Raw genomic sequence first — 130,664 nt, forward strand, 5'->3', positions numbered from 1 at the left:
CTCACCCCAGTTAGAATGGCCTATACTCTGAACTCAGGAAACAACAAATGCTGGAGGGGGTGCGGGGAAAGAGGAACCCTTCTCCATTGTTGGTGGGAGTGCAAATTAGTACAACCACTTTGGAGAACAGTATGGAGGTTTCTCAAAAAGCTCAATATAGACCTACCCTATGACCCAGCCATACCACTCCTAGGCATCTATCCTAAACAGCAAAACCTAAGATATCAAAAAGACATTTGTACTTCCATGTTTATCGCAGCACAATTCACAATAGCCAAAATATGGAAACAACCCAGATGCCCCTCCACAGACGAATGGGTCCAAAAAATATGGTACTTATACACAATGGAATACTACATAGCGATTAGGAATGGTGAAATATTGTTATTCGCAGGGAAATGGTCAGAACTCGAACAAATAATGTTGAGCGAGACAAGCCTAGAACACAGAAAACAAAGGGGCATGGTCTCCCTGATATATGACTGTTAACAAAGGGAGACGGAGAGACAGTAGAGACCAAGTCTGTGAATACTATATATGTTCTTGATACATTGTATATTGTATATATGTCTACCTGACCTAGAGAAGGGATAGAAAAACAGGACGTAAGATAACACAAGAAATGTACACACTGCCCTACTATGTAACTGTACCCTTTTTGCACAACACCTTGTAAAAAAATTTGTGTTCAATTAATAAACAAATAAAAAAAAAAGAGTTCCACAATAAGGGCCAACCCAACACCATCACGCTCCAGCCCCCTGCCTGATCTGGGCCCACTAAAACCTCCAGTCTCCCCACTGATAGTGCTGTTGAGCTGGCAGACCTTGCAGCTTTCTCCTACAGCCTAGGTTAGGTTCACATCCCAGTCACCATCTCTGCCATCAGACAACATCTGGACTTGCACACCTGCTCTTTCCTGTCAATATTACCTGCCACCCAGGCTCCCTCAGCCTTCCCTGGCCAAACAGTGCCCTTTCTGCAATGTAGTCTCAATGTCTCTCATCCCCAGAGTCATTGCTGATCCACTGAGGCTGACTGGACCCTTTAACAGTCCCTGCGTCCCAACCTAGTGGCCATAGGGAAGAGTTCAGTTCTGTCTGTAAATTCTGTCCTCTCAGCCAAACAGAAGCGCTCAAGGGCAGCTCATAGTGGGTCTTCAAGGACTATTATTTTGTTAACATGTAAAGATCTTTTTGTCTTTATTTCTTAAGCACTATAGTAGATAACAGCTTTCATAGCTTTTATAATATATTACATATTATAAACAATCTAGAGATGATTTTTAAAATACATGGGAGTGTGTGTATAAGTTAAATCAAATTATTTCACTTTATATAAGGGACTTGAGCATCCTCAGGCCTAGGTATCAATACAGGTGCTGAAACCAATCTTCCGTGGCTATCCAGAAGCAACTGTATTCTCTGAAATATTCCTTTTCCTGCCTTTTTACTCTTCATTACCTTTCTTATAAGGGCTGTTGTTTTACCAGTTGTTTACCTTCAGCACTGAGAACATTTCATAGCAGGTGCAGCCTTGTTGTAAGTGCTGTCCTGGTCATGGTAGAAAACCAAACAGCTCCCCTGCTCTCTGCCAACCCAATGCCAGAGTAGCCCTTGCTCAGGACAGCCCTAAAATCCCTGCAGAGCCAGATATATGCCTGGCTGAGCTCTGCTGCTTGAGACAAAGGGAGGGAGAGGAAGGGCTGCTGTCAAGGATGCCTCTGTCCACTGTCTGTACTGCTTTTGAAAGGCTCAGATCAGAGAATAGCAGTGAAGAAAGAGAAGAAAGCCCGGCCAGGCAGTTAAGGCAAAGGCCCCCTCCTATACAGTCTACATTGCTTACCACTGTTTATAGAAGTTGCACACGGCATCCTTAAAAGACTGGCAGGTGAGCAATGGCCTGATTGGACCCCAGAGACATACATCAAAACCAGCACCCAGTCAGAAGGGCTAAGTGTCACGAGATGTGCTCATACAGACTATGTGGGGCTTTTGATTGGCTGTGGGGATTGATACAGTCTGGGAGATGTCTAATTATCTTGGGAGTCACGTTAGTTTTCTCCTAGCAACACCTTATTGATCCCTGTGCAACTTGCCCCAGTTATAGCGCTCTGCTGATACCCTGGGTGGCAGGAGCTCCATTTATCTTCTTCATCTCTCAATCCTTACATTTTTCTCCTCCTGATCTAAGTGATGCAGTCTTTTAGTCTTAGTACAAAGTAAGAAGTGTATCAATCATGCATGTTTCTGCCTGCAAGCAAAGCCAAATGAGGTCCCCAAAGCAGCCCTGTGATGTCTAGCTTTCCTCCCCTGCCCCACCCACTTCTCTGTACCCCACATTATTCCTCAGTTCTCATAGGCGTCTACACTCACCCAACACCACACTGAAACCATTTCTTCAAAGCCTCAAGTTATCCCCCTCTAGACATTCTCCTGTTCTCTGACACAGCACAGCCTCTCTCAGTACTCGGTGCCCCCTTCTCTGTCCCTTAGTGAGCCCCACTCCACATGGGACAGGCGGCACATAATGAGAGCAAGGGGCATTTACTAGCAGTTGCACCAGAGCCGTCATTGTCCCTTCACACACACAGTTACATACCATTCTACCTCAGCTACAAGATACCATCTGATTGCCAGTGAGGGCACTGACACTCAGAGAGATTTAGCAGTTTGCCAAGGATCCCATACAAAGTAAGTGGCAGTGGTAGAATTTGAACTGGGCTCTGTCAACTCCCAGCCTGTGCCATCAAGAGCTCAGCAACATGCTTATGTACTCACTTTGGGTACATTGCTCAGGTTATATGACATATATATTTGCATATATAGGTATGTAGGTGTGTGTACATATATACATATATAGTGTTTATTAATTTGTGGTGTGTCCTATTCCTAGTTTCTTGAGAGCCTTTATCATGAAATGATGTTGAAATTTGTCAAAGATTTATTTCTGCATCCATTTAAATGAGCATGTGATTTGGTTCCTTGATTCAGTAAGCATTATGCTTACTGAATTACATATGTTGAACTACCATGTACCCTGGAAATAACTAGATAATGCAGCATGCCCTTTTGAATACCTTGTTGAATTCAGTTTGCAAGTATTGTACTGAAATTTTTGGTGTCTGTTCGTCAGAGAAATTGGTCTGGCATTTTCTTTCTGTTGTTGTTGTATCTTCAGTTTGCTTCATAGAATGGGTTTGGCAACCTCCCTTTCCTTTCTAGTTGATGGATTTTTGAAGAATGTTGCTGTTAGGCCTTCTTTAAAAACTTAGTAGAATTTGGCAGAGTCCCTCTGTCCTGGACTTTTCTTTGGAGACTCCTTTGTATCTTATGGCAGAACTGGGGCCTAACCTCAAGACTTGCAATTGCTTAGCTGGCTTGTTTGGCTGGTACTCTACCACCCAAGTCCCACCTCCAGCCTAGCTTTTGGCTGGTTAGTTTTTAGAGATGGAACGATGTTTCTGGAGGTGGAAGACAGCACTTTAGGATTGCCACAGCTGCTCAAATATCTTGGTATGAGGACGGAAGCTATATATATAAAATGTGATACAAAAGGTCTGCCGTAGGCCCTGATTTCAAGCCTCAGTATCGCAGCATGGCAGGGGCTGCAAGGGTGAGGCCTGCCTGCGAACGGAGGCGGAGAACGGCGCTTCTGTAAGGACATGGATGAGTCCGCAGTCCCTGGCTGGATGAAGCAGAGCTTCATCGTGCAGCAGTGCGTGGAGCCAGTACTGCCCCACACCCTGCGTGTGGTGAGGCGGGGCAGGAGCGTGCAGTGGAAGAGGGCAAGTTGAACTTCATGATCATGGAGTGCTCCATCTGCAAGGAGAGCCTCCACCCTGGAGGCCTGAAGATTAAGGAGTCAGAGGCTGTGCTCCATAGCCAGCTTCCCAGCGGCTGGGAGTGTCCGACATGTAACCACGCTGGCCAGACCAGGAAACAAAAGCATGGCCCTGGGTTTCAGCATTACCCACTCTCTGCTCACAGAGCAGATGAACTGGGGCCACAAGGAAAGGCAGGACCCTGCCCAGCGGAGGAGTGAATGCAAGGAGGCACCCCAGCACAGATCAGATGAGCACCCCAGGAAGACGCCCCCAGGTAGTGTCCAGAGCCAAAAATCTGATGTTGTGCACCTGCGGAGGAAGAGGAAGTATGCGAAGCCCCAAGAGCTGGATGGACACCAGTGGGCCTTGCCTCAAATGCCCCCACTTCCTCCACTCGCTGCTCCCCGAGGACCCTGTAGGCAGCAGTTGCAGCCCCCAGTGGCCTTCCAGGCTCACTTCCTCCAGCAGCTAAAACCTGGCCATGAAGAGAAGCAATGGTGTTGGAGGAACTCAAAGCACCGCTGGCACTAGCCAGCAAGCTTCTCTGGCCTTTCAAGCAGGAATGGGAGGATGATCTGCCCAAGGCGCCCCCAAAGACCCAGGAGAAATGCACCAGAAATGGCAGCCTCCCAATAAGGAGCTCCACAATGAGATTCACAAGTGAGAGCAGCCTGCCCCACTAAAACCACTAGCCATCAAGTGAGAGCACACGTGAGAAGAGGGAGCCCCAGGGCCTCCAGGCCTCTGTGCGTGCCTGCACCACTCCAGCAGGGAGCTCAGGGGCACGGGCTGGGGCCCGGCCTGTGCAGCCTGCCCCAGGCCATCATGCCCCTGCCCTCTGTGTCTCCACCCCAGTGCTCTGAGGTGGGTCACCATGTGATCTGGCCCAGCTTGGGCCTGCGGATGATGGGGCGGCCATGTCATGCACAGGGAGGGCTGAATGACCGACTCCAGCTGCCGCAGCCACCAAGACCTGTGTATCTGTGCGTGGGTCTGCAGGCCCTGGAACCGCTGTGCTGGGACACACACTTGTGGAACCATATTGACCCGGACCACTCCGAGTCCATCATGTCCCTGCTGCTCTGTGCTGTCCTGCCATGACAACGTATCACCCTCCACCTCAGCTGGACCCAGTACTCCAAGAAGCAGCCGAGCCCACCGTTTGCCCGGGCAACCCACAGAAACCGGCTGGGTCAGACGGCCAATCGGAGCAGGCCGTACAGCATCACAGAACTGCCTCTGACTGGCCTGGACACCGCGCAGGTCTCCTTGGGGCTCCACATCGGCCACGCGCCCGCCCCTGCTCCCCAGGCTGCAGCTCAGCTACCGCAACCATGCCGCAACTGCTCTCTGCCCTTGACACCACCACCCTGCACTTCCTGCCTGACATCAGCCTCTCAGACCTCCATCAGGTCACTGAGCAGTGCCCATCCTTCTTCAAATGCTGGGGAAGCAGCTGGCATACCGACCTGAGGTGCCCCAAGCAAGTCACCCAGAAAGGCTAGGAGCCGCTCATAGCAGAAATGTCTGCAAGTGTCCAACTGAGGCAAGTGGAAGAAAAACTCCTGCAAAATCTAAGTTAGTCCAAGGACAAGGGTATAAATACTGGAGGAGGGGCGTCCTCTGGCAGCAGGCAGGGGAAAGAAAGACTACAAGAGAAAGAAGGCTGCTCCTTCCCTTTGGAACTTGGATCTACAGGACGATCCCATTTTGCATGGCTTGCAGGGGAAAGACCAGTCCCCTGGTCTTTCCGCACTGTGTCTGCACTGCTGTACCGATTCCAAGGTGGCCTTTATGAGAGACATTTCTGCTGGAGAGGAGGCTGGGCTTTGGAGAAATTCTTACAAGCCTAGAGGTTTTCCTTGGTGTGTGTCTGTTCTGGACGCCGTGTTCCTGGTGTCAACATAGAGTGGACCCCACACCATATCTGCCTGGCCCAATCTGTTGGATTTTGCTCCATCATGCATAACTATTTTTGTACACATTGTTTGAAGGTTATTTATGCAAGGTTTGAATGCACACCAGTGTCTTTATTGTTTTGAGATTGCCCGTTTTCCTGGTTTCCTTCAGGCAGGATAGAACTTAATCTGTACTTCAGCAACAGAGCCATCGACAGATGTGGACAGATGTGCCCAGATCACACAGGGTGGGCTGCAGCCTTCCTCCTATTAGTATGCTTAACTGGAAGCTGAGAGCCCGCTTTGTATGGCAAGAAGTTACATAAACGTGTTGTGAATAAATGCAAATTATAGTCAAGTAAGACACTTTGCCAAGTTTCCTCTGTAGAGAATTCGCCTTTCTCTCAGAATTCCACAATTCAGACTTCAGCCTTTGTACTCAGGGGGGTTTTGCTCCAGCATGAGCTTTTGTATTCTACACAGTCTAATTTATACCATGATTCGTAAAGTAAATTCAATATGCCCACACAGCCTTTCCTTCCCTTTTTTCTCCTTTAAACTGTAATTTAATTTCTCATTTAGGCTAATAACCTGGCTAGTCCCTAGTTGTGAAGTTCTGCATTCATAAGAGCCACTGCTGGATGGTGATGTTGCCTAGGCCTTCCTTGGTGCAGTTTTAGCTTTGTTGAATTTTTATAAATAATTGAACAAAAAAGAGAAGAGTATGGGAGGCCAGGCAGTGTGTGGCAGCCTTAGAGACCCTGCTGGCAGCTCCTGGAGGGGCTGTGAGGGACCCCGGAAGTTACAGATGACAGAAACGTGAAATCCCTGCTGAGGGAAGCTACAGCTAGTGAGGAAGGCCAGTTCAAGAGAAAAGCCATGAAGGCCAGGCACCAGTGGCTCACCCCTGTAATCCTAGTTACTCAGAGGATCACAGTTCAAAGCCAGTCCAGGCAGGAAAGTCCATGAGACTCTTATCCCCAATGAGCCACCAAAAAAAAAAAAAAAAGAAAGAAAAAGAAAAAACAGAGTGGCTATGTCTCAAAGTGGTAGAGCATTAGCCTTGAGCAAAAGAGCTGAAGGACAGTGCCCAGACCCTGAGATCAAGCCTCACAACTGGCAAAAAGAAGAAAGGAAGAAAGGAAGAAAGGAAGAAAGAAAGAAAGGAAGGAAGGGAGGGAGGGAGGGAGGGAGGGAGGGAGGGAGGGAGGGAGGGAGGGAGGGAGGGAGGAAGGGAGAGAAGGAGGAAAGAAGGGAGGGGGGGACAGGAAAGAGGAAATAAGGAAGGAAGGCAGGAAGGAAAGAAAGAAAGAAAGAAGAAGGAAGGAAGAAAGAAAGAGAGGAAGAGAGAGACCATGAAATCTGCATCCTGCAAGGCCTCAGGGGGAGAGGGGCATTTGTGGCTCACCTCAGGTTATGCCCTGGATACTGGACATGAAGAAATGATTTTTTTTGGTTTGTGTGTATGCTGGTACAGGGGCTTGAACTTAGGTCCCTAGGCTCTTGCTTGGATTTTTCACTCAAGGCTAGTGCTCTATCACTTGAGCCACAGCTCCACTTCTGGCTTTTTGCTGCTTAATTAGAAATAAAAGCCTCATGAGCTTTTCTGCTGGGCTGGCTTTGAACCTCTATGCTCAGATCTTAGCCTTCTGTATCACTAGGATTCCACTGCTAGCCAAACGGAGGAGTGAGTGCGAGGAGGCACCCTGGTGCAGATCAGACAAGCACCCCGGACGGTGTCCAGAACCAAAAATCTGATGACATGCACCTGCGGAGGAAGCGGAAGTATGCAAAGCCCCAAGAACTGGATGGACGCGAGTGGGCCTTGCTTGAAATGTCCCCCAGTTCCTCCACTCACTGCTCACCCAGGATCCTGCAGGCAGCAGCGTCAGCCCATGGTAGAGATCCAGCTTCACTTCCTCCAGCAGCTAAACCAGTGATTCTCAACCTCATCATGGTCTAAAACGTACTGAAATAAGGAGACAAAATAAATATTTCAGCCTCTAAAACCCAAAATTCTTAAAAAACCACAAGTCTCAGCTATTTTAGAACCCCTGCTGCAAATATGCACTTGGGTACTATTCATGAAGCCGGGTTTCAGAGCTTTCAGGTCCTGCCCAGGAGTTCACTTTCCCATGGTTGTAGATATCATCTGCTAAGATGAGCTGAGGGTCAGAGGCCACATAGCCACATCAGAACAATCACACACTGCAAGAGGGCAGGCTCTGGAGGCCAAATGTGATGCTAGCCACAGGGTAAGTTCTTCGTTTCCACAGTGACTTCAGTGATGGTGCTAGATGACCACCAGGAAGGGCTGGGCCACATGACTAGGAGAGTGTTACAAGTGGTAAAGGCTTTGTAGCAAGCTCAAGTACCTGAATTCTAACCATACTATAACTGCTGCTGTCTGAATACAGATGTGGTGGAACAGCATTAAATATTCACTGTGAGCTGGGCACGGGTGGCTCTTGCCTATAATCCTAGCTACTCAGGAGGCTGAGATCTGAGGATCACAGTCCAAAGCCAGCCCAGGCAGGAAAGTCCATGAGACTCTTTTTTTGTAATTGCTCTATTTATTAATACATATATCACAAGTATCACAATATCAATGCATTCTTGTTGGCATGCTAGACAGAGGCAATTTTTTAAGATCTTTAAAAAATATTTTCACTTCTGTTCCGCCCATCACTCTCCTTTTTAAATTGATCTCATGAGGTCCTCAAAGTCTAGAATGTCAATGCAAGAAAACAATACAGAAAGAAGTAAAATAACACAATAGCAATTAATTAAGGGAAAATCCAAAGTGATATTATTGCCTTCACTGGAAGCAACAGGACAGCTTTGTAACAGGACTATATATGTTTCAACTCAGGGGAGGAGGTGCACTAATTGTCTCTACATACCCAGGCATGGAATAATAATGAGTACGGAGGCCACCTAATGCTCAACAATCTCCATCATGCATAACACAAGCTTTTTTTCTCCTCATGAACAACTACTGATGTTCCTCCTTACATGTCCTAGGCAGCCTAAAGAAGTTAGGAAAGAGCCTTAGTAAAGGGAAAACCAAACCAAATGAGATTAAGCCAAAGGAACAGTTAACTATCATCTGATTATCTATGTTAAGGTGCATGGCATTTACAGACCATGGTGAGGGGCAAACAGGAGCCTCCCATACTACATGCAGAGCCCCAAAGGGCCAGTGATGAAAACCAGTCACCTATGATAAACTGCAGTTGGACCAAGTACACGTGGAGGAGCTGGCACGCACAGGGTCTTGGGGTAGAGGTCCACTAAGACTAGCTACACACTGTGGCACAACAGGGCTTCACAAGGTAGATACTACACATAGTTTCAGGCTGAAAGGTGGAGCAGAGACTGGGTAGGAGTATCAGTTGCACGCAGGGAGTGGGGTTGAGGGTAGGGAGTTGTGGGAGTTGGGTAAGTGTATTATGTACTGTGCTCTAACATTCTTTGGAAGTCTTTCAGAGATTGTTGCAGTTCCTTTACAGAACAGATCTCTTACTCCATCGTTGAAAGACTTCTCTTTACACCATCTCATACTGATTGGCCCTGATGAACCAGGACAGACAGCAGGCCAGCAGCATGCCAATCAACTGGGAGAATGCGATCCCAAACGCCACTCCAGCGATGATCCCCATGTTCGTCTCCATGAAAGTAGTCACCAGATCATAACATCCCTTCTGGTTAACTTTGGTGGCAGCCACAGTCAGATTGTGTAGATCCTGGGGATTGCAATCAGTTTCATCCATGCAGCAGCTGGGTATGCTCCAGGAAATAGGGGCTGGTGCCCCAGTTGGTGTAGCAGCTCAGGCTGCGCTGCACATGGTCCACTGCCCGGCTCCTCTCATCATTGCCACTGTAGTTCTGCATGGCATCTGTGTAAGTCCTCAGGAAGGTGTCCTTGATCTCATGACGAAACACAAACCCTGAAATGCCAGCTACAAGCTCAGCCAGGAACACCAGGGACAGGAACATGGCATACAATTTCAGCATCCATGGGCTACCACGGCATGTAGCAAAGCCTCCAAACAGGCCAAAAACAACTCTAGTGGTGCCAGTTCCGATGAGCACATAGGGAGCGTTTGTGGAGTTCTCTGCAATTAGGGAGATAGAGGTGCCCAGGGTAAGTTTCCCCCAGACGCCAACAGGATCACCCCAGTGATCTAGAAGACGAAGGAGTAGATGATGATGAGGGTTTTGAGACAGGTTATCACGGGTTTGGTCTCCATTCTCCTCGATGCCACAATACGGAGCTCCGGCAGTAGTGGTGGTGGTGGTAGGTGGCGGGCGGGTGCACAGGAGGGGGGAAGACGAGGGGTGGGGCGGGGCAGGGGCGCGTGCCACAAGAGGCCCCGTGCGCGCGCAAAGCCGTGCGTGCGCATGCGTGAACGCGTACCTCGCGGGTGGGTGGGGGGGGCGCTCCTGCTCAATGGTCCGGCCTGGCAGCTTCTGCGCATGCTTGGTAAGCTTCCCATGAGACTCTTATCTCTAATAAACTACTCAGAAAAACCTGGAGTGGCTCTGTGGCCCAGGTGGCAGAGTGCTAGCCTTGAGCAAAAAGAAGCTCAGGGACAGTACCCAGGCCAAGAGATCAAGCCCCAGAACTGGCAAAAAAAAATTTTTTTAATAAAATTTAAAAATTACTATGTTGCGACAATATTTATGTACTTCTGTTATTTTTTCTCTATAAAATTATTTTCTGTCTGGGCACTGGTGGCTTACACCACCAATGTCATCCTAGCTACTCTAGAGGCTGAAATCTGAGGATCGCTATTTGAAGCCAGCCTGGGTAGGAAAGTCTGTGAGACTCTTATCTCCAATTAACCACCAGAAAGCCAGAAGTGGAGCTGAGGCTCAAGGTGGTAGAGCACTAGCCTTGAGCACAAAAGCTCAGGGACAGTGCTGAAGCCCTGAGTTCAAGCCCCATAACCAACAAAATAAAATTCTGATAGTAAAAAATATGAACTTAAAGCAACTAAAGTATCTGAGTAAAGAAAAACTACCAGCTACTTGCATAAACAAAAAAGGTATATTATCAGTAAGCAAAGATAAGAGTCTCACGGACTTTCCTGCCAAGGCTGGCTCTGAACCTGGACCCTCAGATCTCAACCTCCTGAGTAGTTAGGCTGACAGGTGTGAGCCACCACTGCCCAGGAGATTAGGTTTTGTGTTTTTGGTTTTTAGCATGAATACAGAATTTAATAAATGATTCCAGGAACACAGACAGGAATTATGATGGAAGCTTCAGGATGTCAAGAAAGAAATAGAAGTGAAAATATAGCCAAGTCCTTATTTAAAGAAGAAATTAGGTTCTAAAAATTGTTTCAGTCCATCCTTCGCCTTCCCTTTTTTCCCTCCTTACGTCTCACTTTTTTTTTGAGCCAGCATCTCACTATGAAGTCTCAGAGCAGAGAACTCTGGTTTCAGATACCCAAGTGTTAGGATAATAAGTATTTGGCAACATACCCAGTTTTTTGTACTTTCTTCAACTTTTATAGTTCTTTACATTACTGTGTGAGAAATTATTAATTTTTATAATAAAAGTTATAGGTAAAATATTTCCTAATATTGATAGAACATACCTAGATTTTATCTCTCCACATTCTTAAATGGGGAGGAGAGCATGAACATGTCAAAAACAAAACTAAAAATACAGTTGCTCTGCACATGGCATTCTTAGATTTTTTACCACATCAAGGCAGCATAACCACATCAACACAGTACTAAGCAAAAACACTTTGAACTACTATACATTCATAAATCATTCTTCCACTTGACCACATGGTAGCAGCAGAACCATACCAAATAACAACACAACCGAAAATATTTTCAATTATAAACGATTCTCTGAGCATTAGTTCCCTGGTCCAGAGTGTGGCAGCATAACCACGTCAAATATAGCACTAGCGGAAATCATTCCAGTTCTGGGCATTCATTATGTGTTCTTGTGTTCTTCTCTGTGGCCACAGGAAGGCAGCAAACACATAAAAACACTGTAGCAAAAATTATTGCAGATGATTTGGTTAGGAATTGAATGTTGACACTAATTCCCCATTTAGTCATTTATTTATATAGTGTGGGTCCTGAGGCTTGACCTCAGTGTCTGTGTGTTGTCCCTTGGCTTTTTTGCTCAAGGGTAGCACCCTACCACTTGAGCCATAGTTCCACTTCTCCCTTTCTGGTGGTTAATTAAAGATAAGATTCTCATGGACTTTTCTACCTGGGCTACCTTCAAACCATGATCCTTAGATATCAGCCTCCTAAGTAGCTAGGACTGTAGGTGTGAACCACTGCCCTGTCCAGCTTCCATCTGCCCTTTCTTATAAAATGTGTTGATGGTTTTTAAAGTATGTGGTATTCACCCTATGGATCCATTATATCTGGTTTAAGTGATTTAAAGTAGCTGTTTAACTTGCTTTAAATAATAAACGTTTCTCACAAAATGTGAAAAGCAAAAGTATAAAATCATCAAATTAATCACTGAAAACTGGACTCACGTTAAATTTTTAAAGAATACATTGTTCCAGCTGATTGCCAGTGGCTCACTCCTGTAATCCTAGATACTCAGATCTCAGGATCTGAGAGAATTGCATTTTGAAACCAGCCTGGGAAACAAAGAAAATCTATGGAGACTTATCAGTTAGCCACCAAAGAAGACAGAAGTGGAACTGTGGCTCAAGTGGTAGAGTGCTAGACTTGAGCACAAAGCAGACCAAAAAGAATATATTGTTCAATAATAAAGACTTTCAAAAAGTAAATAACATTTTTTACCTATTCTATAGTCATGAAGCAATCTTGCATTAGCCTACTTGATGGCAATATAAACACATCTAATTCAGTACAAGCAAAACCCCTTAAATTACTATATATATAAATCACTCTTCCATTTGTCCACAAGGAGGCAGTATAATGGCCACAAATACAGTGCTAAAACAAAAAACAACTGACATATATGCATGCAAGTGCTATAATGAGACCCATTTGCTTTGCACAATTATAACTCTATTACTTGGTCAAAGGCCCTATACCAGGAGTTCCACATATGTGGTCTAGATTGTCAAGCACAAACATCAAATAGAGGAAATCATGGTGAAGGGCAGAGAAAGGAAATTTATTATACAGTGTGTGTGTGTGTGTGTGTATGTGTGTGTCGTAGAAAGTGAGATCAAGCATTTCAGTTTACCTTTAGAACACTGACATAAATTTTACTTTTAAATAGAGGAAGAATTGGGGTATAAAAATGGAGTCATACAGAGTTAACTAGTCCCGGTACCAGTCCCTTCCTCTGACAATCCCACTCTCTTTGTCTCGCCCTCCAATCACTCCTTCCCACTATCTTCCTTCCTTCTTACTTCCTCCTTCCTTCTTTCCTTCCCTTTCCCATTCTTTCTTCTCTTCCTTCCTCCCTCCATCCTTTTCTTCCTTTCCTTGCTTTTCTTTTCCTTCCTTTTTTCTTTCTTCCTTCATTTTATTTTATTTTTAATTCAAAATACAATCATGTAGCACTGCCTCACCTTGAACACACAAACCTCTTGTTTTTGAAGATCAAGTGCTGGATTATAAGTATTTGCCATTATATCCAGTGTATTTGTACTCCCTACAACTTCTATGAATTCTAAAATTTTTGTATGTGTATGTATGAAGTTTTAACAATAGTTAACAGATAAAATCATATCTGTATTTTTCACCATATCATAGTCTTCCATTTCTCCACAGGAGGGCAGCAACGATACATCAACTATAGTACTAGCAAAAATAGTTTCTGCTATTCTTCATATATAATGCATTCTTGTATATGTCCACACGGTGGCAGCTGGACCATATAAAATAAAATTACTAGCAAAATGTGCACTATTATGTATTCTTCCATTTGTCCACTGGATGGTAGCATAAACACATCAAATATTGTAACAAAAAATAAAGTCAGTATTTGATCGGAAATTAAATGATATGAATTTATTTTTTTAATTTTACTTACACAAATTCTTTTGTTCCTTTCTTTTTTTTTCTTTAAACATGACTATTTGTTGTAAACTTGATGACTGGGAAGAAAACACAAGTCATTTATTGTGGCAGTACTCACATGTAGGTGAGACTGAAATTTATCTTCATGTTTATAAATATGTGGTGCAAAGGGAAAGCTACACAGTTTCAAAACAGGGTTTGCTGCACATAGTGTACTTTTCTCATCTATTCTTTCATATTGAATGTGTTGAGTATCTTTTTCTAAATTCTGTGTTATGATGATCTTTTAGAGAGTACACAATGTTTATCTTGTGAATTCATTGTATCTTGTATAGCTGATTAAAAGTGGATTATTAGGCTGCTTGATCTACCTTCTGTTTTAAAATATTTGCTTTATACAAGCCGTAAACAGAAAAATGACCAAAAAATTCACGGTTAATCACTGACCTTTTGGCTCATGTTAAATTTTGACATATTCACTTCAGATATTTTTTAAAATTAGATTTTAATAAGAAAGCATAACATAATATGGGGGTAAATATATTCCAACTATATAACAGGCTTGTATGGAAATATCATAATGAAATCCCCACATTGAACAATTAATATCCACTAACAAAATATAGACAGAAAGAAATAAAAGCTGATAGAGTCTCCAGAAGGTTTTTCTATCCAATTAAGTCTTATCCTTCTATGTCTAACATTTTTATCCCAATAATATTGTTCCTTTTCTGAAATAGTCTTGATCTCAGATTATAGCTATAAAAATATGCTCCGTCGGGTGCAGGTAGCTCATGTCTGTAATCCTAGCTACTCAGGAGGTTGAAATCTGAGGATTGTGGTTCGAAGCCAGATAAGGACAGGAAAGTCCATAAGATTCTTATCTTCAATATATTACTCAGAAAAAGCCAGAAGTGGCGCTGTGGCTCAAGTGATAGAGGGGTAGCCTTGAGCACAGAGAGGCTCAGAGACAAAGCCCAGGCCCTGAGTCCAAGCCCCAGTATGGGAAACAAAAGTTCCATAAATTATAAAATCTTGCTGTACATTTTAATATTCTATCCCTAAATATAATCACATGGGTGTATCATTTGCACTTAACATTATGATTCCAATATTGCTATAGTCCTAGGTATTTTGACTGTTCAAAGATACAAAGATACTATTTATCAATATAATATAACTCATTAGCATACTCCCCTATTGATGAATACTGTTTCCCTGGATGGACAGGTGTGGTAGAACAATGCTAGGAGGTGCTGCAGACAAGAAGCACCCAGGGAAGTATGGCTGATTTAAAAACATGGACTGCCTAAGTGTCCTAGACAGCACTGGAGTGCACTCCTCAACTCCTCTAACTTACAAGTAAGCCAGCTGTGAGCACCCTGCTTCCTCATGCATTCACCACGGCTGTGTAGCATGAGAAGTGGTTTTCAGTATCTTTAGGTTAAGCATCTATAGTATCTTTATGAGCTAGCCTTATGTCTTTTTATAACATAATCTTTAGTTGTGTAAAATAGGATTGCCCTTTGTGATTTCTCCTCTAGTCACTCTTGTCCTTTTGTTGGTTGTTTTGCCTTTTAAAAAAAAATCTTCATTTTTTTTTAAGCTGGGCACCAGTGGCTTATGCCCATAATCCTAGCTACTCGGGAGGTTGAGACCTGCTGATCACAGTTTGAAGCTAGCCTGGGCAGGAAACTTTGTGAGACTCTTATCTACAACAAACTACTCAAAATAGCCAGAAATGATGCTGTGACTCAAGTGGTAGAGCACTTGCCTTAAGAAAAAGAAGCTCAGGGACAGTGCCCCGGCCCAGAGTTCAAACCCCAGGACCAGCAAAAAAAAAATCTTGATTTCTTTTTAAGGATGGGGTGGGGGGCATCAACTCTGGGCACTCAGCCTCCTGGGTAGCTAGGATTATAGGTGTGAGCCACTGGTGCCCAGCTTGGTTTATTCTTTTTGGCAATGCTCAAGATGAACCTGAGGCCTTGCATGTACTAGACAGTTCAACACCGAACTATATCCTCAGCCCTGCTCCATTCTCTACAAGAAGCATGTGGCCTGTATGTGCCCAATAATTCAAGGAGAGATTTATGAAGCAAGCCTGTACTACCAGGCTTGTTATTGATCAGGGTTATTGATAAGGCCTACCCTTCCTAGAACATAAGATGACTGGGAAAGATGTACTCAGAGAAGAGGAAACACATACAAACTGAAGGCAGGGATGCCAAGCTTTTCATCTGTGTTTAGTTAACATATGGGCTCAGGGGAGGAATCAGTGCTTTATAGCAGAAGCAGATTGAAATATAAATCACCTAAACATCCGCATTTTTATGTTTGGCCTTTATTGTTATGTACTTGTGACCTGTTTCCTGGATTCATATCAAGCCAGAAAATTTAAACTGCTTAATGAGTATACAGCTTTGACTCTCTAAGTTGGATGTGGAAAAAGACAAAAGGGAAAGATGAGAGAGGAATTTGTTCTAGAAATTTCTGTGCCAATGTAAGTGTAAGTATAGGAAGGTGTTGAGGTGGAGCAGCACGACCATGCAGCATGTGCTGTTTCCGAGAGAACAGAACCCTTGCATTGTAAGCCAGGAAGGAGCCCTGGAGTCATGGGACCAAAAGAAAAGTCAGGACAACACAGGGCAGTATATCCCAAGGAGGGTTGGCTGGCCTTTTGCTCTGAGCCATTATTAACCTTCCTGGTGACACAGAAATGTCACAGCACTTCAACTTGAGTAGAAGGATTAGAAATCACAAATGGGGAGAAGAAAAATGATAGGTTGCTGGTAGAATTGACTTTCCTGTGTCTCCACAGACCCAAAATAAAACTTCAGGTACATGGTTTTCAGGAAGTTGCCAAATCAATTAACTAAGGAAATGAACCTATATAAGGCTAGATAGTAGCTAGAGAAAATAGAAAAATATCCATTTAACTCCCTAAAAGAAACAAAAAGGCTGGGTGCCAGTGGCTTGCACCTGTAATTCTAGCTATTCAAGAGGATAAAGATTTGAAGCCAGCCCAGGCTGGAAAGTCTGTGAGACTCTTATCTCTAATTAACCACAGCAACCTGGAGGTGGAACTGTGGCCCAAAGTGGTAAAGCACTAGCCTTGATCCCAAAAGCTGAGTGACAGTGCCTAGGTCCTAATTTCAAGTCCCACAACTAACAACAACAAAGCCTTCACACCTGACCCGAGTGCAGTGAGTGGGTAAAACCACTGGCCATGGAGCCTTTGGCCCAATCAAGATTAGGTGCAGAAACAAGAAACTGTCTGGCCAGAGCCCTAAACCTGCCGGCCAATTCAAGTGTGTATGAAGACATACAAGGTCTAAGAGGTATTGGATATTCATTCTCCAAAAGAAACATTGGAGGCCTGAGTAGCAAAGGGAAAACCACACTCTGAACAAAGGCCTAAGCTGTTATTTCAGGGCAAAGCACTGCTCTGAGTGTGGCAGAGATATTTCTGACTCACTACTCTTGCTCGGGGACTTCAAACCCACTTTCCAGCACCTCCCCACACCAGAACCCTAATAAAGCATCACAACTCCTAGGAATTACCTTACTCCTCAGGCTCCACCCTGTTTCACTCTGACATCTGCCAATGGTCCCAAGCCTTATAAGTCAGCTTGGAACCCAGGTTGTGCTGGGACACTCTAGGGCCTTGAGGGGATGCAGGCATCAACACAATAGGCAAAGTTCAGACAGAAAGCTGGGGATCAGAGACTGGAGTCTAGCATCCACTGTGCTGCGAGAGCACAGCAGAGAGATACTCTTTTAAACAAGTTCTGCTGGGTGCCAAGTGGTGCATGCCTATAATCCTAGTTACTCAGGAGACTGAGATCTGAGGATCACTACTTGAAGCCAGCTCAGGCTGGAAAGTCCATGAGACTCTTATGTCCAATTAACCACCAGAAAATCAGAAGTGGAGCTGTGGCTTAAAGTGGCAGAGTGCTAGCATTGAGCAAAAGAGTTTAAGGATAGTGTCCAGGCCTTGAGTTCAAGCCCTATGACTGACAACAACAAAAACAAGAAGTTGAGAGATGGTTTGACTGCAGTACTTGGTATGCATATATGGAACTCTCACAGCAAAAAATCCCTTTGTACAACTAGTACATGCTAATAAAAATGGGAAAAATCAGAATTCTTTGCTTAATACACTTCCTTTTTAATCAGCATGCCTTTGGGTGACCAGGAAACTGAGATTTTACTCAACACAACAAGAGCTCTTTAGTTCATTTAATTCTGTTTATATGACAGAGTGGCTGTTTAATAGGCCTGAGAAAGACAGATAGAACCAAGCATGTGGTTGCCATAGCAACTTGTAAGAGTGGTCCCCCAAATCTACCCCTGACTGAGAAACACCCTAAGGCTACCCTAACTTCACCCTCATGACCATCAAGGGATAATAAAATGCCCCACAAGTCAGACAAATGAACACCACATCCCAATAAGAAACATGTTGCTTGGCAAAATGAAAGGCCACTTGATGGCACAAGTGCACTTGGCTGTCTGTCCTTAAGTGAACTTTCGGGCGAGGTCTTTAATTAAGGCCTCATGTTTATGTCCTACATCTCCACACTATCATTATAACAAAGTGTATTGTGGGAATGGACATGTACCCTTTATAAAACTGTTAAATAACTCCCACCTGTCAATCAAAAGTATCCATTACAAAAGAACTCTCTTGTGAAAGGAATGTTCGGACTCTCTCCTCGGCCCAACCAGACTTGACTTATCAGGACACCAGGGCGCAGGGTCTTGGAGCTGTCTTGCTCAGGCCTCCACCCAGGTTGTGAACCACCTTCCTTCCTCCTTTACTTTCACTTCACTAAATCTGTGCGTCTCTCGCTACTCTTGTGTGATTTACTCAATTCTTTGTTCGAGCTACCAAGAAGCTGGGGTGCCCGCTACTCCAGATCACCATCCAGCCCAGCACCAGGTGCCTGTGAATGGCTCCATGGCTGCTAAGTTTCCATTTATTAGGAGAAGCAAATTCTAGTGCACATCAACCTGCTGAAGTAAAGCAAAATATCAAAATAAAAAAGGCTACCACAGGTGAGCCAGGAGTTGCACTTCACAGAAAGCATGAGTAGTTTGGCAGTGACCCAATTTCCTTATCTGTCTTGTAAGCAGATTTCTGCTCGATGGAGCAGGAGCAGTGTTCCCAAGGCATCCATTAGGTCCAAGGCTTTCACATTTTTTTCCAGTACTGGAGTTTGAACTTAGGGTGTGGCTAAACAAGTGTTCCCTTGACTTACATGGTCAGCCCTTTATGCTTTTGCTATCTTTCAGATAGTAATGTGTGGGTTTTTTTTTTTATTGGGATTGCCTTGGGCCAAGATCCTCCTACCTCAGCCTCCTGCAAGCTGTTACTAAAGGGACATCTTGTACAGAATTGGAGGGTTGTGTTCTCTGAGGGAACATCACATTCTGCATGGCTACTTCTAGAAATCTAGTACATGCTGTGCTATCCCAATGTTTAGCTGTACTTAGATTTACACTGGCACAGCAAATTCTGGGCCAAGTTTGTCTTCCATCATCCCCTTTTTTCTTGACTCTACCCATCACAGACATTCATAGTCAAAGCTCTGGCATCCAGGAAATCAGGTGACAGGTACACACACATTGAAACAGGACCAAATGTGGGAATTTGGGGTTCTGTGGGGAACCATATTCCCACCTATACTTTTTTTGGTTGGTCCTGGTCCTTGAACTCAGGCCCTAGGCTCTGTCCCTGAGCCTCTCTATGCCTCTCTATGCTCAAGGCTAGAGCTCTATCACTGGAACTACAGTGCAACTTCCGGCTTTTTCTGTGTATGTGGTGCTGAGGAATCGAACCAGGGGCTTCATGCAAGCTAGGCAAGCACTCAACCACTAAGCCACATTCTCAGTCCCCATCTATACTTCTGTAACAGGTACTCTAAATCTGCGTTTGCTAAAAAAAGAAAAAAGAAAAAAGAAAAGAAAAGAAAAGCACTGACTTCCCATGTGGGTCCAGGAGTCAACTAAAAGCAGAAGAGCCTGGGCTCCCTGCATCCATTTTCCATCTGTCTTGTCTTCTCTCAGTCCTTCTCCTGTGATTGCCTTGGTTTCTAGGAAGAACAAGCCTGACCAAAACTACATTTCTACTTGAGCACTGGGTTGCTCTTGCCTGTAATCCTAACTATGCAGGAGCCTGACATCTGAGGGTTACAGTTCAAAGCCAACCCGAGCAGGAAAATCTGTGAGACTCTTATCTCCAATAAACTACCCCCCCCCAAAAAAAAGAATCAGAAGTGTAGCTGTGACTCAAGTGATAGAACACTAGCCTTAAGCAAAGGAAGCACAGGGTTCAAGTCCTAAGACTGGCACAAACACACACACACACACACACACACACACACACACACCTATATTTATGACAAGGGACTGTACTATCCAAGAAAAGGAACAGCTTTCAGGACAGATCATTCCCGCTCAGAAATGACTATTGCCTAGAATGTTGCTGTGCCCTAAAGTAGGACTAATCATCTCATGGGACCCAGGTTACTCCCCACAAATGATGACAGCCATGGCAACTTCCCAGGGACCCCTTGTAGAACCACATCTGAACTAAGCACCAGCCAGGCCGTCCATGACTGCTTAATAAAGCACACCTGTTTCTCCCCCTTGCCCTAATTCTTTCTCTGTTTAACCATAAAGCTAGTGTCAGCACCCCAAAAGTGGACTGGCATGCTTACTTTGACCTCCATGGCACACACATATGGTATAATAAATTTACCTTCTTTCTCTTCAGTCAGTGCTTTACTCTTTATTTAGCTTAAGTGGCCACACATGAGATGGGAAACCCATACAGTGACCTTCTGCCCAAGAAATATACTTAGAAATTTGCAAAGTAATGGGCCATATTACTTTTCCATATACACATTATTGAAACAGTCTTGCTTCCAACTAGGGATCCACCTGCCACTAGTTCCTGAAAACTGAGATTACTGTTGTGCCTTAAGTTATCATGTTCGCACAGGCCAAGGAATTCCCATAGAGATATTGGAGGCCTGAGGATACAGTTCGGTGGTAGAGCGTTTGTCTAGTATACAGAAGGCCCTGGCTTCCATTCCCAACACACACAAACACACACAGACACACACACACATGAGCCAATCAGATGTGAGCAAGATTTCAGAAAGGAAAAGAATAAATCACAAAAGACAAACCTTGAAGGCCAAGATACCTTAGACACTTAGATGAAGATGTGAGAAGTGACATCGCCCACCACATACAGTGCTGAGGAGGGAAGCCACTCTATTGGCTCAGCTCTACGCTGGAGTGCAATGGGGGTAGCGGGTTCTAGGAGACTGAGAAAGCTCTGGGCTTTCACTCAGCCATGTTTTCTTTACAAGCCCTGTTAGGGTGCTTCTGGTAGAGGCCTATAGTGTTATTCATCCACACTGCCCATTCCAGGAACGCAGATGCTCTGGTATTGGAACCAATATGTGCTCATCAATAAGCGAATGTGTCATAAGTTCTAGGATATGGAAACCTCCTATGTTGGTGCAGCCACAATTGGGACTAAACCCATCAGGTCTGGTTCCCAGGCATAACGCGAAGAGAACAAGGGACGGCATATGTGATTCTATTTATAGGGAGGTTTTCAAGCCAGACAACACTATATTATTCATGGAGCATACTTTTCAAGTTGAAGTCTAGGATAAAGGATAGAGATAATCCCCAATAAGTTTAGAATTCTTAGTCTTGAGAGGATGGAAGAATAGGACTACACTGGCTAGAGACCGTTCCAATGCTACCTGTAGACCAGTATTCGTTTTTAAACATTTGAAGGCGGCGCCGTGCCCTCTCGGGCCTGCAGTCACCATGGCGGCGGCCGTAGCCCTGGCGGCTTCTCCGAGGCGGGGCCTCCTTCCCCGCTCGGAACTGGGCCACCTACAAGCACAAGAAGCTTCTAGAAGGGACAGACAAGCAAGAATCAAGGCCTTACCTCCCTGGATGGAGAAGTTGACCGTTGACGAGGTCGGGCCTCGTGTTGATCCCGTGGCCGCGCCCCTCCAACCCTCTGTGGTTTACAAAGCAAGGGTACCAACAGCCCGGAGGGAAATGGGGAGCCGTGGAAGGTCCCCAACTGCCGGCGTGTGACCCCAGTAGCAATGGACCAAGCAGCCGGGAGGGAGGCTGGGAGCCTTGAGCTGCAATTCACCTCCCGAAAACCGGAAGCCGAGCTGTGGCTCAAGTAGAAGAGCGCTAGCCTGGAGCTAAAAGCTCAGAGACAGTGCCCAGGCCGTGAGTTCAAGCCCCACCACAGGTGGTGCGGGGGGGGGGGGGGCGGGGGAGGAGAAACAGAGAAAAAAGCACTGATGAAGCTCTTACATATCTCTGCACTTGACAGCGGAGGGAAGTGTGAGAACCATTTTCCCATTGAAACTGCCACAGCTAATTATGTGTCATCAGGACCCCCTACCCCAAACCCCAGAGCCCGAAGAGTAACATTACGGATTAAACTTTCCAGTTTGAATTTAGAAAAGAAACTTGTAGGAGAATGATCATGCAAGCCCACAGGTATACTTACTATCAAAACAGATTAGGTGCCCTTTACACAGAGAGAATTCGTGATTATGCAATGTATAATCTGATACTTTTATACCACAAGTCTTAGAAAACTGAAGAATGGGAAAAAATAAGATTGAAGCAAGGACAGGTATGTATGAGAAAAAATGTATTGGAGACACTGCTGCAAAGTAGACCTGCTGAAAGGACTCAGAAGTAACAAAGGAAGAGCTGCACAGTACAAAAGAAGCTGAAGATTGCTAGAACTGTTATGAGCCTTCAGAATGATGGTGAGAATGAAAGATCCCTTCTCAGTACAAAGAATCAGTGAAGTGTTGATTAAATTTGACATGAAGGATGAAGTAGAAGATAGGCTTTCATTTACAAACTTGAGGATCCAAGTAAGCCATACCTAATGACAAGATTTTAAAGTCACAGTTTTATGCCAGCCTTAAAGTTACCCCTTTCAGCCAGGTGCTAGGGGCTCACACCTGGAATTTTGGCTGCTCAGGAGGCTGAGTTCTGAGGATTGTGGTTCAAAGACAGCTGAGTCTGAGACTCTTTATTTCTAATTAACCAGCCAAAGCCAGAAGTGGAGCTATGATTCAAGTGTTAGAGTGCCAGCCTTAAGCTTGGAAAAGCTACAGAATAGCACCCAGAGCTCTGAGTTCAAGCCCCAGCACTGGCACAAAAAATAAAATTATCCCTTTAATGATAATGTGAAGTGACAGCAACTATTTCAAAGTTTTCTACTCTCTACATTAGAATGAGAAGGTCACTTTGATTTCTCTGGCTCTGAAGTATTTTGTTTCTATATGATAAATTTAATATTCATATAAAAACATCTGAAGGCAAGCTAGCAAAAAATCAAACATATATTGAATCTGTGGAGTCATTAATTGTATATGGGTAATTGTGTTATTTGTTCTCTTTATAGTCTGTATGTGGGAATTCTTTTATAATATGAAGACAGTTGAACAGCCTAAGTTAAGCCAGTTAAACAAGACATAATCCATAGAATGAATCCATAGGACGAATACTATGTACCCTTTTAAATTACCTCATAAAGAATGTATGAAAAACATATGACACCTTTGATATGAAAGGACAGATTAGAAAACAGTAGTATGCAAGCACAATTTGTTTTAAAATATATAGCTTCAGGGGCTAGGAGTGTGGCCTAGCGGTAGAGTACTTGTCTACCATTCGATTCCTCAGCACCACATAAACAGAAAAGGACGGAAGTGGCGCTGTGGCTCAAGTGGTAGAGTGCTAACCTTGACCAAAAGGAAGCCAGGGACAGTGCTTAGGTCCTGAGTTCAAGCCCCAGGACTAGCAGTGTGTGTGTGTGTGTGTGTGTGTGTGTGTGTGTGTGTGTGTATGTGTGTATGTGTGTGTGTAGATAGATAGGATAGATAGATAAGTAGGTAGATAGCTTCCTCTTTGAATGCCTGGAAACATGAAGACAAATTTCACACTATGAACCTTGGCTATACCTGAGTATTGTCAAAGAGATGACATGTAATTTTTCCTGCATACCAAGTAAAAATGATGACTTTTTGGTAAATCCAAAAAAGAAACCCTCATTTAAAAAGTACTGAAAAATATCCATAGTGTTCAATTTCAGAACAAATATACTCCAATTTTGGGGCTAGGAATATGGCCTAATGGTAAAGTGCTTGCCTCATATACATGAAGCCCTGTGTTCGATTCCTCAGCACCACATATATAGAAAAAGCCAGAAGTGGTGCTGTGGCTCAAGTTGGCAGAGTGCTAGCCTTGAGCAAAAAGAAGCCAGGGACAGTGCTCAGGCCCTGAGTTCAAGCCCCAGGACTGGCAAAAAATAAAACAAATACACTCCATTTGGCGGTTTGGGTTTTTTTTTTTTTTTTTTTTTTTTTTTTGCCAGTCCTGGGGCTTGGACTCAGGGCCTGAGCACTGTCCCTGGCTTCTTTTTGCTCAAGGCTAGCACTCTGCCAACTTGAGCCACAACACCATTTCTGGCCGTTTTCTATATATGTGGTGCTGGGGAATCAAACCCAGGGCTTCATGTATACGAGGCAAGCACACTCTACTAGGCCATATTCCCAGCCTTCCAATTCATTTTACTATCACTGTGTTGAGTACAGTCCTGTGGCCATCCTTTTGACACATGTGAGAATTTTCCTATGAATAATAGGTGCTGGTACTGGAGCTTGAGCCCAGGGCCTCATGCTCTTGCTTGGCTTTTTTTTTTCTTAAGGCTGGTGCTCTACCACTTGAATCACACCTCCAGTTCTATTTTTTTACTGATTAATTGAAGATGAATTTCACAGGCTTTTCTGCCCTAGCTAGCTTCAAACCATGATCCTCAAATCTCACCCTAGGATTATAGGCATGAGCTACTGATGCCCGGTCCTTCTCTGTCTGCCTGCCTGCCTGCCTGCCTTCTCTCTCTCTCTCTCTCTCTCTCTCTCTCTCTCTCTTTCTCTCTTTCTCTCTCTCTCTTTCTCTCTCTCTCCTCATCTCTCTGTCTCTGCATTTCTCTTTCTCAACAGTATTCTGGATTGAACTCAGATCCAGGATCTGCCAAGTCTGAACCACTTAAGCCACTCCCACAGTGCTTTTTGTGTTTTCCTTAGCTCTTCAGGTATGCCTAGCCTCGAATTGTTATTGTTTGTCCTGTCTCTGCCTCCCAAGTAACTGCGATAGGATGCGAGGCCCACTGAGATGAGTCCAGTTTTTATATATTGTCAAGGTTATTTTCTTTTGATCGGTTAAAACAGCAGTATCCTTCCTGGTCTACAGCTACTCCAACACCAGCTGGTCACTGGGAGACAGGAAACCCAAGGATTGAGGGGCATTTATCAGGCAAGATCTTCACCCTCTGCTTAGAGCTGTGACTTAAGAGTACATAGGTGGCCCTGAGGCAGACATGAAGGGGACTCCTTTGGTGGGCGCATTGTTTATCCTGTTTCCCTATACTCCTCCCCCACCCCACACTGCTAACTCCTCCCTTCCTCCTCTCCTCCATTCATAACACCCTCTGTTCAGGCCCTCACCACCTGTCCTTGCAGTTGGGCCCCCTCAGGACAATCCTTGGTCTCTCATTGGTCCTGCTGGCTCAGGATGTTCCTAGGAGTCTGACCCAGCACTGTTACTCTTAAGCCTCTTGCCCAACTGCCGCCCTGGGGCCCAGGAGGCCTCGGGCCTGCATTGCCTTCCAGCCCATAGGACCCGCAGCCTCCCTCTCCAGGCTGCCTCAGCTTCCATCCCAGGCACCATCTCTGCTCCAGAGGGCACTGTGCAGCTCTCACTTGTGGGCATTCACCCCCTCCATTTCTCTTCTGGAAATTTCTCGCTCCACTCAGGCTGTTTGCTTTCTTGGCCAACTGCTCCCCTTTCTGCACCGTGACTTGGATTTCCTTCCTCATCAGAGAACTTTCAGATCCATGGAGACTGGTGAGGCCTCTTTAACACTTCTGATAGCCCACACAGTGGCCCAGGGAAAGGGACATTTTGTCTTGTCCTAGGAAACGAGAAACAGTCACCATTCCTAGTCCCAGCTCCTATGGCCAACATGTACTAGGTCTTCAAGGAAGTTGCTTCAATCCAGCCGTGGTGGCATCTGGGGCCAGGTGGTACACTGTCGGGACTTTTTCTAGTCACAATAGGAAGATGACCCCTGACCCATGCTGGCCCCTGGTCCATGCCAACCCCATGCTAGGAGCAGCCCCCTGCTCAGGACAACCCTAAGTTCCCCTGGGAGTCAGACACATGTCTGGCTGAGAATGGCTGCTTGAGAGAAAAGGGACAGAAGCAGGAATGCTGGCTAGGATGCCACTGTCCCTTGTGCTGCCATGGAATGGCTCAGTGAACACACAGTGAGATGTAAGAGCTCTCCAAGCCCGTCTCTCTCCAAGCAAAGCCTCACAAAGCCCACAAGGCTGACCTCTGATGCCCCAGCACCCCCCACGTCACCCCATTTCCCCATTCCTCTTCCTAACCCATTTGCACAGGCCTTGTACTCTGGCCCTGGCCCTGTGAAAACCATGTTTACCAACACCCAAAGGCTTCCCCTTCTCGTCAGTGCCATGTGAACTGACACAGCAATGCCCCAACTCTACCTAAGACAGATGACACTTGTGAGAGCAGGTGGCACTGACTGAGCATTTCCTGGGGAAAGGTAACTGTCCCTTCACATGCATGGCTTCATGCCATTCTCCCCCAACCACACGCCGCCACCGTTTGATTATCAGTGGGGCACAGAGAGACGTAGCAGTGTGCCAAGGCTCTCAGAACTAAGAAGAACTCCCAGCTTGCACCTTCAACAACTCGGCAATATGCTGAGATATTCACGCTGGGTGCTTTTGCTCAGAACAGCTGGGAGGCACAGGGATCCTAGGCACAGATTCTCACATCTCCCCACGCGCTTAGTGCTGTCCATGAAATGTCCTCTGCCACCATTTACTGGTGAATCCTCTGCTCCCCCACCCCGACCACCACCGCCCGCCCCTGCTGCAGCTCCAGTGCGCCCTCCGCAGCCCAGTGGGCCCTGACCTCGTTTTGCTGTATTTGGCCCCCAACACCCAGAATGGTCCTGGCACACCCCAGGTCTCCACCATGGCTCCTTGTTGGAATGCGCATGTGCACAGGGATGCCTGCAGTGCACATGGATTTCTAAAACAGTGAGCAGCCAACCGCAAAGACTGCAGTGTACTGAGCGCTGCTTCCACCTGCCTCATGGCTTCTGAGCAGATGCTGTTGGCGGCCATTCCCACTGGCCCTGCACCCCGCTTCCAACACCCCAACACGTGAAGGGAATGAGGGCCAGGTGCTCAGGAAATGACAGCAAGCGAATGGCAGGTCACGGCGGAGGCCCAGAGCCTCGGGCACCTTGCAGACACGAGCCACACACTTGGAGTCCTTCCCGAGGCCTGCCATCTCCACAAGCCCCCACTCTCCAGTGCCCAAGGGGGAGGAAGGGTCAGGAAGGGGGGCCGGGCCCGCAGGCAAGGCCTGAAACGCCCTGCGCCAGGAAGCTGGACAGCGGCCCTGCGTGCGTGGAGCGGGGTCCCTGTGTGTCACCGGCTCGCGTGGGGCCAGCTGAGTGACCGCCTGCGGGGGTGGGGGGCGGGGGTTGGCTGCCAGGGCCCCTGGCCAAGCGGGGTTCGGGAAGTGGGAAAAGCAGGAAGGGCCAGAGAGGAGCCCAGAGGTGAAAGGGCTGAAAGGGGACTGAGGGCAAAGCCGCGAGAAGCAGGGCGGCCTGGGCCTGGGCCGCCTGGTCTCACTTGAGCCACAGCGCCACTTCTGGCCATATATGTGGTGCTGGAGAATCGAACCCAGGGCTTTAGGTACACGAGGCAAGCACTCTTGCCACTGCTCTTTTGGTGCAATTGATTCTTCTGACCTGGCTTTTAGGTACACTTTATCCCATCTTTTAAATTTTTTCTCCTGGGACATTTTTAGGTTGTTTTTCCTTGCTAGTCTTCAGACAATGAACGTATTTCTAGAATTGCCCCACCGGAAATGAAGAGAGTAAACAGTAAAATGCTCACTACACAGGAAGAATATTATCTCATAGTCACTAATTACATTTCAAGCCTGTTTTACTCATGTAGGAAAAAGATGAAAAACTCGATTTTTTTTTCTGGTATTTAGTGGGGGGTGAGGGCTTCAACCCAGAGCCTTGGCACTGTCTCTCACATTTCTCACTCAAGGTTGGCACTCTTACCACTTGGCCCACAGCTCTACTTCTGGGTTTTTGATGCTGGTTAGTTGAAGATTAGGATTTCACAGATTTTCCTGCCCAAGCTGGTTTCAAACTCTGATCCTTAGATCTCAAACTCCTACACAGCTAGAATTACAGGTGTGAGCTACTGGCATCTGGATATTTGGTGGGTTTTAGAAGAAAACACTCACTGTACAATAGCAGGGCATCACTTTGGCAGTGAAGGGTTTAGGGCAGCTTATTGGATGAGCCATAGCCACCTATAATATATCCATTTTTAAATGATGATCAGGCCAAGCATGAGGGCTTAAGCCTGTAATCCTGGCTACTTAGAAGATGGAGATGTGGTTATCCTGGTTCAAGGCCAGTTTGGGTGAAAAAGAAATTCTTGAGACTTCTTAAACAATGGCTGTGCCCAGCATTTCATGTCTTCTATCCCAGGTACAGGGGAAGCACAATGGCCAGGCACAGAAGTAGCTTCCTGTCATACCCAGTGACAGGGAAGGGAGAAATAAATGCCTGGGTATGAACTGAGACACCAAAAAAAAAAAAAAAAACACCCAGTGTAAAAGAAACCTGGAGGGAGGTCTGGCTCAAGTGGTACAGTGACTGTTTGCAATTATGGGGACTGGTGTTTGATCCTCAGTACTGTCCTCCCCCAAAACCATGATCAACACTAGTTTAGACTTAGGCAGAGGCTTGTTCATCCTTGCTTCTGAATCTAACTTCTGTAGGTCCAATTACTTTTCCTTCCAATCCCAATGTGTCTTTTTTTTGTGAGTTATCTGAAGCTGCCTTCATTTTGGTCTATTATTTAGACACACAAAAGCTGGCATATAAAGAAGAACAAAAACAATTACTTTCAGGACTTTGGAGGGAATTTTAGTGTTTATCAGTCATATTGGAGATACTAAAAGCTTCATTTCTTTCTATGTGAAGTCATTGAATTTTCCTATATGTCCAGATGTGAATCTACTTTCATTCGACCTACTGAAGACCTAGTACATTTTCTCAGTGTAAGGATGTCATTCTCTATTCGTGGAACAATTTCAATCTCACCTCTATCACCCTCTTTGCATAGTCTCGTTAGTCCACAGAAATGCCTTGAAGCTCCTCTACCTGCCCTGCCTGGTAAATGCTGGATAGTGTGTTCTCCATTTACCTTTCAGACTGCGTGTCAGATAACTTCCCCAGATTTATCACCCCACTCCCCGATCCTCTGTCACGCCTGTCCCATGCAGCTGGCTGGTCCTGCTCTGGCAGGGCGTTGTGGGTAGGAGCTGCAGCTGCTGTGTTCCTCTGGAGCCTCGGGGTGGCTTGCGAGCCGCAGTAGCGGCTGACAGCAGGCGGCTGCACTTGGCTCGAGGTGTTTACCAGTTGGGCTTTGGCACCGGGGCCTGGGCACAGGGCAGTGAAGCCACAGCCTGAGGTGTCCCCCTCTCCTCTCCCAGGCGGCACCCGGGGCTGCAGGGGGCCCTCGGGCCGCGGATCCCCTCTCTGGCTGCTGTCAGTGTGCTGCTGCCGCCCTCCTGCTGCGCTGCCTGCCCCAGGCCCGGCAGCCTCGGGCCCTGCTCGCCGGCACCCACATGCCACCTCTGCTGCTGGCTGTTTTCTGGCCCTGCTGTCTCTCTGCTGCCTCAGGATGCCCCCCTTGCACTGTGCCTCCCCCGACCCCCACTTCCAATGGGCTTCTTTGCTTCACGCTGCCGCTCAGCCACTCTACCGTTGCTGATAACCAAACCCAGGCAGGGAAGACCCCTGGAAAAGACGTTAAGCCTGGGGCTGAGGCACTGAGGGGGCTCACAGGAGACTCCAAGCTGCTCCCAAACTAAGCTGCTCAGTGCCTGCTTCTAGAGCAGGAAGGGGGCTGGGACAGGAGGTGTGCACCCACCAGAGGATGCGTCATTTGCATGAGGCACTGGGCTTGGACCACTCACAGGTCTTCTGCAAGGCCACCAGGGGAGACAAATGCTGCCTCAGGCCTGGGTGGAGACTGGAGCTGTGGTGGCCAAAGTTTGGTGCCTTCTGCAGCTGGAGGGGGCGTTCAGAGTGGCTAGGCCTGCGAGCCCCCCTACTACCACCACCACCACGCCCCCCAATTCCATTCGTACCTCTCGCAACTCAGAGGCTGAGACCTGAGGACCACCGTTGAAGCTAGCTCAGGCAGGCACATCGGAGAGTCATCTCCAGTGAGCCAGCCCAAGCTAGAACTGGAGGCATGGCTCAAATGGTAGAGTGCCAAGCAGGAGGGGTAAAGCCAAGAGAACTCAAGACCGGCTTTAAGCCCCGTTACCGGCCCACACATAAGAGTGGTCGGTGCTGGCATGAAGGCTCTTTGGATGCCTGGCTAGCAAGCCCCCGGGACCCCAGTAACAGCTGCCAGTTAAGCAGCCAACCCACCCATCTCCTAAGGTCTCAGCGCATTTACATGAAAAAGACACTTTGAAGAGAGTGCTTACAACAAAGGCTTATCAGTGCTGCCTGAACCTTAGGAACATGCTCTGCCAATGCTTGGCTGTCTGGAGGCCCCAGTGAGAGGTGGGTCCCTAGCACCTCTTTCATCTCGACTTCTGCAAACCTATAATAGTGTGGTACCTTGAAGATTACACTTTTCATTGATGGTCGAATTGCCAAATGTCCCCTGGAAGAGCAAGCAAAGTCATCAGTAGACCCCCCCTGAATAGCCCACAGATGCTCCATTGAGATGTCTAGCTTTATTTCACCAGCAGTGTTCTTCAAGGTCCTCTAAACATGCACTAGCTTCCTTAGCCTGGGTCTTTGGTCCATCTGGGCCCACTAGTTCCCCCGGGCCCATTTTCCACATAGTAGAACACGTGGAGATGTCCGGACGTGTTGTGTTTCCACGAGAGGGGAAGAAGACAGTGTTACTGGTACCTAAGTGTGGAGAAGCTGCCGCTTCAACTCCACACCTTCTGTTCACTGCCTCTCTCCCCCGAAGGACCCAACCCCAAGTGTCACCAGTGCCACAGCTGAGACATCCCACCCAGTCCTGCGGACAAGAATGTCTTAGAGACCCCTAAGCAGGAATAGGACTGCTTCCCCCTGTGTGTATGTGAGTTCATTTGCAAACTGTCAGCTTCAAGCTGGTTTTTTCCCCCTACTTTCAAATTCGGCTGTATGCGAATAGGTTTTCCATGCTGATTTCATCCCTGCTGAAATTTAGTATGGAAGCGACCAGAGCCCCTTAGAACACTTTAGGAAGTCAGTAGCCATGGGTCGTGAAAACTCTTAAGAAAGGGAGGGACGCACAGAGTAGGACAGCATACAACTGTTGGACACACATTTTATTTCAATGAACATACAAGTGCCAAAATTGTATGTTCACAGAGGACATTATTTCAGAACAATCGATGAGCAGATTTTCCTAGATGTCATCATTAGTTCTGTCCTCTAAGGTTTGTATTTCACCATCGTCTGAGACGACTTCATCTTCTCTCTGAGCGCGCATATTTCATACACATACATGGCCGCGGTTGACACCGACAGGGTGACCGTGAAGATCCCCAGGGGGAGCACGTACGAGAAATGCTTCATAAACAGTTCCTCTTTCTGAACTGGAAAGGTGCTCGTGAATTGAAAGGTAGTATGGCCATAAAAATCCACAATGTGGTTCCAGAACACGGCAGCGAGAGTACAAAAGCTACTCAGTAGAAGAAACAATACAGAAATGTTATAGTGGGATCTCAAGAAGTCGGGGTACGGAGCCTTAATCCAGCTCACAATGCTGGCCTCCGTGCTGAATATCAGGACCACGGATTTCATGAAGTTGGCCAGGAGAATGAGATCTCTTCCGTACTGAATCTCAGGAGGAATGACCCAGCTCTCGTTACCGCCGGTGTGCATGGTCACACTCCTCAGGACATCCGAGTTGTTACCCTTCTGATAATAATAAACTTTCCAGAGCCCAATGAATACAATCTGGATCTCGCTAGTGTCAAACTCCCAAATACGCCAGTGACGACTAATTGCTAGTATAATGCCTAGAGCCCAGGTGACATACGTACAGACCAGGGCAGCAAACTCCAGTCTTCCTTGTTTCATTTCTGATAACCAAAAGGTGAATTTGATGAATCTTGAAGGCAGAGCAGGAACGCCATAGAAGAAAGGGGGTAGAGGAGAAAGCAAGTATGGGTCATGATTGAGAAGGACACTGCTAACATTTCCATCTCTAATCCCCCCTGTCTGAAAGCTATATGGAAGCATTCTGTGTCCATGTAAGTGGTCTAACTAGTCCAGGTCAGTTGAAAGGGAGCCTCGAAACTGACGACTAAGGCAGGCGTGTTGGTGAAGACGTGCTTGCCAGGCAAATGCTGAGTTCCCTCCATAGCAAGACAGAAAACAGTTTAGTTCTTGTATGGCATTTGGAGGAAGGTCAGACAGGATCTTTCAGAAGTTGAAATGGCCATCTGTCTTTTCCAAGAACAAAAATTCCGATAATCAAATGTAAGGAAAGCATCTGCTGCTAAAGTGCACGTTAAAAAAAATGCGTGTCAGACTGGGATTGTGGCTTAGCAGTCGAGTGCTTGCCTAGCATGCATGAAGCCCTGGGTTAGATTTCTCAGCACCACATCAAGAGAAAAAGCTGGAAGTGGCTCTGTGGGCTCAACTGGTGGAGCTTTAGCCTTGAGTAAAAGGGCTTCAGGTACAGTGATAGGCCCAGAGTTCAAAGCCCAGGACCAAAAGGAAGGAGGGAAGGAAGGGAGGAAGGGAGGAAGGGAGGAAGGGAGGAAAGGAAGAAGGGAGGGAGGGAGGGAGGGAGGGAGGGAGGGAGGGAGGAAGGAAGGAAGGAAGGAAGGAAGGAAGGAAGGAAGGAAGGAAGGAAGGAAGGAAGGAAGGAAGGAAGATCTCTCCCCAGGTTTGAAATAATCCATAGGACTTATTATTTAAAATTACCGGTGTATTTTCTGTTTGTAGTCCCACATTTGAAATCAGAGGTTCTCGATGTTGTTCAAAAAGTACTTTTGATAGGAAGGGAGAGATACGTAATTGATCTGAAAACATACAGAGAGATGAATCATTTAAAAGGAATATTGTTAGGCAGACTTGGGGGCCAGAACAAAATCTCACAAATCCTGTCTTTCACCATCTATTGTTTGCATTCTTATCCTGTGCTCTGTGTGGCTCCAGTCCTACTCTGAGGCTAGCAGGAAAATTAATATATGCGGTTGCCATGACAGTCCCTTATCCCTGGGTCATAGACGAGGAAATAGCCTCCACAGGATAAAGGACATACTCAAGGTCAGTAAGTGACACAGAAATAAAGGGGAGCACAGACGCGGGGCCCTCACAGATGCGCCCCGTGCTTCCTGGCTCAGTAGTGGCTGGGCTTCAAGAGATGACTCAAATGGCACTTATGATGTCCCCTGTCTTGTCAGAATGAAAGTCCTCCCAGGGGCTGGGTGCTCAGGCTCCTGGCTACTTAGGAGGTTGAGGTCTGAGGATCACGGTTTGAAACCAGCCCAGGAAAGGAGAGCCGTGAAGCTCTGACCTCCAATTAACTAGCGAAATGCTGAAAATGAAGCTGTGAACAGAGTGGAAGAGGCCAGCCTGAAGCAAAAAACTAAGGGAGTGTGCTCCAGGGCCTGGCTTCAAGTCCCAGGTACAAAGACAGGCGCGCGCACGCACACACACACACACGCACGCACGTGCACTCACAGAATGAAAGTGCTCAAGAACAGAAATAGAGTATAAAATACTAGCCTTCTTTTTCTTTCTCTTACCTTGAATTAGGAGTTTTCAAACGGTGATCCTTTTATCTAAAAAGAAAAAGCACACAAATGTGAGAGGAAAAGAGAGGAATCACCATGCTTTCGCCTTGCTAGTGGGCATGGACCATGGGTGCGGCTGTGTGGAGAGCTGGAAAGTGGTTCTTAAATCACTCAGGAGTACTACTCGGCCCAGCAGTTCTACTTGAGGGCATGAACCCCACAGAAATGAAAGCAGGGTGGGGAACACAGAGGCTCGTGGCATTTCAACCCCCACCAAAGGGTGGGAGAAATCTGCCTGCGCAGAGATGGATGAATGGATAAACAAGGGGTCAATAGACCCCAGTGCAGGTGCACACAGTCCTGCCACACCTGGCTGAGCCTTGAAAACCTAATCACAAGTGTAGTGAGCCGGTCACTTAAGAGCCAACACCGCCTGTTCCCCAGTCTTGAGGTGCCTAGAGGAGGAAATCCACGGAGACAGAGTTCAAGGCTGGTTGCCAGGGACTCGAGAGGAGGGGCAGGGCAGTGAGACACATCTGGGCAAGATGGAAAAGTTCTAGAAACGGATCGAAACACTTAGTGGACTTACCACCATGGAAGTGGACACTTCAAATGGCTAACTTGGTACACCTTAGGTTCTATAGATTTGACTAGTGTAAAAATATATCATCAAACAAAGCAGACACTTTACAAATCGCCAAGATATGTAAGATTCCCAAAAGGAAGGACACCCTCTGGGTTGGCAACCCCAACACTTCAGTCTCTAAGTCCCAAGTTCAGCTTTTACTCTGCCCAAACGCACTGTCACAAGTCTATTCACATGGAAAGGGAGGTGTGAAGTAGACAGGATCTTACTTGCTACAAGAAGTGGTCACTCGCTGGGAGTGACACCGAAACACAGCGATACGACCAGAGGATGGTCAGCCCACTGGTGAGAGGACGGTCAGCCCACTGGTGAGAGGCCGGTCAGCCCACTGGTGAGAGGGTGGTCAGCTCACTGGCCAAAGGCCGTGACATAGACCAAGCTCCTCACCCACATCCTCTATTGCCGCCCACCGCTGGCCTTCTGAACCCGGCCTTACCAGGTCTGGCTCTTAGTGCCCAGCCCTGCCCCGCCCTCTATTGTGACAGAACATTCCACCTTCCCTGTTGTGAGCTCAGGATGCCATGACATCACCAGGTCCTGGTTGCTCTGGCAGTATCTGTGTTTTCCTTTTTTGGTCATGTATCTTCTCTGCCAGCTTTTGGGGAGCGGGCAATTTAGTAATGGCTACCAAGTCCATGTTCAAGATCCCTCTGAGCAATCTAGACCTGTCTGCTACCACTTTCTTTGTTGCCCTGTACCCCAAAGTCATTTCTAATCCGTACCATTAGAGGGATGCTATTTTGTGGAGGGCCTGTGGCCATGGGCAGGAACAAGGGTTAGCAGAAGTGTCCATTTGGATGAGATTCGGTTGTGAGACCCTGACAGCCCACCTCTAGGAAAGATACCGCTTAATTCCTGGGGAATGACCTCCTCCTAGTTGGGCCTTGAAGTACAGGCCTGTTTGAGCAAGGGTTTGCATGGACAAGACAAGTAGAACATGAAAGATCTTCCCTCATTTGTGACAAATGGCCTACTGAGCTTGAGGAGAGCTTCAAATGGAGCCTGTGTGAGAAAGAAACTTGCCAGACAGGCAAAGGACTCCAGCTCCCCAGAACTTAGGACCCCAAGTTCGATAAAAGTGAAAACTTAAGTCAGGCTCCTTGGCTCATGCCTGTAATCCTAGCTACTGAGATCTGAGTATTGTGCTTTCAACGCCAGCCTGGGCAGGGATGTCCGGGAGACTCATATCCAATAGACTGCCAAAAAAACCAAAACCAAAACCAAAAAACAAGCTGGAAGTGAAGCTGTGGTTGGCCTTGAGCAAAATATTCTAGGACACACCACCCAAGCCCTGAGTTCAAGCCTCAAGATTGGCACCAAAAATCAAAACCAAACCCAAAACCAAAAAACCCAAACTAAGAACAGAAGTGAAAAATCCCCCGAATCCTTTGGTGGCTTCATTTCCATAAAAGAATTTCTCCTGAGCAAATGACCAGAGATATGTAGGAAGATTTCAGTGCAAATTACCCCCAATAAAATTGAGAAAGGAAGGGGGAAATTAAAAAAAATACATTGAGGAAATACATTCAGAATGCTATCATATATTTTTATAATAGACTATTACACAGAACGCCAACGTCATTATGTTTAAGTTTCCTTTGGGAAACTTTTCAGTGTTGCTTAGGGAAAAGCAGAATTCCAAATGTATAATTTGTATAACTCTCTCTGTTTTTTTGTTTTTGTTTTTTGTTTTTTTTGGCCAGTCCTGGGCCTTGGACTCAGGGCCTGAGCACTGTCCCTGGCTTCTTCCCGCTCAAGGCTAGCACTCTGCCACCTGAGCCACAGCGCCCCTTCTGGCCGTTTTCCATATATGTGGTGCTGGGGAATCGAACCGAGAGCTTCATGTGTAGGAGGCAAGCACTCTTGCCACTAGGCCATATTCCCAGCCCTCTCTTTCTTATTTAAAAAGAAAGAGAAAAATGGATGTCGAGGAAAAAGGCATGAGAGGGATCTAAAGGAATGAGGGAAAGAAGGAAGGAAGGAGGGAGGGAGGGAAGGGAGAAGGGCCAAAGGACAGACAGAGGAACAAAGAGGGAAAGACATAGGATTCAGGGGTGAAAAGAGGGAGAGAGGTGGGCTAGGACGGAGGAAGAAAGGAGAGGGGAATGCAGGTCCTAAGGGAGGAAGGAAAAGAGCGAGCCAGGGCGGCCGAGAGGGAAAGAGAAAGCAAGGAGAACCACGATGAAGGCAGAAAGAAGGGAAGGAGTAAGGCAGTGAATGCGGGAGGAAGGAACCAAAGTGTGGAAAGGGAAAGGGAAGGAGGGAGGAAGGCTGGGAGGGAGGGACTCGTGAATATGTTGCCTTTCCTTGCCACAGAGCCTTTGCATATGCAGCTAAGTGAGGAATCCTGAGATGGACAAATGCCCCTTGATTACCTTGCATGGGCCCAACGTGTCACTGGAGTCTTCTGAACGCTGGCGGGGGGCGGGGGGCTTCAGTGGAGGAGATTTGATGGCAGCAGGCAGCACAGGCCTCCTGGCAACTGGGTAGCATTGAAGGCTGGAAATGGTGGTGGGAAGGCCCTGCAGGGCAGAGCAGAGGACGCGAGTTCATTCACAGGACCTAAGAGGCACGGAATCCTCCCAAGGAAACCCCTTGTCCCATTCGTGTACAGTAATGACGATTGCTAAGGAAAAGAAGCTGTGTTCAGGAAAACAGATGGAACTGGTATCGCGTGTTGAGTGAAATAAGCCAAGCTCAGAATCGCAAGCATCACGTGTCCTCTCACTCTCTGCGCCGAGATCACAATCGTGTTCACAGTGGAGCCTGATCCTGATGAAGGGAGGAAGGCGAGGGTGGAACTGGGAGGGGGAGAAGGAGGAAGGATGGACAGGTCGCTAGGGAGGGGAACCAGTATGAAGTATACTTTGTACATTTACATATATATATGAGAATGGAATAAATAAAACTATGAAATCTGTTTGAAAAGCCAGGAGGAGGGAGGGAGTTCAAAAGAGTAAAGAGATGAATTTGATCAAATTACCTTGTGCCCATCTTTGGAAATTTCACAGTGCAACCAACGAATGTAGAGGAAGCCAAGTAAAAGTAAGGCTGCTACTGAAAATCGATCACCACCATGACAAAAATGTGGCAGAAATAACCCAGCAGCACCAGGATCATCTTCCCTGCCAGCTGTGCTGCCCCCGGGGCTCTGGGAGATGGCCAAGGGCTCCTGAATGTAGGCTGGGAGGACACAGCCTCATGACAATGAAGGACCTTGTGCAAGGTCACAATGTCAGCCTGTCCCACCAGCAGCTGCCTAGGGTCTCCAGGACCCAGACATCCTAGCACCCTTCTTCTCCAGGGGGGGCCAGGACTAGGCCTTGACTCTGTCAGGCTGCCCCACGTTTGTGGAAAGGAAGACTAATGTGCCCCCCAATCCTGCCATGCCTGTCCCTGTGGGAGGCAGGGCTTCAGGAGGGCCTACGACTGAAGCTCTGGGGGTCAGGGAGCTCACCCATGGCTCAGTTGCCTGCCAGGATGAAGACCATTTCTGTTTTCTGCCCTCCATAGAGTGAACACTTAGATCAAGGAAAGAGGAGAGAGACAGAAGACAGGAGAGCAACGAGGAAGAGTGGAGTGAGCAAGGAAGGAGGAAAACTAGACAAGAGAGGAGAGTGGAGTAAGAGGAGAAGGCGAAAGAGAAGGGGGGAGGGCAGGAGGTGGGGGGAGGGGTAGGGGGAGGGGGAGGAGGGGGAGGAGGAGAGAGAATCTCTGAGAGGTGGAAAGGGCAACTGTGTCACAAGGTGGGAGGAGGCACTCGTCAGCACACAGATGTCACTCCCCCACTGCCTGGGTCCATTCCCTGCTCCCAGATCGGGTGTGGGGCGTGGACTCCTGGAGCCAAGGGGACACACAAGGTCCGTGGATGTGTGCTTGGCCGAGAGGCCCTGAGCCTCCAAAGGCAAGGGCGGATAGGCAGCCCAGTGAGATCCGAACAGGAGTCCACTCTAAGGCTGGTCATTTTGTTTGACCCTGTTCTAGAAGGTGAAGCCAGCTTTTAGCTATTATGCAGATCACTCCCTTATCAAAGCCTTTCATGGAGTCCTTCACCTCCCTTCTTCTCACTCAGGAGAAAATGGTGAAGGAGTCTTGGCCACTGTGATCCCAGGCAAGGCCTCGACCCACCCAGATTTGTCTCGAGGGCACTAATTAGCCTCTTGCAAGGGAAACCCTTGTCAACACCGGGGCCACCCGCATCCCAATCCTCCCTCCTTGGTCCCTGAGCTCACAGACAAGTGGCCGAGCCTCCCTCCCCACTGAAGCACCGTGTGGTTATGGTGTTCTGGGGGCTCCGGGTACTCCCAGGCCTCCCCAGGGAGCCCCGAGAGCTGGAGCAGGTCCCTGCATCTGCTAGGGGTCCTGGCCTCAACTGCCCCTGTGTGTCAGGCGGAGCGGGGGTCCAGGCCACACCGACAGGATTCTGGGCGTCCGCGCTTCCTTCTCCTGCCGGGGACCCCGAGAGGTGGCGGAGCTGAGACCAGGCGGCCCAGGCCCCGGCCGCCCTGCTTCTCGCGGCTTTGCCCTCAGTCCCCTTTCAGCCCTTTCACCTCTGGGCTCCTCTCTGGCCCTTCCTGCTTTTCTCACTTCCCGAACGCCGCTTGGCCAGGGGCCCTGGCAGCCAACCCCCGCCCCCCACCCCCGCAGGCGGTCACTCAGCTGGCCCCACGCGAGCCGGTGACACACAGGGACCCCGCTCCACGCACGCAGGGCCGCTGTCCAGCTTCCTGGCGCAGGGCGTTTCAGGCCTTGCCTGCGGGCCCGGCCCCCCTTCCTGACCCTTCCTCCCCCTTGGGCACTGGAGAGTGGGGGCTTGTGGAGATGGCAGGCCTCGGGAAGGACTCCAAGTGTGTGGCTCGTGTCTGCAAGGTGCCCGAGGCTCTGGGCCTCCGCCGTGACCTGCCATTCGCTTGCTGTCATTTCCTGAGCACCTGGCCCTCATTCCCTTCACGTGTTGGGGTGTTGGAAGCGGGGTGCAGGGCCAGTGGGAATGGCCGCCAACAGCATCTGCTCAGAAGCCATGAGGCAGGTGGAAGCAGCGCTCAGTACACTGCAGTCTTTGCGGTTGGCTGCTCACTGTTTTAGAAATCCATGTGCACTGCAGGCATCCCTGTGCACATGCGCATTCCAACAAGGAGCCATGGTGGAGACCTGGGGTGTGCCAGGACCATTCTGGGTGTTGGGGGCCAAATACAGCAAAACGAGGTCAGGGCCCACTGGGCTGCGGAGGGCGCACTGGAGCTGCAGCAGGGGCGGACGGTGGTGGTGGGGGTGGGGGAGCAGAGGATTCACCAGTAAATGGTGGCAGAGGACATTTCATGGACGGCAGTAAGTGTGTGGGGACCAGCAAGTCTGAGTCACCCTTAGGGAAAAGTCCTCAGGAGCTGTGGTCACAAGTTCCTGGGAACACAAAATGAGCTAGCTGTGCAGGAGGTGGAGGGATATAAAGAATGAAGGGGCAGAAAGAAAGAGGTAATGGAAGTGTCAGCTGGTGGGAATAATGGAGGAAGGCAGATAATGCAGGAAGAGAGGGCGGGAAAGAGAGTGAGCAAGCAGAAACGGAGGGACAGAAAGGACAGGGAGGGGAGGGATGGAGGGAATTCTGGTGTGGTGCAATTAAAACTTCGCATGGGTGATTAGAGAAACTGAGCTGCATCACCACCCTGGATTATGTGGTTGGGCCCCGTACACCACAGGCAGTGGACTAGGAGTGGGGCAGAGGGGGCAGGCCAGTGGGGGAGAGAGGGTGCCGGCAGCAGGTGATTGGTGCTGCTGGCCTGCCAGCTCTGTAGAGCCTGCCTGATTGGGCTGAACTAGAGCAGCAAGTTGCAAACATAAGAGAGATCACCAAATGCTTTCCCATCATAGAGAGAGGATCTTGTGGGGAGGGCAGGTTGTAACTAGACTGAGGGTGGAAATGAAGGCGTTGCACTCATGTGACATCTTCTAGCAAGGGGTTACATCCTTACTTCAACAGTTTGGTTATCTTTAAAAAGCTGCGATGGAAGTAAATCAAAGGCACGCTCTCTCACTTCAAGACACACTATTTATTTTGCAAGAGTCAAGCAGGAGGATGTTTTCATACGTGGTAAGTGGCAAGCATGAAATTGTACACATTTGCCATGGTGGAGCGCAGGGGACAAGGCATAGATAACAGTTCTGACCCAAAGCAAGCGCACTCTGCACTGCATCTCACAGCTGCGCCGGGACGGTGGGCAGACGCCGCTCCCCACCTAGTAACACCAAGGGCTAGCCATTAGCACCGGATGGCCTTCATATGCAATAATATAACTATATACAGTTATGTACATGGACACGGAAATCTTTGGGTCCCTGCTAGCCAGACACTGAAGAGGCAAGCAGAGAAGTGCATGGGAAGAGCAAGACTAGGCGTGCTTTGCTAAAAGCATTCTACAGCACTCTATATTGCTATGCATAAGAGGAAATCCTAAGACACCAAAAGTCAAGAATAGACACACAAATTCCATTATTCACATTTTACACACAGATCGCTATTTGATTACAATACTGTATGTGAGAGGAAAGAATCATAGGTTAAAACGCTGTCTAAATTAAAAACAAAATCCTGTGAAATATCCTTGGGAGGGAGGTCTGCAGCTGGCCAGCTTGTCTTTCCTGACACGATCTGTGATCAGTGCTCATGGCAAAGGAGAGCCAGGCCGGAAGAGTGCTCAGCAGAGTAGCAGCTCTTCCAGGCACACAGAGCTTCACCGAATAGGAATGAACCCTTGAAAAGGCATTCGTTCATTCTACTGACCGTGGTAGGCTGTTAACAAAAGAAGGGGTTGGTTATTGCCTGCGCAACTGAAGCTTGGCCATTTGGAAAGAACAAGGGACACGTGCACATGCGGCTCAGGAAGCATGGACTGCACCGCTGGCGGGCATCTCGTGCACACGTCAGCACACGCACGAGCATCTGTGTGAACGTGTGCTTGGGGATGGCTGTGTGCACTGCACAAAATCTCTCCACCAGCTGGAACTTCTTTCATGGAACTATGGGGGAAATGAGGATTCAAATAATCTCTGATGGCACAGAGCCTCTAACATCGCCAAACATCAAGTCCTCTAAGGGACTCACTCCCCATTAACCATGCATTTAATTAGATGAACACTTTGGAAAACCACAGCAGACCCACGTTATAATGAAGCCATGAGTACTTGAGCATTCTATTCAGGTAACTTTTGGCTGTGTGTAAATCTTTAGAAGTGCCTTTGCAAATATTTTGCCCACTTTTTTTTTTGTGGGGCATGAACTCTAGGCCTGGGTGCTGAGTCCCTGAGTGTTTTTGCTCAAGGCTAGCACTTTACCACGTGAGCCATAGCTCCACTTCTGGCTTCTTTTGGTGGTTACTTGGAGACTAAAGTCTCACAAACTTTCCTGCCCAGGCTGGCTTTGAACCTCAATCCTCTGATCTCAGTCTCCTGAGTAATTAGATTACAGGTGTGAGCTACCAGCATCTGGCTTTCTGCCCATTTCTTAATTGGGCTGGAATTTTGGATTTTTCCCCCTACTGTTGGGTTCTGAGAGTTCTTTATGCAAATCCTTTTTTGGATTTTCTACCGTGACTTGACAGTTGGAAACTGACAATGTAGCAGTGTTGCTTGAACAAGTAAAACTCTCTTTAGAATCTTTCCATTTCAACTAGTAGAAAGGGTATATAATATTTAAACTCTATGGCAGGAAAAGATCAGGTTTAGATCTGAGATAGTGCACAGGACCTCTGCAAAACCAGAGGAAAGGCTTTTAGAGTACGTGGGATGTAGCTCTCATGGTATCTTAACAGACTTGAAGGCAAAAACAGAAAAGCCAATTATCATTAATTAATACAGACACACATACATACACACACACACACAGAGAGAGAGAGAGAGAAAACGAATGTCCTAGGGGAAAGTAACTTAAGAAATATTTCATTGGTCTCAGGCAAGAAATAGCTAACAAGCACACTATTACTGGACACACTTTTAACCGAGTAAATTTACTTGGCTGGAAAGCCACCATTTCAACTCTGATGAGGACTACAGCTATTTGTTTTGTGTGTGTTGTAAAGCATGCACATGATTTCTTTCAATGGCAATTTGAAGCTTAGAATGAGTGCACCCAACGTGTAGACTATTCATTTCACAGTTGGTTTTGAACCATCATGAAACCATTTCCACATGTTAATAAATAGTCATCATCATCACCCTCATGATTTTGCTGGATCACAGAACATTACATGATACAGACAACCAATGCTCACTGTTGAACAAGCAAAGACAACACATGGCCACCTGTGCCCAGATGAATCATGGGGAGATGTGCACCAGGGTCTCCCCTGTCGTGTACCTTAGGGACACAGGAGGATATGCAGCCCTGGTGTTGAAAACGGACCACTTTGAGTGTGCCCCTCAGGGCACAGCCCTGGACTGCCACAGGGGGTCTTGCCAGTCAGCACCGCTCAGTGCCCTGTGGTAGTCATGTAGCATTCTCAGTATTCCAAAGGAAACTAAACACATTAAATAGTTATCCCAGACAAACACAGATGTTATTGCTTTTCTATCAGCCACTTTGCTCCTGGAGAGAACTCTCTCGAGGAGATTAATGTGGGCTGGGGTCCTCACTTGCACTCTGGCCCCCAGCCTCAAGGCCTCGTGCCTGCCCTCTGCCGCAATGGGGCTGTCATTTGCCCCTCTCAGGTTGCAGGCTGTCAAACAAGCATTTCAGCTGCTCTTCGCCCAGGTGGATTTTGTCTTCTAGCTCCCGCTGCTCAATGATGAGAGCAGACTTCATCTTCACGAAGTGCTCGTAGTCGGCCAGACTTTCCTCGCTAAGGTAGCTGGCGAGGATGTCAAACACAATGCGCTCCCGCCGGTCCAGGTTCTCCTTGAGCTCTTTGGCGTCCTCGTGCTGCTGGGTAAGGATGCGCTGCTTCTCCAGTAGGGACTGCTGGGGAGGGAGAAACAGAGAAATGAGCCCGCGGAAAGGCCAGGACTAGCTTGGCCCTGGTGGCTCACGCGTATCATCCCAGATACTCAGGATGCTGAGATCTGAGGATCACGGTTCACAGGCAGCCTGGGCAGGAAACCCCAGGAGGGTCTGATCTCTAGTGAACCACCAAAAAGCCGGAAAAGGCCAGAAATGTCTCAACTGGTAGCGCTCCACCCGTGAGCAAAAAAAGCGAAAGGACTACACTCAGGCACTGAGTTCAAGCCCCAGTTCACACTCTCTCTCTCACCCCCCCACCCCCCCCACGCATGCGAGCGCGCGCGCGCGCGCGCACACACACACACACACACACACACACACACACACACACACACACACACACACACACACAGAGGCCAGGACTAAAGCAGGGCCAAGCCCTTTAAAATGTAGCAACTTTGGGGCTGTGCTCTCTACCAGGTGGTCAGTGAAAACTCTGAGGCTGCCTGACATCCCTTGGGATCTGCACAGAAGTGTTCCCAGCACCCCCAATACAGCCTTCCCATGGGACTTCCCCAACCCTGGTTTCCTGGTCAGATGCATCTGCAGATACCCGATCTCCAGGAGATGGACTGTCGTCCAAATTATTGAGAGCGTTCTCCACTCGGGCCAGGCGGCCTGACAGTGACAGCAGGAGGTTCACCACTTTGTCCAGGTCCCCGATGAACATCCGGAACTTGTCAAACTCATTGGGTTTGCAGACATCTTTCACGATGGCCTCCACCTCATCTCCGAGTGCATTGTTGGCCTGGATGTCCTCCAGCAGACTCTCTCGGGCCTCCCGGAGCACCTGCAGCTTCCGGCTGATGCTGTCAATGAGCTCCTGCTAGAGAGGCACAGGGAAGCACGGAGACACTCATGACCATGCCCTGACAGACACAGCCACTGCACAACCCGGCCGAGCGAAAGACAATGTGCACCGTTAAGGAATGAAGGACTTACGGGTAAGTGAGCTGCATTTCATTAATAAAACGAGCATCACACACACACACACACACACACACACCACCACCACCACCACCACCACCACCAACAACAACAACAACAACAAAAGCTTGAGTTCTATCCTGTTAACACCCTATTAAACATACTATAAAGCTGCTCAGGTGTAGATGTTACTTCCACCAATGGCTTTGCAAGGATTGATAGGGCCTATATGATGCTTCATTCTCAGTTTTTGTGTTCAAATTAAAGACTTCACAGAGAAAGCCAGGCACCAGTGGCTCAAGCCTGTAATCCTAGCTATACTCAGGAGGCTGAGATCTGAGAATCGAGGTTGGAAGTCAGCCCAGGTGGGAAAGTTTCATGAGACTCTTTTCTCCAACTAACCACCCAAAAGCCAGAAGTTGAGGTGTTGCTTAAGTGGTAGAGCACTAGCCTTATGAAAAGAAGCTAAGCTAAAGGACAGTGACCAGGCCTTGAGTCCAAACTCCAGTCCCCCTCACCTAAACAAACAAAAAAAACAAGAAAACAACCTCCACCTCAGAGGGGCTGCCCTGAAACTGAGCACACTAGTGTCTAATTTCTGTATTGATTCCTTTACATGTCTTATGAAAATTTCTTTAATCAAAAATACATTTTTCCTGTTTTTTGAGGGGCCACTAAGCAAATACAGACATTAGCTTTCAAAGGTTTTCAGATGAAAGAGTGGGATGCAACTTAGTGGTAGAGCACTTGGCTAGCAGGGACTAGACTGCGTTCAAAGAACAAAAGAAAAATCAATTCTGCATAGTGTGCAAAGTCTATTATCTTTGCACTTGGGAGGCTGACGCAGGAAGATTCTGCCTTTGAGGACAGAGTGTGCTACACAGCAAGACCTGTTTCAAAACCAAACAAAAAAAGGCAAGTGCTAGTGGTTCAGGCCTGTAATCCTAGGTAATCAGAAAGTTCACATCTGAGGACTGAGGTTTGAAGCCAGTGGGGGAAAATGCACCTGAAAGATTCCTATCTCCAGTTAACCAGAAAAAGGCGGGAAGCAGAGGCATGACTCCAGAGCATTAAGAAAAAGCTAAAAGCAAGAGTGCAGGTCCCTGATTTCAAACCCCGGTGTAGGCACCAAAACACACACACATAATGAACCACAAAGGGCTTACTCATTGACCTCACATTTCCTTATCTTGTATGAGACTAAGCACATACCCTCAGGCAGTGGTCAGGGTCTCTGCTGGGGTAGAAATGAGTGATCTAAGTGCCTCTCATTTGCCTAGTACTCTCAATGTGAATGTCTTTTTGTTTGGTTTGGCTTTTGGTGCCAAACTGGGGATTGAACTCTGGGCCTGGATGCTATCCCTTAGCTGTTTGGCTCAAGGCTGGAGGTATACCACTTGAGCCATAGCTTCACTTCTGGCTTTTTTTCTGGTTAACTGGTAATAAGAGTTCCATGGACTTTCCTGCCCAAGCTGACTTCAAACTGCGATCTTCAGATCTCAGATTCTGAATAGGAAGGATTTTAGGCATGAACCATCGGTGCCTGAATGAATGTCTTGTTGCCCAGTTCCCCCTGCCTGAGACTCCAGAGTAGCTGGGAGTTTGAACCACTACACCTGGCTCCACTTTCCCACCTTCTTCACTGACAGGTCATGATCCAGGTCAGTCCCCACGTAGTCCTCAGGCTCCTGCTGCCCTTGTAGGTCCTTCATCTTGATCAGCAGCTCTGCCTTGGGGGCTGATGTACTGTAGTATGTGGAATTGGTGGCCAGGGACACGACCACGGGCACATTTGGCTCCTCTTTCCTATGTAAAGAGATTACAGTTTCAGTTAGCTGCAACCATGTTCACAGAAACTCATTCCCCCTTTGGACCCATTCCCTGGGTTGTGACAAATAAAACTGGCACTAACCAGAGGGCACTAACTAGGGAAATGAGACAGCTACAGGGGCAAAACCAAACAAACAAAAACTCAACCTTCCCCAAAGGGGTATAAAGAAGTAAAACATTAGCCGGGTATCAGTGGCTCACACCTGTAATCCTAATTACTCAGGAGGCTCAAATCTGAGGATTGTAGCTTGAAGCCAGCCCAGGCAGGAAAGTCCATGAGACTCTTACCTCCAGTTAACCAACAAACAGCTTAAGTAGAGGTGTGGCTCATCCTTGAGCCAATAAACTAAGGCACAGCATCCAGGCCCTAAGTTCAAGCCCCAGTACTGGCGCGCATACATACACATGTATGCACACACACACACACACACACACACACGGGGTGGGGAGAGATAGAGAATTCCTACTCATTAAGGAAGGCATACACTCAGACCTAAGCCTTTACCTCTGTTAGGCATCTCCTGTCAGCACTACTAACATCTGGGGCTATCCTATTCATTGTGTGGTAGGTCCATGCTGTTACAGAAATTGAGAAGCATCCTGGGACCCTACCTAATCAATAGGCACATTTTCAGACTTCCATATGGCCCCTGTGAGTGACATTGCCCTTTCCCATCCTACCAGGAATAACTGTCATTGGAAAGACTCCTAGATAGTAACTACACTGAGAATCCTGAGGTTTGGAAGTCTGGTGGTGGAAAACTTTTGATTGACTGATTGATTGATGTAGTCCTAGAGAAGGAACCCAGGACCTTAGGCATGCTAGTAAGCACTCAACTGATATGTTATACCTTCGTCCCGAAATTAACCAAGGGCGTCTCATGAATGAAACAGCTGCTCAATATCCTATCCGGAGCCTAGACAAGAAGTGGGGTACATCTGGCCTGCTAAGGCCTGAGAAATCATTTGAGCAGAGCCTGTCAAGGCAACTGTAGGCAGGATTCAAAATTTAATTTTTTTTTAAAAAGCTAGGAGCTGGGAACCTAGTAGGTAGGATGACAGGTATGAGCTACCTGTCAGGAGGCTGAGATCTAAGCATGCAGTTAAAAGCCAGCTTGGGCAATAAAGTCTGTGAGACTCTTATCTCCAATTACACCAACAACAGAAGCTGGAAGTAGAGCTATGGCTCAAGTGGTTTGAGTGCTAGCCTTGAGGGGGAAAAAGGCTCAGGGACAGTGGCATCAAACAAAAAAAGGATCTAGGAACTATTTCCATAGCAACATAAATCTCAATGCCAACTAACTAACATCATAGACCAAATAGCCCTTAGCAGGAAAAAGTTTCCCACCCCTGGCATGGCTTGTGATATCCCTCAAAAATAGGTGACAAGACAGGCAGACAGACAGACAGACAGAAGACAGATAGTCAGGAGCCCACACTAAGATAGGATTTCTTAACGTCAGCACTGGGGATATTCTACGTTCAGTGGTTCCCTATGCACAGAAGTCCTGTGTACAAGGTGTTGTGTCTATTATAAACCAGTACTGGGGCTTGAAATCAAGACCTGTGGACTGGCTCTTAGCTTTTCTGCTCAAGGCTAGTTCCTGAGTCACAGCTCTGCTTCTTGCTTTTTGGTGGTTAATTGGAGATAAGAGCCTCACACACATTCCTGCCCAGGCTGGCTTTGAACTGTGTGATCCTCAGATCTGTCTCTTGAGTAGCTAGGCTTATAGGCAGGGGCCACTGGCCTCTGGTTTATACAAGGTTTGATGAGCAGTATCCCTGATGTCTTTCCACTAAATGTCAGGAGCAGCTCTGCAGCGAAGCAGCCAAAACTATCATCTGATATTGCCAGCTATCCTGTGGTGGGGGTGAGGGGAGAGATGGCCCCAGAGGAAAGGAGATCCAGTCACAATCATAATCATGCCAGCTGCAAGCTAAGGAGCTTAGATTCTGCACTGTGAATCTGCATGATCCAAAGTCATCACACCGAGGGGGACAGTATCATTAACCCTTACTTTCTCTGTAGGGACATTTCTAGAAAAATGCTAAGCATTAGGTACCCCTATAATATTCGTCTTCCAAAGAAAACAATCATGCTCTTCTTCCTTTCTAAGCCTAAGACATGTTGGGCCGGATCCAAGCTCTCACTAGAATCCGTCTCTACTCACTTGTCCTCTGTAGTTCTGGGTGAGGGGATTTTGGGGAGCAGTTTCCTCCGCTGTTGAGCTTCCTCCAGGAGATGTTCATCTTTGGGGAAGATTCCCTCCATCAGATCCATGGTGGTTCTGATCTTCACGCTGGGGTCCAGGATATCAGCCAGGGACTTATCCTTTCCCACAATCTCCCTGGCCAGCTCCTCTGACTTCAGATCTTCCATTGTCTTCTCCTTGGCCTTCACGTAGCTGAACCCTGGAGAGGAGGTGCTACCATCCTTCACAGAAGATGTGGGAGTGTTTGGGGACCGTGGCTCAGGAGGCTGGGCTTTGGCTGGGATCTCGGTCTCGGCGCTGTGCCGTGTGTACACACAGAAACGGGAGTAGCATTCCTCCGATGTGCTCAGTGTCTTGATCTGGTCTCTCTCCAGCCCACTAGGCAGGGAGGGCAGCTCAGCCGGGCGTGCCAGGCTCTGGCGGCTCTCCTTCTCTGGCTGGCTCTCCGAATGCACGATCTTGATGGGCACCATCTTCACAGTGGTGTTGTTGTGGATCACCCGCTCAATTCTGGAAAGAGAAGGGCCATTCTCTGAGATAGTGAAAGGCTCAAACTCTAACCCAGGACTCATCAGGCTGCAGCCCCCCTGGCCCCCCAAGGGAAGCTGATTCAAAGCAACTGGTCCATCACCCAGCTAGTTGAAGCCACCAGGATTGTGCCTCTTGGAAAAGGAAGAGGATTAGAGGGAAGTTGGAAGTAGCTTGGTCCAAATCAAACTATTAGCCTCAAGATATCTACAGGCACCTGGGGGCGAGTTCCTGCTGTTTAATATTCATTTGCGCTTTTTTTTTTTTTTGCTAGTACAAGAGCTTGAACTCAGGGTCTGAGCACTGTCCCGTAGTTTTTCACTCAAGGCTCATGCTCTATTACTAGAACCAGAGTTCCACTTCCAGCTTTTTGGTGGTTAATTGGAAATAAGAATCTCACAGACTTCCTGCCCTGGCTGGCTTGGAACTGAGATTCTCAGTAGCTAGGATGACAGGCATGAGTCACCAGAACCCGGCCTAATTCTGAACTTTGATTCTCCCAATTCCTGCCTCCTGAGTAGCTATATTTACAGCTGTGAGCCACAGAGCCCAGCCCTACTGATCGTTTCATTATTTTAAAAATTTAGGAAAAAAGGAGCATGAAAATATTGGACATGGGGCTGGGAATATGGCCTAATGGTAGAGTGCTTGCCTTGTATACATGAAGCCCTGGGTTCAATTCCTCAGCACCACATATACAGAAAAAGCCAGAAGTGGTGCTGTGGCTCACATGGTAGAGTGCTAGCCTTGAGCAAAAAGAAGCCAGGGACAGTGCTCAGGCCCTGAGTTCAAGCCCCAGGACTGGCAAGAAAAAAAAAAGAAAGAAAATATTGGACTTTATATAAAACATCAGCCTCATCTAATTATCTCTTGTTTAGGTTATCTGAATTATCATCCAAAATATGAAATGCACAAGAAAAACAAGCCCAGAGCGCAGGTGCCTGAAGGTCATATAGAAATAAAGACGTTTGGATCAGGGATCAGGGATTCAGGAGTGGTCATTTCCTGCAGGCAAGAGCAGTCTCCCAATGAATGAGTTTTAAAAAATCACTGGAGTCCAGGCTTTTCCTCCAGCTAATTCCCCAAGACCAAATTTCAATCCAGTGTCTCAAGTTGACACAAGGTACTGGTTGCTGAGGCCTACACATACAGGAGGAGGCTTGGGACACAGGATGGACATATGACAGCAGGGTCAAAGGCAATACCTTGTTGAATTATCATCCTGGATAAGCAAGGGAGGCTTGTCTGTCAGCTTCTGTGGGGCGAACTGCGGAGAGGGGGAGCGAGAGGTCTCCATGGTGGATGACTGCGGAGGCTGGAACTTGGAAGTCTGCGGCACTTGTGACTGAGGACAGCAGGTGTCCACATTCACATGCTGGCTGTCTTGGGGATGGACACTGCTGAACACAGAGGGACTGTGGGAAAGAGACGGGCAGGGCACGCTTGCACCTAGGGACGCAGAAGGTGGTGTTGGGCAGGGCTTGCCAGGGGCGGCCAGGCGAGTGTCTGCAGGGGCGCTGTCTGGGCCCCGGTACTTCCTGAGTTCGCGCTTGGGTGGGGGAGGCCTCTGTGGGGGGGGCTTCTTGGGGAGCAGAGCTGTTCTCAGCGGCCACGAGTCTTGTCCCTGACCATGTGGGGGTGAAAGGGTGCCCTTGGCTTGGGGTCTCAAGTCAGCTGGCGTGTTCTCCTCCGAATACCTATAATCTCTAGGTAAAGTTCCTGATCGGCTCCGGCCCTCCTGGGGCAGTGCTGGGGCTCCCCAAGGAGGAGATGATTCAGATGATGTGGCTAGGGTCTGTGGGTTCTCATCTCGTGAGTCCTGGGCTGTTTCCGGACTCACTTCCAGACTCTGGGCATCTGCTTGTCTAGAAGAAGAACGAGAAATTAATCATGGATCCTAATTAACCCATTCTCCCTACTTGCAAGGAGACTCATGCTGATAATCCCCATGGACCACTTTACAGAGGTAAATCCGCATTCTGTGTGTGCGCACAGGCACACGTGCCCTCACGTGTACTTTTATTTGGGCTTCAACTCAGGGCTGGGCACTGTGCTTTAGCTTTTTGCTTAAGGCTGTCTTTCTACCACTCGTGCCACGCCTCTACTTTTGGTTGTTTTGGTGATTAATTACAGATTAGAGGCTCTCAGACTTTTCTGCTTGGTTTGGCTTTAAACATTTATCCTCTGGTCTCAGCTTCCCGACTAATGTTATAGGCATTAGCCTCTAGTGCCTGGCTAAGTCCATACTTTCCCCATATCAGTCTCCACGGTCATGTCTGATGCACAGTAACAGTACTAAACACATACCAGGCCACAGGAAGCAGGAAGCCGTGTGCTGAAGTGTTACAAATGCAACATGAGATATTAAAGACAGACATTCATTGCCGGATGCAGGTGACTCACGCCTGTAACCCTAGCTACTCAAGATGCTGAGATTTGAGGATCATTGTTCAAAGCCATCTGGGCCAAGAAAATCTGTGACACTTATGTCCACTTAACTAGCAACAAACCCCAGAAGGGGAGGTGTGGCTAAAGGGGCAGGTGCTAGCCTAGAGTGAAAAAGCTAAGGGGCAGTGCCCAGGCCCTGAGTTCAGGCCCCAGTACTGGCACCCACACACATACACACATAAACTGAGTATAGGCAGACATGCATACACCAACTGCATCCCTTTTTATTATTATCTCTTAAGTAATCTATTATCTCTTAACTATAGTTTCAATTCAATGTCAGGTTAATGAGTACAATCAGTGCCACTCCTTCCATCATTCTTTCAATCAAAAAGATACAAAAATATTGACAACCGTATTTTTGTACAATTCTCAGACATATTTATAGTCACAAATATTTACTCCAAGTTGCAGTATTGTAGGTGGCTTATGAGAATAGCAGACCTTTCTAAGATGGGCTGCCAATCATTTTCCCAAGAAAAATTTTAACAGCAGTGGTATAGTAAGTGGGACAAGAAAGAGAAGAGCTGTTCAATCCCCAGTACCAAAAAAGAAAAAAGAGCTATTTCTCTTGGAAATATTGTGACATATCTTCCCAATTCTGTTTTGTCAGACATGTATGTGAGATATAAACATGCATGAAACATGCACACACAGGCAGGTTTTACATGCATGATAACTGTCATCACTAAAATGTATGGGTTGAAAACTCCCAAAGTTGCAGTCTGCCAACACAAAAGAGCCACAAAAAAGTCACTGATTTAAGGAGGAGCTATTTTCAGTTTAAAAATGACCTCTGAGGCTAGGCATAGGTGGCTCATGCCTGTAATCCTCAGGAGGCTGAGATCTGAGAATTGTGGTTCGAAGCCATCCCCAGCAAATAAGTCCCCCTAAGATGCTCATCTCCAATTCACCACTCAAAATCTAGAAGTGGAGCTGCAGCTCAAAGTGGTAGAGTGCTAGCCTTACAACTCCCCCCACCCAAAAAAGGTCTCTGAGAACTTGGGGGTACAGCTCAGTGTTAAGAGTACTTGTCTAGCATACATACAGCTCTGGATTGGATCCCCAGCACACTAAAACAAACCTGAGTTATTTTATGAGACCCAAACAATGGCAAAAAAGCCAGCGACCCAGTAAATAAGCAACAGCACCAGTAAGACATACCCCAGTCATCACCAAGCAGAATATAGACCGTAATACCCCGCTCATTTGAGTTTCACTACAGGACCAACCTTGAGGGTTCTAGAGATTTGCCTGCCCCTTAACTCTGCCTTAGGAGCCACCTGGATACAGTTTATGGAGCCTAGGCCTACAGATAGAGGAAGAATAGAAGCCCAGAAACATGTGTTAACTCACTCACTCACTCATCTCTGTTTAAGCTTTTCTCTCTCCAGTAGCTATAGACAGGCTCTCTGTCACTATTCTAATGCCACATGGGAAAAGCAAATTACTTTAGAAAAGCAGATGCCTTTTATTTCTTCAATGTCTTCATAGACAGATTAAAACTGTCTGCAGCTTCGTTGGAATTTTTTTTTTCCTGCTTGCAGGGTTTGGATGCCAAACAGTAATGAAATTGAATTACATAGACTGATAAGTCATTTGTGGTTAAAGAGGAGGGGTATGGGGTGAGAACAGATTAAAAGAGAAATGCTATGGCAGATGATCCAAAGCCAAATTAACAGGCACTGACTGACTTCTTGATGAGTTAGTATCCAGATTTTTTTAAAAAGCCTATATTTGAAGATGGTAATCTGTGACAGCTGCTCAAGTGTCCGTCTGCCATGGTGCTTTTAGGACACATATGCTGTTAATCTTCTTGAGGGCCCCTGCCATTCCTATGACTGAAGAACATCACTCTTGGTCCCAAGATCTGACCAATGGGAGCTGGGCTCTGCTCAAACTTAACCAGAAGGCAGGGCCCGAGCAGAGGTAGGAAGAATGAATCTTTACCTTGAGAAACGTGTCAGGCAATATGGAGCACTGGAAATCTCTGCTTTCCAAAACCTCTCCTCTCAAATTCCTTCTCTCCCACTGTTCTGCCCACTACATCTTAATATTGAAAGCCATCTCCCTGAGGTCTTCATCTTTGGTTTGGTACATCCTTTCCAAAGCAAATCATCACCATCTACAAAAATGATTAACTCAGCACTCCCTGTGCCAGATCTAAGGGGACCTTATCTGTATTCTTATAGCCCGGCCTGCCCATTTCTTCTAACATGCTGACTTCAAAAGGCATACCCATGTGGGGCTCCACTCAGGTTCACATATGGGTGGATCACTAGAGGCCAGGACAGTTATAAAACTCATCTGATCTCCCACCTCCACCGACTCAATAAAACCTCTTTTGTCCCTTCTCTGCTAGCATTGATCTTTCTGTCCTTCATACTGTTTACCAAATGAGCAATTATATCCACTTGAGATTTTTAAATGACTATCTGTCTTGGCTTCCAGACCAGGGGTGGGCAAGCTAGAGACTGGGCCAGGGGCCACTGCTGCTCTCTCTTGGACTTTTCAATCAAGGCTGGCATGCCACCATTTGTGCCACTGCTCCACTTTCAGCTTTTTACTGGTTAATTGGACATAAAGAGTCTCACAGGCCTTTCTGTTCATGCTGACGTTAAACCATGATTCTTAGATATCAGCCCAAGTAGCTAAGTTTATAGGCATGAGCCACCAGTGCCTGGCAGAACATCTATGTATTCCTAATAAAAAGGCTTCAATTAGTAAAATAGACAGTTTTTTAAACAAAGGCACTATTATTAGAAACTGTGCAGCAACTCAGTTAACTGTATTTATAGATTAGTATAACCTTGATTCCCTAAAACACACACTCAGTGGGGAGAGCCAGTGGTTAAACCCGTAATCATGACTACTCAGAAGGCTAAGATCTGAGGATCCAGGTTTGATGTCAGCCCAGGAAGGAATGCTCATGAGACTCTTCATCTCCAATTAACTACCAAAAAGCTGGAAGTAGAGATGTGGCTTAAGCATTAGAGCAGTCAAGCAAAATAGCTAAAGGACAGTGCCCAGGCCCTGAGTTCAAGGCCAGTACTGGCACAAAAAGTGTCAAAAATCATACAATAAGCTATGGAAGACCAATTTTAAATTTGGGGCAGACAAATAAAATTTGGTAACAATTGGCTTTATGCCAATGGCTCATACCTGTTAATCTTAGCTATTCAGGAGGCTGAAATCTGAGTATCATGGCTCAAAGCCAGCCTGTGCAGAAAAGTCTGAGAGACTATCTCTAATTAAACAGCAAAATTCCAGACTTATGTGTGTGTGTGTGTGTGTGTGTGTGTGTGTGTGTGTGTGCTTATATTGGCTGAACTCAAGGCCTGGGCACTGTCTCTAAGCTTCCTTTGCTCAAGGCTAGCGCTCTACCACCTGAGTCACAGCTCCATTTCTGGCTTTTTAGTAAGTAGTCTACTGAAGATAAGCCTCATGTTTCTTACTGCTGGGGCTGGCTTGGAACTGAAATCCTCAGCCTCCTGAGTAGCAGGTGTGGTGCTCTGGCACCTGGACGTGATTTTTTTCAAATACTGGAACTTGAACTCAAACCCTCAAGCTCTTGCTTTACTGAAGGATGGCGCTCTACCACTTTAGTCACTCCTATATGTTCAGCTTTTTGCTGGTTAACTGGATATAAGTGTCTCAAGGTTCTCAAATTTCAGCCTTTTGAGTGGTTAGGATTACAGGTGTGAGCTGGTGGCGCCCAGCTTAGAAGTTTTAGTTGCAAGGGCCTTTAATGACCTACCAATACATTTAAGGACCTATTGGCTAGATCTTTTAACAAAGTAATTAAACAAGAAATTTCATGAAAAATCACACCTAGAATACCACCTGCCCATGAGCTGCCCATGAGTCTTCATGCTGAATAAACACCTAAGGCAAGTCCAGTGTCAAATGCATGGAACAAGCTCTGGCAGAAAATAGAATCAGGTGACAAGAGCTAACTTTACTTATATGTAGATCAATGGTATTGTCGATGTGTGTGTCACACATGTATTTATGTCTTCATTCAATAGCAAAAGAACAACAACACCCTCAACCAGAAACCAGAAAATGGGGCTATAGATAGTATTTTTAGAGGAAATTAGATCCCTGGCTTCTGTTCCTAAGAACACAAATAATTATGGCTCAAAGGCACTTTATTTATTTATTTTTCTTTTTTTTAATTGTCAAACTGATATACAGAGCGGTTACAGTTTCATATTTTAGGCACTGGATACATTTCTTGTACTGTTTGTTACCTCCTCCCCCTCCTCCTTTCCCTCTCCCCCCATGAGTTGTTCAGTAGATTTACACTAAACAGTTTTGCAAGTATTGCTTTTGTAATCGTTTGTCTTTTTTACCCGGTGTCTCTCGATTCTGGTATTCCCTTACAGTTTCCTAGTTCTAATACCTGTATACACGGTTTCCAATGTACTCAGATAAGATACAGCGATAGTGAAGGTACGACCCCAGGAAGGGCATACAAGAGGATCATCAATAATAGAAGCTACGGTTTCACATCGCAGGTTGAAAGTAATTACAACAGTGATATAACAGTTGTTTCCATAACATGGAGCTCATTTCACTTAGCATCATCTTATGTGTTCATAAGGGTATAGCTATTGGGCTCTTGTGATCCTCTGCTGTGACTAGCCTAAACCCGTGCTAATTATTCCCTATAAGGGAGACGATAGAGTCCATGTTTCTTTGGGTCTGGCTCACTTCACCTAGTATAATTTTTTCCAAGTCTCAAAGGCACTTTAGAAAGATGTCAAGTTCCTTACTTTATGGTTAAACAAGAAACCAAGGTTCAGAAAGGTCAGGAAACTTGCAAATCCTGTCTCCCAGCCTGGTTGGTGGGTCTCTATACCATAGCCCCCTGGATGCCCAACTGAAACCTCACACCATTGTACTGTCTACAGAGGGGATGTGGGATATGGAACTTAAAAGAAGATCTTTGGAGGCAGGCACCAGTGGCTCACGCCTGTAAGCCTAACTACTCCAGAGGCTAAGATCTAAGAACCGTGATTTGAAGATAGCCCAGGCAGGGAAGTCTGTGAGACTCTTATCTCCAATTAACCAAAAAGCTGGAAGTGGAGCTGTGGCTCAAGAGGTAGAGTGCTAGCTTGAGCAAAAATCTAAGGGATATTGCCCAGGCCCTAAGTTCAAGTCCTAATATCTGCACACCCATTACAAAAAGAGGAACTTTAGCACCTTGCACCAGTTCTACATCCAAGCTGTAATTCCCTGTAGGATCTTTAGTCATGAGTTAGCAGGAACCCAGCAGATTGAAAAGGAGCGTACTGTATCCTGAAGTCTCCATTAGCCAGTTAATGGGAGAATACAGTTGTAGAGCTGCCCATTGGTTTCTATGTGAAATGAACAGGATATCCTCATTGTGAGACCCAAGATATATTTGTAAAAATGCACTGTGAATGTTCAGGAATTAAAAATAAAAGGCAGGGTTCTGCAAATATTTCTTCTTCTTCCTTTTTTGGGGGGCTGGGGAGTTGGATGTGGGGCTTGAACTCAGGCTTGGGTGCTATCCCTGAGCCTTTTTGCTCATGGCTAGTGCTGCACCACTTTGAGCCACAGCTCCACTTTTGGTTTCCTGGTGGTTAATTGGAAATGAGTCTCACGGATTTCTCTGCTCAGGCTGGCTTCGAACTATAATTCTCAGCCTCTTAAGTAGCTCTTAAGTAGCTAGGATTACAGACATGAGTCACCAAAATCCAAATGCAAATATTTCTTAATGGCAAATAATTAAATACCTCTTAGATTCTTCAGAGATCCAGAGATGTCTCCAAGCCTCCAAACAACAACTGGCTGATGAACCACCTTATACCTTAGGAAAAGCCTGCCAGCAAACCCAAGTATCCAAGGATGGAGGAGTGATGGGAGGGACCAGGTGAATGTGAATGCCAGTTTGTGTCTTTGCTTCCTTACCCTAATCTACCTATTTTTTAGTTACATAAGAGGTAAAGAATTAAAAACTATCCCAAAGGCATAAAATACTAGCGTCCCCCAACCTCCAAAATCCAAAGGCAGACTTTAGAGGAAGCAAATAGTCCATGCAAAACAAGCATCGGTTAGCATACGTCTACTAGGGTCATTTGTCAGTCCCGGTAGAGTGATATGTAGTATTCATTTAAAAAATGCTTTGTGTATGGCTGAATAAATTAAATTCCCCTGCAAAGTTTTTTCTTTAAAACAAGTGTGTGTGTGTGTGTGTGTGTGTGTAAGAGAGAGTAAGACTAAAATGTTTTCCAATATACATGACAAAAGAAAGTACAGACATGTCCCTTTTCTACCATCTATGTAATATTTTTCTGCAAAAAAACATCAAAATTATTGCCTTTTGTACATAAGATATGCCAAGCATTCATCAAATCTATACCCAGTTGTCCATTATTCTTATGTGGTATGCTAAAATATTTTTTACTCATTTATTCTATAAATCTTAAAGACAGTCTAGAGGCAGCAGGCTGTTCAGTTACATATTTAGTTCTAAATGCTGCCAGATACATTTCTGAACATTTTCCTCAATTTCCCTTTCCTTTTGAAAAATCTCTCCATTTGCACAATCTGAAAACCTGCATTTGAAAAACACGCCTCCTCCCAAGTGAAACCCAGATAGATAGCACGCATGTATGTGCAGACACAGCTCTATGCAGCAATTTCCCTGTGAAAATGGCATCCCTTTCACAGACACACAAAAGCTACCTTTCTCAAAAGCAAGGACAAAATCTAATCATTTTGCAATATGGTAAAAAAAAAAAAGATCATCTTTTTCGTTTGTTTCAACAGAAAAGGGAAAATCAAAGCCAAACAAAACAAAAATATGTACTCTTAAAAGAAATGGCATGCATCTGCACTATTCAAAATCACCCCAAAGAGCAAAATGCATGAACCACAGTGATTCCATTTTCTCCATGTAAAGCTTTTTAGTTGCAATGAGCAGGCTACAAGAAAATACATCCATGGAGTATTTCTCGTGACTAAACATGCATGCCTCATTTTTCTAAAAAAAAAAAAATTAAATGTGGCTGACTCACCATCTTCTTTCCATGTCCACCGCCAATGTCTAGGGAGTGAAAATGCCTTTGACTTATGTTACCGAAAAGGCAAAGGCAAGGCAGACATGTGACTCTGGCATCCTCCAGCCAGCCCCCTCCGTAATTCATCTGCAGAGCTCCCACAGATCAAAGATCTCACACACCAAGGGCTACCAGCCCCCCCAGTTATGACGGTGGCATTCTGGCTTCCAGCTCCAATGTGAAAACCAGAGCTGCAAAAATTACATGATATCCACACATGCACCCCAAGCAAGCATGCCCACGCATACACACACGTGCCTGCCTGCAGAGCTCCCGCTGGAATCTGCACCCTGATTTGCATGATTTTTTTTCCTCTTCAGGCAGAACAATAAACAATGAGAATGCTTGCAGAGCTTGCCAGATCTTACCCATGCCATTGTGAGCTGACAAGTAGCCCTGTCTTTCAAAAGAGCAGAACAAAAGAGACATTGGGAACTACAACCCCCTAACAAATGGCACAAATGATTTTAAGCTAGTCCCCGCCTGGAACAGAACAGAGATGCCCCAAAAGGAGCACTGAGCCCCCTTACCTGCTTCTCCGCTGGCCGCAGTAGGTCCTGCCCAGCCGGTGAAGGCAGCCATGTGATTTAGAGACCCGCAGCCCCCGCCGCCGCCGCAGTTCCCCGTTCACAGCTCAGTCGCCACACCAGGCTGGCAACAGCTGGAGTGACAGAGCCTGCTGCCTTGTGATGGACACGTTCACGCAGGCTCCCTCTGTCAACTTCCACCTCCACCAGCCAGTAATATCTGGCCTCAGGGGGGAATGTTCCGAACGCTTCTAGGAGTAAGCCTCCAGAGACTTTGCATTTTAAACTGCAAAAGGCTGGAAGGTCCTTCTGTTTTCAGAATGGGAAATACAGAAAAGCCTACTGCACAGATGTCAGGCAGCTTTGTCTAGAAGTATACTCAGTGATCACACAGCCTGTGCAGTACATGGGGCAGCTCCACAACCATAATGAAAGTTAAACTCAGCAGCCTAGTTTATGGCTTTCGAAATTCGTCTGTTGATTATGCACTCATTAGGAATGTAATCCATCAACCAACCAACCAACAGACAGGTCAACCAACCATTCTGGAAGTTTTACTGTGTGAACGGCATCCAGATAACAAGACAAAGCTGACAGGCTGGCCTGATTCATCCAGGTCATCACTTCACAATATCAATGAAAAGTCTTGGAGCCCACCTCCACTCCTAGTAGCGGTTATGACCACAAGCCCATGGCCCCTAAGGGCCGCGAGGGAGGAAGTATCTCTCTCACCGCTATTCCTAAGAACCCCTTCCCACACAGACACCCCCACCCTCCCCTCTGGTTCCTGGGCTTAGTCATGAGAAGTGACTTCTCTAATTAATCAATTAGTTAATTTTGTCTGGTACTAGGGCCTGGAACTCAGGGCCTAAGTGCTGTCCCTTAGCTTTTTCACTCAAGGCAGGTGCTCTACCACTTGAGCCACAGATCTTCCAGCTTCATATTGGTGGTTAATTGGAGATGAGTGTCAAGGACTCTCCTGTCCAGGTTGTTTTGAATCATCACCCTCAGTTCTCAGCCTCCTGTGTATCTAAGATTACAGGCTTGAGCCAATGGCATCTGGCTCAAGTAATTTCTTTTTTCCACGTGAATCTCACCTTTTATTGTTCTACTCTACTCAATACCACCAGATCGGGTGTGCAGTCTGAGAGGAGAGTATTATTAGCCTCATAAATCCTGACATTCTGGAGCTGACCCAGGCAGAGTGTGGCACGCAGCCAGAATGGAGGGAAAGCCCACTGGGAACTAGCACACAGCTGCACTGCAGCTGGGAATTTTCCAACCAAAGATGCATACTGGCCCTGAGGTTCTCCCCAGGTTCCTAACGTGAGGCCTGGTGAGATATAAATTGGCAGCATGTAATTGGTGAGTAGGAGGCAGGGCTAATTCATAGAAATACATATACAGGCTAGCTGGGGGTTGGTGGTTCATGCCTGTAATCCTAGCTACTCAGGAGGCTGAGATCTGAGGATCCTGGTTCAAAGCCAGCCTGGGCAAGAAAGTTCATGAGACTCTTATCTCCAACTAATTATATAAAAAAAGCCAGAAGTGTATTAAATGGGCAAGGGCGCTAAAGGGAGACTTCTCAGAAGAAGAGGTAAAGATGGCAAAGAAACACATGAGGAAATGTTCATTGTCCCTGGCCGTAAAGGAAATGCAAATCAAAACAACCCTGAGAGTCCATCTTAACCCAGTCAGAATGGCCAATATTCTGAATTCAGACATCAACAAAGGCTGGAGGAACCCCACTGCATGGCTGATGGGAATGGAACTAGTACAACCACTCTGGAGAGCAGCCTGGAGGTTTCTCAAAAAACTAAGCATAGACATCCCCTATGAGCCAGCCATACTGCTCCTAGGCATCTACCCTGAGCAACAGGATCCAGGATAGGACAAGGACTCCTGCACCTCCATGTTCACTGCTGCACTGTTCACAATAGCCAAGACATGGCAACAACCCAGATGCCCCACTACAGATGAATGGATCCAAAAACTGTGGTACCTAGATACAGTGGAATTTTACACAGCCATTTGAAAGGATAAAATAATGACATTCGCAGGTAAATGGATGGAACTAGAACAAATCATGTTGAGAGAGGTAAGCAAACATCAAAGAGACAAATGAAGTATGTTCTCCCTGACATGTGGATGTTCAACTTAAAATGCAAGGAGATATGACAAAGTAAACAGGACTCAAGATACCAATACACGGTGAGACCAAACGAGGACAGTCTTAAGAGAAAAGGACCAAATTGTAATACCCAAGCAGCTCTTCACACGTATATAAAATAGCATACATACTGAAAAGAACCCCAAAGATAAGGAAACCAAGGACCTCTTAATTTGTCTTATCATTTTCAGATGACTCAGTACTCTTTTTTACCTCATATATGGTGTATACACGTGCACATCTGAGGGAAGGTGGGACAAGGGCACAGAATCAGTGGAAAGTGGGTGAAAAAAATACAGTAGAGGGCCTATCAGCTGCACCGGACATTGATGAAAGTGAACTAAGCAACTCAAGGAAGGTGATGGGAGGGAGGGAGGCAGAGAGAAGGAGGAACCGCTGATACTAAGCACAAGGGAAGAAATGTACATATCACCCGGTATATGTAAAGGAAACCCCACTGTGTATCACCTCTAAAACAACAATTAATAATTTTTTTAAAAAAACATTGCCTTGGGCTGGGGATATGGCCTAGTGGCAAGAGTGCTTGCCTCGTGTACATGAGGCCCTGGGTTCAATTCCCCAGCACCACATATACAGAAAATGGCCAGAAGTGGCGCTGTGGCTCAAGTGGCAGAGTGCTAGCCTTGAGCAAAAAGAAGCCAGGGACAGTGCTCAGGCCCTGAGTCCAAGCCCCAGGACTGGCCAAAACAAAACAAAACAAAACAAAAAAACATTGCCTTGAGTAGCCTGCATGCAAATAAAGTTTTGTCTAAGTTTTTTTTTAAAAAGCCAGAAGTGGAGCTGTGGCTCAAGTGGTAAAGCGATACTCTTGAGCAAAAAAGCTCAGGGACAGCATCTAGACCCTAAGTTCAAGCCCCAGGACTGGGCGAGACAGGGGTGGGGGGCAGGGAATCCTACAGGCTTATACTCACATTATCTGGCTCATATAGGAATCAGCCTGGTTCCTGCATTACGGAGGGGCAGGAAGAAAAGGAGAGAAGGGGGAGAGAAAGGCTTTGTGACTATGGGATAAGGTCTGTATCCAGCTGGGAAAACAAACAATTCAGCCAAGATCTTCTTACCAGCTGACCAGGAAGAACAAGCAAGTCAAGAAATGGCTGCCATAAATTGCCATGACATTACTGGGAAGTCTCATCAGGAACTGTATGTTCCTCAAAGCCAAAAACACACACCATCTGATCCTTTAAAATGTTTTTCAGTGGGCTGGGGATATAGCCTAGTGGCAAGAGTGCCTGCCTCGGATACACGAGGCCCTAGGTTCGGTTCCCCAGCACCACATATACAGAAAATGGCCAGAAGCGGCGCTGTGGCTCAAGTGGCGGAGTGCTAGCCTTGAGCAAAAGGAAGCCAGGGACAGTGCTCTGGCCCTGAGTCCAAGGCCCAGGACTGGCCAAAAAAAAAAAAAAATGTTTTTCAGTGGCTGGGAATATGGCTTAGAGGTAGAGTGCTTTCCTAGCATGCATGAAGCCCTGGGTTCGATTCCTCTGTGTCACATAAACAGAAAAAGCCAGAAGTGGCACTGTGGCTCAAGTGGTGGAGTGCTAGCCTTGAGCAAAAGGAAGCCAGGGACAGTGCTCAGGCCCTGAGTCCAAGCCCCAGGACTAGCAAAAATAGATAAATAAATAAAATGTCAGCCTGTGGGCCAGAGTCAAGGTACAGGCCCATTTTAAATCAAGTTTTCTGCTGGGCCCCAGTGGCTCATGCCTGTAATCCTAGCCACTCAGGAGGCTGAGACCTTAGGATCACAGTTCAAAGTCAGTATGGGCAGAAAAGTCCGCAAGACTCTTATCTCTAACCAGCAAAAAGCTGGAAGTGGAGCTGTGCCAGCTTTGAGTGAAAAAGGTTCAATAAGAACTCAAGGCCCTAAGTTCGAGCCTTAACACCAGCACACAAACTTGTGCGTGCATGCACATGCACACACACGCACGTGCGCGCATGCACACATACACACACACACACAGAGTTGTCACGTGGATTTCCCATATTGAGTTTTTAAAACTCGAAATAAAATTTCACGTGTCATAAAAGTTATCCTTTGAAAACATATAGCACAGTGGTTTTTGCTATATTCACCGAGTTCTGTAAGCATCGCTACTAATTCCAAAACATTTTAGTCATTCTGAAAGAAGCCCCATCCCCACACAATATCCACAATTCCTTCCCCAACCTCAACCTGCCACCTTTCCTTGACTCAGCTATTTTTGGTGGATTTCGTAGTCTGCATGGCTTTCAGTCTTTCTATTGCATTTTAAGTATGTCTAAATATAAAATCTGTTTTATCCTTATTTTCATACCTAAGGATACAAATGACAGAACAAACCTGAGTTACATTTTAGTCTGACTGCAAAGCCAGTGATGATGCTCTGTGACGATAAAGCGTGATACTCGTGGATCCGGTGGTCTCCACAACCCCACTTCTAGGCCCAGCTCCCCTGGCTTCCCATATGCCACCAAGACCCATTTTGCTCCTGCTTTTTCTCTCGCCCAGAGGGGCACAGGCCTCCATTGGCATAGCAGCCACAGGCCCCTCATTCAGACAGCAAGCACTGTTTACAAGGGAGCTCTGTACTTACTATCTCCTTCCGAACAGGAAAAATTATATTACTACCTCAGACAATGAGAGTGCTACACACATGAGTCATGATTACAAACAGAACGTGTGTGTGTGTGTGTGTGTGTATGTGTGTGCACGCATGCCAATAATAGGGCTTGAACCCACTCTTGTTTGGCTTTTGTGCGCAAGGTTGGCACTCTATCACTTTGAGCCTGCAGATAACCGTCTTATGGATTTGTCTGCCCAGGATACCTTCAAACCACAATCTTCATATCTCAGCTACAGGATTATAGGCGTGAGCCAAGTCACCTGACCACCTTCCAGAATTTGAAGACTTAAAAAAAGAACACGCCTGTTCCCAAATGCATGCACTAAAAGTTCTATCTAAGAGCAGTTGAAAAGTTCCACTTCTTAGGCTTCACTTTGCCACCATCCACCATGGCTCCTCTTCCTTCACCTGGACTCCCCCGGCTGCAGGGGATGACTTCTGTAGCATGGGCTGTTCAGGGGGGCCCCAGTGGGATGCAGACTTAAAGCATGGCCCTGGCCCTGATATTCTCCTCTAGGAAGCCCTGGGGTTGTTCAAGCTTCCAAAATCCTTGCAAATATGTCAGTGTTTTCCACTGATGTTGAGAAAACAAGGAGACTCACAGAACCCTCTCTTTTTTTATTTCAAATGAGTGGAGCCTTCAGAAAATGGAGAAGTTAAATAGATTTCTAAGATGAACGGAGTCTGTGGAGTTCTTTCAAGTCAAGCATTATAAATAAATATTTCAGGAGAGACTGTGAAGTGAGTATGGGCTTTTAATTTTAGCATGAGAAAATGCTCTGGTGCTAGACTGGAGGTGAGGGGTACAAAAACTTGGGGCTGTGCTCAGTGGCCCTAAGTTCTACTTGTTAGAATAGCAAATATTACATAGCTTATACTGAGCTTACCATTTAAAGGTAAGTAAATAATTTTACATACTTATTTGAGAGTGCACCATTTAGAAAAACCTCACAGGTGAATAGCAGTGAATATGGTCCCCATATACACATAGGCAAGGCCTCGGAGTCTCAAGGACTCTTGCCAAGGTAAGATACCTAGTCCCTCTAGCTATCCAGTGAGAGCTAGGCGTGGTGGACTCTTTATTCTCATATAACTATCTGCAGACACAATAGTTTCATAGTCTAACACACAAATATGCAGAAAAGTAGCTATAATGAAGTTTCCTTGAGGGCAGGCAAGGTAGGCAAATGTAGAAGGAATGTGTTGACTGAGCCAGGATCCTTGGACCTCACGTGTCATCACTGGGAGTCAGCTTTCATAGCCAGGCTTTTCAAGGGATCAACTCTGGCCATGAAGGCTCTCATGTCCTCTTACTGGCTGTATTTTCCACAGTGTTGGAATCACACAGCCAAAACTGTAAATCATACAATTCAAGGACGAGGGATGCTTATATTCCTACATGTTTAATGATGAACTGGACTTCATTCATTAACAGTAGAAAGAACATGAAAACAAAATAGGGTCCCACAGCAGGTCCCATTAGAAGAAACAGGAATCAAAGACCAGGCAGGCATGTCACTTTTTGGTTCTAGGATGAAAATGAAAGCATCTTGGCTAAGTATGAATCAAAAGAGATCATGAGAAGGAACAGAAGATAATGACAATCTCAAAGGTAGCCTGTGACAGTATTTCCCAAGGACTCTGTCAATTTGAATACTAGTTACATAAAGAGCACTTAGATCTATATAACCTTACAAGGGGGTGCTCTATCACCTCAGCTCTACATGGGTCGGGGGCTCTGCAGACACAGCAACAAAGTGAGGCTAAAGGAATCTAGAGTGATGATGGATATTTGTGTTTCTCTACTTGTAGAGAAAGAGAAAACAATGAATATATCGTGGACCTTCCCAACCAAAGTCCACTCACCCAAGGCCTAACGTATGAAACTGTAACCTCTCTGTAGATCACTTTGACAATAAATAAGAAAATTAAAAAAAAAGAGTGAAAGCTTTGAGGCATGAGGTCAACAAAGAGACAAGGAGACCGAGAAGACACTAGATTCCGGCGTCAACTGAATCTTCCCATTGGAGAAGAGGGCGCCCTGGGCTCCAGACTGCCTATCCACTAAGAGGAAGTACTTGTGTAGTCATTGGTGTGGGGGACCAGGGAGTGGAAAGGACAGCTTTGCCTCAAGGCTGTGGATTCTCCTGGGAGAGCAAACATTAGGCAAGCCCAGGAAGTCACTGGAGGGATTAAGGAAAGTTTACCTCTTTATGTGGGAACTCGAGGCAGAGGCAACACTCAAAAATTCTGCCTATGCGAGCCTTTATTTCCTTTTGCTCTACCCAGCACTTAGATCTCCCAAGTTAAATTGTCATTCACACTTCTTGTTTCACTCCACTTGGGCAATTTGTATAGCCAATAGATTTCATCCTGTTTGTAAATGTGTTCTCCCCCATATTAGTACTTGATGGGTCTGTGTCATTCAGTGGTATTTTGCCTAATTTCCAAGCCTTGTGGCCCTCACTCAGACTACCACCTCACAACTCCTTCTAATAGGAAATCACAAGACCAAACCAACATGTAAACAAGTCTGTGGCTGCTTGCCAGGCTGTGGGTGCCCAAGACCACAGGGGCATAAACACATAAGGAAAATGAAGATGTAAAATTTAGAGATAAAACCCAAATCTGCTATTCCATACTCCCATCTTCTTCCTGTGGGTATTGCTTTTGATTTCTGGGATGATGGCATTATGTTTGCAAGTACTAATTCTCTGCATAGAAAGAAGTCTTCTGTTCAGCCTTGTACTGCCATTGCACTGCAGAAGAGCCGTGTGGAATGTTGGCTGGGCCCTGAGACCATTCTAAGCTTGAGTTTTGTCTGGTTATGCCAACCCACTCAGCACAAGCTGCCTAATTACCCACTTCAGAATGGAAAACTTCAATTGCCTCTCGGCTAATTGAAGACCAACGATAGTAATGCTTGCCTTAAAGCCGCAAGCAGAGGTGTGGAACTCAGATGATCAATCTCCGTTACTTATTCTGAAATCTATTCAAAGTCTACTCAAAATCAGCAGAAGCTACTTTTGTGAAGGAAGAAAAGTGGTCTTCCTGTTAACCCCAACGCACCAAGTCACCCTTCTGAGAAAGACAACAGCCCTCAGTCACGTTTGTGGAGCTAGTTTAAGGATTGTACGTGAAGCTGGGCATGGGAGGCTCATGCCTGTAATCTGAATTTGAGGATTATAGTTCAGAGCCAGTCCTGGCGGGAAAGTCTGTAAAAATCTCCAATTAATGACCAAAAGGCAGGAAATGAAGGCTGGGGATGAAGTGGGAGAGTGCTAGTCTTGGGCATACAAGGCAAGGGCCAGTGCCCAGACCCTGAGTTCAAGACTCGGGACTGGTGGGGGGCAGGGAGAGTGGGAAGCAGGGATTTTTACATCAAGGCAATTTCCCTCCAAACGCCTTTACTTTAGTTTTGTGACTGTATGGGGGTTTAGGATATACTCTCATTCTTCTCCTCTCCTGCCCACTTCTCAGTCCTGAGAACACAAGCCTGAGGTCAATGCCATCCTGGGTGGGGACAGAAGTGGCAGGGGAAGGGATGTGGCCAGTGCCCGCAGCAGCGGCCTCTCCCGAACCTTAGCACAGCCCTCGCCAAGACGCTCAATGGGAGGAGCAACAGCCCAACACAGTGAGTCCTAGCTTCTTACAGTTTCAGGTGGGAAGCAGGAAAACAAGTCCCGGCTACGGACCTTTTGAGATGCTTGTGTTTCAGCTCTAAATCAAGTACAGAAAGATAAGCAAAAGCCATCTCATTTACTGCCATGGACACTAAAACCTTAAGTAAAATTTCAGCATGCAGAATGTAACACCACGGACTTGTTATTCATCATGTTCAAGAAAGACTGACTTAAGGAAAATTTGGTTGGAATCATCTATTAATCTATCAATCCACCCATGGACACACCTAATCATTCATTTACTTGTCCGTCCATCCATCCATCCATCCATCCATCCATCCATCCATCCACCAATCCATCCAACTGCCTTCTACCAATTTACTTACCTCTCACCCATGCATTCATCCATCCACTTATCTATTCAACCCATCATCAACCCACCCATCCTCCCCAAACACATCCATCCAACCCACTCCCCAGTCCATCCATTCATTCATCTGCATACTCACTCAATCTCCACTCACTCACCCATCTTTCCAGTCATCCTTCTGAAGGCTGACTCACTCATCCAGTTACTAGCTAATCCATATGCCCCAACCATTTTTTAGCACTTAACCTGCATCCACATGAAGGGTATTTTAAAAAGAAAAAAATAAACTATAAGTCTTCTTGGTCAGAAATGAGAAAGAAAATCTTGAGATCAGAGAAAAAAAAGTGTGGCAAATAAGTCCATGATGGAAATCCAGGAGTCATTGTTCTCCCCACACCTCTCCAGTCTGCGCAGGACATTCCTAGTCACAGTGCAGCAAGCGTCTACTTTGAAGGTGAACTCTTATGAGTACAATTATTGAAGCAGAGAGGGTGTGCAACTATTGCACACACACACTGCACAGACAGGATTTCACCAAAGTCCCCTCCATATTATTATTATTGTTGTTGTTGTTGTTATTATTATATTGTATGTATGTGTGCTGGTACCAGGGCCTGGGCACTATCCCTGAGCTTTTTTGCTCAAGGTTGGCATTCTACCATTGTAACCACCCCTCCATTTCTGTCTTTTTGATGGTTAATGGAACAGTCTCAGACTTTCCTGTACCTGTTGGCTTTGAACCAGCACCTTCAGATCTCAGCCTCCTGAGTAGCTAGGATTGCAGGCAGGAACCACTAAGGCTTCCCTCTTCATTTTATATATGCATTCCCCAAAACTGTGAATATGAAACTTCCCCAACAAAATGACACTTCCTGGGAGAGCTGACACACGATCAGGACTCTGGGTCCATATTCTCTAGGTATATAGAAAAGCAGTACTTTTCTTCTAGATTGTGACCTGAATGGGAATCACCTCTCAAATTAATATGTTGAAGCCTTAATGCTAGTATCTCAGAATATAATTATATTTGGCAACAAAGCCTTTAAAACAGGTGATTAAGATAAAATGAGGTCACAGTATGGCCCTAATCTAATCTGTCTGAAGAGGAGGTAGAGAGACAGACACACAGAGGGACAACCATGTGAAGACACTGGGAGAAAATAGCATCCTACAAGCTAGGAGAGTTCTCAGGAGGAATCTAGAGCCTACACATTATAGATTACAGCATTAAGGGAAAGTAAGTGTCTGAAATATAACGCCCTCCCACCCTGTGATGGAAGCCCAAGGGAATTCTAACACCCAGTGTTCAAGGAATCCCAAGTCGGTGGGAGATGCATTTGTAAGAAAGTCAGTCCCTGCTATTGTAGTGACTGGGTTTGAGGACCTCGTGCAGAACTTCTGAAAGTAGGGGGGCTGCTGGGAAAGCTCTATGGAACAGAAAGGATGGGCTGCTGGAGGTGAGCAAATGCTACTGGATCTGCTCCCTTGGGGTCTGGTGACTTGTGCCTCATCACCCCCAATCTGTTCTCTCCATAACTCAGCATTCTCTCTTGTGACTTCTGATACACTTTTTTTGAGGGGGGGCGGGTACTGGGGATTGAATTCGGGGCCTTTCTTGTCTTTGCTACACAGATGCTTTACCACTTGAGCCATGTCTCCAGCCCATTTCACTTTCATTGATTTTCAAATACATTCTTACATTTAAACCTCAAGCTGAACTTCAGGTTTGCACTTCCCAAGGACCTGAGGTGACAAGTAAACACCACTATATCCAGTTATTGCTTGAATTCGGGTCTCATAAACATTTTGCCTAGGCTGGTTTTGAACCACCACACTTGCCGTGTGTGTGTGTGTGTGTGTGTGTGTGTGTGTGTGTGTGTGTGTGTGTGCATGCTCAGGGTCTGGGCACAGTCCCTGAGTTTTTTTGTTGTTGTTGTTGTCGTTTTGTTTTTGCTCAAGGCTAGCACTACCATTTGAGCCACACTCCACTTCTGGCTTTTTTGGTGGTTGATTGCAGAACAGAGTCTCACAGGCTTTGAGTAGTAAGGATAACAGGTGTGAGTCACTCCTGCACAGAGGGTTTCTGTTTGTTTTTTGCTTTTGTGTTTTTGTTTTGTTTTTTCCATTCTTGAGATAGAGTTTCATTATATAGTGCAAGCTGGCCTCCAATTGAAGATCCTCCTACCTCCTTCCTTGGGCTAGGTTTACAGGCATGTACTACCACACCCATGTAAATTTTTTAAACTGAGAACTATATGTAAATATTATGTTGTTCTTTCCTTTCTACACTATGAGGTCCTACAATATCTGAATGACAAACACACCAAAAAGTTATTTCCATTTGACATGGGTGAATAACCATCAAATAAAAATAATTTCTAGGGGCTGGGGATATAGCCTAGTGGCAAGAGTGCCTGCCTCGGATACACGAGGCCCTAGGTTCGATTCCCCAGCACCACATATACAGAAAACGGCCAGAAGCGGCGCTGTGGCTCAAGTGGCAGAGTGCTAGCCTTGAGCGGAAAGAAGCCAGGGACAGTGCTCAGGCCCTGAGTCCAAGGCCCAGGACTGGCCAAAAAAAAAAAATAATAATAATTTCTACGTCAATATTTTTCTGTTACCTCAACAGAAGTAAGCAAAAAGCACTTTTTAATGATCATCCATCTGTAATCATATCAGTCATTCATTCATTATACACATTTTTCTGTTACTTTAAACTCGTGTAAAATAATGAATTCTTTATTTTTGGCAGTATTAAAGTTTAAACTCAGCTTCATGCTAATTAGGCAGGCCCTCTAATGCTAAGCCATGCCTCTGGCTATTTTTTAGAGAAAGTCCTGAGTACACACCTGGCCCTTGATCTGCCTGTTTTAGACAGTCAATTGCTAGCATGCACAACCAGTGTTCAGTTTTCCTCCATAGGGATGGAGTATGGAAGACCTTTCTGCCCAGGTTACCTGGAACCCTGATCCACACAGTGTAGGATGACAGGCCTGTGCCATGTGTCTGGCTATGGAAATTTTCTCCATGGCTTGGCCCTGAATCACAATCCTCCCATTCTTGGCCTCTCAAGTAGCTAGGATTACATGCATGAGCCACCAGTACTTGGCTCATTAGGCTTTTTTTAAAAGTGTAATATAGAATTTGGCTATGGTGGACAAAGGGCTGAACTTGCATTTTGATTATTCTTTTAATTTTTCAAACATGTTCTTTCTTGCTGACCCTTTGGAAAATTAAAGGCTCTCTGGGGAAAGTTGAGAATGACTTTTTAGCATTCATATTTTGGAATTCCATTGGGCTTTGTCACTCTCAAAAAACATACACATGATAATTCTGAAAATTGCTGGGTTTGTATCTCAAAAGCAGAACGCATCTGGAACTAATTTCTTCAGAGTGGTTATGTAGTCTGCTAGAAGACACAAGCCCCTAAATAATGCACACAGCCCCTCCCCTTCCTCTTGACCCGTTCAGTACTGACTGCCACTTGCATGGACACAGGACATGCACTCTACAGGTGTTTCTGGGATGTCCTCAAAGCACAGCAGAGGCTCCGCATGCCCTGCACCACGCATGCCTGTGGTATGGGTCAGGAGTTAGGAGCCAAGTAGGACCCCGTGTGTGCAGAGCCTCCCATGCAATGCAGAGCCACTCAGAGACTGCTGTGGCGCCTGGAAGCTGGCTTTGCAAAACAGACCACAGCTGGCACTCAGCACGTGACCGCCTCAGACTCCACAGTCATAAAGCTCTAATTGTGTCCTCAGACACTGCAAAATTCTGGAGGTGGATTATTCACCAGCCTTTCTTCATCATGGGTGCATCGTTCTAGCCATGCAGGCTGCAAGTGATTGTAAAGACTTGCAACATCCTCACACACAGAATACTAGACCCGTCACCAAAGCCACATAAATAAACATGTGATCATGTCATAGAAAGCTCACAGCATTCGGGTGAAAGCTAACTGAAGTAAAAGCCTGTACACAAGACTCTTAAAAGTAAACATCGAGGGGCTGGGAATATGGCCTAGTGGCAGAGTGTTTGCCTCATGCATATGAAGCCCTGGGTTCGATTCCTTGGCATCACATATATAGAAAAAGCCAGAGGTGGTGCTGTGGCTCAAGTGGTAGAGTGCTAGCCTTGAGCAAAAAGAAGCCAGGGACAGTGCTCAGGCCCTGAGGTCAAGCCTCAGGATTGGCAAAAAAAAAAAAAAAAGGAGACATCAAGCTTAGCACTGGTGGCTCATGCCTTTAATCATAGCTACTTGGGAGACTGAGATCTAAGGACATCAATTTGAAGACAGCCTAGGAAAGTCTGTGAGACCATCTCCAATTACCCACCAAAACAGCCAGACTAGAGGTATGGCTCAAGTGGTAGAACACCAGCCTTGAGCAGAAAAAACAAAGGGACAGAGCTAAGGTCCTAAGTTCAAGCTCCCGGTACCAAAACACACACACACACACACACACACACACACACACACACACACACACACACACACACACTAGATCAATTATTTCTGATTGAAACCTTGAGCATTGATTGAGGCCAGCTTAATTTGCATATTATAGCAATTGCACAAGCTTTTCCAAGCCACAGAAAACTCCAAACTCAGTACTGTTGTGCCCACTGAATTCCATCTCTCCATCAGTTTTGTAAAGAAAGGTCCACTAAAACTGCAGAGATGTACACTGTCTTTATCACAGCCCCTCAGCCGGGAGGACAAGATCACACAATGAATTTATTCAAATCTCATCCTCTCCACAACTCAACAGTGACACATGCAACATTTCAGAATTAAGATAGTCAACTCTGTAACACTCTGATGCCAACACTGATCTTGCTTCCCTTTAAGGAATCTACTGACTTGACCTATTTTTAAGCTCAAAGTCAACTCCTTAAACAAGTCCCATTTAGGAAGGCTGGCCTCACTCCTTTCTAACTGTTGGTCTTCTGTAGCAACTCTAATTGAGACCAGGATCTATAGAACACAGCTGGGTGCTAGCTAGTTAAAACATACCACTGTCAAGTGTGTCATTCCATAAAACATTTCATGGTGCATAGGCCAGATGCAAGTGGCTTGCGTCTATAATCTGAGCTACTCAGGAGGCTGAGATCTGAGGATCACAGTTTAACTCCAGCCTGGACAGGAAAGTCTGTGAGACTCATCTCCAAACAGCCACCAAAAAGCTGGAAGTAGAGCTGTGGCTCTAGTGATAGAGTGAACACAAAAGCTCAAGGACAACACCAAGCCCTGAGTTCAAGCCCCAGGACTGGCACAAAAACAAACATAAATCATAGTACAGAAGCAGTAGCAATTTTAAGAAATTTAAAATGGCACCTTGGCAATGTTTTTCTGGGCAGTGCTTGCAGGGCCTACGAGACTCTGCTTGAAACTCCAGGGTACTGGGGATGACAGAAATCATGCCCAGTTAGCTCTGACCACAGATGTTAAATGGGTACTCACCTTCCCCCAAATCAGCTCACCCCCAATATACCCTGCAAGCAAGTCCCAAGTGCACATTTCATGTACCTCCGAGTGGAACATCCGTCCTTGGCATGCACCGCAGAGGAAAGTGCTTCTCTGTGCTCCCCAGAATCCTCTGCCTGCCTCCGTGGTTCCACAGATGCTTCCTGCAAAGGGCAACACTGTGAGACACCAAGTCATTGAGCTGCCTGCCTGCCAACGGCATCTGTTATAATGAAACCCCTCATTTGTGGGCTTGCCTTCCGTGCCTGTCCCACAGTGCCAATCACGCTGCCCCTTGTCTTGTACTGAGACTTGGCCATGGGTTGTGCCCGTTCAGCTCCACAAAGCGTTCCATTGAGTTGACTGACCTAAGACCCTGCATCCACTTCTAGGCAGGAAATCGAGGTCCTACGCAAAGCCTGCGAAGCACGTGACACAACTGGCCAGACAAAACACAATAAAAGACAGCTGGTCACAAGCCACTATGGGGAAAGCTTAGGCCACAGGAATTGTGGGGGCTGGGATGCTTCACTCCTGCTCAGCAAGAATGGAGTTCTCAGCGGTCACAAGTGTTTAGTACCAGGATGTCATGGGATATACAGCCGTTTTCTTCCCATTTGTGTTGCATATCTTATGTTACTGTTACAACTGGGCCTTTTACAAGAAAATTTGTTGCAGCAGCCATTTTTCTCTTTGTAATACATAAATTCAGAGGGAGTACTCATGAAAAGCACACAAAGGGGTAGGGAAAAAGAGAAGACTATGAGCTACTGATAAAAATATGTAGTTTTTAGAAACTGATTGCAATTAACACCACGGAGTACAATAGGAGCTGGTGGGTGCAAGCTCAAGGGTAGAGTACTTGCCCTGTATGCATGAGGCCTTGGCTTTCACTCCAGCACTAAAATGTGGGGAAGGAGGGGGAGAATCAATAATAAAACCTACTAAAAACTGTTTAAAAGGGGGAGGTGAATATTTAAAAAGAGCAAAATAGGGTGAATTTGGTCTATACACTATATGCATGTGTGGACACCATGATGAAGTCTCTTTGTACAATTCATGCAAATAAAAAATGCAAAACATATACAAAAATGATATTTAAAACTGCTTTGAAAAATGTACACTAGAGTTGGGAATGTGGCTCAGTGGTAGAGTGCTTGCCTAGCATGCATGAAGCCCTGGGTTCCATTCCTCAGTACCACATAAATAGAAAAGGCCAGAAGTGGCGCTGTGGCTCAAGTGGTAGAGTACTAGCCTTGAGCAAAAGAAACTCAGGGACAGTGCCCAGGCCCTGAGTTCAAGCTCCAAGACTGGCCAAAAATAAAAAAGTACACTAGATCCAACGCATGTTTAAATACACTTTGTCTCAGAGTGTATCCTTAGAAAATAATAATGAGCTGGGCACCGGTAGCTCACTCTTGTAATCCTAGGTACTCAGGAGGCTGAGATCTGAGGATCACAGTTCGAAGCCAGCTCAGGCAGAAAAGTCCCCTTGAGACCCTTATCTCCAATTAGCCACTCAAAAACTGGATGTGGTGCTTTGGCTTAAGTGGTAGAGCACTAACCTTGAACACAAAGAGGCTCAGGGACAGCGCCCAGGCCCTGAGATCAAGCCCCACAATGGACAAAAAAATAATAGCTGTGAGTTTAAGTTGTGTATGATAGTACATGCACGTCAACTACTCAGTAGGATTATAGTTTGAGGCCAGCCTAGGCAAAAAGTTAGTGAGAGCACATTTCAACTAAACAAGCCAGGCATAGTGGTGCAATTGTAATCCCAGCTACATAGGGTAGTCAGGTTGGTCTGAAGTCAGCCATCGGCAAAGGAGTACAATACCCTATGTGAAAAATAACTAAAGAGCCCACAGCTAACAACAACGAAAATAGGTGATGGTTGTATGGCTCAAATGGTAGAATACTTGCCTAGCAAGTATAAGATCCTGAGTTCAAGTCCTGGTACCACCTTAATAAATATATGAAATGTTAAATAGTATCGATATTTTAGAAGTGGCTAGTGTATGATAAAGAACCCATTTTTACTTCATTAGGTAAAATTACTAGTTTCTTTGCTTCCTACCTCTACCTCCTCCCCCTCCCTCCCCGAGATTTGTACTACACATGAAGGAAGCAAACAAATTCATCCTAACTACTTAGGAGGCGAAGATCTGAGGATTGATGTTTGAAGCCAGCTGGGGCAGAAAAGTCTGTAAGACTCTCATCTCCAATTGAAGAGCAAAAAACCTGGAAGTGGAGGTGTAGCTCGAATGGTAGAGCTCCAGCCTTGAGCAAAACAGCTTAGCAAGAGCACAAGCCCCAGCACTGGCACACACACATAGGAAAAGAAAGAGAGAGAAAAGAAAAGAAAACAGAGAGGGGGGGTAAGAGAGAAGGCTGGGAATGAAAGGTGGGCTGGCAGAAATGTGGCATTTAAAATTGCCCTACAGATAGCAACTTTGTCCCCAGTACCTTTCACTTGTACGTCGCATTGCCCACGGACACTCATGCAACTGCATGCCAGTGGGCCCAGCGGATCCTGGGGGGGTGTGACACCTCATCTTGGGGTGGTGGTCAGGGAGGAGAGCGGCCGGCTTCCTAGCCTGATGCTTACCTGGGAATAGTGCTCTGTGGACGGAGAGGAGCGGGACCGTTCATGAAGGTACTGCGGCTTTTGGTGTTGATCCAACCCCACATCTAGAATGTCGTCCGCCGAATGATACCGCCCAGAACTTCTGCCTTCCAGGGGCTTCCTCTGCTCCTTCCAAGAGGCTTGATACTCTGCAAAGGTTCCAAGCCTCTGCGGTGGGTCACATTGCCTTGCCTTTTCCGATTTTTCATGACCATTGAGGATCTCCCCAAAGGAGGTGGCACGGGACCTTTTCTCGAACCAAGATTCCCCACGCTCCCAGCCATGGCCTGCTGTCTTGGGCCTCTCTGCCTTCTCTCTTGGGAGCCCACCAGGCGCTTGTCGCCGGCCTGGCCTCTGAAGAACCAGTTTGCTTGTCTCTTCAAAAAACTTCCACCTGTCGGCAAAAGTCCCTATGGTGTCCTCATGCGCTCCGTGGCCTGTGCGGGGACTGCGGGCCCCTGAGAGCCCCACTTCATTCATTTTCTCTGGCTCAGAGTAAGACTTCAGTTTCTGTTCCATGGTGAAGCGTTTCCGGCCTCCAATTCGGGAAATGTGAGGCATGCCACCTCCAGATGAGGACGGCTTGGCCAGGCCTGCCTCCCAGAAGTGGGGGACAGAGTCTGGTTCCCCAGAATAGGAGGATGAGGAACTGTGATCCCCAGCCCTGTGTTCTGATGAACTTGGAGACTGGTCTGCTGGGCAGGGGTCTAAGTCCCGGCGCTTGAAGGAGGTAGCCCGGAGGACACGTGCTTGAGCCTCTTTCAGGTGGTCTTTGTAGGTACTGGTGAAGGAACCTTCTGGAGCAGCCCCAGCCTTGTCCCTCCAGATGCCAGCATCTTCCTCAGCCTCACTGGCTCCAGCCAGGGCCACTGTACTCTTGCTTTTTTGCAGCTTTGCTCTACGCATCTGGATCTCATTCCTCAGCGTGGTGGCAAACCGGTCGCTCCTGCGTGTGGGTTTTCCTCCCTGGGCATCGAACGGTGGTGGTTTCTCGATGCCATCCTGGCAGTTCCCCGGCTGGTGGGCCCTCTCTTGGGTCAGGGAATGCAGCATGGGTGTCCTCTGGCGAGAGATCCTCGTGCCTGACCCATCCACCCATTTGAAGCCCTCACTCATTTTCTGCAGACTGGCTTTATCCACATGGCCAGCACCTGCAGGCTCCTGGATGCCCAAGAAACTGCCCTCAGTCCCTCCAGCTAGTGGGTGACATGGTCGTGTGTCATAGGCATTCAGGGCCCCTTCACGCTGAGGTAGGTGGCATCGTGCACTGTGGACCATGGGTTGCATGGAAGGATTTTCAAGGCCAACATTCAATTGCCAGTAATCTCCCCGGAGCTGAGCCCCCTGGGGGCCCCCTTGTCCAGGCTGCCTGGCAGGTACACAGTAGTAATAGCTCTGCCCATCAGCCTTCTGGTGGGTGGCACTGGACCACTTCACCTGAGGGGGACTTGGGTCCTGGCAGCACGCGTTAAGAAGCTCCTGCCGGCCTCCAGGGAAGGGCAGGTGCTGGGGGGCCCTGTGCAAGGCGGGGGCCCTGGAGCTCTCGTCGCTGCAGTGGCGTGAATGGTGGCCCCCTTGGTGAGGCTGCAGGAAGCGCACATCAATGCTGGACAGGGAAGTGTGGAGCCTGCCGGGCGCCCCCAGGGGGTTGCCTGACTTATGGTCAGATCCCTGCACACCAGTATCCAGATGGCCCTCCGGCACATAGGTAGAGCCCCGGGTTTCCTTTCCACTGCCAGGGCACACCAGCCTTCGAGGTCGATCTGCCGGGTCCACTCTCCAGTCCCCACGGGGCTGCAGCCGAGTCAAAGCCTTAAAGTGCTGGGTAGTGGCCGCCTCTGAGAATGGGAGGCTCTGTGCCTTCTCCTGGCCCTTCGTGGCAGCAAAGCTATCTCTGCGCAGAGGAGGAGGAGGGGGAGGAGGCGATGAAGGAGCCTTTTTCTTGTCAGGAACATACCAGACTGGCCCAAAACTTGATCTCCCAGAAGGGACCAGCTTGGGCTCAGCATTGTCCTCTGGCCTGGGGCTTTTACTGTTATCCCTGGAGACCCGCGGTAGGGGTCTGTCCTCCATGCTTTGCAGGTCACTTGCAACCTGACCCTGGTGGCTACCGTCTGGCCGGGAGGCTTCCCAGAGGTGCACCTTGTAGAGGATATTCTCAGTGGAGGAGGCATCAGCCTTGGGCAAGGTATGGTCAGGGGTGCTGGAGCTGGTGGAGAAGGAGCCATATGCAGAATCCCGTTTGCTGTGGCTGCCCAGATGGTCAATGCTGCTGTTGGATTTGGCCGCTGAGAGGCGCCCAGATGGGTAGGGCTGGGAGGGGTGGTCCAAACTATCCATGCTTCCCAGGGAGCTGAAGTGGTCAGAAGTGCGTTGCAGGCTCGTCTGCTCCCAAGAGCTGGACAGGTCATGAGAAGAAGAACTACAACAACGACAAGATCACAGCAACAAGTATGTTTTAGCACTGAGACACAGTAAGGAGCAAAACTGGAGGAGGGCACTGTGGAGGCATCCTACAGTAACTGCCTAGGACAAGCTCACCTGTCATGTGTTCTACTGAATGCTTTTGTAATAACTGCTTTATAGTATTATTATTAATTAATTAATTAATTAATTTCTGTGTGTGCCAGTATTAGGACTTGACCTCAAGGCCTTGTGCTTTTGCTTGGCCCTTTACCTAGAGGCTGTTGCTCTACCACTTGAGCCATATCTCCACTTCTGGCTTTTTGCTGGTTAAATGGAGACAAGAGTTTCATTGACTTTTCTGCCCTGGCTGGCTCTGAACCATGATCCTCAGATTTCAGCCTCCTGAGTAGCTTGGATTGCAGATATGAGTGACTTGCACCCAACTACAACTGCTTTTTATCTTTACTTTTTTGTGCTAGTATTCTGGCTTGAACTCAGGGCCTCAGTTCTTGCTTAGCTTTTTAGCTCATAAACGGTACTCTACCACTTAAGCCACACTCTACTTCCAGCTTTCTGCTGGTTAATTAGAGATAAGAGTCATATCTCTTAGCGGGCTTCAAACTGTGATCCTCAGATCTCAGCCTCCTGAGTAGCTATAACTACAGGGGTGAGCCACCAACAGCTGTCTACAACTGTTTTTTTTTATTTTAATGCTAACATATTTCCTTAACACAATACCTATATTACTAGCAGGCAATGCCTGAATTAATATCTCCATGGTCTAAATATAGTAGAGGCTAGCATATGACAACTCATAAGCTAAGAATCATTTTTTAATTCTTAAACTGTCAAAGGAAAATAAATCAAAGGAATAATAAATTGTCCTCCAATTTGGCCTGTGAAAATTGTAAGGAATTCAAACTGCAGTTTATGAATAAAGTTTTATTGGAACACAACTGTATCCATTTGTCTATACACTGTCTGCTTTTATGCTACAACTTCAGAGTGGAGTAACTGTGACAGAGACAGGTCTGCAAAGCTAAAGATACTAACAACTGTGCGATTCTTACCAAGGATTTCTATGGCACAGAAAGCAATCAAAGAAGAACTTACATGGCAAAAGAAAGCCGGTGCTGGTGACTCAAGCCTATATTCCTAGGCTGAGATCTGAGGAAGGTGGTTCAAGAGCCAGCAAGTGCAGGAAGATCTGTGAAACTCTTATCTCTAATTAACCAGTAAAAAGCTGGAGGTGAAGCTGTGTCTCAGGTGGTGGAGTGCTAGCTTTGAGCAAGAAAGCTAAGGGACAGCCCCAAGTTCAAGCCCTGGTATTGGTACAAGTTTTTTCAAACTAAAAAAAAGAAAGAAAAAGAAATGCCCTCCCTATATAACAGATATAAGCCAATAAAGATAGATTAAAAAATAATGATACTACTCATGCCTACCTAAAAATATGCACAACTCATATTACATGTAGACACACATGCACAGACACACACATATATGAATATATACAGGCATGCACATACAAGCATAAATATATGTGTGTTTACGTGCATATCCACACAAACACAGATGTATACATGGAGATATTACACACCCTGAAACCACACTTTGCTTTACTATTATCCTTCTAACAGGAGACACATGGGGATGTTACAGGCCACTGGAACACCATGGCATTCCAGAGTGAATGCAGACACAGGAGAATCCCCTGGGGAACTTTGATGAACTACTCTGATGCCTGCCAATGCACAGGAAAACCCGTGAGAAGATGGTGGTGGTATGCATGTGGGTGCCAGAGGGCCTGGCTGAGAACTACCAAATGCCTGGTGTCGCTGTGCACAGTCCCAACGTGATTCCAGTGAGGCTCTTTCCCTGTTTCATTTCTCACACCCACAACGTACAGGTGAAAACACCCTTGTTTATCTATCTGTCTCATCATTTCATTGTTTTATTTTTATTTATTATGCTGGTCCTGGGGCCTGAGCCTAGGGCCTGGGCATTCTACCTGATCTTCTTTTTTGCTCAAGGATAGTGCTCTACCACTTGAGCTATAGCTCTACTTCTGGTTTTTTGAGTCATTTATTAGATGTAATAGTCTCATGGACTTTCCTGCTTAGGCTGGGTTCAAACCACAATCCTCACATCTCAGCCTCCTGAGTAGCTAGGATTGCAGGCATGAACCACCAGCACTAGGCTCATTGTTTTATTTTAATGGGGTGTTAGTGGCCTTGACTCATCAGAAATATTAAAGCCATTCTCAAGTCCAGAGAGCCCTGGAATTGATGAGCATTTACAAAACATTACTCAGGCTTTGCTCGGTCTCAGCAAACAAGCACCTACCTTGCGTGGTGCTGGGCATGCCAGGAAGGGCAGCCACTGGCACCAGGGAACTGCGAAGCTGCAGGTTCAGGATGGCCATCGGAGAACTTGGTGGCATGCCAGGAGTGAGGCCTCCAGCTCGATTCATTCCTCCTGGAAAAGAATGAGAAGACTGAGGACTTGGCACACTGGACACCTTCATGCCAAGACAGCAAGGCAAGAATGGAAAATGAGCTCGCTGCTTACTTGGGACACAGCAGGTACTACCCACTGCTTTAGATCTCTATTTTTTTCTTCTTTTTTTGGTCTGAAACTGGGACTCGAACTCGGTACTTGATGTTTTCACTCACTGGCTAGTGCTTTGCCAACAAAGCCCTAGACTCCATTAATAACCAACTTGCCCAATGCACATTGAAAATCAGAGGCTCCAGAATATTGGTGGTCAATTAGAAATTAAATCAATGTAAAAATAAATCAAGCATATTTTCTACATATATAAACCTTCCCCCTACCCCAAGAGCCAACAAAACCAGGTTCTCCTCTCATTTGAGTTTTAACATAGCTTTCGCCGGGCCATAAACCTCCGTGGACAAGGGATTGGACTGGAGAAAAAAAGGTCTCTATGTTCCCTGGCATCTGGGACACATAGCATTTAGACTGCTACATATCTTCTGTAACACAGTGGCAGTGTAGTTCACTAAGACTCATAGATGTATCTTCCTTTAAGATCCCAACTATTGTGAGGTCAACCCAAGGTCCTCGTCCTGTACTGGCAGGCTTGTGTCTATCCAAGCCAGGGCTTTTTAGAGTGGCTTGAGTCTTTACCAACTCCCAGACCACACCTGTGCAGGTATGATAAGATGTGTCCAGGGAAATCCCTAAGATGTTAGCTAGAGGATGGAGCCTAGAGAAGAATGCTCCCTGACTGTGAGCAGTTAACACATAGAGTTTCCACTTCTCTAAATTAAGAGAGAAATGACCTCACTCTGGACAGGTTGGGGACTGATCAGGAATGAAGAAAGAATCCGAGCGCCAGTGGCTCACACCTGTAATCCTAGCTACTCAGGTGGCTGAGATCTGAGGATCAGGATCATGAATCAAAGCCAGCCCAGGCAGGAAAATCTGTGAGACTTATTTCCAGCTGGAAGAGGATCTGTGGTACAAACGGTAGAGCACCAGCCTTGAGCAAAAAAGCTAGGGACAGCACCCAGGCCCTGAGTTCAAGCCCCAGTACCAGAACGCTGGTGCGCACACACACATGGACACACTTAATACAACAAACTTTCCAATAAGCTTGAAGATTTTCATGAGGAAAAGTGTAAGGGGAACAAGATGTAGAATGTGTTGGGTTTATGAGCTCCCCATGAACAAAAGATCAAGTGAAAAATGGACACATGTATTATACCACCCAAGTAAGTGATTATAAAACCAAGACTATACCTAACAGGATTTCTCAAAATCCTTATAAGGAAGCTTCTAGCCACATTAATTTCATCTTCAATTGGCTTTTTCTGTGTTGTAATGTCTGCAACTTCTTTATTATTAATAAATAAAGGAAATGAACTAGATGACAAACTATAGGCCAAGGGGGGAAAAAGAAAGCAAAGAAAAGAAACTGCTTCACCATGGTGGGGCATGCCTATAAACTCAGCATTCAGGATAGAGAGGTCATGCTGGGCTACATGTGACAAAAACAAAGACAATAATAAAAATGACTTTATAAAAGATGAGTGGCACCTTAAAAATGGCTGTAAAATCTTTGCTACCATCTCATCCAGGTGAGCTTGTATTACACACCCACCTTCAGTGTGGACTGGCCCAAGAGACTTATCTATATCCAGGAGCATTTGCATCCACCTCCAGCCCAATCACTCAAAATGAGCTGGGCCAAGAGACTTGCTTATTTGCATCAAGGTGGACCCCCCCAACCCTAACCATTCAATATAGGCTGTCCAAACCTACTAGTTTAACTGAGATCAGGTGGATTTACAATCGCCCCTTTCATGTGAGCTGGCCTGAGAACTTGTATAAGTACCAGAACAGGAACCACTACCATTCTAGGAAACTGGCATTAAAGAGATTCAAGGATTAGCATCACCTCTCTACCACTATCCAATGTGGGCTAGTCCTAGTGAGACTTGATTCTACCCAGGTATACCTCCCCACCCCCCTCCCTTCAATATGGGCTGGTACAAGAGACAAGCGTAACTCCATCTAGGTAGTGAGCACACCCCCTTAATATAAATGGGATGGACCAAGAGACTTGCTCAACTCCATCCAGGTGGATTTGCATACACACCCTCAGCCAAGTAACTCCCACCGGTTGTCTCTTCAATTTGGGCTAACTTCAGAAAAGTGCTTAACTCCATCCAGGTTGATTTACACCCTCCCCAACTCTCCAATGTGGGCTGAACCAAGAGGCTTGCTTAAATTAATCCAGAAGGTCCCCCACACCAGGCTGGCACAACAGACCTGTTTAACTCAGTCCACATGGACCTGCACTCACCCCTTCAACAATAGGAATAACTAACATTCTAGGACACTGGAGTTAAGAGACTTGCTTATGTCCCTTTGAAGGGAAATCTACCATTGGGTTGATGTTAGAGTTAACTCCAAGCAGGTGTACCCCCTCTCCCATACCTTCAAAATGAGCTGGCCCAAGAGAAACTCCTTTTAGGTAGATTAGTGCCCCTCCCTCCCAATATATGGGGGCTGGCTGGCCTAAGAGAGTTGCTGAACTCCATGCAAGTGGATTTGCATATTCCCCCTCCAACTATTCAACATGGGGCTGGCCCAAAGGGCTGTGCTCCCTTAACTCCACTCAAGTAACTTCCATTGATCATCCCTTCAATGTGGGATGGTTCAAGAGAGGTGCAGGTGGATCCATGCAGGTGGATTTATATCACCACCCTCATCTGCAATGTGGGTTGACCCAAGAGATTTCTTAATTCCATCCATGGGTCTTGCATCTTCCTCCTCTTCAATGTGGGCTAGGCCAAGAGGCTAGCTTAACTCCATCCAGGAGCTCCACACTCATTCCCTGGGCTGGTCCACTGCACAACTCAGTCCAGGTGGACCTGCACCGACCCCTTCAACATGGGCTGACCCAGGAAATTTGTTTAAGTACCAAAACAGGAACAACCAACATTCTAGAGCATTGGAGTTAAGAGACTTGCTTAATTCCCTTCTAAGGGATTTGAATTCCCCCCCCCCTCAATTCTTCACTTGGTCTAGCCCTAGAGCATTAACTCCAACCAGGTGTATCCCCCCCTACTCTTCAATATGGGCTGGCCCAAGAGCCAGTTTAACTCTATTAAAGTACATTCGCTCCTGTTAATGTATATAGGCTGGCCCAAGGGACTTGCTTAACACCATGCAGGTGTATCATCCTCACTCTCACTCATCCCTCAATATGAACTGGCCCAAGACACAAGCTTAGCTCCATGTAGGTAAATCTCTCCCCCCCCCACCCCTTTAACATGGGCTGGTCCATGAGACTTCTTAACTCCAGCCAAGTTGATTTGCATATCCCCCTCCAACTATTCAACATGGACTGGCCCAAGGGGGTTTGCTTAACTCCATTCAAGTAACTTCCACTGACCATCCCTTCAGTTGGGATCGTTCTAGAAATGCTTAACTTGATTCAGGTGGATTTACATCACCACCTTCATCTCTGCAATGTGGGATGACCCAAAAGATTGCTTAACTCCATCTAGAGATTTGCATCCCCCTCCTCTTTGATGTGGGCTAGTCCAAGAGGCTAGTTTAACTCTATCCAGGAGCTCCCACACTCCCCACTCTTTCAATATGAGCTGGCCCACAGTCTGTATAACTCAGTCCAGGTGGACCTGCACCCACCCCTTTGCTAACAAGGACATTGGAACTAAGAGACTAATTCCCTTCCATGGGATTTGCATTTCCCTCCTCCCAACTCTTCAACGTGGGCTAGTCCTAGAGACTTAACTCCATCCAGGTGTTGCCCCCCCCATCAATATGGGCAGCCCAACAGACATGCGATTAGCTCCCCCTTTAATATATGTAGGTTAGCACAAGAGACTTGCTTAATTCCATGCAGATGTATCCCCCCACCCATTCTTTTAATAGGATAAGTTTAAAACTGCATCTTATTAGCTCCTCCTCCCCTTTCCTATATATGGGCTGGCCCAAGAGATTTAATTAACTTTATCCATGTGGATTTACTCCCTCATAACTCTGCAATGTGGGCTGACCCAAGACTTGCTTAATTCCATTCATGGGATTTGCTCCTCAAGCTTTCAGTGTGGGCTAGCTCTAGAGACTTGCTTCAGTCCATCCAGGTGTACCCCCGTATCCCTTCAATATGGGCTGGCTCAAGAGACAAGCTTAACTGTATTTAGACAGATTAACTGCCCCCCCCTTAAATGTATGTGGGCTGGCCCAAGAGATTTCCTTATCTCCATCTGGGTGGATTTACATACTCCCCCCCCAACAATTCAACATGGGGTGGCCTAAGGGGCTTGCTTAATTCTATCCAAGTAACTCCCACTGGTCATCAATTTGGGATGGCTCAAGAGATTTGCTTAATTCTATCCAGATGGATTTACACACACACCCCAACTCTGCAATGTGGGCTGACCTGCTTAAATCCATCCATGGGATTTGCATCCTCGTCCTCTTCATTGTGGGCTGGCCCAAGAGATTTATTTAACCAGGAGGATTAGCCCCTCACCCCCATGTGGGCTTGCCCAACAGACATTCTTAATTCAATCTAGATGGATTTCTCTTCATCCCACCCTCTTGGGCCTATTCATATTGGGTAGTTCAACAGACATGCTTAAACCCATCCAAGTGGATTTGTACTGTCATTCATACCCCTTCAATATGGGCTGGAATATGAGACTTGCTTAACTAGGTGGTTCTTCCCCTTCAAGGGATAGTCCAGGTGGGTCTGAGCAACCCGGCCAATGAAACTTGTATAAGTACCAAAACAGGAGCAAAAGACATTCTGGTTAAGAGACTTTGTGTCTCTCTCTTCTTCAATATGGGTTAGGCCAAGAGACTTCTTTAATTCCATGTAGGTGAATTTTCAAACCGCCCCCTCAATTTGGGCTGTCCCAATAGACAACTCTGTCTAGGTGGGTTTGTATTCCCTCAACCTTTCAAAATGGGCTGGCCAGAGAATGTTTAACTCCATTCATGTGGACTTGTACCCGGTTCCTTTCAATATTGCTGCCCCACGAAACTTGCATAGCTATACGAGGAGTAAATGACATTCTAGTACTTTTAGGAAATCTTGTAACTACTTTGCAGATTTCTTAGAATTTTTTCTCTGAAGGAAGCATCTGTCACATGAGAAATCCAATAGCTCTAGACACCTTGCAGCACACAGCCCAAATAGGCCATGTGCAAGTTCCACATGGAAAATAACATTAGCTTGGACCCAACTGTTAGAATGTGACACACCCAGGAGGAAAAGATTGCCATTTGCACACTATGGCACCTTACAGAGAGGACATACAAAACCCACCCAGCAGCCAGACTGAAGACCCCTAAATGCTGGGTATCTTTAACTCCAAGCCACACCCACAAGAGGTCGGGGCTAGTATGGAACAGTGTCCCTGGCTGTGCCCTTTCTGGCTTCCTGGATTTGGTTATGTCTAAATGGGCATCAATTCTGGGTGTGGCCACTTAACATATCTTGGGAAAGGAGCCAAGTTCCTCCAGTTTCTAGAACTTTGTGGTTTATAAAAGCAGTCTGTAGCACAAGTGGTTATTTAACTAAAATCAAATGAAATAAAGTCAGAAGTTCATTCCTCAGGCACATTAGCATGTATCTGCAAGTATTTAATAATCAAGTGACGCCAGTGGCTGCTCCACCAAGGGCAGTAAATATGGACATGTCTACCTTGGCCATATCTGCAGACAGCACGCTGCTACCTGTCAGTGAGTGCTTCACAGTCAAGCATAGCACATGTCTGCAAGTGCCCCCTTCCTTCCTTGCAGCTCAAGCCGCCAGCACCTATAAAAATTATCTATAGTAATTTTTTCTTTTCTTGGAGATACTGGAGTCCGAACTCAGAACTCTGTGCTTGTTTGGCAAGTGCTCTATCACTTGAAGCACACTTCCAGCATCCAGCTGTCTTTTGGTTGTGGGGAGGTCTCGGGAACATTTATGCCCCAGGGAGGCCTGAAACTGATGCCTAGAAAGAGCTGGATTGGTATGGGAAAGCGAAGTAGCAGTAGGATGGTCTACTACTCACAGCTGAGAGGCAGCTCTCTGCCACCTAGTGGATCTGAGCATGCATAACTTTCTTGTCTCACTCATCCTCCCTTGGCCTTGATTTCTCCCTGTCTCAGTAGGGATCTAAGTGCTAAGAGCAAGAGTTCTTTCAACAAGGCTGTGGCATTACCTCCGTCTGGTCCCTAGAAATGTGAGTTCCATGAACAGGTACCATGAGAGTCCCAGTATGTGCCATAGAAATGGGGAAGAGTCAAACACCCAGATGTGAGGACCTCTAACTACACAGAGCTGACACCCGGTCCTGAGTCATACAATTTACAATAAAATTCTCACCAGTATTATTCTAGTAACTCCTTTATACAATATAAGACAGCCATATACCCAAATCCCATGCCTGAATTTGTAGCTCTTAAAGTGTTGAGATCAAGAGATCCTAGTACAAAGGCCATTCCATCCCAACCATCTCCTCCCAAGCCATCTCAACCCAGGGCTTGGCTGGTTGGTCTTAGCCTACTATACTAACTGAGGTGTTGGTTTAAAGTAGGCTGACTTCATCCCAAGGACACCTCTAGACAGGAAGTGAGACATCTAAAAAATAACCAGTATACATTCAGAAGGCTGAGATCTGAGGACTGTGTTTTAAAGCCAGCCTAGGCAAGAAAATCCATGAGATAACCACCAAAAAGCCTGAAGTGGAGCTGTGCTCGAGTGGTAGAGCATTATCTTTGAGCACAAAAGCTGAAGGACAGTGCCCAGGCCCTGAGTTCAAGCCCCAGGTCTGACATAAAAAATCAGTGCGAAATAAGAGGCATGGCTCAGTAGTACAGCGCCTGCCTGGGCCTTGAGCTCAAACCTCAATGTGGCCAAAAATATATCTTTTAAACATGAAAGAATATTGTCAATTTCCCTGAAATCCTTTACCACTAACTTCACAGAAAAGTTTACTTCAAATTTGATAAATACTTGTATCTTGTAGGTAATTTCTGGGCTTATTTTAAGTCAGGGATGAGACCACTTGGACCAAAGTCATGCTAAGATGTCTTTGAAAATTAACAAGAGGTCTAGATGTCAAATATCATTTCATTTTATTATTATTAGTCTATCCTGATGACATCTTTCTTATTCACAAGTCCTGGCATTGTTTTCCCTCTTCTAGAGAGAGAAAGAGAGAGAGACAGAAAGACAAAAAGAAAGAAGAATTGCTTTTAGAAATCAAGGTGCAAAATGTTCCCAAATAAGTCGATTCTATCTCCTCCCTCCCTTGTTGTCCCATCTTCTCCTCCAGCTAATAGAAGGTGCTGGCTGTAGCTGGACCAGTCAGCTGAGAAGGGAGGCCATGTTTCTCTCAGAGTCTGCACAAAGCTGTGCCAAGCTTATCCCCCTGCCTGGAAATTGGGATGGGGCAGCAGGGAGAAGGGTAAGATGGCGAACAGATTCTATTAGCCGGCACTGACAGCTAGGGAAGTTAACAAGAGGTAGAAGTTGGGTAGGCCTTGTTATAAGGGGTCTGGGGTGGGTATGGGGAGAGGCAGGGATGAAATTCCTGAAACTACTCAGGAGTTCACAGCAATGAAAGCACCAGTGAGGAGCTGGGAATATGGCCTAGGGGCAAGAGTGCTTGTCTCATATACATGAAGCCCTGGGTTCGATTCCCCAGCACCACATATATAGAAAATGGCCAGAAGTGGTGCTGTGGCTCAAGTGGCAGAGTAGCTAGCCTTGAGCAAAAAGAAGCCAGGGACAGTGCTCAGGCCCTGAGTTCAAGCCCCAGGACTGGCAAAAAAAAAAAGAAAGAAAAGAAAGCACCAGTGAGAGACACAGCAGTGTATGGGGAGGAGATTAGGGGTGCAGAAGGTCCTGCAAGGCACCAAAGTCTCACAGAGCACATACGGGACAGGAAGTTTTAGGAATATCTGGGGGGGGGGGGGGTGGGATGGGAATTTAGGAGGCCCTGACAGTTGCACATACTCATCTAATTCTTGTTTATTTGTTTTGTTTTTGTTGCCAGTCCTGGGGCATGGACTCAGGGCCTGAGCACTGTCCCTGGCTTCTTTTTGCTCAAGGCTAGCACTCTACCTCTTGAGCCACAGCGCTACTTCTGGCTTTTGTCTATATATGTGGTGCTGAGGAATCAAACCCAGGGCTTCATGTATACGAGGCGAGCACTTTACCACTAGGCCATATTCCCAGCCCCATACTCATCTAATTCTTTAAACAGAAAACACATTCTAACAAGCATGATACGAGCCCTGGCTCCGACCACATTTTCTTCGCATTCCTCCGATGTTCCCAAAAGACCTCTACTTGTATTACTTTGTATTTCCCTGCTGCCAGATAAACTCCAAAAAGCATAGCTCTCTCATCAGACCACCTCTCTCCTCAATCCAGAACCATGAGGTACTTACTCCATCCACAGAATGAAGTCCATGCTCCCAGCTGCTCCAACAGTTCCCCACCTCTCACCTCGGGACTGAGGACGAGTATGATTTCTCAGACCAGCACAGACCTTCCCCTGTAAGCTAGAAGCTCACAGGCCAAGTGTGTCTGCTGTAGCTGCAAGCTCCCTTTTCTTTGCTCTTGTCCTGCCTATCTCTATTGTGCTTACAGCTTTATCTTCCTTCCAACTTGGATACAACAAGCGTAACTCAGATAATGTTTTTTATCCCTATCTCAAAGCCTCCCTGGGCCTTTCCAAGGATAGCTTTATGCATTGTCCTCAGAAGTCACTTGGTCAAGAGCTCCTAAGCTTGCCATGCTTTAGGAGCATGGTGTCAGCTGCCACAAAGCAGGATTGACCTTGAACACCTAGATGCCATGCTTCTGGTGTGACCCAGTGGTGAAGCCCCTGCCTAATAGATGTGAGGCTCTGGGCTTGGCAACCAGCACTGCAAAGAGAAATGTCACAGAGCACATATAATAAGAAAGTGTATACCCATATAACATGCCCAGATGTTTTTGTGTAAGAAAGAAGTAGATGTCTTGCTGGCACAGGGACAGATTTATACAGCAGCATTCTTTCCTGGGCATTGCTACAGACAGCACAATGCTAAGGATGGGGACCTGATGCAAACTACATTCCCATAAGACAAGATTCAAGGAGTTCTTAACCTTGTGCATAAAGAGAATTACACAAAGATCCACACTTCCAAAAGACTTGGGTACTGAAAGTGATACAAACACCAAAGGGGCATTTTCCTCCACAGTATGGCATTCACACATAATGAAAGCATGGGGGGAGACCCTCTCCATCCAACCAGCTAGCAACCTGTCCATGCTTCTGGTCTCAGCCTATGGCCCTACTCCAGGAACTTTGGCAGAAGCCACTGGGGGAAGAAAGTCACAAAATAAATTCTCACAGGACCTCAAAGTGGAGCAGAGTCCAAAGGCTTTTCCTACAGTTCGCTTTTTCTTTCTTTCCTTCCTTTCTTCTTCTTCCTCTTCCTCCTATTCCTTCTCCCCCTCTTCTTCTTCTTCTTTTGCTAGTACTGGTAGCAAGAGTCTTTACAATTTGACCCATAAACCCAGGACCCTTCTATTACCTTTTGGAATGTAGGTTTCGATAAATGCATTGATATTGGGAGATTGTTTTATAAAAAGGAAAAGCTTCCTATCCAGCTACCCAAGCCACTATATTCAACAGCATGTATCCCCCAGCCAACAAATGCATGAGGCAATATGCTCTAACCTAATGTTTCCAAACTACAAAGGAAATTTCTGGCTACGATTCAAAAGAATGGATATTGGTTTAAAAAAAAATTTTTTTTTTTTTAAAAATGGTTCTCGATATGGAACCCAGAGTGTTGCACCTACTCGGCAAGCAGTTTATCACTGAGCTACACCCCCCCCCCCCCAATTCTCATATGCAGCAATTAAGTAAGAAATCTCAAAGGGCAAACAAATGTAATAGTAGTACTTACCAAACACTATGCTGTACAACTTGTGAGTGGGGACAGGAGGGAGAACTAAGGGAGAGGCCACTGTCCAAAACAGAAATATTATCTGACTCATGAAACTGTAACCCCTCTATATATCACCTTCATAATAACAATAAAAATTTTAAAAAGAAATCTAATTACAAATGCTCTGAGGATTAAAGACACAGACTATTAGTCATATCTAAAACTAAAGGCACAGAGCTGACTTTTCTATTAGCTCTTTTTGTTGCTTTATTAACTCTAAATTTGAACTCAGAATCTTGTGCTCATCAACTGAGCCCCAGTCTTCCCTCCTTAGACTTCTTTGTTAACATGCCATCTCTATAAGCCATTGATGTTGGAAGGAAAAGAAAAAAGAAGTCTTGTTCTTCCATTACTGCACATATCCTCAGCTATCTAACATGCCATGTAGCTTTCGTGCAACTCAGTGTTTCAAAAGGCACCAAGGCAACTTCTTGGGTATATTTTGAAAGAACGGAAACTTTGGCAAAGAAACTCAAAATATTTATATAAGTGCAACTTAATTCATGTAACTGATTATAAACATCCCAGTGACTATCAAAAGATTACACCAGAAAATAAAAACACAAAGCTACCCAATGGTGGTAGTACACACCTATAATCCCAGCATCAGGAGGCTGAAAGAGAAGGATCACAAGTCCCAAGCCAGCATGGGCTTCATAGCAAGACACTGTGCCAAAAGTGACATATGTCAATAAAATGGAAAAACCAGTGACAAAAAAAAAATGAAGAAGAGAATGAAGATTTCTGGCACTTAAGTGCTATTAAGGGCTAAGGGTGTTTGTTTGCATGGGTAAAACCACATATGCAATCCTCAAAAACACAACAACTTAATAATAAAAATAAATGAACACTATAGAGAGGCCTATCTATGTAAAGAAAAGCCAAAGAAATAAATGAGATAGCAATATATTTACCTATCCTCTTTTATGGAATTCTGCCAGCTACACAAAGATCACCCTAATATTCACCCGATATGCACTCAATCTCTCCAACTAGAGCCTGTGATCATTCTCCGTGTCATGACATTAAGGGAGTTAAGAGGGTGTTTGTCTGGGACAAGGAACAATGAACAGGGATCTATGGAAAGTCTACAACATTGAACAGAAGCAACCCAAGAAAGCAATGGAGTCACTACACTGCAAATGACTACTGACTCTTGTCCATGCAAACAGTGGATCCCGCCTAGAAAATGAGAAACAAACAAAACTAAAGTCCAGAAAATGTATCTGGAAAACAAAGAATCCTTCCCAATAAAAAAATAGAAGAGGGCTGGGGATATAGCCTAGTGGCAAGAGCGCCTGCCTCAGATACACGAGGCCCTAGGTTCGATTCCCCAGCACCACATATACAGAAAACGGCCAGAAGCGGCGCTGTGGCTCAAGTGGCAGAGTGCTTGCCTTGAGCGGGAAGAAGCCAGGGACAGTGCTCAGGCCCTGAGTCCAAGGCCCAGGACTGGCCAAAAAAAAAAAAAAAAAAAAATAGAAGAGCTTTACAGATACAGATTAGTTCAATATACCATTAGGTAGGTATAGGCTATTCTAATCAAACAACATTTCACTGAAGGAAAGCTGTCATTTTAATCATACCCTTTAGGATCCTTTATGCTCAGGGAACTAACTACTAAGTATTACCACACATGCATGGTCATATATGGTCATGTGCATGTGATAAGAGGCCTAGAACAAGGTCCACCTACAATTCCACTGCAGTTTAAGCAGAAAAGACTCCTTTTTTCTTTCAAAGGCACCAAAACACAGAATAGACCCCTGTGTCCTTAGATATAAGATTCTGTAGTAGATGAGTTTAACTCAGTGACATTGCCCTTGCCTAGCTCCTGTTGCATCCGAAAAACCGAGAGAAAAAAAAGAAAGGAGGAGAATAGATATGCCATAGCTGGAATAAGAAAGTAGAAAAGTTGTTCTCCAGAAAGCTCAGGCTAGATTTGGTGGTGCATGCTTGTAATCTCAGCATTTGAGAGGCCAAGGCAGGAGGATCATGGGTTCTTGCCCACCAACGGATGGCCTTTGGCAGAGCTCTGGCGCCACTGTGTGGATTTTATGTGCATAGCACATCCATGCTCCCATAATTAGCAGGGATAGAGCCCACACTCAGATCACTTTTACATCAGCTCATTCCTAAAACATCATTTTACCAACTGAGGAAAAGAAAATTAAGCAACATAAATGCCATAGTTACAAAGGGAACACAGAAAAATTGTTTATACCTAGGGCCTGCAACTCATGCCAGTAATTCTAGCTACTCAGGAGGTTCAAGTTAAAAAAAAAAAAAAGAAAAGAAAAAGAAACACAGTTTGGAGCCAGTCGGAGAGGACAAGTCCATGAGAGGCTCATCTGCAAATAACCAGAAAAAAAAAACAGAAGTGGAGGTGTGACTCAAGTAATACAACACCAGCCTTGAGCACAAAAAACTGCGAGAACAGAACACTAGGCCCTGAGTTCAAGGCCAGGCATTCATATTTTTAAAAAGTTGTTCTCAAGAAAGATGTGGACACATGTCATGGCACATGCCTTAAACCTACCTCTGGAAAGGCTATAGAGATCTTTCTTGGGAGATCTTTCTCCCAAGCAACAAGAAGAAGCAGTGCTAGATGGGATGAACCTCTGGACCATCTGTGGAATTGGGGCTACTTTGAATAATTGGATGGGCTCTCTGGTGCCACCTATGGATGTACGGAGGAAGTACTCCCTGTCACCTTCCCACATTCATGCTTTTTTTGCCTTGCCTTTAATGCTTTCTTCGATCAATCTAAGTGCTTAGGGCAGGCTATTTCAAATCTTCTTTTAACAGGAGTGTGGTATACTATCATGTAAAGTACACATTAGGTGGCTTTTGCTCCAGAGTTCCTAAAAATGTGAGGGTATTAACAGAACACAAAGTAAGTAAATAAGAAAGAATAAAATAAATGAATAAGTCATTTGGATGCAATAGTGGGCAATTGAATATAGAAGAGTTGTTTCCAAGAAAGATCTGGCCTGCTTGGTGTCACACGCTACAAGTTCAGAGGCTAAGGAAGGAGGATGAAGAATCAGGACGGCCTGGACTGCAATGTGACATATGGAGAGCCCTATCTCCAAGAAACACCCAGAACAACCTCCAACAGCAAAAGTGGATCTCACTACACATGCCAGGCTGGTACAGGCCTCCTTATCCTACATCCTCACGTTCACTGCTATAGGAAAACCCATGTGCATTCAACTACAGCTACACTGTTCCTTACAACAAGATTTCTTTCTAGGACATTAGATTATTATTTAGGTTAATTTAATTATTTGTATATATTTAGATATTAGTTTGACATTTACATTTTTTTATGTGACTAAAATCTACATGACTTTTTATTCAAGAAAGCCAAAACCTTGTTGAAAAGAAGATTCGGAATCTCCTGCTGTTAATACTTAGTTGCCAACTGGCAAAGGAAAAAAGCATGCTAAAAAGAGAATGCCTAGTTGGGCACTGGGGGCTCACACTTTTCAGCTTTTCATTTGAGGATTGTAGTTCATGCCTAGTCCGAGCAGAAAATCCTGTGAGGCTCTCATCTCAAATTAAACACCCCAAACCCCAGAAGTGGAATTGTGACTTAAGTGGTAGAATGCTAGCCTTGAGCACAAAATCTCAGAGGACAGTACCCAGGCCCTGAGTTCAAGCCCCAGGACTCTTACAGAAACAAAAACAAACAAAACCAAAAGAATCCCCATAGGAAGGCAGTCGGGAGCTCTTCCTGTCCCATCCACATGGTGGCACTGGCGATATCATTTCCCAGAAAGCAAAGCTCGTGCCAGGAAGCTATGCCCTCACATGTCCATTGTGTGGAGCTAGATTCACACAAAAAAATGAAGCAACTTAAATGTCATAGTTAGAAATTAAAAGCAGAAAAGCTAGTCTCAAGAAAGAGCTGACCAGACTTGGTCCTAACACTTGAGAAGCTAAGATAGGAAGATCACTGGTTGAAGACTAGGTTCAAGACTCTCAAGAGGAAGGGGGAAAAGACTGAGCTCAGTGTGTTAAATTGTTCACTAATGCTAGCTACTTACAAGTAGAGATTAGTGGATTGCAGTTCAAAGCGACCCCTGGCAAAAAGTCAATGGCACAATTATCTAAAAGGAAGAGTGGAGCCATGCATTAATGACTGATGTCTATAATCTTATGAAGCTGAGATACCAAAGGATGGTGGTTCAAGAGCAGCCCGAGCAGAAAAAGTCTATGAGATGCAGCCTCTGAAAATAATCAGTCAAAAGCAGGGCTTAGGCCTAAGTCAAGAAGCAAAGTACGGCCAAGTATGCAAGCCAAGCAAGCTCAAAAAAGTTCAAGCTTGACCTGAGTTCAAACCTCCAGAAGAGTGGGAGAGGTAGGAAAACAAAGGGAGGGAAGGAGGAGACAGACAGACAAACATAAAGACAGGGAAACCAAGAGAGCAAGCTGGATGTGGTGGTAATCTCAGCTATATGGGAGGTACAGGTCAGAGAATTGGGATTCAAAACCATTCCCAGGTAAGTGAGACCATGCATGAAAAAAATGACTAAAATAAAAGGGCTGGCGGTGTGGCTCAAGTAGCAGGACAAAGCCTTGAGTTCAAACCCCAACAGGACACACACAAAAAATAAAATGCTGTATCTTCAGTGTACTTCAAAATTCATTTCACTACAGCTACAGATACAGTTACTGTGCCTTTCTCATGATTAAATGCAGGCAAAGCAAAGTCCCCACCAGAGACTGAAAGCAGTACAGTGCTCCTCCATTAAGAGAGCCCATCTGCCTGCCACCTGCCACCTGCCACCCAACCCCACACCACAAAGACGATGCCAGCTTCTGCACCTGAGCACAAGCAGGCTTAACAATGGCGTGACCCGAGTTATTTAATCAGCAAAATTCAAATCAGCAGCGGTGTCATGATTATCCATTGGCAACTCCACTGAGCACTTCCTTTCAATACCACGCCATTCAATTAAAGAGGCTTTGGATGGGCACCAACTGGCCATCTTTAAAGGAGATCAAGTTACCAGGTGCCTACTGTTCTAAAAACAACCTGCATGGCAGAAATGTAGAGAAAACGTTGTACTTGAGGGGTGGGGGGGAGTCCTCAGCAGGAGGGAGGCAGGGGCTTGAGCTGTTCTCTGACTGAGCAGTGTCTTTGTATAATTGAGGCAGATAATCCAACATCCAGCAAAACCAGGCTTTTTAACTGAGATGGGAGCCTCTTATCCTCTGGAAAACACCACTGGGAGGTGGGGGAGGTGTTTATTCCTTTCTGCCTCGAAAGAAAAAGGGTAGCGGGAGCCTTGGCCAGGCAGTTCTAAGAAGCAGCATTCATCCAGCCTTTATGACTTGACAAGCACCCTGGTGCTCGTGGCTTGGTCAAGGCAGAAGCAATACAAGAAACCTGCTCAGAGCGAGCAGGACTGTTTGTCACTCTGTTCCTAGCTTCTTTATGTATGTGGGGCACAGGACATATGCAATCTCCTGCAAAGTCCCTTCCCTTCCATGCTAATCTGCTCTTAAACTCAGGCTTAGTGGATGATGTAAATTCAATTTACAAAAGCATTTAAAATCACCAGCAGAGGCAGGGAATACGACAGATCTATTCTTACCTTGGGCCCCAACCAAACTGTTCACAACCCATCCTAGGGTACAAGAAACTAGGCAGAGTGGGAATAAGGTTGTCACAAAGAAAACTGAAAAAAAAAAAAGGTGACTTTTCAGCCTGTGAGTGGCAGCTGCATATCTGAACACATCAGAAGAACAACTGTGGCTCCAGCACTGACGAAGTGGCCCACATCCAGCCCACCCAGATGCTGTCTTTCCTTCTGAGTCTTTTCAAGAAGAGGGAAAGTTTATATACTACACTAAGTTAAAGAGGAAAAGGAGCCAGGTGCCAAGGCTCACACCTGTAATCCTAGCTACTCAGGAGCCTGAGATCTGAGAATCAAAGTTCAAAGCCAACACGAGTAGAAAAGTTGGGGAAACTCTTCCCTTCCACTCAACTAGCAAAAGGTGAGAAGTGGAGCTGTGGCTCAAGTAGCAGAGCAGTAGCTCTGAGCAAAAAAAAAAAAAAAAAAAAAGCTAAATGACAGTGCCCAGGCCCTGGGTTTAAGCCCTAGTACAAGAACAACAACAAATTTAGGAAAATGTCATCGTGCCGCCCGTTTTCTGGCCTCAGCCTTTTCTCTAAGCCTTAGAAGCCTGTGACTGGCAAAACCAACTCTGTCACCCAACAAAAAATAGATTGTGGCCTTCTGTGAAAACCCTAGAGCCCCGCATGTACGCATTCCAAACCTGCCAGGCAGGATTTCCAAGGGCAAAGGGGACACAAAGGAAATGAGATGACAATTGAACAGAGACATATACATAATAAAATGTTGCACATCCGCCCAGAACTTCCTGCAAAGGGGAGGGAGGAGTGAGCACTTCCTTGTTCCAGCAGATGAGATAGCAAACGACTGCCAGGAGAAAGAGCTAGGCAAAAATTTTGCACTTCCAGTCTGTGACCCCAACCCACCAGACGGTGTGGCTCCTATACCATCCCCCATCCCCACCCCTTCCTACCTCAAATCTCATGAGCCCTGGATGCCACCTGGGTACAGAAGGGGATATGTGACTGTTCTAAGTCCTTTGTTTCTAGGCACATCAGATTGGGGGGCAAGGAGGAGAGAAGATCCCTGGTCTCGCGGGGCCCTCATTATCTCAGTGACAGCAAGATCACCTTGCCTCAGCCCCATGAAACAAGACGCCAGGGCTCTGTGAAACTGGCCCGCAGCAATCCTATCCTCACCGCTGGGTTCCCTGGACACCACACACAGGAAGATAAAAGGATCGTGAGAAATAAAAAGATAGGGAGCACCTGTCATCCAGGGGAGGGTCTCGATGGGAAACTATTATTCAAATATTGCTTGACAGATGTCAGCTGCATAGGTTTACACACCTTCACCACCCAAGGTAGATGAACCACAACACCAAAGCAAGGGCTGAAGCAGTCCAGCGGATCACTCGGTCATGCTTTCAAGTGGGAAAGCATATGCTATTTACGTGTTTACAGATCAGGCTAGGTATGAGAGAGGACCATTCTAATAAACAAGACACTTTTCCCCTTTGGTGCTGGGGTCACCCCCGGGCCTTGTGCATGCTAAGCACACACTACCTCTGAGCTTTACCTCAGTCTAGGTGCCTTTTATTAAGAAGGCTCACTCCATCCTAAAGTACTACATAAAATGCTTCTAAATGCTAAGTCAAAGGGACAGAAGGCAGATTAATCAGCTGCCTGGGGAAGGAGAAGTATATTTTGTTTCTGTTCCCAGGGTTTGAACTCTGGGACTTGTGTTCTATCACTTCAGCCATGACTCCAGCCATTTTTTGCATTTAGTTTGTTTTTAGACAGGGTCCTGGGATTTTTCCTATTCTAGTCTTAGACCTCAATCCTCCCACTTCCACCTCCATTGTAGCTGAGATTATAGATAAGAATCATCATACCTGGTTTGTTCTTTTGAGATAGGGTAACTACCTTCCTACTCCCACCTTGAGTCTCAAATCACTATCCTCCTAACTCTGCTTCCTGAGTAACTGGGATAATAACATGTGTGGTATCATGCCCAGCCCAAGGTGGACGTATTTTTGTGCCAACACTTGGGCTTAAACTCAGAGCCTAGGCACTGTCCCTTAGTTGTTTTACTCAAGGCTGGTGCTCTTGTGCCACAGCTCTATCTCCAGCTTTCTGGTGGCTAATGGAGACGAGTCTCTTGGACTTTCCTGCCTTGGCTGGCTTGGAACCCTGATCCTCAGATCACAGCCTCCTGAGTATCTAGGATTCCAGGCCTGAGCCGCCAGTGCATGGCTCCAAGGTAAACATTTTTCAAAGCACTCCTTGGTGCTTTTGTAATCAAGAAGTGTGGAGCTTCAGAAGACTATAGTATTTACATGCTTTGAATTTAAAGCCAATAATCATCCGTTGTTAGGTGACAACTTAGTCTTAATTTAATTACCAATTTGGAAAGTTTCCTTTAACATGTCTAAACAAAGCACCATGTTCCACAACTTTTCTGTCCAATAGGGAAATAATGTTATCTACATCTAGAATTTTGCTTTTATTAATTACCATATATTAATTGCACAAAGATTTCATTGTTTTCCCACATATGAAGATAATATAGTCTGATCAAATTTAGTCCATCTACTTCTACTATTTCAAAATTCAGATAGTAATATTTTTTAAAGAAATTTACAACACCCATGCATGTTATATAAATGTACTTGGAAATAAGCGTTTGAATAAACTACTTGGTCTTTATGTCTCATTATGCACTGTTACTTAAGGAATTAAATTCTACTTAAACTAAATAATAATTCTGTATACACCTTGTTTAAGGAAACTGAGTGTAGAGAATGCCAAACAGGGCTCTCTAAGTTATGGTTCCCATCTGTCCTGCTGGGTGCTGGTGGCTCACACCTGTAATTCCTAGCTACTCAGGAGGCTGAGATCTGAGGATCAAGATTCAAAGCCAGCCCAGGCAAAAATTCTGTGAGACTCTAATCTCCAATTAACTGAAAAAAACCCAGAAATGGAGATGTGGTTCAAATGGTAGAGTGCCAGCCTTGAGTGAAAAAGGTAAGAAAGCTGCGTGCAAGTGGCTTACACCTATAACCCTAGATACTCAGAAGGCTGAGATCTAAGGATCATGGTTTGAAGCCGAACTGGGCAGAAAAGTCTTTATAATCTATAAGACTCTTATCTCCAATTAACCACCAGAAAGCCAGAAGTGGTGCTGTGGCTCAACTGCTAGAGAGCTAGCCTTGAGAAGAGAGGCTCAGAGATAGCACCCAGGCCCCGAGTTCAAGCCCCAGTATATTTTCTCTCTCTCTCACACACACACACTCACACACACACACACACAGTAACACAATTGAAATGTTTGACTCTATTTCTTACCATTTACTTTCTTTTGAAAGAATGCACTAATCCTGTCAAAGATGACATAGACACTTTAAGTAGAAATAGGCAAAAACACTGTACAAAACTCTTTTTACCTGAAAATAATAAACCACATATTTGAAGTACCTGTGAATACTGTTCTTCTTCCTGCACATAAAAGCATTATGTCCCTAATTTGATTTCCTTGAGCATTATTTAAGGTACCTAGCGACAATGGAAGTTTATAGGAACAGGAGCTTGTTCTTTTTTTTGTCTCAGCTCAGTACAAACACCTGCTGTCCGCATGTGATGTCATCGTCCTTTCTTTCTAGTGGAAAACTCCAGAAAACACAGCAGGCTGCCACCTTGTGTTACTATTAGAGAATAATATACACCCTACTCATTTGGAGCACAAATGGTTTATTTCTTCCTCTTTGCAAAGACAAAAGCCGACTGTATACTGCCCAAGAAACATTGGGAGCATTCAAACTCACTTTATAATCCAAAACCTTAAGAACCAGAAGAAATAAAATAAGGAACTCTGAAATTGTATTATGCTGCCAGGCTCAACCTTGGCTGAGGTAATAATAAACCCTTAGGTTCTGTATCCACAACCAACCTCAGGTTGGAAATAATTTGGTAAAGTAAATGGTACCTCTGTTAACAACATTCATTTTTCTTATCATCCTTCCCTAAGTAACTCTGAATAACAATGACTGACATATATGCCAGTCACATTGTTAGGTATAAGTCATCTAGACATGATTTTTAATGCATAGAGGATGTGCCCAGATTCCATGCAAACAAATATTTTATACAAAGGGGTAGAACATATATAAATGGTGGTATCTTACAAGGAGAACCTTGAGACCAATCCCCAAAGGGTTTACCATGATGGCTATCATTCTAAGTAGTACATACACACACACACACACACACACACACACACACACACACACACACACACACGAGGACTTGGTTCAAGTCAGATTATGTTCTCCTACCTTCTTGTCTTGGTAAACATGGAAAGGGGTTCACATCTTACCTTTTGACCACCAGCTTGAGGGTCTTATGGGACCCTTTCACCAGGCAAATCGCTTCCTGTCTGAACCCTGAAAGGCCAATGTCATTGATGCCTACAATCTCATCTCCAGCCAGTAGCTTGTCCACAGCCGCAGCTTTACTTCCTTCTTCGATCTGCAACACACAAGGGGCTTCCATGAGCTTCTCAAAGAGCAAATCATCCCAGAGTTGAATTAAGACCCCCCAGCAGAAAGCAACTAGGAATATAAAGCCAGGTCTTGGGAAGCTCATGGGTCCTTGGGTGGGTTGCAGGTGTGAACAGGCTATGCGGGCCCAGCTCATTTGCTTCCATGGAGGGACCAAGGATGCAATAACACCCTACTTCTTTCCCCAAGGACCAACCGGGGTTACTGTTCATCACAGACAGAAAGAGAAGGATCAGAAATTCACACAACTGAAAATATTAAATCCAAAAATATTGGTTCACTTTCTGGATGTTCTTGATCCAAACCATAAAAGGGGACCATTTTTTATTATTTACTCTTCATTTCCTCATATATCAATGCTATACCTAGTTTTTGCAACAATTTCACTAGCAAATACTATGTAGTTCAAACAGTATACATTCACTCACATAAGGCATGCATTTTTTTTTCTGCAGTATTTGGTATAGTCACAGAGTTTGGTATATTCCAGAACATTTCCCCAACCCTGCCCCTCCAAAAAATCATGCCCATTAATAGACATTTCTCAATCCTGCCAGCCTCTGGCAATCTCTAATGAACTTCTCCCTTCCCTTCCCTTCCCTTCCCTCCTCTCCCCTCCCTGTCCCTTCCTTTCTTCTGGACAGGGTCTTGCTGTATATCCTAGGGTGGATTTAAAGCTCACAATCCTCCCACTTCAACCTCCTAAGAGCCAGAATTAAAGGCATGCACCACCATGCCCAGCTCGAATGCAATTTCTATGCTTACAAATTTGCCTGTTTTGAAAAGTTTATGTAAGTGCAATCATACAATATGTGGCCTTTTATATCTGGCTTTTTTGGCTTTGCATAATACTGCCAGGAGTCAGCTATGTCATAGCCTCAGTTAACTGCATCCCTTTTCTTATGGCTAAATAACATTCCATGGTATGGATTTGGACCATGTTTTCTTTTGTTGGTGACAGTTCTTGGGCTTGAACTCAGGACCTGAGTGCTGTTCCTGAGCTTTTTTTTTTTTTTGCTCAAGGCTAACACTCTCTTATTTGAACCACAGCTCCACTTCTGGCTTTGTGGTTAATTGGAAATAAGAGTCTCATGGACTTGCCTGCCCAAGCTGGCTTTGAACCATATGCTTAGATCTCAGCCTCCTGAGGAGCTAGGTTTGCAAGCATGAGCTACCAGTTAACTGGCTTCAGTTTTTGAGGTAACATTTCCTCAGGATGACACATTAGCTGTGTCTCACTCAGCCATGACAGGTAGATTTTACCTTCTCATTCTCGTAAACACCGTGGAACTACTCCTACAGAGAGCTGCGATGTAAGTACTCCACCTTCATGAGGAAGGATCATGCCATAGAAGCTCCCATCTGCCAAGACTCTTAAAGGCTTTCTCCCTTTACAAAGACTACAAAGATAGGCAGCATTCTCCAACATCCATCTACATTATGTCCAGAAAAATATGTGTTTGGGTTTGAGTGCTATAATAATTTTTCTTCCATTGGCTTCCTTGCCAAGAGACCATCTCCCCAGGATATTTATTGTGCTTTACTGGGAAAGTAGTTAGAAAATAAAAAAGCCTTAAGTACTTCCATGGTATAGTCTTAACTTATCTAACATCTCAAATTCAGTTGAACTTATTAGGCTTGAACTTGAGAATAACCACCTAAAGTTGGCACTGCTTTTCAAAGAAAAATAAGCATGATTGTATGGAATTGCTACAATGTCATCTCAGTCACAACACTGGTCCCTATGCTTTCTGGCTCACAGGAAGCACAAATATTTTCTTCTTAGGTATTAATTGGTATTCTTTTGCAAAAGATCACTCCTCTGGACCCAACCCATCCTACAATGTACAGAAATGTATCACTGGTTTGTTGTTTTGTTTTTGTACCCATACTAGGACTTGAACTCAGGGCCTAGGCACTATCCCTTAACTTTTTCACTCAATGCTGGTCTCTACCACTTGAGTCACAGCTCTACTTTTGGCTTTTTGCTGGGTAATTGGAGATAAAGAGTCTCACACTTTCCTGCCCAGGCTGGCTTCGAACTGCTATCCTCAGATCTCAGCCTCCTCTCGAGTAGCTAAGATTCCTATGGTCTGTGTGTCACTGTTCTCATGAAAATAAGTTCTTTAGAAATGGGGGGGGGGAAGGCAAACAGTTAATGAAATTCAGAACAATTTTTATTTTTGCACTAAGGACAAAGACCCACTAAGGCACAAGAATGTGGATTCCCCAGGAACAGCCACAATCCTGGGCAGAATCGCACCCAGTGAAGTGAGAATGTGCGGGGCCTCATCCACCTGGGACATGGAGCTGGAGATGTAAAGGGCTTTGCAAACAGAAAGTGTAGCAAACTTGAAAGGAAGAGCATGGCTTGGGAGGATATCCCTAACAGCTCTTGCCATGGAGAAAGGCAGGGCAGGAAGCAGAGGCGTGTCCACAGGATTAGTCAGCCAGCAGAATGTAAAGTGGGGATGGGAGTGTGGGGAGATAAGAGGAGAAAGCCAGAAGACTGAACTTGATCTGGAGTCAGAATTTGGACCCTGCAGGAAGAGGGGCAGATGAGAGCAGCCAAAGAAGAAAAGAGTGAAATGAAAAGGAAAACAACTGCTTCTGGATGATTAAGCTTGTAGTTACACCCAGAATGGATTTCTTCAGCAATAAACACAAAATGGCACCAGATGGGTATATAGTGGTAAACTCTTGCATAATCCCCAGCACTAGGGAGGCTGAGGCAGGAATACTGTAAGCTCCATGCTGACCTGAGCTACAGAATGAATCTAAGGCAAACCTGAGATATATAAGACACTGTATCAAGAAAAAATAAACAAAACTAAAATAGTAAGAAGCCAACTCAACTCTCATAAGTACCAACCCTTAAGTCTCTGCTGCAGCCCTTCCAACAGAAGGAAACAAGGGTCTGAACCAATAGTTAAGGAGAAAGAGACAAGTAAATTAGAGGGAGATCCAGTGACTGCATCTAAGGTGATATGAGGTGTGTGTGTGTGTGTGTGTGTGTGTGTGTGTGTGCATGCATGCGCATGCACGCACATAATTACTTCTTCAATTGAAGACTTCATGACCTCCCTTAGCTTTTTTACTCAGAGCTGGCGCTTTACTGCTTGAGCCACACCTCTACTTCTCGCTCTTTTCTGTTTTATTGGAGACAGGAGTCTCATAGATTTTCCTCTGCTAGTTTGGAACTTCAATCTTCAGATCCCAGCCTCTTGAGTAGCTAGGATTGCAGGCATGAGCCACTGGTACCCAACAGTGCTGTGAGATTTCGAGCTTGGGGAAATTAAAACAATCACAATGAACAGAGATTACAAAGAAAGGAGAAAGAACAATCTGGTTATTTTGTAAATCTGATGTCATACTTCAAAGTCCATGAATCATACCCTCATTTTATCAATTGTAGCCATCTCAGCCTTCCAGAAAACAGCCTGGCTGCATGACCAGGCAATACCTTTGGTTAGATGGGACAATTGTCAAGTCACTTCCTTGTTCTGCTTAATTTAACTCTCTCAGTCATTCTACTGGGGCTCCAATCCTTTGGAAAGGAAGCCTGACTCACCCAGGGCAAGCATGCGTTGTGAAACACCGAAGTATTATGCCCCACATGGAGGTCTGACTGCTTGTGATAACAAGGAAGCCCACAGGAATGGAAAGCTACCTCCCTGGTGTGTCCCAGACCAAACAAAAGAATCCCTCCCCAATACCCCCAAGTGCAGGTCCCAGCAGCTTGGAAGACAGGAGGAAAGGCCAAGGCCGGGCAGGAGCCAGGCACTGGGGATTCACAAACATTCTGAGTCCCTGGGCACCTGCGAATAAATACAAAGACATGCAAGAGGAAGACTGGCTCCACCCAAGGGGTGGCAAAGGGAGAGCCCAGGAAACAAGCAAGGTTGTCAGCCTACCCTGCTCCCATGCAGGGAGAAAGGAAGCCTAAAAGGACAACAGCAAAAAATAAATCTTCAGAAAGGGAAGTCTAAACAACATAAAAGCAAAGGGTAAAAGATCTATCTAGCCAAGCCAGGTGCCAGAGGTTTGTGCCCATAACCCTAGCTACTCAGTTCAAAGCCAGCCAGGGTAGGAAAGTCCATGAGACTCCATTGACCACCAAAAAAGCCACAGTGGAGCTGTGGCTCAACTGGTAGAGTGCTATCCTTAAGCAAACAAGATCAGGGACAGTGCCCAAGCCCTGTGTTCAAACCCCAGGACTGGCATGGGGAAAAAAAAAAAAAGACACAGAAACTTAGAAGTGACCCTGGGACAAAGAGACTGAGAGATGAATGAGAGGTCTAAAAGGCAAACCAGGTTGGGTACTAGTAGCTTACACTTGGAATCCTAACTACTCAGGAGGCTGAGAACTGAGCATTGTGGTTCAAAGCCAGGCCAGCAGGAAACCCCATGAGATTCTTATCTCCAATTAACCACCAGAAAAACTGGAAAGTATGGAAATAAACCCCAAGAAATGGAAACAAGAGGCTTTTTTATTGTATGGTTTGCGGTTCTTTTTTTCTTCTGCCCCTCCCCCTTGTCCCTGTTTTTGATTTCTGTACCCTTTCTTTGTCTTGTATATAAGTTTATCTGATTTGGGAAGGGGAAGAGGAATCACAGAAACCATAGGACAAAGGGTAAACGAATTCAGCAGTGATACTCACTAGACATTATGTTGGAAATGAACTATATACAGCCTGGAGGGAGGTCAGGAGAGAAAAAACTGGGAGAAAATGAAGGAGGGGGTGACACTGTTCAAAAAGAAATATATTCATTATCTTATCTAACTGTAACCCTCTTTACATTACCTTTACAATTTAAAAAAGAGCTCGAAGTGGAGTTTCAGCACAAGTGGTAGAGCATTAGCTTTGAATAAAACAGAACCCCCAGTACCAGCACCAGGGTGGGGCAAGGAGTATTATAGAAATAAAAGGAAGAGCAGCACTTGGAAGCCAGGGATATATTCCAGATAACAAGTGCCACAATCTTACATGAGACAGCTGCTGAAGACCATCCTCAAGGAAGTATTTTGGTACACCACAGTGCACAGAAGGAAGAATCCTGCAGAGATCTGCATACAATGTATTCAGACACTGTCAGTTACCAAGAAGGTGGCTTTAGCAAATCCAAGAGCCGGTAAAGGCAAAGACACAGCCTTTACTTGTAGAGCTGAAACTAAGCACTGAGGAAAAATAGAAATCTGGCACTCAGTCCCCCAACCTTCCAAAGTTGACATACACACACGCCCATGGCCTCCAACGTGTAACTTTTGACAGCATTTCTCCTGCACTCCCTGCCTGCAACTGCTCAATATTGTCAGCAGAGGGCGCTGGAGGGACATAGAAGCAAAGGGGGGGGGGCTTCCCTTCCTGACCGCCCCCCCCCCATGTCCTTTCCTCTCCTGGCTCATTCCCTTGAGACCTGGCGCATTTGGTATATCCAAGGGTGGCTTCCTAGCCAGCCCCACTGACCCAGTGAGCAGCTTCCTAGTTTTCACAACAGTCCCACAGGTGGCTTTCTGGTGAGTGCTTCAGACATCCTGGCCAAACTTCCTTCCTAGTGAGCTTCCCTGTAAGCCAAGGGGACAGCTTTCTCCTTGCCAGCTGGCATGCGGCCCTCGATGAATATTTCCCCATCCAGAGCTTCACAGTCACACATAGCTTCAGAGGGTCTTGGGGAGGACGTTCCCCACTTTTTACTGCAGTATTCTGATCCTTTGTGTGCTATTCCTGTTACTTTGGAGTTCCCTTTACTAATACTACCAGTTAGTACTAAGACAATAACTTATTACTACTTAGTAATTCCTTGCTTTGTAATCAAATGTTTCTTCTCTGTGTTCTTGAGTCAGGGTCTCATTATGTAGCTATAGCTGGCAGTAAATTTGAGATCTTCCTGTTCCCAATGATCCCTGCCCCCACACATACCTTTTGAATGCTGCAATTATGGGCACATACCATACCACCACACTTAGCGTTTTTTGGGGTTTTTTTAAATTAAAAAATGTACTCAGGTTCTAGGGCTTGAACTCAGGGCCTGAGCACTGTTCCTGAGTATTTTTTTGGTCAAAGCTACTACTTGAGCCACAAGTCCACTTCCAGCTTTTTGGTGGATAACTGGAGAAGAGTCTCATAGACTTTGCTGTCCAGGCTGGCTTTAAACCTCAATTTTCAGATCTCAGCCTCCTAAGTATCTAAGATCCAATATTACAACTGTGACCCACCTTCATCCAGATTGTAAACTCCTGTTTTTTTAATGATGAGGTCTTACTATGTTGTCCAGGCTGACCGCCTCCACCCCCCACCCACTACCATGCTCAAGCAATGCTTCTGCCTCAATCTCTGAACTCACTGGGAATAGAGCGATATGTCATTATGACTGGCATGATTCTTTACATTGGGTAGGAGTATATTTTCTTCCTCTCAGGTTGATTATCCAAAAAAAAAAATGGTGATAAACTTGCTTGTAATCTCAGCATTTTGGCAGGCTGAGACAGGAGAATTGACAGTTTGGGGCAAGCCTGGGCTACACAGAGGGCCAGAGGAGTGAGGAGGTGGGGGTAGAGGTTAGGTGTTTCATAGCCTAGGACGCCCAGAAGGATAAGACAATTACGAAAACATCTTGCAAAGTCTTAAGTACCATACAAGTGTATTCACAAATCACAACACTATTATTGTTAAAATCTGTCCAAATTGAGACTGGAACCCAGCCAAGGCTAGCCAACGACCTGGTTCAGTGACAAATTATAGCAGTTTAACATGAAGAAACTAAAAGCTGAGTGGCAGGGAAGACGTCTCCATTTACAATGCTCCAAGCTATTTAAATAGAATGCTTTCTATGAGCTTGTATGTAAGGTTGTTTGAAAGGAATAATAATTTTTTAAACCTTGAAAAGCTCAGTTATCCTAGATGCTCTTATCAGTGACGTTAAACACAGTAAAAAAAACATTCCTTCTCCTTTATTTTTAAGCTACTCTAGCATTACAGAAATACAGAAAGTTACAATTTATAAATGGGGTGATTTGCAAAAGGTTAGCCTAAATAGATTATGTGAAAATCAGACCACATGTATCCCATTAAAAGAAAATATAAGGCCAAACGCCAATAGCTCACACCTGCGATCCTAGCTACTCAGGAGACTAAAATCTGAGGATCATGGTTTGAAGCCAGCCTGGGCATAAAAGTCTATTAGACTCCTATCTCCAATTAACTACCTCCAAAAAGCTGGAAGTAGAGCTGTGGTTCAAGGGGTAGAGCACTAGCCTTGAGCCAACAAGCTCAGGGATAGCACCCAGGCCCTGAGTTCAAGCTCTAGTACCAACACACACACACACACACACACACACACACACACACACACACACATGTACTGCAGACTTAGTTACCAGCTGGGTGGTGCTATTGAGAGGTGACTGGACCATTAGAGCTGTGACCTAATCAACAGATGAATCCACTGATAGATACATAATTTGGTGGCATGATTGGAAGGTGGAACTTAGCTCCCGGAAGAAAGTCCCTGGGAGCTATATCTTGTGTCCTCTGCTTCTCTCTCCACTTCCTAGCTCCTATTAGTTGGAGGTGGTTCTATCACACCCCGTTGCCATGATGTTCTTCTTTGCTACAGGCCCAGAAAACAATGGAGCCAGCTAACTCTCCACTGTAAACAAGGAGCCAAAATAAATCTCTCCTCCTTCAAGTTGTTTTTCTCGATATTTTATCACAAGGACAAAAAACTGTCTAACACAACTAGCAGTCTCCTGGAGGACAAAGACCAGGTTCTATCTTCGTGACTTCCTCTCCCATACAAATGCCCTACATAATACAAGAGGTAGGGTTTCTGAAAAAGATGACCAAAGAGGAAAAGAATCAGCAAAGATAAGCAAAGTTCCTGTCTAAAGCCCAGCTTTTCATTTTAGGACTATGGGAGGAAAGGGGGGGAGGGGAGAGCTACCTACCCCAGTCCTTTCAATAGGGTTTCAGAAGTAGCAAGAACCCTCCTTCCTCCCCACACAGGTTTCCCACCAGTCTAGGAACACAGCTCTGCCCTGGGCCTTGCCCTCTCTCACAGGTCTTTTGAAAAGTAGTAGTCAGGTCATCTTGTTGCCTGCTTAAACACAGATGACTGCGTTTACTTAAGCCTCTGCTTTTCAAAGTAAAAAGGCAATCTGGAAGGACAGACAAATACTTCATCAAAGAACAGGAAACGGAACTGCTGGATGTTTTAGAACATAGAGTCCTGGCTACTTGGAACACATGGCTGTTTGTTTGTAATGGCTATTCCCATCCTTCATTTTGTTTCAAAGCCACTTGTTGCTTTTTAGGCAACTTCAACCATTTGACAGCCACCCTCCCAGTCTTCTTTCTCTCATGAGCTCCATCAGGACAAAGCCTACCTTTTCTTTGGAGAAAATCTTTTCAAAGATGTAGAGTGCAAGTGACTCACACCCGTACTGTAAGCCTACCTACTCAGGAGGCCGAAATCGGAGGAATGCAGTTGGAAGCCAGAACTGGCAGAAGAGTCCATGAGACTCTCACCTCCAATTAACCAGGAAAAAGGCCAGAAGTACCGTGTACAAGTGGCTAAAGTGGTAGAGCATCACCAACCTTGAGCCAAGAAAAGCGAAGCAAGAGTACAAAGCCATGAGTTTAAGACCCAGTTCTGGCACTGGCACGCGCGCGCGCATGCACACACACACACACACCACAATTGTATCTGAGAATCACAGGTATAATCAAGGTGTGGGTAATTCACACCTAATCTCAGATGGAAACACCCTTTTTTTTTTTCCGTCTGTTACAATGGCAGTATGAGCAGGAACCTTGCAACCTAAGGCATTCTTCTCTCTCTTCCATTGCTCTCTTTTGCTTCTCTTGGACTTAGCATTCCAACCTCTAGGGTTGATGATGACTCTGAGATCGATCTCTCTCTCTCTCTCTCTCACTTCCATTCAAGTTTTCCAACCACCCCGCGATCCTTAACTGCCACTTTTCCTCCATCACTAATATCAGCCTTGCCCTCAACAGTGAATCCCCAGTAGAGAGACGTTAGGAACCTTGACCCTGCTTTCAAGGAAGTCGGGAAAAGAGGAAAAGGGAGCAGGATTCAGCTGGAGGCTTCAGAAGAGAAGCAGCTTTGTCCGCAATCAAAGGGTATATATATGTCTGGGCCCACCCTTTCCCTCTGCTCTGGCCTTGAACAAAGACAGGATGCCTGTGGGGGGGAGGAGCTCATAGAATGCAGCTCAAGAGACAGCGCTGAAGTGTGGGGGGGGGGGGCGGTAAGCAGAGCCACCAGCCCACCTGTAGTAGAGTCCCTCTTTTTGATGATTAGTTGGAGATAAAGAATCTCCAGGCCAGACGCAGGTGGCTCATGCCTGTCACCATAGCTATCCAGGAGGCTGAGGTCTGAGGATTATAGTTCCAAGCCAGCCTGGGCAGGAAGTCCATGAGATTTTTGTTGTTGTTATTATTGTTTGGAGCCAGTCCTGGGGCTTGAACTCAGGACCTACCACTCACAAAAAGCCCCTACCTAGGTGGTGCTGTGGCTCAAATGGTGCTGTGCTAGTCTTGAGCACAAAGAGGCCCAGGGACAGCTCCTAAGCCCCGAGTTCAAGCCCCAAGACTGGCAATAAATACATATGTATGTACATACATACACAGATGTAAAAATAAAAAGAGACTGGAGCAAAAGTCCTTCAGCAGACAAATAAATAGTATGAGATGCTACTTGTCAGTGAGAAGAAATAAATCACCAATACCCACAACCTGGACAACTTCCAGAGAACCGTGCCACGGTACTAAAGGTCCATCTCAAAAGGGTTTCACCCTACATAGCTCCACTTAGGAGATCTTCCTGGAAGAGTACAGTTGTAGAGAAGGGAGCCAGGGTTTGAGGTAGGGATGAGAGTCTCAAGGGGACCCGCTACACAAGTACAGCCCAGGGAGCCTGGTGGGGATGGAAATGTTTGGCGTGAACTGTGTCCCTGTGTCCACGTCGCTATGCTGATGTGACATTTACAGTAATGTAGGGGTAGGGGAGGTGAATGGGCACATTGTCCAGGCATCTCTCCTTAACTCTCACAACTACCAGTAAAATCTAACCAAGACTAGCAAAGAGAAAGTGATGGGATGACCTAGGTCTACGAAGGACAGGATGCAAAGGGACTTAGTAGAGCTGACCCTAAGGTGGGAGGTAGAGGCACTCCCACCAATACCTACCCACAAAGAGATCTTTTCTTCAAGGGAATTAAGACCAGGAGGAGCATGAGAGACAGGAAGCCAACCCCAACTAATCACCATCTATGTCCCCACACCCAAGTGTGGGGGATGGAACTCACACAAGCCAAGCGAGCGCTCTGTCACAACGCCAAGAGTCCAGTCCTTGCCTGTCTGCTTTCGAAGAGATGATGAACTCTCACGGAACAACCAATATCTAGGCTATCTTGCTTTATTGCCGCTTTATAAACTAACTCCCTCATCGTTCTGCTTTGTTTTTTAATTAGAAAAACAACTACAAGCAAAGTCCAGCAAATGTGTGGGCCTGACATTTGTTGTCATTCTCAGGAGATTCTTACCAACTTGGTCCTTAGAAAAAAAAATTAATGGAACATGACAGTGACATAAAGAACATCAAAGACCATGCATAGACCTACACACACACACACACACACACACACACACACACACACACCCTTTGCTGCTGTTCTAAGCCGTCATAGAAATTTTTTTGGTTTTTTTAATCAATATCATTCAATACTCAGGGAGGGTGAGATCTGAGGATTGCTGTTTGAGGCCAGCCTGGGGGCGGGGGGGGGGGGGGGCGGCTAAAAGTTAGTGAGACGCTTATCTCCAACCAACCAGCCCAAAAGGTTGGAAGAGGAAGCGTGGCTCAAGCGGTGGAATGCCAGCCAGCCAGCCATGAGTAGATAGATGAAAAGCGTAGGGACCCGGCCCAGGACCTGAGTTCAAGCCCCAGGACAGATATATATATATACATATACATATATACATGTATATATGTATACACATGCATGTGTGTGCATGCACACACAAACACAATCAGAATACAAAGTCTAAAATCACTAAGGAGGACTACGATAAAAAACTAATTCCATGGAGATTTCCCTGCCATGCAAAGAAAATATCCCAGTGGTTGGATCGTCCCTTCTGAAAGTGCTAAATGACCATTCTCTTGCTGTAAAATAAACGAACACTCCTACTTTGTAAAGATCCACCCGGTGCAGGCACAGAATCAATGATTCCCAGTGGTAACAAAATAGTGAATCTTGGGGCTGAGGGAGAGAAAGAAAAAAGAAAGAAAATCAGCGCGAACAGCGTGAGGGAATAAAGAGCCAAAAAGGGAAAGCAAAACCATAGGTCCGCCTGTGGCTCAGTGGGTAGGGCGCTTGCCTACCATGCACGAAGACCCGGGTTCGAGTCCTCGGTACCCACATAAGCAGAAAAAAGCAGGAAGAGGCGCGCACTGGGGTAGAGCTGAGCAAACAAAAAACAAGGCTCAGGGGCCCCAAAGCAACAGCGAAAGCCCAAGACTCACAGCTAACGGAAAAACAGAGTGGGCGATAGCACTGATTTGCAACAGTGAAAACAGAGCGTGCAACAGCGCATGCGTGAGATTTTGTGATGGGAAACAGCGCACGCGCAAGACTTGCCATGTGAATATCAGAGTGACAGCGCACGCGCGTGACTTCAGCTATGAATAACAGAGTGGGCGACAGTGCACGCGTGAGACTTGCTACGGGGGACACACAGTGGGCGACAGCTCATGCGCGAGATTTGCAACGGGAAGAACCGAGTGGGTGACAGTGCATGTGCTAGACTTAGAAAGGGCAAAACAGAGCCAGCGACAGCGCACGCATGAGACTTGCGATGCGCACGCGCTAGACTTGCGACAGGAAACAGTGGGTGGCCGCGCATGCGTGAGACTTAGCATGGGGAAAACAGAATGGGAGACAGCACAAACGCGAGACTTATGGGGGGGGGGCAGAGTGGGAAACAGCGTACTCGCGAGACTTACAACGCGAACAACACAGTGGTTGACGGCGCAAGCGCGAGACTTGCAATGGGAAAACCAGAGACGGAGACAGCACACGCGCCAGACTTAGAACGGGAAAAAACAGAGTGGGCGACAGCGTACCCGCGAGACTTGCAAGGGGAAAAACAGTGGGTGACAGCGCATGCGTGAGACTTTTGACGGGAAAACAGTGGGCGACAGAGCACGCGCGAGACTTGCCATGTGAAAAACAGAGTGGGCAACAGGGTGCGCGCGACACTTAAAAGGGGGGGGGAAAGAACAGAGTGGGCGACAGCACACGCGCGAGACTTGTGCCAGGAAACAGTGGGTGGCCGCACATGCGTGAGACTTAGAATGGGGAAACAATGGGAGACAGCGCAAACGCGAGACTTACAATGCGAACAACACAGTGGGTGAAGGCACCAGCGCGAGACTTGCAATGGGAAAACCAGAGACGGCGACAGCACATGCGCGAGAGTTGGAATGGGAAGAACAGAGTGGGCGATAGCACACGCGCGAGACTTAGAACGGGAAAAAACAGAGTGGGCGACAGCGCACCCGCGAGACTTGCAAGGGGAAAAACAGTGGGTGACAGCGCATGCGTGAGACTTTTGACGGGAAAACAGTGGGCGACAGAGCACGCGCGACATTTAGGGGGGAAACAGTGGGCAACAGCTCATGCGCGACACTTGGCGGGGGGAGAACAGAGTGGGCGGCAGCGCACGCACGAGACTTTCAAGGGGAAAAACAGTGGGCGACACGCGAGACTTGCAAGGGGAAACAGTGGGCGAGAGCGCATGCGCGGGAGACAAGTTGGGGGCAAAGTGGGTTACAGCGCACGCGAGAGACTTGCAAGGGGGAAAACACTGGGCGACACACGCGAGACTTGCAAGGGGAACACAGTGTGCAACAGCGCATGCGCGAGACTTGCGACAGGAAACAGAGTGGGCGGCAGCGCACAGGTGAGACAGAACGGGAAAAACAGAATGGATGACAGCGCAAGCACGAGACTTGCCACGTGAAAAAGTGATAGTGCACGCGCGAGACTTAGAAAGGGAACAACACAGTGGGCGACAGTGCAAGCGGGAGACCTGCAACGGGAAAAAGGAGTGGGCAAAGCGCTTGCACAAGACTTGCGACGGCGTAAACAGAGACTATAACGGCGGAGGGGGGAGCAGAGTGGGCAACAGCGCACACGCGAGACTTACAACGGGAACAACACAGTGGGTGACGGCGCACGCGCGAGACTTAGAAAAGGAAAAACAGTGGGCGACAGCCCAAGCGCGAGACTTGCGATGGGAAAAAAGCACAGTGGGCGACAGCGCAAGTGCGAGACTTGCCACAGGAAAAACACAGTGGGCGACACGCGCGAGGCTTGCCACGGGAAAAACACAGTGGGCGACACGCGCGAGACTTAGAACGGGGTAAAACAGAATGGGCGACAGCGCACGCGCGAGACTTACAATGCGAAAACGGAGCCACACTCCCAGGTCTGACATGTACTTTCGCGCTCACTGTGGAAGAAGGGGGGCCCGGGGGAGAACAGGCCTCGATGGCTGAAGCAGAACTTTTCCCCTGATGTGTGGAGAGATAGAGAAAGGCCGGAGCCCACAGGAGGACTCCATCCTAAGGCCCTGAGCCTTTTCTTTCAGGAAGTTCCTCCCTCTTCCCCTCCACCAATCCTTCCAAGTAAAGACATAAAAGGCTTCTGTTTTCCAAAAAGAGAGCAGAGAAAAAGCAAGAGGAAGGCAGGGGGTGGTGGTGGTGGTGGTGGTGGTGGGAGGCATGGCGTTAGCTTGAAAAGACTCCCTGTAGTTTGAGAAAGCTAGTTCCTTGTGGTGGGCAGGAGTGATGGGGGGAGGGAGAGGAGGGAAGACCTTGACTAATTGCTCAGGCTAGCTCAGGGGTGGCTCTCCCTCTCTCCAAAACATCCCTTAAGAACACTCTTGAATGACTAACTACAAAGCAGAGGAGGTGCCCAAGAGTAGATATGAACAAACGAACAAATGAGACAGACTTTCCTAGAAAAGCAAAAAAAGAGGAAAAAAAAATCTTAGGAGAAAAAACAGTAACAGTTCTGCAGTAGAGGAAGGGCTTGGCAAATGACAGCCTGCCACCTGTGTTTATAAATATTTTGTAAAGCAGCCACACGTTTCCATTTATATATTCAGCTTATGGCAGCTGTGAGAGTTTTTTTTTGGGGGGGGAGAGGAGAGGGAAAAGGGAAAGGAAACAGAAAATGAAGATAAAAAAAGTGCATTTATGAGCAGATAGATGGACACAGGATAGAGGGAATAGATGCATACATGCATGCATACATACACATGCATACATACACATGCATGCATGCACACATACATTAAATGCAAATAGAATGTGCCATGAAAATGGCCCTTTATTCCGCAACAGTCTTCTTCCCGCCAAATTAAAAAAAAAATCAGAAAAATCCCAAGAGAGAAGCAGTTTACAAACACCTAAGCAGAAGAGATTAAATGTATTGTGGTGTCCTTGGGATTAAATAAAAATAATAATACTTAAACAGGAAAAGGCCCTTAAGGGGAAACTCAAGAAAATCAGAATAATGCATGGGCTTCAGTTAACAAAAAAAAATTATCTAACAACATTGAAGGGTTCATTGCTTGGATGCACGTGCCAGGATAACATACTAATCATGAGAAGAACTAGTCCCCTCAATTCTAACCAGCTGTAACTGGTCTTTCAGGTTTCTCAGATGAACCAGACCATGTCAGCAAAGGGAGGAGCCAACAAAGGGAGGGAAGCAAGCCTCAGTCAACTCTGGGAACAAATTCCAGTTTTTTCCTCCTTCTGCCAATGCCCCTCCTCCCAGACAGGCCTGCCTCATTCCCAGGCAAGGCAATGGGGAAGGAAAATTGGTGGTGGGGGGGGGGGGGGGGGGGAGACAAGAGCCAGAAACAGACACAACCAGAGGCATCCTAGGTCCTGACCTCAACCCAGCTGTGGAATGCTAGGGCATTCCTGAGCCTGGGTGGCTTGTGAGCTTTTTGTGTGGTGAGAGAAGAAAAGCAAATAGATAGGGATAAAAAATGGCCAGACATACGCCCACAGATAACGCGTGGTCTCATCGTGTACTTCTTGTTCCCAGAGTGCCCCGGGCTTCTGCTCAATTGCCGCTTCTTCCCATAATGCCTTTAGGTGCCTGTTCAACCAATAAGTGAAAAAATGCCAGGACCAACACAAGTACAAAACATGCCTGGCTTAAAAAAAAAAAAAAAAAGAAAAAGAAAGTAAATTCTCTGGCTGGGTGCCAGTGGCTCAACCCCCAAATCCTAGCTACTCAGGAGGCTGAGATCTGAGGATAGCAGTTCAAAGCCAGCCTCCAGCAAGAAAGTCCATGAGACTCTTAGTTCAGCTAACCAGCTAAAAGCCAGAGGTGGAGCTGAGGCTCAAATGGTAGAGCACCAGCCTGGAAGCAAAAAAGGGTAAGGGCGCTCTCAAGGCCCTGAGTTCCGGCTCCAGTACTGGCACAAAAACTAATAATAACTTGTACAATGCTCATATGTAGGATTTTTATGCATCATGCAATTCCTTGTCTATATACATTGTACTATATTAATGGCCATGCCAATACAAAGAACATTTTTTACAACAAAAAGAGAAATATTTCAGGTTTCAGAAATATACGGGGAAAGGCAGTGTTTTGCAAATCAAGTTGGGTACAATATTTACCTGCTTTCTTGTAAACTAGTATTTGCTACAACTGTTTTTTACATAAAAGCACAGAGCAATAAAATGTGGTATCTTGGTATACTATCTCCTTCCCTGTGGCACGTGTAGTTTTACATTAAATTAGAAGCCGTTTGTCTACTATAAACTCCTCATAAACAGCAGCTTGAACTATGTAACTGTTCAGAATAGGACCAATTCCACAGAACTCTTGAGTCTGTTTTCACTTAGCAACTGTGAAAATACCAGCAGCAATGGATTTGGGCCATTCAGTGAAGGTTTTTGTTTTCTGTCAAGTATTGATAGGAATTTTAACCAATTCTCACTCAGTGCTAGGACTTGAACTCTGGATTGGGGCACTGCCCCTCAATGTCTAAGCTCAAGGCTGGCTCTCTACCACTCAAGCCAGTTTTGGGGGGGGCTAAAGTCTCACAGACCTTTCTGCCCAGGTTAGCTTTAAGCCGGGATCCTTAAATCTCACTCACTTAAACTTCAAGGATTATAGCTGTGAGCCACTGGAGCCCAGTTAATATTTTCCCATCGTAAGATTTCCTCTCAGAATATACAGACATCCTTTAAATTTTAAAAAGAGGCTTTGGAAACGGTGCATTAAAAGGAAATGTACGCCCGTAGCTACTCTCTCCAAATTCACTTTGTACTTCTCAACAGCCTGAAAACTTTCCATGTTCTTCTCCTGGTGATAAAATGAAGGAGATATTTTCTCCCTTGACCTCAAATATGGCAGGAAAAAAAGTCTTATCTAAACTTGGAAAGTGAAGAAGTCAAGGTTGTAGACTTCTGTGGCATTTCAAATGAACTCAGGAATGAGAAGGAAAAAGCAGGGTTATGGATAGAGCTCTGCAGTAGAGCACTTGCCTAGCACGCATGAGGCCCTGGATTCTATCTCCAGCACGCACGCGTGTGCATGCACGACAAAGGATAATGCTGGCCTTCAGGGGGAACGGCATGGTCTCTACAAACAAGAGAAAACTGTCTTGGTTCTCCCTGTGGGCTCTCCTCCCAACTATTTTCTAAGACAGAAATAATAAAAGAAAACATTCCCAGGTGGGAGGTTCACGCCTGTAATCCTAGCTACTCGGGAAACAGAGATCTGAGGATCTGAGGATTGAGGTTTGAAGCCAGCCCCGGCAGAAAAGTCTATGAGACTCTTATCTCCAACGAACCACTAAAGAAAAAAAAGCTGGAAATGTTAGCCTTGAACAATAAAGCTCAAGGACAGTACCCAGGCCATGAGTTCCAGCCCCAGGACTGGCTCAATGAATAAAAAAGAAAGAAAACCTCCCAGCATGTGAAGTGCCATTTGACCAGCTCATAGTCCTCACATTCCACAGCAATAAGCAGGAATGAGGGACAGACATAATTGACAAGGAGCTCAAAGTAATTACTTGGAGTGAAAGGAACCAGGCAGAAGTTATTTGCTATAAAAGGCCATCTGTATAATATTTAGAGAAGGCTGAGTGTCAGTGGCTCACACCTGTAATCCTGACTGAGATCTGAGGACTGTGATTGAAAGCCAGGCCAGGCAGGAAAGTCCATGAGACTCTTATCGCAAATCACCTACTAAAAAGCCAAAAGTGGACCTGTGGCTAAAGTGATAGCGTTGCTAGCTTTGTGCAAAAAAAAGCTAGGATAATGAGGGAATTCTCTGCCCTTATGGCAAGACAAGCACCATTCCAGATCTGGCCAGGAAATACACATGACAAAAAGGTGATCAGTGGAAATACTGTCCTAGAAGGGGACCAGTGGAAAATATGGACTTTTCCAAGCCAACTTGTTGCTACAGAAACCCAAATAAGAGCTGGGTGCCAGTGGCTCATGCCTATACTCCTAGCTGTTCAGGAAGCTGAGATATATAAGGATCCTGGTTCAAAGCTAACCCCAGGCAGAAAACTCCCTGGGACTCATAGTTCCAATTAACCAGCAAATGCAAGGCCTTGAATTCAGTCTTTGTATTGGCACAAAAAAGAAAGGGGGTACAGGGCAGTACCTTGGTTCAAGCAGATAAAGCATCAGATACCTGGCCCATACAGCAGGTGCCTGACCACTTGTTTTGGTCTTTACAAATGAAACTAAGAGCAAAACTATGAGCAACTATTTCAGAGTACAGTCCACTGCCACACTTCTGAAGCAATGATTTTTTTCCCCCAAGTTATCTTACACATTGCTCACCATGGAGCTGGGATGAGGAGACGGGATGGGACAAGACCCTGGAACAGCACATGGTTTTAATCTCCTCATAAACCACCCAGGGGATTTGCAGAAAGCTTTGCCCATTCCACTGTCAGGTTCATGAAGATGCAGCTTTTTTTTTCTATATGACAAGAATTAGGAGTTACTTCCTGGGGCGAGGGAGAGGCAATATGAAACACATTTTTCACATTGCTTGGCTTATGAGTTTCTGAACAATTCTACAATACATATTAAAAAACCCATCCTAGAGCACAAGCAAAGATGGGGTTTCTAGTCTAAGAACTTTAATGATCTACCTCCCCCAAGCCACAAACTTAAGACATTCCTAGGCCTGGCCCATGTCCTCTGGGCCCAGGGAGGGTGGAGAATTACCCACGCAGGTCTGGGGGCAGGGGAAACAAGGAAAAACCCCATTAGCTGGTGAACTGATGTGATCCGTGCTCACAAGACAACAGTACTCAACAATAGTGTGTGTGTGTGTGTGTGTGTGTGTATGTGTGTGTGTGTGTGTTGATGTTCATCCTTGAACTTGGGGCCTCTGGGGAATGAGGGGTGATAGAAATGTTCTCGAATTGGATTGTGGTAATGGGTGTACAATTCTGAATTTACTAAAAGCTGCAGAACGGGAACACTTTAAGTGGGTGAACTTTAATAGGCAGGAAAGTTTGGAAATTAAGCCCCTCCATTAAATTTCAAAAGAAAAAGGACACACCTGTAATCCTAGATACTCAAGAGGCTGAAACCTGAGGATCATAGTTCCAAGCCAGCCTTGGACAAAAAAAATCTGTGAAACTCTCATCTCCAACTAGCCAGCTAAAAGGCAGAAGTGGAGCTGTCACCACAGTGGAATACCAGCCTTGAGCACAATTCAACTGAGAGCTCAAGGCTCTGACGCCAAGCCTCAATCTAAGTGGGGTCTGAAATGTTCTTAATCATCTGGTCCTATTCTACCAAGCGTTGTCTAAGTGCCAGGTCCAGACACCCAAAACAAGGCTGCAAGGCTTTCATTCCCATTTTACAGAGCTTAATTCCTATTCTCTGAGGTCACCTGTCAAGAGGAGAGGGAAGCTGAGACAAAGGAACTCAAAGCCTCTCTACTTTAGGTCAGCTACCTTGACCTACCAAGCTACCTTGGCTCCAATTTCCACATGCTCCCTTACCCAGCCCTACCAGATCTGCAGGCTGTCAGGAGCCACAGGAAAATACCTCTGTGGAGATACCATAGCTCCAGGGAAGGTGGCCTGCGTAACAAAGCTTCCAGGCTCCATTCCAAACACACTGGGGAACTCCAGCTCCAACCAGCTTTTTACACTGTGAAAGGTTGTTTATCTTCCAAACAAAACCTCTCTTCAGAACCCAGAGGAAGGGCAGGCAGAACGAGGTGGGCTAGTCCATCCAGTCCCTAGGGCAAGGCTGGTGCCCTTCCAAAGCCCCAGAAGAAGGTCTCTTGTGTAAAATCAGGATTATCCAAGCATATGCTCCTGCTATAAGCCACAGGCCTTCTGGATGTGTTCCCTGACTGTGCCAACTCACTTCTGACTACCAACTCAGAAGGACTTGTTGTAATATTTTCCCTCAAATACACCTTGAAAACGCTACAAAGCACTTTACTGGAGGGCAGGAACACAGATGGGCTAGTTCCAAAACTATGCCACATACACATCTATATGTTGGTGTCCGTGGCTCACGCCTGTAGCTACTCAAGCTGAGATTTGAAGATGGTCATTCAAAGCCAGCCTGGGAAGGAAAGTCTCATAGAGCCTTATCCCTAATAAACCAGAAAAACGCTGGAAGTGGAAGTGGCTAAAGTAGTAGAGCACCTGGTGCCTTGGGCAGAAAAAATGCTAAAGGACAGTGCCTAGGCTCCCAGTTCAAGCAAAAAAAAAAACCAAACAAAAAACAACCCAACAATAACACACAAACACATACAAAAAACACATGTGCATATACACAACCCATGCCTTTTTCCTGTGAACCTCTGGTATGCCAAACAATCCCAAAGCTTAGCATCTTTGGTATTGTGGGTCAAACTTCCTTGTTTCCAGTTTGGAAATGAAAATAATGTGGTTAGTATATTTACAGTAAATATTGGCACTGAATTCTTCCCCATCAAAGAATAATCTGCAAGATTAACGGGACAGCCCTTCTTTTTATGAAGATAAATTCCTGGAAGATCTATTAGAATCTCTTCTCTAGTGCTTTAGCAGAAAGCCAACTGGCCAAACAGGACACACTTGGTTTTTCGTGCTGGGTGAAATTTCAGAACAACTCCAGCCAGGCAGACATAGGCCCCTCACCACTCCACTAAGGTATAGGGTAGGCTCTGTGTACTTTCAACAGCTTTCATTCTGTGTGTCCCGGTCAGCCGTGGTCAGCCGTGGGCATTCGGTGGAACCAGCAGAAATGCTGTCTCCAAGGCTAAACCCCAGGAGCCACTGCCGCCAGCCCCTCTGCGCTCTGGGCTCCATTTTCTTTCTGAACAGCGCTTTCAATGCCTCCCAAAGAATGTCAAAGTAAACTGCCTAAATTACTTGTGAACTTACAGGAAGATACCAAGGACACCAAGGTATCAAGCATCCCTCAGAAAGAATTTCTGTGCTATGCACACTTTCATATTAAAATGCGAGGAACACAGCCCAGCAGATTTTTCTTCCTTTTCAATTCTTTCTCTGAGGTGTTTGCATAGTAGAGAAAAAAATTACCTGTGCCGGGCGCTGGTGTCTCACACCTGTAATCCTAGCTACTCAGGAGGCTGAGATCTGAGGATCACAGTTCAAAGCCAGCCTGGGAAGGAAAGCCCATGAGACTCTTATTTCCAATTAACCACCAGAAAACTGGAAGTGGCACTGTAGCTCAAGTGGTAGAGCACTACCCTTGAGCTGAAGAGCTCAGGGACAGAGCTCAGGCCCAGAGTTCAAGCCACACGACCGACAAAAAAAAAAAAAAAAAAAGGAACAAATCACAAATATAAACACACATATATACATACACACACATAGAGAGAGAAGCTTTTCTGTGTGTGCCAGTCCTGGGGGGTTGAACTCAGGGCCACAGTGCTGTCCCTGAGCATTCTTTGCTCAAAGCTAGTGTTCTACCTCTTGAGCTACAGCTCTACTTCTTCTGGCTTTTTTTTGTGTGTGGTTAATTAGGGGTAGGAGTCTCACAGACTTTTCTGCCCAGGCTGGCTTTGGGCTGTGATCCTCAGACCCCAGCCTCCGAAGTAGCTGGTATTACAGGTGTGAGCCACAGGCAACGGCTGGAAATCTTCACTGTCCATAGGCCCATTCATCACCCAAGCGAGGCAAAGGCCCCATCCTTCCTTAGTGGAATGAAGGCCTGCTTGTTCCTCTACCTCCTGGCTCAGCAGAACTTTAAGTCCACTCTTATCTACTGCTCTCTCCTTTGCCCTGTGGCTTCCAAAGAGGAAAAATACATTCCACAGGCTTTGGAATTTGCTGCTTAAAACTCTGGGAGTTCCAGCTTCAGTAGAGACCGCCCTTTTCCCTTTCTGTGACCCCTTTACTGCAAAAGCCCAGAAGAAACCAAAGCAGCCTCCTCACCAGAGTTCATGCTAAAACATTAACATGGTGATTGCCCACATGGCACGCACACTGGACTCTCCTGGTATGTTTGTTAGCGTTGTGTTACTGTAACAAAATACCTGAGATCAGTATCTTATCAGGAGTTGAGGTTCATTCTTGCCTCAGTCTCAAGAATTTTCAGTCCCTGGTCACTTGGCCTCATTCCCCTTGGAAGAAGGGCACATCAAGGAGGAAGGGCACATGGCAGAGGAAGCTACCTGTCCCAAAGCTGCTTGAAAACAAAGAGAGATGTGTCCCAAGACACTTACCTTCCATTAACTAGCAAAAAGCCTGATATGGAGTAGGGCACAAGTGGTGGAACACCAGCCTTGAGTGAAAAGACAAGAGTGCAGGAGAATTGGGATGGGAACGATATTCCCTTCAAGCGTATGTACTCAGTCACCTAACTTCCTTCCACTAGGTTCCACCTCTTTTTTTTTTCATATTTTATTTTATTTTTTTTTGCCAGTCCTGGGCCTTGGACTCGGCCTGAGCTCTGTCCCTGGCTTCTTTTTGCTCAAGGCTAGCACTTGGCCTCTTGAGCCACAGTGCCACTTCTGGCCATTTTCTATATATGTGGTGCTGGGGAATCATGTATACGAGGCTTCATGTATACGAGGCAAGCACTCTTGCCACTAGGCCATATTCCCAGCCCCCACCTCTTTTTTTGAAATGCAGGTCCCTAGAGCTTGAACTGAGGGCCTGGACACTGTCGCCTGAGCTTTGTTACTCAAAGACTCTACCACTTGAGCCACAGGTCCACCCACCTCTGGCTTTTTTGGTGGTGAATTAGGGATAAGTGTCTCACACTTTCCTGCCTGAGCTGCCTGCTTTGAACTGTGATCCTCAGATCTCAGCCTCCTGAGTAGTTAGGATTATAAATGTGAGCCACAGGTCCCCTCCAGAATCCACCTCTCAAAGGGATCACCCCTTCCTCATATAATGCTACAGAATGGGGACCATTCAACACCTGGTGAGCTTTAAAATCTCTGCTCCCTGGGGCCTAGCCCCAGTACCCTGACTGATTCAGTCTGGATTTAGGCTGGTGTCAACAATAAGGCATAGTTTCCCCTTCCCTGCGTGACCTGAGTTTGCAGTCAGGGTTGCAATCTAATGCACAGGAGGAAATGTCACCTGCCCTTTCTTCAGCAGTTTTTACATTCTTTGTAAGGCTAACCAGAGGCCCCAAGGCTCAGCATTCTTTCCCACTGTCCACATTTCGAAAGTGCTAGAGAGCCAGGTGCTGCTGGTGGCTCGCACCTGTAGCTCTAGCTATTCGGGAGGCTGAGATCTGGGACAGAGGTTCCAAAGCCAGAGTGAGCAGGAAAGTCTGTTAAGACTTTTATCTCCAATCAAACAGCAAAGGCTGGAAGTAAGAGTTGTGGCTCAAGTGGTAGAGTGCCATCGTGGAGTGGAAAAGCTAAGAGACCCAAGCTCAGAGCAACGAAAAAAAGCATCAGAAATTACAGGAGTTTTCATCCTGCTCACTCTCTGAAAGGTGAGCATTTATTTGTAGGGACCTTTTGCTGTCGTATCCAAATGACCAGTAAGAGATAACAATAAAGTTAGTCTTGGGAACAGAGCAATTTTTTTAAGTCTGCATGAGGCCCTGGATTGAATTCCCAGCACCAAAAATAGAAATAAAGTAACGGCAGTTTATTTTAAAGAGGGAGGAGTAAAGTGATAGTCATCAAAGGAAGGCTTCTTGGAATAAGATTTAGATGTTACCATAGCCTTGTGTTATTGAAAAGTCTGTCTAATGTATTGTGTCACCCCACACTGGACACTCACTAGGCTACTCAAATGCATGCATGACTCCTGACACCACAGACGGAGCTTGGAAAACACAATGGCCACACGAAGATGGCGCAGGAAGCAAAGGTATGCCTTGGATTGGACGAAGATCTATGTGTGACACAACCAATGACAATCTTAAATATGGCTGGCACTGGGGAGTGCCGCAGAGATGCTGACCCCCACCGAAGCCCAGGCCTGCACCGCAAAATCCTTGCACAACACATGTCCTCATCCCAAGGAGGAGAAGGGCACGCATATAAGGCACATCCAAGCAGGCTGGCTGTCTGCTTGGGCTGCTGACAGAATCACCTGGAGCCCTTAAAACTCAAGGTGCTAGCAGGCTGGCGGCGGGGAGAGCACTTGCTTAGTAGGTATGAGACCCCAGGTTCTGTCCCATGCACATGGAAAGAAAAAGGGGTGTCCAACTGATTAAAATGTTCGTGGAGGGTCAAAACATACTGGTTGAAAGGGAAGCCCCTAAATTACTTTGTCAACACACACACACACACACACACACACACACACACACACACACACACACCTCTTTTATTGCACCAGAAATACAAAGTGAGTATCCGATTTTTTTTTTAATTAGGAAATGCACACTTTTGTGGAGCTGCACAAATGCCTTTGACACTGGGTTACTGGAGAAAGAGCTAGCTAGCTATATACAAGGTTGCACTCTTATCAGGGTGGATATAAACACAGGAAGAGGAGAGGAAGTTACAAGGTAACTTTTTTTCAAATGCTGGCTCATTCTTTTTCTCATTCCTTGAGTTGATGGGAACAAAATAACAAGAAAATTCTCACCACAGTGTGAAATGCCAAAATATTTTTGTAGAGAAAAATGTCATGATACCACTTCATGTGCAGCCTGCCTGAAGCAAGAAGGAATCAACACATTGAATCCAGAGTGTCTGTGAGGGGACTCACCGCACTAAACAACCTAGCAAAGGAAGCTAGGTTCAAATGCAGACTCCATTCAGCTGCTGGTGGGGCTCAGAGGTAGAGCACTTGCCTAGCACCAGTGCCTGGGCTTCATCCTTAGCAACCCAAGAGGGAGGAGGACAGACAGTTAGAGGGGGGAAAGGGGAGAGGATAAGGGGAGGGGGAGAGAAGAAAGCCAGGTGCTAGTGGCTCATGCCTATACTCTATAGATGATAAAATATATATTTTATAATATGCATATATATGTGTGTATGTGTGTGTGAGAGGGAGAGAGAAAGACAGAGACAGAGACAGAGACAGAGACAGAGAAAGAGAGACCTGAAGCCAGCCCAGGCAGGAAAGCCCATAAGACTCTTATCTCCAATTAACCACCAAAAAGCCAAAACTGGGAGCTGTAGGCTCAAGTGGTAGAACACTGACCTTGAGCAAAAAAGAAAAAAAAACACTTCATGATTCCTTTGATCTTTTGGCAGTGTGGCCTTATTTTTTCCCCTTTAATAGTGACCCTTAAAGAGAATCTTTTAGCAACTTGAAGTTTCAGAGAGAACCCTTAAAAACCGATTCCAAGTTTATAATTCCTCTCTAACCTTTGTTACCTTTACATTTCAGGAAATCTCCCCCCCCACCAAAGCTCTCATTGCAAGAACAGTAAACTCTGAATCAGGAGAAATAATCTGAAAGTGGGGTACTTCATTCAAAAAATGGGAAACTGCTTCCATCATTTGATGAAAGCCAACACCACATCTCCTCCTCTGATCCAGAGAATACGGAAGGACTGGGATCTCAACAAGCAAGTTGTTCAAAGTGTCATTCTGAAGGAGACATTGGGAAGCATTTGGCTTAGAGTAATCTCTTTCCACACAGGTACTGAGCAGTAAGTAATTAGACGGACTAACAGGAGCAAACAGTCACATTACCCTGCTAAGACCCTACACAGTTCAAAGGGCAGAATTTTTGTGTGCTGGGATCACAGGGGCACAACCAGGCTATTGATGTGCTTTATTCTGCATTCTAATGTCTGGAATTCCTATCCAGCTTTCTTCCATGGTTCCTAGGCAGGGTGAACTAGCGAAGCTCAGAGAAGATTCATGCAATTACATTATCCACATGAATGATATCTTGGGTGGGGGGGGAGGAAGTGTTGGGGGAGATTCATGAAAGATTTCTAGATTAGTGTGTTTCAACTTAGATGTTGTTTCCCGCTCTTGCTAGAAATCAATGATCTTTTAATTTTTAAACTATTGTTTAAACTAAAAGGGTGAGGTGGGGAAACCTCAGAATGTAATTAAATTCAAACTGTCACTTAAGATTTAAATTTAATGCTGAGGACATGGCTCAGTTTTTGAAGTGCTTGCCTTGTGTGTGGGAAGCCATGGGTTTGATCTCCAGTATGTCAATAAATATACAAGCACACGTGGGAAGGAAGGAAGGAAAGAAGGAAGGAAGGAAGGAAGGAAATCCTAAGTGTTATTTCTCCATTTAAGACTGAAACAAGGCTGGACGCATGTCTCACTCAAGTGACAGAGTACTTGCCTAGCAAATGCAAGGCTCTGAGTCTAAACTTGGTACTACCAAAAAATAAAATAAAATATTAAAACAAAACAAAACAAAAGAGGGGCTAATAGCTCACACCTGTAATCCTAGCTACTCAGGCTAAGATCTGAGGATGACAGTTCAAAGCCAGCCCAGGAAGAAAAGCCCATACGATTGATTCTTATCTCCAATTAATCAGCAGAGACAGAAGTGGAAATGTGGCTCAAGTAGTAGGACACTATCCTTGAGTGAAAAAGCCAGTGAGAATGCAGTCCGTTCAAACCACAGTAAAGAGCAAAAGGGAAAGAAAAAAAAATCCTTGTAATTGTTTATAGTAAGAATACCTGTACTTCATCCACCTTATCATTTCTTAGGGGGTTGAAACCATGATTATGGCATTCAGTCTCAGCAGAAGTAGCTGGCTGGTTATTTCCATGGAAAGGAGCCTCTAATCTTCCCTTCCAAGAAAGCCCAACCCACGTGTCTCCTCTATTTCTTTGCAGCATCCTTTATTGTTACTTAAGCTGTTTTAATAAAGGGAGGAATGTAATCTCAGAACTCAAGATTCAGTGAGAGAACTGTGACTTCTGAGGCAGTGAGGGCTACATACCGAAATTCCAAACCAACCTAGGAAACTCTGGTCTCAAAAATAAAATTCAGGCTGGTCACAGTGGCGCTCACCCCTACAATATCTGCTACTTGGGAGGCAGAAATTGAGAGGACTGTAGGCCAGCCTATAAAAGTACTATACGCGGAAGTAGGCTATAGGTGGAAGGATTATGGTCTAGGGCTGGCCCCGAAGCATAAAGGGGCTAGAGATGTAACACAAGTGGCAGAGTGTATACCTAAAAAAGAACAAGGCCTTGAGTTCAAATCCTAGTACTGCTTGAAACAAAGCCTCCAATTCCTGCTAATTGGAATAGAGGCAGAAGGATTACAGGTTTAAGGCCACCCTGAGATAAACTTCTGAGGCTTTGTTTCAAAAACAAAATAGGAACAAAAGGGCTGGGAGCACAGGTCAAGTGGTAGAGCACTTGAAGGAAGGGCCCTGGATTGGATCCCCAGTTCTGCAAAAGCAAATACATAAGTGAATTGAAAGAAATTTTAGGTGGACAACTATTCTTTAATCATCTCTCAGAGTGTAGTGACACTTGTCTATAATTTCAGCACTCGGGAGGCAGGAAGGTCTCAAACTCTAATCTAGGGCTACATAGCAAGTGCACTGCAAGGCCTCATCTCAAAAAGAGGGGAACTTGTATTATTTTTAAAATGGAGTCTTTTCCAACAGATCACTCTCGAAGCACTTGGATCACAGCATAGAAAATGCAGACAGCCAGGCACCTGTGACTCACTCCTGTAATCCTAGCTACTCAGGAGGCTGAGATCTGTGGATCACAGTTGAAAGCCGACTTGGGCAGGAAAGTCCATGACATTCTCATCTCCAATTAAAAGCCTGAAGTGGAGCTGTGACTCAAGTGGTAGAGCACCAGACCTGAGTGGAAAAAATGGAGGGGTTGAGTTCAAGCCCCAGAACTAGCAACAAAAACAAGGAAGAGGAGGAGGAGGAGGAGGAAGAAGAAGAGGAGAAAGTAGAGGAGGAGGAAGAAGAAGAGGAAAGGCTTTCTGTCTCCTCCATGTACCTGTTTGCTCTAATGTGCACAGGGATCCTACCAACACGATATATCTGATTTTCTGGTGGTTAACTACAGATAAAACTCACACACTTTCCTGCTTGGGGTAGCTTTGAAATCTGCATCCTCAGATCTCAGCCTCCTGACTAAAACGAGCCACTGGTTCCAGGTTTAATATGTTCATTTTATTAGCTGAAAGTGCAGGAAACAATTCAGACAAGGAAAAGTCTCTTGGAGAAAAACCAATACTCCAGAGAGACCAATAGTGGAGACCATGAAGTGTTTTTCCTCCTTTTCCTCCTCCTTCTTTTCCTCCTCCTCCTCCTCCTCCTCCTCCTCCTCCTCTTCCTCCTCCTCCTCTTCCTCCTCCTCCTCTCCCTCCTCCTCCTCCTCCTCCTCCTCCTCCTCCTCTTCCTCCTCCTCCTCTTTCTTCTTTGCTTTTGCAGTGACACAGAGAGAACACAGGACCTGCTGAAGACTGTTGTCTCACTGAACACTGCTCTGTCACTGAGCTACACCCTCCAGCCCTTGGTTTTTGGGCACAGGATCTCACCTTATAACCTAAGCTGGTCTATAACTCTCCATCCTCCCGCCTCAGCCTCAATAAAGGGGCTGGAGATGCTTGGGACCATACCACCTTTTTTTGTTGTTTTTCCAGTCCTGGAGCTTGAACTCAGGGCCTGAGCACTGTCCCTGGCTTCTTTTTGCTCAAGGCTAGCACTCTACCTCTTGAGCCACAGCACCACTTTCAGCTTTTTCTCTTTATGTGGTGCTGAGGAATCGAACCCAGGGCTTCAAGTATATGAGGCAAGCACTCTACCACTAGGCCATATTCCCAGCCCAAGATGTACAGTCTTCGTGAGAAAGAAAGGTAACTTCTAAACCACGAACCTTTCTTATCAGACAAAATAAGGACAATTCCATAACACCAACAATTAAGAAATTTCAGGAAACCAATTTCCTTCCTGCAAGTCAGGTCTTTCCCTGGGCTGCCAGGGCATGGCTGGGGTATGGTACTGTGAGAAAAGCTTCTTTTCTACTAAAATAGTTTGCTTCCTTCCTGCTAATCTTGAGAGAATTGTTTTTCTGAGAAGTTCTTGCTCTGGCCGGCTGGCTTGGCCCTTGCTCATTACATTTTAGTTACATCCTTCTCCAGCCTCACATTAAGACATTCTGCTAAAAGCTTCTTTAATTTTGATTACGCTCTGTTAATTAAACCACACCCTTCTGCAGAGTGTGAACCTGTGCTCAGCCAATCCAAGCAGAGGGGCAGGGCCCGCTGGGTTAGGGATAAAAAGGGAGCACCTGCTGGCTTTGGGTGCTTGCTTGCTAAATTTTTTTTGGCTGACGACCCACCCTTCTGCACACTTAAAACTCTGCCTTGCCAGAGTTCCTTTCCAGCTGGTGTCCTTATTCCTATGTGACACCCCGAGATCCTGACCTTTATCTAACGATATCAACAAAATAATCATATACAATAACTATCCATTATACCAAATAATGTCACATAAACTAAGATGCAATACACAAAGTAGGAAGTTAGAGGAAGCAATCTTCCTCCAAGTCAGATAAGGCTGCTGGAGACAAGGCTAGGGTTTGCTATCAACAAAGAACTTATATAAAAAAAAAACTATGCATATACAATAAAAACAAAGATACTTTTTTTTTTTTTTTTTTGCCAGTCCTGGGCCTCGGACTCAGGGCCTGAGTGCTGTCCCTGGCTTCTTTTGCCACTTGAGCCACAGCGCCACTTCTGGTCGTTTTCTATATATGTGGTGCTGGGGAATCGAACCCAGGGCTTCATGTATATGAGGCAAGCACTCTTGCCACTAGGCCATATCCCCAGCCCAACAAAGAGATTCTTATAAAGCAAAACTACTACTTAAATACACAAATTAGAAAGTTAGAGAAAGCAATCTTCCTACAAGGCAGATGGTTGAGTAAGGCAGGAGTGACCTGGCAGGGGAGCGAAGGATTGGGTTTGATACAGGCCACATATTTATATACTACAACTGTCCATACACAATTAGAAAGAAAGTTTTCATAGAAAAACAAAGAGCAAGTCTTTACCTACAGAAATTAGGAAATTCGGAGGAAGCGATCTTCCTGAATGTGAGGTGCAAGAGAGAAGGAAGGGTGGGCTGGCAAGGTCAAGGCTAAGGTGATCACACAAACTAACAACAAACACCAAATGCGTAGCTTCAGAATGTGGGAAATGGGGGGGGAGGGGAGCCAATCTCCCTACCTACAAGTCCGCTCTGGGGATAAGGCAGGATTACTGTGGAAGACACAAGGCAAGGATTTGCTCTCAGCAGCTTCTCTTTCAGAGGCTCTAACCACCAGGGTCCTCATGGAAAGCCCTGACTCTTCCAAGCCAGAACAGTCATCAGGCTGGGTGTTCACACAGCAAAC

At 46.0% G+C, this 130,664-nt stretch overlaps 1 protein-coding gene and 2 pseudogenes across 1 annotated transcript; 1 reads left to right on the top strand and 2 right to left on the bottom strand.

The window, feature by feature from the left end:
• The first annotated feature begins 3,457 nt into the window (after nt 1–3,457).
• On the top strand, nt 3,458–4,509 carry LOC125343238 (annotated as a pseudogene).
• A 4,614-nt stretch (nt 4,510–9,123) lies between these two features.
• On the bottom strand, nt 9,124–9,986 carry LOC125343783 (annotated as a pseudogene).
• A 32,269-nt stretch (nt 9,987–42,255) lies between these two features.
• On the bottom strand, nt 42,256–113,315 carry Shroom2 (shroom family member 2). Its single transcript, XM_048335499.1, has 10 exons — nt 113,241–113,315; nt 100,639–100,790; nt 80,519–80,650; nt 75,752–78,191; nt 73,207–73,307; nt 50,032–50,691; nt 48,257–48,808; nt 45,890–46,061; nt 43,882–44,154; nt 42,256–43,289 (listed from the first exon to the last, which is right to left on the bottom strand). Exons 1-10 carry the CDS (start codon nt 113,313–113,315, stop codon nt 43,023–43,025), a joined length of 4,824 nt encoding a protein of 1,607 aa, XP_048191456.1. The 3' UTR covers nt 42,256–43,022.
• Nucleotides 113,316–130,664: the final 17,349 nt, after the last annotated feature.

This window comes from Perognathus longimembris, chromosome 28 (genome assembly GCF_023159225.1).
Source record: "Perognathus longimembris pacificus isolate PPM17 chromosome 28, ASM2315922v1, whole genome shotgun sequence".
Lineage (NCBI taxonomy): Eukaryota > Metazoa > Chordata > Mammalia > Rodentia > Heteromyidae > Perognathus > Perognathus longimembris.

Coding starts and splice junctions, on each gene's coding strand:
- Shroom2 (XM_048335499.1), bottom strand. CDS start 113,315: ATGTGCTGTCGCCGTCTCTGGTTTTCCCATTGCAAGTCTCGCGCTGGT. Junction 80,651..100,638: donor CTCAAGCTGGTGGTCAAAAG/GTAAGATGTGAA, acceptor ATTCTTTTCCAG/GAGGAATGAATCGAGCTGGA. Junction 50,692..73,206: donor GACGGATGTTCCACTCGGAG/GTACATGAAATG, acceptor TTCTTCTTCTAG/ACAAGCAGATGCCCAGAGTC.